Source organism: Melospiza melodia, chromosome W (assembly GCF_035770615.1).
Source record: "Melospiza melodia melodia isolate bMelMel2 chromosome W, bMelMel2.pri, whole genome shotgun sequence".
NCBI classification, from domain to species: Eukaryota; Metazoa; Chordata; class Aves; order Passeriformes; family Passerellidae; genus Melospiza; species Melospiza melodia.
In genome coordinates, this window is record NC_086225.1 from 16,046,409 (window position 1) to 16,190,587 (window position 144,179).

Here is a 144,179-nt window from a genome sequence, read left to right on the forward strand (position 1 = left end):
AAAGGGACCTGGGGGTGCTGGTTGACAGTCGATTGAATATGAGCCAGCAGTGTGCCCAGGTAGCCAAGAGGGCCAATGCCATCCTGGCCAGTATCAGAAATGGAGTGGCCAGCAGGAACAGAGAGGTCATTCTTCCCCTGTACTCGGCACTGGTGAGGCCTCACTTGGAGTATTGCATCCAGTTCTGGGCCCCTCACTTTAGGAGGGACGTCGCGTTACTTGAGCGTGTCCAGAGGAGAGCAACGAAACTAATAAGGGGCTTGGAACACAAGCCATATGAAGAGCGACTGAGGGAGCTGGGGTTGTTCAGCCTGGAGAAAAGGAGACTAAGAGGTGACCTCATCACTCTCTACAACTTCCTGAAGGGTGGCTGTAGTGAGCTGGGGGTCGGCCTCTTTCTCCGGGCGACAACGGATAGAACAAGAGGACACAGTCTCAAGAGTCGTCAAGCTAGATGTAAGTTAGAAGTAAGAAGGAAATACTTCACAGAAAGAGTGGTCAGAAACTGGAATCATTTACCCAGTGAGGTGGTGGAGGCATCATCCCTTGAAGAATTCAAAAAAAGACTGGATGTGGCACTTGCTGCCATGATCTAGTTGAACAGTTAGAACATCGGCTGGACTAGATGATCTTATAGGTCTCTTCCAGTCTTGAAAATTCTGTGATTCTGTGACATCAGCCCCCTCCAGCCTGGCCTGCCCTCACCATTGATGCTGCCTAGAGACTGGAGACTTGCTACCATAGATATTAATGACTGTTTCTTCAGCATTCTGCTGCACCCCCAAGACACTCCATGGTTTGCTTTCTCCGTTCCCACTCTTAACAGAGAGGTCACACTCAAAAGATATCATTGGCTTTTTCTTCCCCAAGGACTAAAGAACAGTCCCACTATATGCCAGTGGTACGTTGCTCACATCCTGTCTCCTGTTCGGAACCTATTTCCAGATGCAATAATCTACCAGTATATGGACGATATCCTGGTTTGTGCATCAGAAAATGTTTACTTAGACAAAGCAGTTAAAAAGACCATTTAAATCATAGAAAAGGCAGGATTCGAGATCTGTGAGGACAAAATGCAGTACACCAACCCATGGACTTATCTTGGATTCCAGATCTGGGAAAGGACCATTGTACCCCAGCAGCTCGCCATCCGAGAAAACCCAAAAACCCTGAGAGACTTACAGAGACTGTGTGGATCCATCAACTGGATATGTCCCCTGCTATGAATTGCAACAGAGGACCTTGCTCCCCTGTTCAACCTTCTCCATGGCAACGAAGACCTAGACTCTCCATGCACTCTCACAACAGAAGCCAGAGGTGCGATCACCAAGGGCCAGGAAGCCTTGTCTTCACGCAAAGCCCATCGCTTCGAGCCCAGCCTGCCTTTCCAGTTCGTCCTCCTGAGAAAAGCACCTCGGTTCTATGGACTTATTTTTTAATGGGACACACAACTTTGTGACCCTTTACTAATACTGGAATGGTTCTTTACAAACAACCAACCTACAAAGACAATTACCACCTTCCAAGAAATCATGGCACATTTAATAAAAAAGGCCAGAACTCATCTCCACTCTCTTGCAGGGTGTGAGTTCACATGCATATACTTGTGTCCTGGTTTAGGGCAAATTTGCGAGAAAACCTCCAAAGGGGGCCCCTCCAAAAAGCAAGCCTACATGGCCCCTCCCCCCAAGCCATTCGGGAAGGATTCCTCAGAGAGAAGTAGAAAGAACCTGTTTATTTAACAGGCAAAACACACTCTAGCACACAAAATGAACAACACCGGATGACAACACTCTTTCACCGCTCTGAAAAAGATGACAAATTCAGAAAGTCTCTCTTGGGGGTGGTCGCTCTGTTATCAGTCCCTCTGGCACTGGGGATAGCTGCTGCAGGCCACAAGGTGTAAATGGTTGGTGTTTCCCAGGTCCCAGTCCGGAGCAGGTGTGAGCGGTTCCATAAAAGGGAAAGGAAAAACAGTGCATGGAAAAATTCGGACTGCTTAGCTAAACTAACTAACGAGCAGAAGCAAAAAGCAAGAGCAAAGCAGGAGCAAAGCAGGAGCAAGAGCAAGAGCAAAGCGAAAAGCAAAGCAAAAGGCAAAAGCAGCACTATGTACTGCCGTGTCTCTGTCTCCTGCCAGCTGTGGGGGAGCAGGCTGAAAACAAAACAAGACATTCACTCTCCAGAGCCAGTCTTGAAGGCACAGAACATAATATCCAGCATAAACAGAACACACGAATGGGGATACAAGCATCATAACGTCGCCCTAGGACAACTTGCCACTGACCTATGGGGACCTGGATCATTTGCTCCAGACCAATGAAAATCTCCACTTTGCCCTAGAGAGCTATGTAGGCCAAATTTCTATTCATATCCCAGAACATAAACTTTTTAATCGTGACGTAACCTTTCATCTGACCCCAAAATTAGTCCAAAGTAAAACACCTCTCAAAGCTCTAACCATTTTTACAGATGGCTCAGGGTCATTCCACAAGTCAGTAATGACATGGAAAGACCCTAAGACCCAAAAATGGGAATCTGACATCCAAATAGTGGAGGGATCTCCACAGATCACAGTTAGCAGCTGTTGGCAGAGCCTTTGTGAAATTCAAAGATGCACCCTTTAATCTAGTCACAGATTCAGCGTATGTTGCAGGTATAGCTATGAGAGCAGAACATGCTCTTCTCAAAGAGGTTTCCAATCCAAAGTTACACCAATTGATTTCTGCATTAACACGCTTACTCTCCCACAGAAATCAACCTTACCACATCATGCATGTGAGGTCACACACTGACCTCCCAGGTATTGTCATAGAAGGGAATGAAAGCAGATGCATTAGCCATGGCAAGAGAAATTGCTAATGTTCCTAACATCTTTGGCCAAGTAAAGTTGTCACACGCATTTTTTCATCAAAATGTGCATGCTCTTACCATAATGTTCAAACTCTCAAAAGATCAAGGAAAAGCTATTGTTGCCACATGCCCAAACTGTCAAAATGACCAGGTACTGTCTATGGGTACGGGAGTCAATCCCCGAGGTCTGAACATCTGCCAGCTGTGGCAGACAGATGTGACCCACTTCACACCTTTTGGAAGGTCAAAATATGTGCACATATTCATCAACACGTTTTCTGGAGCAGTATTTCCATCAGCACATCTAGGAGAAACTACGCAGCACACCATTAAGCATTTCCTCCTTGCCTTTGCTACTCTGGGAGTACCAAAGGAGATCAACACAGATAATGGACCTGCTGACATGGTTTGACAGGAATTCTGGGATGCTGTGGTCACACCACCTATGGGTGCTCAGATTTTAATATTGGCACTCGGTTTGACCACTGGCATTTGGATACATCTCTGAGAACACATAGGGGTTAAAAGCAGAGCTGCTCCCCTGGGAGGTTCTCTTGGGACTTCTGCAGGAAAGAGGTCAGATCTCCTTCCCCCATCCAGCTGCTGCTGCTGGGCGGGGGAGGGGCAGTCATGCGGTAGGCCTGGGCTTCGACAGAGATGGGAGGTGAAGAGGCCCTTGAGGATGGAAGGGTGGAGGAACACCAAGAGGCATCGGACAGTCCCCCCCCAGGAGAGAGAGAGAGAGAGAGAGAGAGAGAGAGAGAGAGACGGTGTCTGAATTTGGTAGCAGCGGGCTGAGAAGGAGAAGGGGGGGGGGGGGGGGTGCGAGGAGAAGGTGCCCAAAGGGCAGCGTGGGAACTCCGGACAGACAGAGACTGAAATTCTTAACCCTTTTCTCACATGACGGAAACCTTACAAATGCTAATCCTCCTGGACCTGAATGAGAAGAGAGATAAGAGATGAGATAAGAGGAAATGGGCCATGAGGGAAGTGGAGAAGACTTTTAGGTGGGAGGAGGTGATGGAGTAGACTTTGGCTCGACTTTTCTTGTATAGCCATGGACGGAACCATTTTTTTTCCCCTGTGACACAAAGACTGCATTTAGGGGGGAGGCAATGGCTCAGAGCCAAGGGAGTGCAGTGATGTCATGTGTAAGAGTGCATGAACAGAGACAACAGGTGAGGAAGGTGGTTGGTGCCCTTGCTCTTCAGTAGAAGAGATCTCTGTTTTTTGAGACCCCTCAGCCCCAGGGGGTAAAATTTGGGGGGCACAGGTGTCCCAAAAGTGAGAGACTGTGCTCTTTGTTGGAACTGGACAAAGCATCGTTCAAAAGGGAACCCTAGAAGCAGGTCTGGTCCATGCGCAGTGGTGAGAGCACCGGGCATGGAAGGAAGATGTCACGATGGCAAAGGATCTCCGGGCGGTGCTATGAGTGACATGGAAACACACGAGGTTTCAACTGTGTTTCCAGGGGAAGCCTATGGTACAAGAAGGACTCCTCTCCTCTTGATGAACTGAAGATTGAGTATTCTAAAGGGTGGTGCTGGAGCGAGAGGTTGTGATTTGGGGGAATGTATTGCATTGGGAAATTTGGTGGGGAGGAGGAGGAGATGTATTTGTGAGCATTTCATTTTCCTTGTGTGTGCTTTTTTTTTCTTTCCCTTGTAGTTTAGTTAATAAATTCTTCTTTATTTCTAAGTGGGAGCCTGCTTTGCTTATTCCTGGTCACATCTCACAACAGAAACCAGGGAGAGGGTATTTTCATGGGGGCACTGGCATTGTGCCAGTGTCAAACCATGACACCTGCCTATACATCTCATGAGTTAAAAGAGTTCTTCAGTGAGTGGGGAATAGAACACAAGAAAGGCATACCTGCAAATCCCACAGGACAATCAATTGTAGAGAGGACACATCAAACCCTCAAAAGAGTCCTCAATCAGCAGCACAGAGAAACAAAAATCATATCTCCAGTGGAAAGACTTTGCAAGGCTCTCTACGTCATCGGCTTCCTGAACTGTACAACATCAGAGCCTGACCCCCCAATACTTTGCCACTTTGAAAATACCACCCAAGCAAAGCTCACTGAGAAACCACCTGTGCTAGTGAAGGACCCAGAAACACATCAAATTTCTGGGCCTTTCCAATTAATTACTTGGGGAAGAGGGTATGCATGTGTTCTACTACCATCTGGTCCAAGATCGTACCCAGGAAAAAACATAAAACCGTACCTAGGCACTGCAAACACCACTCCCACAAACACTGACAAGAATTCCCCTGAGTCAAACACAAGACCTCAAAACCAGACCAGTTCTGCCTGGAGATAAAGACCTCGCCAAATGTCCACATGCAGAAGAAAAGACCGTCCCATCACACGACAGTAGACAAACAGAAAGCTGACCAACATACTGCTGCATCAAGCCATAAGCCAGACATAGTCTGAACACAAAACTGTTCTCTGAATTATATGTTGTTACTCTTTTTTTACCCTAAGAAACCCTGTTATTCCCCTTTCTCAATTCTTACCATAGCTAATAGGAAAAAAAAAAGGGGGGGGGGAGGGGGGGGGAAGGAATGGTGGAAAGAAACAAGGGAGAAAACCCCAACCCTCCCCTCCCACCATAAAGATAACAAATTTTGCTTATGTTCCCTATCAGATGCCCCATCCCTGTCTAAAGATGAAAATTATCTCCATTGGTGCTGTCCTCACTGCTGCCTCGATGCTCCTCACTGTACCGTATGCCTTTGGCTGGATTAGCCGACAGCCTAGCCATAATGTTTGGGTAACCTTAGCAAGAATATTAAAACAGGATAACATGCGCTTGTCCATGGGAAGCGTTGATAACCCACTTTCCACATTGTCGCAGACATTTCTCCACAGAAATCCTTTCTTTTGGATTTCTGCATTTTCGGGAGGCCAGAGGCCCCCGAAGAGAAGGTAAACAATTATTATCAGCTGCTGTGGAATGCAACAGGGACACCTTGATTGGTTCATTTCCTATGTTTATAATTAAGGGCCAATCACCAGTACAAGCTAGGGGACTGAGTCCCTGGACACAGCTTTGTTTGGGATTCTTTTCTATCTATTCTTAGCTTAGCTAGCAGCTCTGCAAACCTCTCTCTATGTTCTATTTAGTATAGTCATAATGTATTATATATCATATCTTAATAAATCAAGCCTTCTGATCAAGATACAAGAGTCACCGTCTCTCTCTCACCAGCAGCGCCCACACAGGTCGCTGTAACATCTGGTGACCCCTCGTGTAAGAGCAAAAATTAATCTGATAAGACCAGAGGAGGAAATTGCTGCACTGGGTAAAATCCTGTATGTGTGGCATTTGATGGTTGCTCTGAAGTGATCAAAAAAGTGGATTCAAGCCAGGAGCTGAAGAACTGAAGATCCTGATATGGACAGAGTTCACAGCCAAGGCTGACCACAACAGAACCACCTTCTTCTGAAAAACCTTCAGGAAACATGGTAGACGAGAGAGCAGCATACCTGCAGAGCTGGCCAGAGCAAGCTGGACTCTTTCAAAAGGTACTGTTCATTTTTCTATCCCTGAGGGTTCAGCCGCAAGAAAATTATGGCTGTTTATATGGGGGAGATTCCCTTTGAAGTACGTGGTTCATTTTACTCCTTCAGAGAAGAAAGTCATGGCCCTCTGGAAATATTGGTGCAGGGAAGACGGTTTCCTTTTGTCAGAACCAGATATCTATGAATTCTTTCAATGGGCAAAGCTTTTTGGGTTCTTTGCTGATGTCTTATATGCTTTAGATGCTTTCGTCTGGGAGTGCATGGACTCGATTATTCAGCGTGTCTACACTGAGGGACGCGTGTTGCCTTCTATCTACCCAGCATTTATAAAGCTTTTCCCAGTCCTGAAACGCAGAGCAGCTTGTTTTCAATGGATCTCTAATTGTTATGGCCAGGCTCCGTTTCCACCGCCTTTGGCAGAAGACCCGGTGGGGGAGGACATTTTTCTTCCCAGCCCCCCCTGCTTCACGGCGCGGGGGGGGCGAAACTTCGCAGGGTGAAGTTTTTTTTACTCTTGCTCCGGAGCATGCTCAGATGGAGTCGTCTCCTTCCCCCCCTTCTCTCTCTCCGGGGGGGATGGGAGTGGCCGCTCAAGCCAGCGCCGGCCTCTCAGACTCCGCCTTCAGACATGGGGGCGGCACCGGTCTCTGAGGCTTCCTCCAAGGCCCTGCCAGAGCCGTCACTCCAGGAGATCCCGCCCGCGGTTTCACCGGCATCCCCGCCCCTGCCAGCGCCTGTGTCGGAGAAGGCGGAAGAGACAACACCTTCGGCGATTGACCTGTTGCTAAGCAACGGCGACGCTCCGCCGCTTCTCCAGGCTCCGCTGATGCCCGTGCCGTGCCCGCCGCCGCTCTCAGAGCCAAGGGACGCAGCAACAGCGTGTTCCCGAGCGTCCCCGCCTGCTCCAGCCGAGACGGTTCCTGTTCAGGATGGGGCTGAAAACGGCGTTGAACCTGCGGGACCCTCGGAGCAGCCCGCGGCTGATCCCACTCTCAGCCCGGATCCCTCCTCAGTTCCGGCTCCCTCCCCGCTGCTTCCACCGGACGTCCCAGCAGTCGCTCCGGCGGGGGGTCTCTCCTTCCGTGGAGCGGGGGCTGCCCGCCAGCTCACTGTTGCGGCAGTCCAGCTGCCTGTTTTTAAGATCAGCATTCTCGGCGATTTGGGGGGTGGTTTTTCGGGGATTGTCCCATGGAGGCCGCCGTCTCTCTTGTGCCCTAGTGGCATGGGGGGGCAGGTGCATCCAGAGAGTTCTGCCTTTGATCCCCAGCCCGGAGGGGATGGGGATGATGCCACGGGGCGGATGAGAGACAAACCCGATGCATTGCCGAGGGAGAGGGCACAGCTGGAGGAGACCATAGCTGGTTTGCTGTGGGGAGCAAACGTCTCCAGACCCCAGATGGGATTGCTGGGGAAGGCTTCTATTTCCCTGCTGCTGGCATGCCTCAGTGGTTTAGGGGAAAGGAAGCGTCTCACTACCCGTGCTGCCATTGTGCTTGCAGCAAGGTTCAGGCCTGCGGGAATGCAGAGCCTTCCTTATGAGTTTGGCCTGGGCCGTTGGGCTCAGGAGGTTCCTGGGCCAGGGCCATCATTTGGCCTCTTGATGATTTTGGGAATTCTGGTTTGTCCTACCGGTCCGGGTCCCCCTGTGTGAGCCAGTTTTGGGGTTCCTGGTCCAGCATGGGCCAGGGCCCCCAGGGCTTTTCCTTCTCTGGCACTGCTCTGCCCCTGGCTGCTGCTCTTTTGTTTTTCGGTTAAAAAAAAAAAAAAAAAAAAAAATTTAAAAATTAAATAAAAAAGATTGAAAATACTGGGCAGCAGCTCTGAAGCGCTGAAGCATTGAAGGGCCAGAAAGGACATTCCAAAATTGTTCAAGTTGTTTCAAATCGTTTCAAATTGTATTAAGACTGTCAATGGTTTTTGATAACTATTGATGGAACTCTTTTACAGAAGTCTGTTTCAGGACCAAAAGGACTCTCAGATATTCCAAGGGAAACAACTTCGGCTCTTGGACTGTTCCTGAAATTCATCTGCATGGACTCAAATTCGCTTTACATTGTATTTTGCATTTTTCTTATATTATAGCATTGTTTTAGTGATTTGTTAGTTATTGTATATTCTATAGGTGAAGAAATTTCCTGTTCATTCCACATCAGCATTTTTCTTTATTTTATACAATTTAGAAAGGTGAGATGTCGCAGACATTTCTCCACAGAAATCCTTTCTTTTGGATTTCTGCATCTTCGGGAGGCCAGAGGCCCCCGAAGAGAAGGTAAACAATTATTATCAGCTGCTGTGGAATGCAACAGGGACACCTTGATTGGTTCATTTCCTATGTTTATAATTAAGGGCCAATCACCAGTACAAGCTAGGGGACTGAGTCCCTGGACACAGCTTTGTTTGGGATTCTTTTCTATCTATTCTTAGCTTAGCTAGCAGCTCTGCAAACCTCTCTCTATGTTCTATTTAGTATAGTCATAATGTATTATATATCATATCTTAATAAATCAAGCCTTCTGATCAAGATACAAGAGTCACCGTCTCTCTCTCACCAGCAGCGCCCACACAGGTCGCTGTAACACCACATGTCTGGTAGGAATTCCCTTTGTAGCAGATGATTGGCCCGTCTATAACTCAGAGCTCCTCCGCACCACAGGTAAGAGACCCAACCTGGTAGATACTTGGGACGAGTGGACAAAAATGTTGCCCAGTGCTCTAGAGGAACCCCAAGAATTGGACCTATTGGGGTCCTCCAAGGCAACATACTGTGTCAAATTTTACTTCAGGCGTCCGAAGAATAATTGGCCAGAAATTGACCAGACAAAAAACACATACCGAAAAGACATATCACCAATTAACAAAGCCTATAACTCTCATGATTGGTGTAATTACACTGCTCGTGTGATCTCTGTGCCCTCTCTCCACCCTAAAGAATTACCCAAGGCAATGTTTCTCATCTGTGGTGACCAAATATGGGCTGGGATCCTCTCATGACTCCAGGGAGGTCTCTGTACCCTTGGAAAACTTTCTATCCTAACCCCAAATATCACCTTGTTACATAATTGGAAAAAAGAAAGCTAATTAAAACACCACAAGAGATCCTACATGGAATTTGGTGAAAATTGTGATCCCAAATTATACGATTGGAACAAACCAAAAAAGATTGCTGTCTCCCTATTCCTACCATGGGGAGCTGCAGCTAAAGTCCTCGGTGAAATAAATCATCTTGGCTGCTGGCTCAGTAAGCAAGCCAATGCTACATCAGCTGCCCTGAGCGATCTTTTAAAGGAAGAAGAAACCACAAGACATGCATCACTTCAAAATCAAGCAGCGATTGACTTCCTGCTGCTTGCCCACAGACACAGCTGCCAAGACTTTGAAGGGATGTGCTACTTCAATCTCTCTTCACGCTTGGAATCCATCCACACAAACATCCAAAAACTGACAGAATGTGTGAAGGACTTAAAAGTAGAAAACAACCCAGTCTGGGTCAATGAACTTTTCAGTCAATGGGGATTAACAGGATGGGTTGCATCTTTGGTTAAGGGAATGTTGTGGATTTTCCTTGTAATTGTCATTGTATTAGCTATGCTCTCACATCTGTTTCATTGTTTTAAAAGAACTATAGGGAGCATCTTTTTTCTAAATACAGAAAGTGGAGTTGTAGCAGGCACAGAACCTGCAATGCCTCCATGGTGTTCTGCAGCCTAAGATAGGAAATGCCTAGTCATGATGATTGGACCTAAGAAGCTCCTCTTCTGCCTTCGGACCCTTGCTTATCTCTCTGTAAGACTATAGGTCACTTTCCCCTCGACCCTTACTATTGGACAATTTCTAAAACTCCGGTACCCTATATAAAGACCTACCTTTGCCCAGTTTGGCAGAAGACGCTGTCTCTGAGAACCTTCACAGAAGACTCCAATAAAGACATCTCTGTGGAACCTCACACAGTTTTCTCCTCTCTTTCCTAGCATCTGCCAAAGGCACTTAGCAAGCTAAAGAGCTGAAATCACAAATGAGCTGATAATCACAAAGAGCTGAACTGCTTGCTAAGACTGCCTGCGGCTCTGGAGCCTGCCTGAGGGGCCCAGACAGGTTGTGCTTAATTGGACTTCTCTGTCTTGGACACTCATGTCAGCCGGGGTCTGGGAGATCCTGAAACGCCAGAGTCGCTTCACTCCCCCTCTCTACCACAGATAGTTGGTGCATAAAGAGATAACCCGGGCTGAAAAGATGAGGAAGGGGTCATCTCTGGCACCGAAAGGGCTCAGGCCTCAGCTAAGAATCAACATCTTTGTCTCAAGAGCAGATGTGGGAAGAGATAATGATATGGGAAGCATGCATGTTTATCAAAAATTCAGAATTTTAGAAGCATATAATATACTTTGATGGGTGGAAGGAAACAAATATATGTAGCTTATTTAGCAAGTTTGCAAAAGTAGAAAAAACAATTTGCAACAACGCATAGGAATGTAACTTGTTAGGTAGAAACAACTTGTAACAGAACACAAGAATATAGTTGCGTGGTAAAGGCTATAAAGATAAGATATATATTGTAAAAACTCAGTAAAGCAAGACTCAAGTATGGTGAAAACCCGATAAAGCAGAACCTTTTGCTTAAAGGAGCCAGCAAAAATCAGGCTCCTGGTTTTGGCCAGGACTAACTGACCTGGGAGTTAGCCAAACCTCCACGGCACTTGCCCAGAGACAAGTAAAGAAGTGAACAACTGAGGAAGATCTCTTACTTCATCAAGAAGACCCCTGCCCATGATCACCAGAAGGCATGACACCACAGAAGACTAATTATAATATGAAGCGCAAGACGGCAGAGAATGGGCGGGGAAAGGGTGGGGAAGGGAGGTGTGGTCTTGGGGGATCAATGTGTATTTAAACCTGAAATCTGTCTTGACCAGGTATGTGTGTATAGTGGGAAATCCCTCATGCATCCCAGCTGGTAATAAAACATATCTGCTTTACAATCTTGATTGTAAAGTCCTAATTCTGCAACTCAATAAAAGAATTATTCTGGACTAAGAGACACTGTTTTACAAACTATAAAAGACACACGAGTTATCACAGAGGCAGAAGCCTTCTACACACACACCCTGAAAGTGTTTGAGACTTCTCCCCAGAGTCTGGATGTAAACCCATGGTTACTTCCCTGGAGACTGAGGGAAAGGATCTCAGTGTGTGCCCCATCAAGAATTGGATGGTAAGATACATGGAATCCTATGTTGTATTGTATCTTCACTAACTGTAACCTTAATAGGTACCTTTAACCTTGCACTGGATATATCTACTAGTATTCTCTCTTTTTGTCCTTATTCCTGTGTACTATTAGTTTGTTTTGAGTCTTATGTCTGTGAGTCTTATGTCTATTAAATAAAAAATTCATTCTATAATAGACTAAATTAGCCATTATTAAAGAACTTGTGAACGAGAGTGGGTTTTGGGGTGGTGGCTGCCTCAATAAAGCTACTGCCTGCTGCCAGAGGCCTGGGCAAAAGTCAGGAAGTTATCAAAACCCCCACATGTATTCATAACACTGACTTGAAATGTCAGTCAGAAGGAGAAATATTCAGAACCTAGCAAGAAAAGTTGGGGTCTTGAATTTAGTTGGTATCCTGAACTGTCTTTTATTTTTAGTGTTACCAGCTAATGCTCCCTCAAAGACATAGTTGAGTGGGTTACTGGCCAGCATGAGGTTTAAAACTTTCCTTTAATTAAGTAAAACTAGTCACCATAGATCAGATCTCAGATGTTCTTTTTCTTTATTTAGATACTGTGACATACCTTGGGGAGTAAATTAGCTTACTTTCATGTGGTTTAGATCCTACTTGAAGGGTTAAAGTACTGACAGCACCAAAAATACTGAAACATGGATGGGCATGGCTGTAATTTACAGGAATATTGTGCTGATTTGGCACAACAAGCTAGACCTAAAACTGCAACCAGTAACATGGTAGCACCATCTCCTTAAGCACTATATTGCTCCTTCTGAGATCTAGCAGGAAGGTTGAAACTAGATGATCTTTAAGGTCCCTTGCAACCCAAACCATTCTATGATGTCTGTAATTGAAAATCTATCCGAACATCCAACAGGTAGTAAAGTTGCCAAGCATGTGGTACTGTACTTCTAAATCTTGTGTTAATGTTGTTCTCAAGGTAACCCAGATCTGTCAAAGAACAGCAGTTGATATTAACAATTTACCACATTTCTCAGAGCTTTAAATAAGCATCACTTCCTAACATCTGTAAGATATTCTTCATCCTACTTTGTACAATCTATGGAACGTAGGGGGAGTAGAAGCAAAGATCCTCAAATAAAATATTAAAATAGAAAATAAACCAGCTATTTAACAAGCTAATAGTGTATCAAGATGCTTCACAGGACATATGTCAAATCAAACAACTTGCCCTAGAATTACCTGTAATCCACATTACATGTTATTTGTTAATCATAAAGACAACAGGTACCTTCTCTTGACTTCTGATTCCTCCTCCTAGGTTTGCTTTCTGTGTGGAGAATTCCCAGCTAACCGGTATACCTCCTGGCAAAGAGCTCTACTTTGTGAAGTGCACAGAGGAATGTCGAAAAAGATAGAGAGAATCAGCCAAGAGAAATCCTGTATGATGTATGTTGCTGTGCTTGGAAGAATGGGCCCTTTTTTTTTTCTCCAGACTCCTGGATGTTGTAGTGTGTTTTGTTAGTTTACTTAATTGCTCCCCCATTTTCTGTATTTGTTCCCCCCATTTTATGTAAATGGTTCTGCCCTCCCCGGTTTTCCCGCCAAAGCCCTGCCTCTCATTTTGTTGCCATAGTTACTCCCGCCATTGTTTCTGTCATTCCCCTATGTTATGTAATTCCTCCTCCCCTTATTCCCATATATGTATCCTGGTTTCTCCTCCCTGGGCCCAATCACCCCCACTCCTCCCTATTTGCCAGAAGCTTCTACTCACTCGGGGTGATGATTGGCTGTGGTCCCGGGGCCCCTCCGTTACTTTGTATCTATTGGTTTTTCCCTAATGTCCGTTATGTTAAGTCCACTCCCTTGCCCTTCCCTATTGGTTTTCTGTAAACTCCTCCCTTGTACACCTACCCCCTTTAAAACCTCACTTCTCCCCCCTCTCTTGGTCACTCCCTGGTTGGTCACTCTCCGGTTGACTTCTTGGGACCTCCAATAAACTCGACTTTACCCCCAGAGAGTGTCCAGCTCCTTTCTACTTGTCTTATCTGCAGCAAGACCCGTCTGCAGCCAGCACAGCCCAAGGCCATTAGACGCCGAGGGGTGCTGGCAGGATTGCAGCTGGGTGTCGGCCTATCCTCAGCTAGCCGGACACTGACCTCAAAGGCCAGAGACAGCTCGCTGCACCTGGAAATTCTTTTTCTTTCAAAAAAGTTAAATTCTAGCTCAAGATTCCCAGCTATTAGTCTTAATTTTCATGTGTGCCATAACTATTGCTAACTAGGTGATATTATCCTGATTTCTGACCTTGGTTTGCTGTCTTATACTTTTACATGCTTACTGACAAATAGGTATAACATGAACCTTGTGCCTAAAGAACCTGTCTGCTTGTTGCTGTGGTAGATGCCAAAATGTGGTGCTACCAATCCCCAAGATCTGTGCAAAAGTGGAGACCTAATTAGAGGCGTCTATTAACTGCCCTGTAAAACAGAGAAAAGCTGGGAGGAATTCAAGGAATTTCTTCAAAGATCATTTCAGCCTGATAGAAGACCTTGAGCTGCCAAAAAAATTCTTGATTAAAGTTTGAACTCAACTGTATGAGCAAGACACAGCTGAAAACTTGCCATGGTGTTACAGTACTGACTCCTACTGCTTCATCTGCAGCCATGCTAATCTCTTCTGGTTCAGCAGAGTGTCAAGTCAGCTGTTGCCAGAGAATCTCAGCCCCGTTTAACCTCAGAGCATGGCTTCCAGTAAGTCTAGTCCCAGCAGTGACTGCTTGATTGTCTCAGACTGCTTCTGGTCATGTTCCGAATGTTCATGTGACTAAATTATAGTCTCCTTTGGATTAAGTCCAACCTTTTGGATTGTCTTAAATTTCAGCTTGTAAACTTAGAGCTTTGTCACTTCTAATCTGAATACAAAGTGCTTGTTAGGGCTAACAAAGCCCTGTGGAAATCATGCTTTGCACAACCCTTCTGGGTGGCAGAGCTCAACTCAGAAATGCAAGCTGGTCCCATTTCAGGTTTGACAAAAACCAGCACACTGTGCTACATACAGTAGCAAATAAATCTGTGAATTAAACCCCTGTGCAAAAACTTGTTGCTTTGACACAAGTCTTGAAACACCAAGTAAACATTCCTGCAAGTACAATAAATGGCTGTATTGATATGCTCTTTGGGAATCCTCATAAAAAAAAATTGCTGGTAGATGTGCCCTTCCTGCTTACTCATGGAGTATAGCTTTTTCACAAGGCAGAGGAGCTGAGCTGAGCTCCAATGCAATAGTTTCTAGGAAATTATCCTTCCTTCAGGAGAGCATGAGCAGTTACTTGCTGTTCAGCTCTCCATTCCTGCCAAGCTACTGGAATATTATACTTCCCTACTTGGAGACTGAGCCTGCAAACATCTGTTTACCCTGAACAGAGTTGAACAGGCAGAGACTAGCACCAAGTCCCATAATTTCTGTTTGCAGCCTACTTGTATACATCTGTTTCAGGCTCTCATTAAATAGGTATTTGGCAAAGTGCTGCTTTGACAGAATAAAATACCAATCTGTACTGTATAAACCTTTTCCTAGTGTCCCAGAGTTTCATAGAAATTCTTTATTACTCCTCTTAACTTCTGCATTTTACTAGACTTTTTTCCTCTCTTCTGATTTGTGGAAAAAAAAAAAACCCTCTACAACCTGTAAAAGTTGTAAAGCTGGTATGATTTATTTCAGTATTTGGACGCATGCTCCCCAAGGACATGTGCACCCCTGAACATTCCCGAGTCTACTTTATCCCCTAACCTGTTGCATATGCATAAAAGCCATGTGCATATGTGTCAAAAATAGGGTAGAAACTGTTGTAAAATAGTTGATAATTGCTAAGCATGTGCTGTTAGTTTGGTTATTATATTGTAAAAGGGGTTAAAAAGGTAGTTATAAGAAATATGGTACTCAACGTACTGTATTACACCTAAGTAAAGTGCATCACCGCCCCAAACAAAATGAACCAGCCTTGACAGAACTGTAATGTGCCAATGAAGTGCCTTAAACCTTCATGCAAATGAAGGATCCAAACAGAAACCAATCCAAAGGAACAAAAAACAGAATAAAAAGGGGGCATCTGACCCAGTGAATCTGTGCCACTCCACCTGGAACAAGGGGGACATTGTTGCTCCAGAAAGAAAGAAAACCCAGTGCCAGCGCTGCAGCATACTTGACGGGAACTCTCCTGCTCGACCCGCAGGTCCCCATGCTTTAGGTCTTACTATAATAAATGCTGAAATCACTTTTAGTACCGGGAGTGGGGTCCTGTTTTTAACAGCTGGGGACTTATCTGGGATACAACCTCGCCCAGCCGAGACTGGATGACAGGATGGCCGCCTGTCTTCCATGGAGGGATCTTGCGTCGGTATCTGGGAAAAAGGCCTGAGGCACAGGTGAGGCACAGGGGAGCTAGACGCCAGCTGGTAAGTATCACCCATCCACGGGCAGGGGGAGGGCCTGAGGGGACAGTGGGGGCGAGTGTGTGAAGAGGGCTTGAGACCGGGCCGGCTTGGAGCCCCGAAATGTGTGGGGACCTCCTAGTACCACAGTTCCGGCTTTCTGCAAGGAGACTGCCTGGGAACGGAGGGAAGCGAAAGAACGAAGACCAAGCAAGGCGTGCCCCCCAACCCTCCTTGTTGCAGCACCCGGGCAGGCCCCGTTAAAGCCTGGCAAGCCATTGTTCCCCGGGTGGGTGGGGGCTGTGGCAAAAAGGTGGTGTAAGTGACCCGCAAAAAAGCCATTGTTCTGTGAGCGGGTGGGGTGCTGTGGCAAAGGTCTGAGTGGCATGCAGACAGCCTCACAGGTGAACTGACACCAGAGGCAACCAGATTCAGGGTCCTTCCCAGAGGCCTGGGGGTACTAAAGCCTGGAAAGGCTGACCCCAAGGTGAGGGGGGCTACAGTATTGTAGGACTTTTTAGCACTGTGGCTGCTAAGGGTAGTTGTCGCAGACATTTTTTCATAGAAATCCTTTCTTTGGGATTTGTTCATCTTCTGGGAAGCTGAGGCCCCAGAAGAAGAATGTAAACAATTGTTATCGGCTGGTGTGGAATGCAACAGGTGCAGCGGTGATTGAGCTTCTGTGAGTGTTTGGATTTGCTGACCGTTCACAGGAGAGTTTGTCCTTGCTTTCTGCTGGACACAGAACTTTGTTATTCATTCTTTCCTATTCTATTCTTAGCTTAGCAAGCCTCTGCAACTTCTCTCTTTATTTCTTTTAGGATAGTAATAATGTATTATGTATCATATATCAATAAATCCAGCCTTCTGATCATGAACCAAGATTCTCGTCCACTTCTCTCACCCTGAAGACCTTATCAGGTCGCTGTAATAGGTAGTCATGTGGCCCATTCCCTCAAGGGTACAAGAGTGGGAAGTCCAGCTCAGCAAGGTGCAGAGGTCCAAGCCCCTGACTCTGAGGCTATCTCTAGGGAAGAGGAATAGCCAAACCTCGAGGGAGTTGGAAGGGGTCAGGGTGGGAGCCTACACGGACCAGTGATTCTCTGGCAACAGGGGTTTGCTTTGTGTAAGTCTTAGAGGTTTGCTAATATTTCCTTCCTCTGTCCAATAAAAGAAAAGGGAATTTTATAGGGGGTACTGAACCTAGTTTAGCAGGGAAACTTAGGGTGTCAGTACTCAAGGGTTCTGGAGTGTCAAAAAAGGTACCTTACATAGTCCCAGTGGGCGAGGCACAAGAGCCAAAAACTTGGCTAAGCAGAAGTCAAGAAGTATGAATGAAAAGGCCTGAGGGTGTGAATAAATGTGTGTGTGAGTGATAGAGTAAGTGTTCCTTAGATAAGAGCGCCAGATAACAGTGCCCAGGAGCACCAAAGTCGATTGTTGCAAGGACACCTGTTGCGTAAACAAAAAGAGATTAGAAGGTCTTCTCTCTCTTAAGTTAAAAAAGAGTAAGACAAAACTTTTAAAATGGCAGTTAAGAGTAAGCAGTTTTATTTACCAGCCCGAAAGCTTATAGTAACTGAAAGTCACCATGGCTCAGAGCCACAGTAGACGAGGAGGGCGACCAAGGAAAAAGAATTAGAATATTCCTCCTGGTAGCCCCCTTGGTGATATACTGGATGACTGGAATAAGTGGGAAAGAACTAAAAAGTAAGATCAAGTGAGGATGATTTCTTATGGTGTGGAACATTGGCCAAAGAGGAAGCTACAACAAAAATCCTTAAAGTGGCCCTGGTACGGAAGTAGAGATAAGTGGTTATGTAATTTATTATACCAGCAAGTGTGCCATCAAGAAAACCCTAATTCAGAAGAAGTAGAGTATATTACTTGCTGCGTCAAATTCTCAGAAAGAGATTCTAAGGTATACAAACTAAAAAAAGATAAAGAGCAGAAATCAGAGGAAAAGGATAAGGAAAACAAGGGAGTTATTCAAAAGAGGTTGGATCCCCTGGACTATGTAGTCCCACCAACTCCTCCTCCAAACTATCAAGCCACCCCTGTGAGAGTCTGTCTGAATTTTCCCTCATCTGCCTCACAATTGTCATTGGGGGCACCACTGAAGAGAAGACCCCCCCTGTCTAGAATCTCTGGCTTTGAAGGAGAAAGTCACACGCCAAAGGCCCTGAAACCTGAAAAGACAGTGTTAAGTTATTGTTTTCACATGTGTGTTTGCTGTATGCTATACTGAGAAGAAGGGGCACTGTGCCCTTTTTATTTCAACAATGGCTTTGGAAGCTGTCTCACCTCTCGGCCTGGCTGGACTTCTGAGTTTTGGGTGGTCTCCCACACAAGACCCTCACCTGCTTTATAACCACCGTGACTGACGGACTGAGATGTAGGAAGTCTCTCCATCAAGGACTGAGACATGAAACTCCCATGTGACAAGGCCCCCTCTCCTCCTTCCAAGGACTGAGACTGAAACCCCTAACCTGGGGGAGGTGTGTGCGGGAGGCAAACTGACCAAAGTGAGATGTTTGCCTGCAGGTGTGACTACTGGTCCAAGAAAACAATGGTTCTTGCCTGCTGCCTAGCTTGGACTCTGTGTACCTGAGACAGAGTAGAGATCCATTCTCAATTAGGTGAAGTGTCTAAGAGAGGTGAATAGTCTGTGAGGCCAAAGCTGAAGGAAAAGTCAGATGCCGGAGACAGCAAGACTACAGAGAAAGAGAAACAGAAATGACCACACGGTCAATTTGCCCCTGACTTAAAAATTCCTTTGATAAAGGAGAACTGGCGATAAATGTCATGCGGAATGAATATGTATGAACCTATTGTGAAACTGTATGCATATGCATTTGGAAGGGGGGATAAAAGGAGACCTGAGATCTTCAGGGGCACGCATGCCTTTTGAGGAGAATTTTCTCCGTATGCGTCCGGCGCCGTAAATAAACATACCGGGCTTTACAACTTTTATAAAGTTGTGAGGTTTCTTCTTTTCTCCTCAAAACATTATGGCGAGCCAGGCAGGAGTTCTCTGTCCCCGCAGGGGCAGGGGGGATAGACGGACCTCCAAGGCGCGCCCTAGGATTTTTTTTTCCTGGTGGGGCTCCGCTCGTCTCGCTTGCCACCTGCGGAGACAGACAACGACCTGCTGGCCTGTGGAGGAAGATACGGTATGTACTGAGGGGCCCCCGGGGGAGGGAAAGGAGAGCAAGGGAGTAAACCACCCAGAGACGTCTGGGTTCAGCTGATGGAGCAGCTGTATTAGAGACGGGGTTCATCGTTCTGATAGAGCGGAACCGCTAGAGGCTCTGGGGTGAGCCGGGTGAACCCGTGTATGTGTGTGTTGGGGGTTCATTGTTCTGATAGAGCAGAACTGCTGAACCCATGTGTGTTTTGTTTGTGTGTGTGTGTGATGTCCGGACACTGTGTTGCTGTATGGTTAATGTGTGTATTGTGTGGTCAGTGCACTGTGTTTGTAATCGTGCAAGTGATAAGTGTATGGTGTATAAAAGAGAGTAAATCTACAGTGCAGGGGTGTCAGTACTACCCGTGTTTGAAGCAGCCGAGTGAGGCCTGAGGCGCCGGCAGCAGCAGGCTGCGGAGTGCCCTGCGGAGAAGCGAGTGGAGGAATGTCAGTGATGGTATTTATCGTGTTTAAATGTAGTGATTTGTGTAGATTTGGTACATTTTAACCGTGAGTATGAGCTCAGAGAGTTCCTTTGCCTTGGATGTTTGGACTTGATCTCTAGACTGTGTGCTGTTATTTTGATTGTGTCCAGGAAAAATTGATGTGAGTAAATGCCGAATTATGGTATGCTTTGTTGTGTTGAGAAAAGTGAGCACTTTGAGAAATATGCCCTTTCCCAGTGATTTTGTGTGGTGATTTTCTTCCACTGCATTGTGGTAATTTGATTCTCAGATTGTATAGTAGTGTTTGTGGAGATTTTAAGATTTTGTTGCAACAAGAGTAGCATTTTACACAGGAGAACTATAGTACGGTGATTTATGTTTAACTACGATAAAGCGAGTTAAAGGAATTCCAAGAATTCTCCCCCTCACAGCAATTCAAGCCTTGGCTCTAGTGAATTTGAGATAAAGGGTGGGGGGGGGAGGGGTGCATGTGTCTGTGTCTGTGGGCATATCAGAGTTTTGGCTGTGACTAGCCCAGCCTTTTTGCAAAGCAGTAAAACAAGTGTAAGTAGACACAGGGCTTAATTAGATTGTGCAAGAAGAGAACTAGAAAAGACTGATATTTTGTAAAACAGATTTTATATAGAAGAGATGAATGAGATGAATTAGTTAATGAGACTTATGAGATTTATGAGACTTCAGCTGGTACTGCAGTAAGTCTGGACTGAAAACAATCTGTAGGGATTTAAAGTTCTCTGTAACAAACAGAATAGCCTGCCTTTGCGGGCAATTCCTCAGAGCCTTTGGTGCATCAAGAGGCTGGCACGCTGCATGAGGTAACAGTGGCTGTCCCTTGGGAACAGGGACAGCTCTGGCTGCCCTGTCTCCCCAGGGAACACGGGAATGACCTGTGGGCAAAAGCTGGATGTGCAGGTATTATTGCAGTGCGGTGTTTGTGAGAAACGCTAGTTCTAATAAGCGTCAGGGCACATGCCCCGAGTGCAAATTAGAGGTTTCTGATCAAGCGGATTCAGAACCTAAGGTCTTAGAGCTTGTGTGTGGGAATCCCATCTGATACCTGTCACCTGGAGCTGTGTGTGTGTAGGAGGAAAACTGAGAAACTACTGTGAAGGTCTATGAAAAGAGGTTTGAGTGGAAGCGAGATAGGGAAGGGAGAAAGAGGTAATGAGAACTGACCAGAGCAAAGAGGTTCCTAAATTAGCCCCTTTTGGGAGGGGCTCACTGGGAGAAGGCTGCCAGTAGGAGCAGCTCAGAAAATAAAAAGATTTATAATACTTCATTGCAGTTAGTACTGTTTTAAAATAGGAAGATAAGTGGGATGGGATTTCTGTATGCTGAAATGTCTTTTTGTTTTAAGAAATCACCCAGAATGGCAAAGAGACTGTGAGATCAGACCACCCTCTGGTCTTGGCCCTTGAAAAGGAAAACAAGGCAAAGAGAAAGCAAATCAAACGTGTTGTTCAGCATACAGCATAAGATAGCAATGTATGAAGTCAAACAAAGATTATCATGCTGAAATGCAAAGCGATTACAGTTGGCAAAATGAGTACATATGATTTGTTAAAGGCCCCTCCCAAGGTAAGGGAGGAAGGATAAAGATGACCTCCCCAACAGGGAAGACTTTTAGTCGACACAAGGGCCATATATACAGTTTTAAATAAAGCTTTAGTACCTGTGGAGAATGTTTATGTTGTAGTGTGGGGAACAACTGAACAACTGGCCAGACTGAGAAGGCATACTTTTGCAAACCTTTAAAGTAACATGGGTACTATGTGTACTTAGAAGCTTTTGTACAATTCGCTCAATTCGCTAAACATTCTCAAATGAGAAAGGTTACTCTGGAGGCAAATGATATAAAGATGTTAGGCTTAACATTAACAGACACTGAAATTAAGAAAGACACTAGTGAGGGGATATTAGAATAAGTAAGTAAGTGTTTTCAAGGGTATGGGCCTCTGCTGTACCAGGGAGAGTGAAAAATGTCCCTCTATGGCAATCAAGCTTAAGGAAAGAACACAACTAGTGAGAACTGAGTAGTACTCTCAAAAGGAAGATAAGGAAGGAATCAGCCCAATAACTGATAGTACTGGATTAAGGGCTGTCAATAAGATAACACAGAATTTATACCCTGTGGTAGCAAATCCATATACTTAACTAACTTGTTTAACACCTGAGCTAACCTGGTTCACTGTTTTGGGCCTAAGAGATGCCTTCTTTTGCCTCCGTATCAACGAAGCCAGCCAGAAAATTTTTGCATTCAAACACAAGCTCACATAGTCCGTGTGCCTGAAGGCTTCAAGATTCCCCACTCCGATTGGAGAACAGCTTGCAAAGACCCAGAGTCCCGGGAAGCTCCACAAGAGGAAAGGAGGCTGTTGCAGTACGCAGAGTCTCAAAGAAAAAGGCACAGGTAGTGAAACAGAAGGTAATCTACCTGGGGTAGACAATCCAGCTGTTGGAAGCAGTTCAGCTTCCTGGAAAAGCATATTAAGGCACACCAGAGAATGAGCTTAAAATTGGAGGAAAGAAATGAGCTGGCGGATGGAGAGGCAAAGAAAGCAGTAAAGGGTGAGGTACAGATTTTCCTCGAAGGTAAGCCATAATACAATAATACTAATCAAAAGAGACGTACAACTGCAAGGGGTGGGCTACCATTGAAAGAGAGCTAGTAATCCCTTCCCATTTTCGTGGTTACTAGTGAAGGAAGGGCACTAGAAAACACACTAGGGCCTAACTACTTAAAAGCCTTTTATAGAGTGTGGCTCCTTTCTCAAAATGACCAAGGCTGCCAGTGATACATAGTGCATTGAAATGAAGTGTTGACTTTGAAGTAGTAATTTCCACAGGCTTTCTAGAACACACATCTGATTGAAAGAATCGTTGTATCATTGTCAGGAATTTATATGCCACTATCACTCAGGTAAGCCGACAATGTGATCCTTGCCTCCAGACTAACCCCAAAATACCCCCCCGGGCCAAAACTCGGTCAGACTGGGAGAGGCCATGGGCCTGTACAGCAGTGGCAAATCAACTTTTCAGAACTCCCAAGGAAAGGGGGGTATCAGTATTTACTGGTATTAATAGATACATTTTCAGGGTGGCTAGAAACATTCCCCACCAGAACTGTCAAAGCTCAAGAGGTGACCAGATTATTTTTACAAGAAATAATACCACGCTTCAGAGTTCCAGCCACAATATCCTCAGATAAAGAATCACATTTCATTTCCAAAATAGTGCAACAGATTAGTAGCCATCTGGAGCAGGGAGTTTGATAGCCTGGGGATGATGTATATGTTAAGTCTCTTACAGAGAAGACTTTGGAACCACAGTGGGAGAGGCCACTGCAAGTACTTCTCACCACCTTCACTGCAATCAAAATCAAGGAGCAGAATGCCTGGATCCATCACTCTCGGGTGAAGAAGGCCCCGAGGCCCCTTCAGGAGTGACACCAGGAGGCAATGAACTGAGACTAAAACTTACTCGGGCAAAATGAGTATATTGCGGTCGGGAGTAGTTCATACTTTAGTTTACATGATTGTTTTGTATGGAATTATAACTGAAGTTTTAGAACTAGAGAGTACCTCTACCCAAAGCAATGCTGAATGGCCTTGGTCCCTGGCATTTAATCAGTATACTGGATCCATGGGAAAACCTTCTGAGATAAAAGATTTAAACATATCTACTGTAGTAATCCACAAGAATCAGGTATGTGAGGAGCAAGGATGGCAGGAACAGGAACTGTGGACACTTCAAGGAATCAGAGGAGAAGAAATCAAGGTAGGGTGCCAGGTCATCAATAGGGTAGCTTATGAGAGACCAGATGTAATTAGTGTCTGAACCTCCCCGGGTGTATATGAACACCAGGAAGTCTGTGATAACCTAATCAGTTTCCTTAGGTCATTTTCCAAGCTGGTTGGCTGAACACCCAGGCAATGGCTGGTAAAGGGTGCTGAACTGCAGGTGGTGAATTAACCCAAGCAAGGAAGGTGATTTTCTTTATTCATAGCTATCCCTTTTCCTACTGAGATTTGGATCAGTGATTGTCCCAGTCTGAGGCAGTTGGATTCTGCTTAAAATAGGTAGAGAGAGACCCCCCCTCAGAGCTCAGCAGCAGGCTGTAGGATTTTGAGCATCACTTTTGTGCTGTTTCAAGTAGCAGAAACCTGATCCCAGTTTCTTCTGAGGCACTGCAATGGATTTAGGCTCTTCTCTCAGATTTCCCCTTCATTATTTACTTGAGGCTTGGACCTGAAATCTTTCTACCCAAATCCCATATGTTCCAGCCAGTTTTATTCTCATCTGTTTGACAAATACTGTTATCTTCTGCCCTGAACACAGTCCACAGCTTGATCTTAGCTAGGGGCAAGGTGGGTGAGGTTTTGTAGACCAGGAGAGACATTCCTGCTTGCCACACATCTGGGAAATCAGGTGCTTTGCAGGGGGAAGGAGAGGTTAGATTCCCTGAGGTCTCTGCATTTCAGAACAAACATCTGCCTCAAGTATGACCTAAACCTCTGTCAGATACGCTTGTGAAGTGTGTCTGAATTTGCAGTGTGAGCCCAGCACATCCCTCTGGCAGGGAGGGATGGTCATGGACAGAAAGCAGTTCCTGTTCCCCATAACAAACATCTAACTGGCATATTAGGGACAAGATTAGGAGTTTTAAATGGAATTGATTCAGAAATACTGGTGAATAAACTGGCCACTGCAGCAGGTAGCCTAACAAAATTGAAGCAGCCTTTATAGTAATCTCTATTGGCATTAGGAACTAGCCAGTGACAGATTTCAAAAGTACTGCCAAAGTAAGGAAGCATGAAAAGGCCGGGGACCAAGACCACAAGTTGATAGTAGAAGCACTTAGTATAGTTCAAGATAATGTGTCTTTAGCTTTCAGTTGTATACAAGCACAGTTATGGATGCAGGCAACAGCAGCTGTGATCATATGGGAAGGGGGTGAAGGTAGTTTTCCAGCTGAAATTCAGAAAATTGTGTGGGATAATGCAATTGATTTTGAAATGAAGTTTCAATCCTGGCGGACTATGGTGAATTTCACCTATGATCCTGTTTCTAATGTGGCCACTGCCTTTGTGCTTACCATACATAATGCCACTGTTTATGTTATCCATCCCATCGTTGCCCTAGGATTAAACCATGAAAAAACAATACTCTATCCTTCAGAACATAGAGTGTGGGCACGAAAGATGAATGAAAAGTGGCAGACAGTAAACTTAGAATCCTGCATTACTAGAGAACAGATGGGACTCATTTGTGAAAGCAATACTATTAATGCTCCGGATGTGTGTTTGGACAGTGAACAGAGTATTTGTCACTTTGAAATTCATCCAGTCACTGACCAGAAAACTGTGCTCATATATACTGGAAAAGGGTGTATATGTCTGAGAGCTGCCTGTGCTCCTGTGCTGCTGTAAAAAATTGATAGCAATGGTATTATTCTGTCTAGTAGAAATCATTCTAATTTCTGTATTTGTAATTTTGTTAAGATTATCGGGTGTGATTTTTCGTACTTGGCCCCAGTGTCATCCCACCAGCTGATTAAAGCTAACTACACTATGTATCACAGACTACCACCTACTCCTATTGGGATGAACCCTACATCAGTAAAACAATTAATTAAGCACCAAAGCCTATTGGAGATCTTAAAGGAAATCCAAGAAAGTAGAAAGAAAACCTTAATTACTGTCCAACATGATACAAAGGAGATAACCAGAGTTCTACAAAGAATAAAACAAAATATGGATCATCACTGGTGGGATGTGATCTTTGGGTGGTCACCAACTGCAAATGGAATCTTTAATAAGTTGTGCCACCCCATTGTAGTTTTACTAATATTAGTTGGGATAAGCTTAGGATTATCTATTATATTGTTAATTTGGGACTGGAGAATACACCAACGAATAGCTGTATTAACCTATTTACCAAACGTACATGGTGGAGCATTACAAGACACTTATTGTCATGAGAGTTTTCATTAAGTAAAAGAATTTACTTATTTCCTAGGAAATGGGGGAATGAGACAGAGTAGAGATCCATTCTGAATTAGGTGAAGTGTCTAAGAGAGGTGAAAAATCTGTGAGGCCAAAGCTGAAGGAAAAGTCAGATGCCGGAGACAGCAAGACGACAGAGAAAGAAAAACATAAATGACCACAAGGTCAATTTGGCTCCGACCTAAGAATTCCTTTGATAAAGGAGAACTGGCGATAAACGTCACGCGGAATGAATATGTATGAACCATTGTGAAACTGTATGCATATGCATTTGGAAGGGGGGATAAAAGGAGACCTGAGATCTTCAGGGGCACGCATGCCTTTTGAGGAGAATTTTCTCCGTATGCGTCCGGCGCCGTAAATAAACATACCGGGCTTTACAACTTTTATAAAGTTGTGAGGTTTCTTCTTTTCTCCGCAAAACATACCCTCTTTTCTATTCTTCCCCCCTGAAGACCTTTGTTTCGGTTGCGAAATTTATTCTCCCTTCCCCCAACAAAAAAAGAGTATAATTGGGGTGCAAATGAACTGTGCTTTTGAGATCTCCCCAGCATAACAGGCGGACCCTCGACTGGACTGGACAAAAGGACTTCGTCTCTACGTTGGTAGCTATATCCCCTCTCTCTCTCTTCTCTCTCTTTCTCGATTTTTTTTCCTCTCCCTTAATCCCTCTATTGCATTTTTGCTGTGGTTATTTCAATAAAATGCATTTGTTTTGATTGTCACTGCAAACCCCCTTGTACCGTGTTGGTTTTTTGCACCCTGAGATCACCCCTACGGACCATCAGGTCATCTGTTCACTAGAACAGATCCTGACAACCCCTCCCACTTAACACCCAGCCTCCTGCTTCTCAAAACCTACCTTTATTCCCTCCAATGATCGCCACCTCTCTTCTATCACCTCAGGGAATCTCCATGTCATTTTTACCCCCTCCAACAACTCCACTCTGTCATATAAATCCACCCCTTGATGCTTTTCCCCCCGCTGCCTCCTATGACCACTAACCTGCAGCATGCTCAACCTCTAAGTCAGAATACAACACCTTTCCCTGAGAAAAAACCTCAGGATATATCCTCCAACCTAACAACTGAACCCTTCCAAAATGATGACAAAGAATTAGAGACCCAGGCAAATGACCTTTCAGATGCTGGCCCTTACTGTAATACCAAATCAAAAAGTGGTATAAAACCCGAGGTAAATCTGGACAGGCTGTTCCCGATGAGGGAAGTGCTACTGTGTGGGGAGGGTAGGAGGAATAGGTTTTGTAAATGCACCCCGGACAGCTTCTGAAGTAAGAACATATAAAAAGGAACTGGTTAGCCTGGTGGAAGACCCAATTGGGACAGCTCAGCAAATAGATTCCTGGGTGTCCTGGTTTGAAAAGGAAGTGAGTTTTCTTGGGATGATGTTGTCAAACCAATAGATGCTCAGATTTGAATATTGGCACTTGGTGGGGCCACTGAGGACATGGATACGCCTCAGAACACAGGGGATTAAAAGCAGAGAACTCCCAGGGGGAAGCTCTCTTGGGTTCCATCCATGAAAGAGGTCAGACCTCCACCAGCTGCGGGCTGGATGGGGGAGGGGAAGCCATGCGGCCGGGTGATGTAGGCCAGGCCTTGCACAGAGAAGGAAGGTGAAGGCCCCTGCAGGAGGGAAGGATGGAGAAGCACTGAGAGGCGTTGGGCAGCCACCCCCCCTCCCCCAGGACAGAGAGAGAGAGCTGGTGCCTGTGCTTCTGCCACCTTGAAATTTGATAGCATGGCCGGCGAGAAGGAGAAGGGGGGGGTGCGGGAGAGATGGTGCCTGGCAGGGCAGCTGTGGGAGTTCTGGACAGACAGAGCCTGAAATTTTTAACCCTTTTCTTGAATGATGGAAACCTTACAAATGCTGATCCTCCTGAAGCTGAATGAGAAGAGAGATAGGGATGAAATAAGAGGAAATGGGCAAGTGTGATGCAAGTTTGTGCAAGTGAAAGATGTCTGAGAGTAGTTGAGAAGAATCTTAGGTGGGAGGAGATGATGGAGTGGCCTTTGGCTGGACTTTTCTTGTATAGCCATGGACAGAACCATTTTTCCTGTGACACAGAGACTGTATTTAGGGGGAGGCAATGGCTTGGAGCCAAGAGAGTGCAGCGATGTTATGTGAAGGAGTGTGTGAACAGAGATGATGGGTGAGGAGGATGGTGGTGCCCTCTGTCTTCAGGGAAGAAGAAGACCTCTGTTCTTGAGACCCCTCTGCCCCAGGGGGTGAATTTGGGGGGGACAGGTGTCCCAAAAGTGAGAGACTCTGCTTTTTCTGGAACTGGGCAAAGCATCCTTAAAAGGGGAACCCTAGAAGCAGCTCTGGTGCATGTGCAGCGGTGAGAGCACTGTACATGGAAGTAAGATGTCATGATGGCAAATGTTCTCCAGGTGGCGTCACATGTGACATGGAAACACAAGAGGTTTCAACTGTGTTTCCAGGGGAAGCCTATGGTACAAGAGGGACTCCTCTCTTCTTGATGAACTGAGAATTGATTATCTAAAGGGTGGTGATGGACTGAGAGTTGATGATCTGAGGGGTGGATGTATTGGAAATTTGGTGGGGGGAGGAGGAATGTTTCGGAAGGTTTTCATTCTGAATTCTGTGTGTGTTTCTTTTTATATATAGATGTAGGTTAATAAAGATTTTCTTCTTTATTTCTAAGTTTGAGCCTGCTTTGCTCTATTCCTGGTCATATCTCACAGCAGGCACCAGGGAGCATATATTTTCATGGGGGCACTGGCATTGCGCCAGCATCAAACTGTGACACTGGGTCCCAATATATATGCCTGGGGTGACCTGTATGCTATTATGAACATCCTCTTCTCCCCAGAGGAGATATGTCTCATAAGGTCAGCAGGGATAAAGATCTGGGAGAAGGAGAATTGCACCAGACCCCTGGGTGAGCAAAAACTCCCTGTAGTGGACCCAAATTGGAATCCCAACCAAGAAGAGGGCTGGAGAAAAATGAAAGACTACAGGACCCTAATTAGGAGGGGCATAAAATAATCTGTACCCAAAAGCAGCAATACTAAATTGGCATTAGATGGGAGTCAAGAAAGGATGAGTCCCCGGGGCATGGCTAATTTGATTAAAACAAAATTTCCAGTTACATTCCAACATTGATCCTGATGGACTAGAGGGCCAAGTACTATTAAAAGTACAGTTTGTTACCAAAGCTTGGCCTGAAATTAGATGGAAATTAGAAAAATTAGAAGACTGGGACGAAAGGGGAATTAGCGAACTGTTAAGGGAAGCTCTGAAAATTTATTTAAGGAGAGATGAGGAGAACAGAACAAAAGTAAAAATTATGGTGGCAGTAGCAAGAGAAAGTGTAGGAATGGGAAGAGGAGAGCCAAAAGGGGGAGCAGAAAATAAAGGAAAGCTGGGTCAATGGAAAAGACCACCATTAGATGATGTGCATTGCTATTACTGTGGCAAAAAAGGGCACGTTAAGCGGTCCTGCAAAAAATTACAAATGGATGAAGCAATTGAGAAAGAACAGGACACCCTGAAGAAGATTCTGAGAGGACATTATGATTAAGGGTGTCAGGGCTCTACGCTCTGGGGAATGAGATCAGAAACCAGATAGAGCCCCTGGTAAACTTAGAAATTGGCCCCCAGAGAGAAGAATATGAGTTTTTAGTGGACACGGGTGCTGATCAATCCTGTGTGACAAAGCTCCCCAGAGGGACTCAGCTAAGCAAAAAGATCTGCCAAGTGTGGAGAGCAAAAGGAGAACTGTTCGGAGACCAGGTTATAGAGACCATAATGATAAAAGGCAATTCAAAGGAATGCAGGGCTGATTTCCTTTATATCCCAAAATTAGGTTGAAGTTATTGGGGCGGTATTACCGCGCCTGAGTGGGTCGCAGCTGGTGAGAGAGAGACGGTGAATCTTGTATCTTGATCAGAAGGCTTGATTTATTAAGATATTATATATAATACATTATGACTATACTAATAGAATATAGAGAGAGGTTTGCAGAGCAGCTAGGCTAGCTAAGAATAGAAAGAAAGAATCTATAACAAAGTTGTGGCCAAGGACTCAGTCCCCTGGCTTGCACTGGTGATTGGCCCTTAATTATAAACATGGGAAATGAGCCAATCAAGGTGTCCCTGTTGCATTCCACAGCAGCTGATAATAATTGTTTACCTTCTCTTCGGAGGCCTCTGGCCTCCCGAAGACGCAGAAATCCGAAAGAAAGGATTTCTGTGGAGAAATGTCTGCGACAGGGGTGGGACTGGCAAGTAAGGATGGGAATTGGAGTAGAGCCAAAGGCAGAGAGGATGGTACCCCAAATAATGCTATTAACTGAACGGGATATGAGAAAAATTACCCAATAATCTGGGTGGAAGGAGGAGGGTGAGGGTTGCTAAATATCCCGCCAATTAAGATAGAAATGCAGCCAGGAATCCCCCCTTTTTGGATAAAACAATATCCCATCTCCCCTGAAGGCCAGAGAGGACTAACACATGTGATACAAGGACTCGTGGAAGAAGGCATACTAGAACCATGCATGTCACCACATAATACACCAATTCTAGCTGTCAAAAAGGCTGACAGAACCTATCAATTGGTGCAGAATTTGAGGGAAATTACCAAACCAACTATTTCCAGATATCCAATAGTGACGTCATGCTGCGATTGCAGGAGGAGTGGCGGAGCCAGTCACCCGCGCACTCCGAACTCCTTTCGCTTTCAGTACGTGGGCGCCAGGGATTGGTTGTGTTCCTTCTCTGCCATGGGCAAGCAGGAATCACGGGTCGGCCATTGGCGCAGATCCAAAACCGCCTGGAGCAGCCGATAAACGTGGACCCTACGTCTAAGGAAGGAGGCGCAGGAAGAACAAATGGCTCTCTGCTTGTTATCTCCGAGTTGCCTTTATTTCTTTCCCGTGCAGCAGCGGTGCCGGGGCGGAGCCGCATGGGATCGGTTATTGTTTCCCACGGCGGGAGCAGCACCGAGGCGAGACAGGTGACGCGATCTCGCAGGAAGCAGCAGAGTCAGCGGTGGCAGTCTTTCTCGTGGGCAGGAGCCGCGCGGGTGACTGCAGCCCGTGGCAGAAGCGGCAGCGCGGGGCAGCAGCTCAGGCGGAGGTGGAACTTTGCCGTGGCCGGAACGACAGCAGATCGGGCGGTGGCGGAGCCTTTCCGTCGCCGGAACAAGACAGCAGTTGCCGCACCGTGCAGGCATTCTTCTCTCTCGCAGCGGAGAGTCGGGTCAGAGCTGCTGCCTTTGGTGCTGCACCGGGGGGATGGGGGGAGGGGGGGGCGCGGGAATGGCGGGACTTGAAGGGGAGAACAGTAGCAAAAAGAGCGGGGAAACCGAGAAAACAGCAGCTTTTATATAGGAGGGGAGTGGGAAACCGAGAGGGGATTGTCTGGCTAGCCAGAACAGCAACTTGGAAACATAACCTGGACACAGACCAATCACAAAAGGGAAAAATCCTGACAGGGAACTCTCCAGACGGAGGGGCAGGATCTTTGGGGAGAGACAGAGAAAAATGTGGAATTATTCTAACTGCCACGGCGAGACATGGAACAAACAACCCCAGACATAGACCAAACATCTTAAAACTTCCACAGGTAGGGAGAGATCTTCAAATCCCCACTGCCACACAATAGTATCAAATCCATATACCCTTCTTAGTCAAATTCCACAAGAGCATGCATGGTTCTCAGTAATAGATTTGAAAGATGCTCTCTGGGCCTCTCTGTTAGAGGTGGGGAGCAGGAATTGGTTGCTTTCGAATGGGAAGACCCAGACTGAAAATGTAAACAGCAACTTAGGTGGACCCACCTCCCACAGGGATTCACAGAGTCCCCTAACGTATTTGGATGAGCCTTAGAGGATCTTATAAAATTCTTTGTACCTGGGGAAGAAATACAAATTTTACAATATGTGGATAACCTACTAACATCAAGCAAAGACCAAGAACAAGACCAACAGGCCAGTATAAGTTTACTAAATTTCCTGGGAGAAAAAGGATTAAAAGTATAAAAGAAAAAACTCCAATTTGTAGAAGAAGAGGTAAAGTACCTGGGGCACCTAATTGGAAAAGGGTACAAAAAGCTCAGTCCTGAAAGAGTTGTGGGGATCCTGTCAATTCCACCACCCTAGATTAAAAGAGATGTAAGAAAGCTATTAGGTCTAATGGGCTATTGTAAATTATGGATTGATCAGTATACTCAAACTGTAAAATTTTTGTATGAAAATTAATAAGCACAGAACCTATAGCCTGGACTCTGAAGGATACTGAACGGTTCCAAGACTTAAAGGCTCGATTGGAGAAAGCCCCAGTTTTGAGTCTGCCTATTTAAGAAAACCATTTGATCTGTTTGTTAATGTTAATGAGGGATAGCATACAGAGTAATAACTCAAGACTGGGGGAAAAGCAGGAAGCGGGTGTCTTATGTGTCAAAATTATTGGATCCAGTTGCAAGAGAGTGGCCAGCCTGTATTCAAGCTGTGGCAGCCACAGCTACCTTACTCTAAAGCTTACATTCAATGGGAGGATTTGAGTACACACACCCCATGATTTGAGGACAGTGTTAAGCCAAAAAGCTCCTCAGCAGCTAACAGACAGCCGAATCCTGAGGTATGAAATAACCCTGATGCATATGGAGAATCTAGAGATTGTCTTCTCAAAACGTTTAAATCCTGCTCAATTCCTAACTGGGGAACTGTTCTAGGGTGATGTTATGATGCTTGTATCCCCAATTGTGTGTCCTGTTTATGCTGGATATTATATTCTGTGCCTTCAAGACTGAGAGAAGGAGGAGAGAAGAAGCATGGAGTTTCGTTATCAGCTGCACTCTCCCCCACAGTCTGCTGGAACACAAAAGTCCACTGTTGTTGTCTGGGCACGGACAGGGCAGAACACTGCACTCCTTTTGCTTTTTAGTTAGTTTAGTGTCACAGACATTTTTTCACAGAAATCCTTTCTTTGGGATTGTCCATCTTCTGGGAAGCTGAGGGCCGCAGAAGAAGAATGTAAACAATTGTTATCAGCTGCTGTGGAATGCAATAGGATGCACCTGTGATTGGTTCATGTTCCATGTGTACAATATTAGAGCCAATCACAGGGCAAGCTCTCTGGAACACAGGGACAGAGAATTCTCTTGTTTTTAGATTCTTTTCTATTCTTAGCTTAGCAAGCCTCTGCAACTTCTCTCTTTATTCTTATTAGTATAGTAATAATGTATTATATAGCATATATCAATAAATTCAGCCTTCTGATCAAGAAACAAGATTCTTGTCCTTCTCTCTCACCCCAGCGACCTCCTCAGGTCGCTGTAATAGTTTAGCTAGCTGAGGCAGTCCGAGCTTTCCCTGGACTGTTTTTCTTTCCCTTTTCTTGGAACCGTTCAAACCTGCTCTAGACCAGAACCAGGGGAAACACCTAGAGCCCGTACTTTGTGGCCTGCCGGGGCCTTCTCGGCAGCCTTTCCCAGCGCCGGAGCGACTGATAACAGAGCAACCACCCGCAGGAGAAACTTTCTGAATTAGTCATCTTTTCAGAGCAGCTAATGAGTTTTGTCATCTGATATTGTTTATTTTGTGTGCTGGGGACTCCTTGGCCTGTTAAATACACAGGTTTTTTCCACTTCTCTATAAGGAAATTTTTCCCGAACCAGGTGGGGGGGGAGGGGACGCGTGGGTTGGCTTTCTGGGGGGGCCCCTTTTGGAGGTTTTCTCCCAAATTCGCCCTAATCAAGGACAGGAACCAATGGAAAAATTAGAGCATAAGAGTATTGTTTTATTCATATTTCTAGAGTCCCATACCTTCTGGGTGGTTTTCTTACAAGCAGCTCTTCACAGCAGTGTTGCTCCTGCTTCTTTGTCAAGACTCCTCCAAGGCTCTCCCTGACCAGCCAACCCACCCCCTTTTATCCCAGTTATCTTCACTAGCCAGAGCTGCCACCCAATTAAGGACATCACAGCTGCAGCCCATTTAGAACAACTAGGATTGGGGCAAGGCTACTTATACAATACATATATTTTAATAGGACTCCTACTATATAGTATAGAGATAATTGAGATACAAACCAAAGTAAGAGAAGACCTAGAAGAAGACCCCTAACAATATGGAAGGATTCTGTATATAGATGGATCCTCTCGAATTGTAATGGGAAAAAGGGCATCAGGATACGCCATTACTGAAGCAGGGGAAACCAAAGAAAAAGGGAAATTATCCTCAAATTGGTCTGCACAAAGTTGCGAGATATATGCCCTAAAGAGAGGTTTAGATTTATTAGTAGACCATATAGGGACAATCTACATGGATTCTCGATACGTCTTTGGGATAGCTCGCACCTTTGGAAAAATCTGGCAAGAGAGGGGATACTTTAACTCAAAGGGGAAAAATCTGGTACACAAAGTCTGGTCGGGGAAGTACTCGAATCCCTCAGAGGACCAAAAGAAATTGCCATAGCCCATATTAAAGGCCACCAAAAATGGGATACTCTGAAATCCAAGGAAACAAATTAGCAGACCTGGTGGCCAAAGATGCAGCCTTAGAAATGGGGGTCCCAGTCATAGTCCTAAGGGTAAAAGAAGACCAGGGAAAAATAAGGGGAGTACCAATTTTCAATGACCAGGAGCTAAAATAAATAGAGAAAATGGGAGAGATAAAAACAGAGGATGGAAAGTGGTGGACCCCAGATGGGCAGCAAATATTCAGTTGAATAATAACCAGGAAAGGGATGGAAGAGATTAACTCACTGGGGAACACAAGGAATATGCAATCATTTCCTGAAATATTACATGGGGATGGGAATATATGAAATAGCCAGATCCATCACAGAAGAATGTTTAACCTGCCAAAAAGTCAACAAAAGGTGATTCAAAAAACCACTCCGGGAGGGAGGAAATTAGCCATAAGACCTTTCCAGAGTATTCAGGTTGATTTTACTGAATTAGCTCCAGCCCAAGCATATAAACACCTATTGGTCATAGTTGACCATGTAACTCACTGGGTTGAAGCATTCCCCACAAGAAGGGAGACAGCCCAAACTGTGACAGAAGTTCTCCTGGAAGAAATCATTCCGATATACGGGCTAGTAAATATTATTGATTCGGACCATGGCCCCCACTTTACATCCAGTGTTCTGCAACAAGTCATCAGGGCCTTGGGAATAAAGTGGGAGTTACACACCCCTTGGCACCCTCAGAGTTCTGGGAGAGTCAAGAGGATGAATCAAACCTTAAAGAATATCTTAACAAAATTGGTCTTAGAAACCTAATGGAATTGGGTCAAATGTTTGCAACTAGCCCTATTACAAATAAGAATGAGACCCAGAACAGATCTAGGGGTCTCTCCTTATGAAATGTTGTTTGGGCTGCCTTTCTTGCTTACCCCATACAGTATTGGGGAACATCTAGAAGGGGGAATGACAGTGCAAAAATATATAGAAACAGTAACAACAACCCTAGAAGAACTAAGGAAAAAGGGCTACCTTCCCCAAACTTCCCCACTGAACTGTAAAATACATGATATTAACCCAGGAGATTGTGTATTGGTTAAATAATGGAAAAACCCTCCACTAACTGCTTGCTTTGAAGGCCCCTTCCAGGTGCTGCTTGCAACAAACACCACAGTAAGAACAAAGGAGCAGGAGTGGGTACATACAAGTCAAGTGAAGGGTCCAATACAACCCCTAGTTGAGGCAAGCAAATGGGCTATAGCCAACAGAAACAATAAAGACTTGAAATTGGTCCTGAGGAAAACACCAAAAGAAGCGCAACCCTGAACACAACCCCCCCACAGGAAGCATCCACATTGTTATCCTTATATCCTTAAAGTTTGTTAATGCTTTTTATAGTTATAGTATAAGTTTAAGTTTTGTTCAGCTAAGAATTGACAATCTAAATGACATCTCAGTTTCCGGTACTGTTCCATAGAACACTCTTCTTCCTACCCTAATTGGGACCAAATTGAAGTAAGGGAGTCGGTACAAAAAGGGTCATGGCAGAATATCTCCAGAAGAAGGGAAAACCAGAGGTGGGAGGCAAGACTGGATGGGGAACTACCTCCTGGAAATGCTCTCAGGGCACTGAGAAAACCCTTGTGGTTTGAGAGGTGAGGAGGCCAGCCTGTACCAGACTCCCACTTGTAGCAATGCTACTACCCATCCACTTCAAAGGAAGTGGAGGAAACACTTGTGAGAAGTGTTACTATCCCTTGTATAGAGGAGATACAGTAAGTGTATTAATCAGAGTACACACAAACATGAGTCCCAAATGTATCAATCACTCCCAGTTAACAACCTGTAAAGAAGATAATAAAATATATTGGCTGGCTAAAAATATTGCAAACCCAAGCCAGAGGATGTCAGAAGAGTGCCCTATGAAAGAAAGATGGGTATGTTTTGAACAAGAAAGTGAAACCAACTTAGAGGATGCATTCAAAGAGAAAGAAGTACACTTAAAAAAAGACAAAGGGATAGAGAGGGACAAATACATGGAAATAATATTTTTATCAATATGGTGGAAAAGATTACAAAAGAATTTAATTTGACTGATTGTTGAATGTGCGAGGGGACACCCTTAAATGAAATTTGGCCATTGGACGGTATCAGTTTAGGTCCCTTAGACATTTTAAAATGGATTACATCAAGAAAAAGCATGGTAGTACCCAAAAGAAGGGAAGGAGAGTGGAAGCTAAAATCAACAAGAATTGGGGAAGAGTGTTTATCAAGGAAAGGGAAAATGTATACTATAGAATCAGGAGAAACACCATGTAAAAGATATCTAGCAGCAAATGACACACACACCAGGTGGATCACAGAAACCTTCCATTCATATTGGTCAAGAGAAAAAACTGAGACTAGATGTGTATACAGTGAGAAAGAAAAAAAACTCGAATGCTTAGGAGATTATAATAACCCATTCTGAGAAATAGAAACCCTATCCAAATATTGGAAACATATAACAAATAGATATTCTAATTTCTGGGAGGCATCTAAAAATATATTTTTGTATCTGTGGTAACACGGCATATGTGAAATTACTGGGAGGGTGGACTTGGAGTTGCACAATTGGAGCAATAAAACCATCTTTTTTTTTACTGCCTAAGAATGTGAAATCAAACTTGGCAGTCCCAGTTTATGATGATCTGGCTAGAAAGAAAAGGAGTTTGATTGGCAGAACCCAAAATTGGAACAATGAAATTTGGACCCCACAAAAGATTATCAATACTTATGAGCTGGCTACCTGGGCCCATGATGGATCCTGGGTCTACTGAACTCCAGTATATATGCTCAATCGAATCATCTGTTTACAAGCAGTACTTGAAATAATGTCAAATCAAACAACTCTGACCATCGATGTCTTAAACCAGCAGAAACAACAAACATGATTAGTAATTTACCAGATCCAATTGTCAGTGGACTATCTCCTTGCAGAGGAAGGAGGGATCTGGAAATCGATGACCATAGTAATGTAATTAAAAACATTACTCAAAATATTAAAAACTAACCTATGTTGGAGCACAAAAATGGACCCCTCTCATGGTTTGATGCTGGTGCAATGGCAGTGACCCAATGAAAATATATGCTCCCTGATGTCTGCTGTGAGATATGACCAGGAATAGAGCAAAGCAATCTCCAACTTAGGAATAAAGAAGAAAAACTTCATTAACCTACAACTATATATAAAAAGAAACACACACAGAACTCAGAATGAAAACCTTCCAAAAACATTCCTCCTCCCCTCACCAAATTTCCAATACATCACAGTAAGACAAAACCTTGTATTCTCAATTCAGTTACCACCCCTCAGATCCCCAACTCAGTCCATCACCACCCTTTAGATAAACAATTCTCAGTTCATCAAGAAGAGAGGAGTCCCTCTTGTACCATAGGCTTCCCCTGGAAACACAGTTGAAACCTCTTGTGTTTCCATGTCACATGCGGCGCCACCTGGAGAACATTTGCCATCGTGACATCTTCCTTCCATGTACAGTGCTCTCACCGCTGCACATGCACCAGAGCTGCTTCTAGGGTTCCCCTTTTAAGGATGCTTTGCCCAGTTCCAGAAAAAGCAGAGTCTCTCACTTTTGGGACACCTGTCCCCCCCAAATTCACCCCCTGGGGCAGAGGGGTCTCAAAAAACAGAGATCTTCTAACTGAAGATGAAGGGCAATAATCACCCCCCTCACCCATCGTCTCTGCTCACGCCACTCCTTCACATAACATTGCTGCACTCTCTTGACTCCAAGCCATTGCCTCCCCCTAAATGCAGTCTCTGTGTCACAGGGAAAATGGTTCTGTCCATGGCTATACAAGAAAAGTCCAGCCAAAGGCCACTCCATCATCTCCTCCCACCTAAGATTCTTCTCAACTACTCTCAGACATCTTTCACTTGCACAAACTTGCATCACACTTGCCCATTTCCTCTTATCTCATCTCTATCTCTCTTCTCATTCAACTTCAAGAGGATCAGCATTTGTAAGGTTTCCATCATGCAAGAAAAGGGTTAAAAATTTCAGGCTCTGCCTGTCCAGAACTCCCACAGCTGCCCTGCCAGGCACCATCTCTCCCGCACCCCCCCCCTTCTCCTTCTCGCCGGCCATGCTATCAAATTTCAAGGTGGCAGAAGCACAGGCACCAGCTCTCTCTCTCTGTCCTGGGGGAGGGGGGGTGGCTGCCCAATGCCTCTCAGTGCTTCTCCATCCTTCCCTCCTGCAGGGGCCTTCACCTTCCTTCTCTGTGCAAGGCCTGGCCTACCTCACCCGGCCACATGGCTTCCCCTCCCCCACCCAGCCCACAGCTGGGCAGGGGAGGTTTGACCTCTCATGGACAGAACTCATAAGAGCTTCCCCCTGGGAGTTTTCTGCTTTTAACCCCCTGTGTTCTCAGAGGCGTATCCACATCATCAGTGGCCACACCAGGTGCCAATATTCAAATCTGAGCATCTATTGGTTTGACCACAGCATCCCAAAACACTCACTTCCTTTTCAAGCCAGGATAACCCCCTTGTTTGGAGACTACAATTGGTGGGACAATTTCTTCACCTGGAATGGTAAATGGTGGAAGAAATTGGTCTTCTTTGTGGTGTGTGCACTGGCAAGTGTAATATTTCTACCATGTGCAATTCCATGTCTTGTCTGGATAGTAACCAGCATTGTCCAAAGCAGCATCATGCTGCAAGGTTATGTAGAAGGGAAAAATGGCAAAAAAGTAATGTTAATAATAGAACAGAGTGAACATAATGCCAAAGATATGCTTGAACAGTACAAGAAACTGAGAAAAGTAGAAGTTGAACTTTAAATGGTTGATGCAGGTTGGAAGCCTGATCAAATAGTTAGAGGGGGGAATTGTCAAAAATAGGTTAGAAACTGCTGTAAAATAGTTGATAATCTTTAAGCATGCACTGTAAAAAAAGTTTGGTTATTATATTGTAAAAGGGGTTAAAAGGGTAGTTATAAGAAATACGGTACACAACATACCGTAATACATCTAAGTAAAGTGCCTCCCCCCCCATGCAGGCAAAATAAGCCCCAGCCTGGACAAAACTGTAATGGGCCAATCAAGCTCCTTAAACCTTCATGCCAATGAAGGATCCCAACAGAAACCAATCCAAAGGAACAAAAAACTATAAAAAGGAGACATCCAACCCAGTGAATCCGTGCTGCTCCATCTGGAACATCAGGAACACTGCTACTCAAGAAAGGAAGAACACCCAGCGCTGACGCTGCAGCATCCTCGAGGGGAACGCTCCTGCTCGACCCGTGGGACCCCTAAGCTTTAGGCCTTATTATACCAAATGCTGAAATCGCTTTAGTACTGGGAGTGTATAACAGTTTCATCCCCATTGCCTCAAACTTTTCTGATAAGAGGAGTTAACAAGCTCTTCTCAAGTCTCCTCCAGTGCTCTGTCTTGTGTCACTGTTATCACTTGGAGAGGTCAGTCCACCAATGACTTTACACTGTTTTCTTAGTTACACAAAAGGCTTTTATCATCTTATGTTTTGCTAAGGTCTGTAGTACAATACATTTATCACACCACTATTTCTATAAGCTATACATAGTTATTGATATAGGGAACTTGATATAGGAAACTAAGCTTATGTGACTATATTTGCTGTGTAATCAAGTGTGATAAGAACATATAATCCTTTGCTATGCAACAACAGGATTTTGCCTATTATTTAAGACTGATAAAGCAGGAACCAGTGCTTTAAAAACCGGTAAAAATTGGATCTTTAGTTTGGACTTCGACCAGAAGTCTTGAAGGATGACCAGACACCAAGAGAGTCTGCACAAGGACCAGGTTCATCCAGAGGACATTGTGAGGATGACTACTTCATCTAGCCACCCCTGTCCAAGACTACCAGAAGATAGTGCTCAAGCGCAGAACAATGAAAGGCTGATTAACGTACGAAGCAAGAGTAGTCATATGTATAGGTGATGTTAAAACTTTTGTAAATATGTATGATCTTAAGTGTAAATAAACAGAGTGTCTGCTCTGTTTGGTGCACATGTTTGTGGTGGAGTGATCTCCCCCGTGCACCCAGCGCTGAATAAACATACCTAAGTCACAAACCCGCTGGTTGTGGAGTCTCTATTCCACATGTCAATATCATTAATTATACAACTATTTCTATAAGCTATACAGTGCATACTTAAACTGATAGATTGTTATATTAACAAGCAGCTAAAAGGAGTTACAAATTGAACCATATCTAAATACTTATGATCACTAACAACATGCAAAAGCTAATACATAAATGCGAAAGCCCATATTATATGGTCATTTTTAGCAATGTGCATGGTGGCTTTCCCCCTTCTTGCAATTTTCTTCCCTTTATTATAGTATATCAGAAAACTCATTTTCCTCTTACTGTCCTTGAAGATCCATTAATAAACACCTTTTCTCCATTTGGCAGGGAGGTCCTGTAAATCTTCCCTATCTCGAGTCTGGAGATCTGTTACCTGGATACAGTTGTGATCCTCCTTTATGGCTCCTTTCTCAGGGCTAGTTAAACAGGAGGCTGGGTTCTCAGTTCTAAGTCTTCTTGTTCCATTTTGCACTGCAACAGCCTATTGCCGGTCATCCACCTAGAACTTGGGGCTGGACTTTAACAATCCTGCCATCAGTTATCATCAAAGCTGTACCTGCACAGCTCTGAGGACAACAGAGCCTCAGTTACCCTTAGAGCAAACAATGGGGTCATCCCCTCTCTACGCAAACATACCAGCATCAGAATTCCCCCCAGCACAGCCCTGTATTCAGAGGACCATGCCGCCCACTACAATTCTTGGTACCTTCAGCACAAGTAGAAATAGCCCATGTATTATCTCTGCTTGGCAAATATTCCCACTATTCCAAGCCGGGGCAGAAAAACAACACTTCCAAAGAGTATTTCCACCAGTCTTTGCAACCAGTCCATATACAATTCCAATTCCTTTTCCAGGCCTGGGAGAGCTAAAGCTGGGGCATTAATCAACCTTTCCCCTGATTTTATCAAGATCTGCTTTCCTACTGGTGTCTATACAACAACATTAGGACTAACCTGGGTTAAAAAGCCATAGAATACAGTTTTTAATCCAGGTCTTGTCATACCCTATTAATCCTAAAAATTGTTACAGCTCCCCTTCAGTCCTGGGGCAACAGCACCTTCAAGACTCCCCAGACCCCCTCTGGACCAACACCCCCCAAGCCTTAAGTCAAAATGTGCCCCAAACATTCAACCCCTCTCTTTGTCAGGAAAATGAATCCACAGACACCAGAGGTTTATGTCAAAAAAGAAGACAGAGGAGTCCTGTTACTTTATTCAAATAAAGGGAGAGGTCATGGGCATTTCCCATGGGGTCTCTCAAATTGTTAGAGGATGCAGCCTCCTTTTTATCCCTAATTTCCCGACTGCATGTCCCTCTCTCTTTTCCCATTGGCTGAGGTACTTGAGAGGTACAAACTTCCCAAAATGCCTAATATCTAAGACCCCCTTCTAATGTATACCCCCCTTTTATCTTTTCCTTGTGCCACTCAGTGGAATTCCTTATGGAATTTATGGTTCTTCCCACTGTTTCTTTCTTCTCTCAGTATCCAGTTTTATTTATCACCAGACCTACAGTTTGTTTGTAAAGACAAGTCACTCTCATTCCATTCATCAATCAGTGGAATCCTTCCCATTGTTTCTTTTATCTCAGTGCTAGTTTTATCTGCCAGCAGACTCACAGTTTGTAAAGACAAGTCTCTCATTCCTTTCATCTTCACCACAGTGCCTTCCTTTCAGACACTCCAAGCTTCCCCTTCAGCCAGAAAACTCAACAATTTCACAGTGGCTCCCCCTACCATCTCCTCACATTCTCTTGATAGGAGCAAGCCTTTCACATACTGCAATAACCTAATTCCTAGGGATGGAGTAAATTAATCTCTTCTCCCTCTTGTTCCCTCTCAAAGGCAAAATACTGTTTACTATGCTCTGTGTTACAGATATGTATTATAATATTGGCTTTTCACAAATATTAAAATGGATGATATATGTATAATGTTAAAGTAACTTTACTATAAAGATATAATTTTTATTTCTGCTATTAACTAAACTTAGACATAGTAGTGAAATAGCTGATATAGTTATGCTTGTGGTAATTGAACTGCCTGCTTGGTTGGGATAACATCCAATGAATGTATGATGAGGACCCCTGCTACCGATATGCTAACTATCAACACCTACCATCGTTAGAAAGTATGGACCAAAGCCCTAAAGTGGAAGCGATTATAAGATTGGGCTAAAACCACAGCCAAGGAGTACGCATGCTCTAAAAAGGTGGATCCAAGGAAGAGCCACGCTAAACAGTTCTTGGAACATGTAAACTGGTTTGGGGAAAAGTTTAAATATGCATATTTTTTTATGAATATACAATAGGCTGATGCAATAGAAATGGTATATAAAGGGTGTTTCCAAAATAACAGGTGTGCTCTTGCTCAAGTAAAGACAATTTATCACAAAAAGCAAGTCATTTTTATACTGTTCTCTATGGTTGACGCCTCAAGCTTATACATGATTGGTTAAATACTTTTTATGCACGCATTTTAATATTTCAGTTAATTTTAGTTAGTCTTTCCTCTTCATGCGTCTCGCTGTGGTTTTCTTGTCTGCCTTTGCATCTTGAACTGTCTGCTTTTGAGCATGTTCTTCTCCTTTCCTGTCCTTCAAGGGCATGATGACCTTACTCAGTTTCTATGAAGGCTGGATTGTGCATATATTGCATATGTCCATTGTCCCGCAAAAAACTCAACACCTGGCCATAAAATCTTTGCTTTATTGTCTTTGTCTGTGACTCCTTGACACCCTTTGCAATTTTGGGAGCATGAGAGAATGAAAGCAGCTGAAGTGAGAGATTGGAATTTGTTTGAGAAAATAGGTCCACCTAAAAGAATGGAGATGGCTGCTGCTGCTGCTTCTGGTGGGCCTGTGACTTTACCTGTTTTCAAAGCTGCTCCTAATTCAGGACAACAAGATAGCCATCAGGTTTTTTCATGGAGGGTTCTACAGGATCTCCAGTCAAAAGTTGATCAGTATGGTGTTAACTCTTCGCAGATGATGCAAGTGATTGGTGTTCTAAATGCTGATGTACTTGCACCTTGTGATATTGTTTACCTTGCTACGATTCTGTTTCAGCCAGTGCAGTATGGTGTGTTTCAGGCTACATGGAAACAAATGGTTGAAAGAGTAGCTTTTGACAATATGCAGTTACCTCAGCACAATCCATGTCATGCTGTGGGAGTTGATGCCTTGCCGGGCAATGGACCGTTCTCTAACTCAGATTTGCAGGCAAGATGGGACCCCCTGGTTCTGGCACAAGCCCAGCAGCTGGGTATGAGTGCCTTACTAAAAACAATGGAAATGGCAGCTCCTAAACCAAAGTATATTACCATCCATCAAGGGGTGAAGGAACCTTTTCTGCAGTTTGTGGAGAGGGTTGCTGCAGCCTTTGAGAAGCAAGTAGAAGATGATAAGTTGAGGCAAATTTTATGCAGACAATTAGAACGGGACAATTGATGATTGAAGGAGTATTATTGATTCTTTACCGGGAGATCCCTTGCTGTCTGATCTTGTAGTTGCTTGCTCAAAGGTCGGTTCAGTTGAGCATAAAATGGCTGCTTTGGCAAAAGTCATGAAGTCTTCACCCAGATGTTCTGCTTGTGAAGAATCAGGGCATGTGAAGACACAATGCCCTCAAACTGCTGGTCAATGTGTACACTCTAAGGTAATTTGGACCAGGAAAGTGCCTTGTTATCATTGTGGTAACTTTGGCCATATTGCTAAATTTTGTAAGTTAAGATCTTTTTCAGGTGGTCGACAAGTGCAGGAAATCTACAAGAAGAACGCAAAGGGGCACATGGAGACACAAATACCCCGACAACAACCACGAGCCCTGCCAGCACTGCAAAGCTCTACATTTGTGACCAATACACAGGGGCCACAAGAGGCTCGGCAGGGATTGATATACCAGTAGCTGACACAGTGACAATTTTGACAAGAGGTACATGTATAAATGCCTCTTGATGCCTATGGTCCTATAGGCCAAGGTTTGAGTGCTTTTCTGATGGGAAGATCTAGTAGCACTACTCACGGTATTAATGTCCATTTAGGTCTTATTGATTCTGACTATGTGGGGCAAATGCAGGCTATGGTGTCTGTTAGTGAACCTCCTGTTGTTATTAAAAAAGGTACTTGTATTTCTCAACTTGTTCCTTTTATGAGTTGTGTTCCAACTGTAGTGGACCGGAGTCGGGACACTGGAGGTTTTGGATCTACAGGACCACCTCAGGTTCTTTGGACGCAAAAGGTGATAGATGAGCATTCGGTAATACAATGTTTGGTCACTGCTAAGGGATGTCACTCAGAAACTATAAAAATATCCAGGTTTACTTGACACAGGAGCAAATGTAACTAGAATTTCACAGTTTGTTTGGCCTCCAACATGGCCCCTCAATCAATCTTTGGAGTTGTTGGGTTAGGTGGGTGAACTGCTGGTGCTTTATCTGCAATCGCAATCACTGTAACACATCCTGAAGGCCAACAAGCTAACATCAGACCTTATGTTACTAATGCTCAACCTAACTTATGGGGATGTGATTGCTTAACCCAATGGGGTGCTAAAATTACCACGGATTTTTAGTGGGGGCCACTGAGGTGCAGGGCCTTAAACGTCCAGTTGTGTCCTTGACATGGCTGACAGGTAAGCCTGTCTGGATTGATCAGTGGCTCCTGCCTACTGAAAAGCTTCTTGCCGTGTGAGACTTAGTGACAGAACAATTACAAGCTGGACATATTGAAAACTCATTTAGCCCATGGAATACACCTGTGTTTGTAATAAAAAAGAAATCAGGTAAATGGAGACTTTTGCATGATTTGCAGCCGATAAATGCTGTGATGGCCACAATGGGTGCTTTACAATCAGGTCTCCCAACACCTACAATGATTCCACAAGGATGGGAAATAATTATCAATAGTTTGAAAGATTGCTTTTTTACAATTCCATTGATCAGGATAAGGAAAAATTTGCCTTTACTCTGCCTTCTTTAAAACAGGAGGAACAGTGCCAAAGATATCAGTGGACCATTTTGCCTCAAGGAATGAGAAATTCTCAGAGAATTTGCCAGTCGTTTGTGGGACAGGCTTTATCTAAGGTCCAAGACCAATTTAGCAATTTTTATTGCTATCATTATATGGATGATATCTTATTGGCATCCAAAAATAAACAACAATTGTTGGCTCTTGAACAATGCACTGTGAAAAATTTAGAAGCCTTTGGTTTGGTTATCACCCTGGAGAAAGTTCAGAGACAGATGCCTTGGAAATATTTGGGGTTGATAATGACGAATACACAAATTGTGGCTCAACCTGTAAAACTGGACATTGAAATTAAAACCACTGCTGATGTACAGAAATTGGTTGGTGCAATAGTTTGGCTTAGGCCATACTTGAGCATAAATAATCCTCAATTGCAACCTTTGACTTACTATCAAGGATTACTTCCTCTACCAATGAGAGACATTTGACCACTGCAGCAAAAAAGGCTGTAGAAGAAGTTGAATTGGCCTTGACATCTAAATTTGCTACCAGGATAGATGTTTCTATTGATATGAAATTATTTATTCTGAGAGATGATGAAATACCATGTGGATTGTTGTGTCACTGGAATGATAAATGGGAACATAAATTGCATATTTTGGAGTGGATATTTCTATCTTTCAGGTCCCGAAAATTAGCTCCATGTCTGTATGAGCTTTTTGCAGACATCATTATCAAAGGTCGCAGACGCGGCCATGAAATCTTAGGCCATGATCCTGTAACTATTGTCATACCGGTACAACAATGGTATTTTGAGTGGTGTTTTCAAAACAATCATGAGCTGCAATCTGCTTCATCTTCCTTTACAGATCAAATAGCATATCATTTACCTTCTCATCCTATTTTGAATTTCACTAAGAGGATTCCCTTTCAGGGGAAACAACTTTGTTCTTCTGTGCCAGTGGAAGGTGCAACAGTTTTTACAGATGGATCAGGAAGAACTGGAAAAGCTGCTGTACCCTGGAAGAAAGATGACCACTGGGAACATGAAGTAATGGTTGAACAAGGGTCTCCTCAGTTATTTGAACTTTGTGCCATACTTTTGGCCTTTACCTTGTTTCCTAGTTCCATAAATATAGTTACTGATTCTGTTTATGTTGCTAATTTAGTGAAACAGATCAAGCTGTGTTGTATAAAGTAAAGGAGAAAGCATTATTTGTTATGTTGTTGAAATTCTGGACTGTTATTCGTAATCTAAAGCATTCTTATTTAATTATGCATATTTGTAGCCATACATCGCTACCTGGATTCTTTGTTGAAGGTAACACCTATGTGGATTCCCTTGTGGCTGCCTCAGCAGTAAAAATGGTGCCTAATGTGTTACAGCAAGCTGTTCTATCTCACCAATTTTTTCATCAGGGTGCTCAGGCACTATGGCAGCAATTTAAATTATCACATAGTGAAGCAAAGTCAATTATTTCTTCTTGCCCTGATTGTCATATGTCTCATGTTTCGCAATATTATGGTACTAATCCTAGAGGCTTACTGCCTTTGCAAGAATGGCAAACAGATGTTACAAAAATGCCTGAATTTTGCTGTCCAAAGTATGTTCATCTTACAATTGACACCTTTTCTCATGCCATGGTTGCCTCAGTGTTGGCAGGTGAGACAGCTCGGGATGTTATTCGTAATTTTTGCCACACCTTTTCCATCTTAGGCGTTCCATCACATGTGAAGACAGATAATGGCCCGGCATATGTTTCAAAGCAATGGCAAGTGTTGTTCATGCCTGGGGTGTTCATCATTCTACTAGTATTCCTCATGCTTCAACAGGCCAAGCAATTATTGAACGTGCTCATGGTGTGTTGAAGCACCAGGTACAAAAACAAAAAGGGGGAATGCAGAGGGAGTCACCTCAAGTGAGATTAGACAAAGCCGTTTATGTGTTAAACTTTCTGTGTCCTCTACCTGACTTATAATTGTCGCCTATATTCTATCATTTTTCATCCTTGAATTCAAAACAGTCAAACTTTAAGAAAGGTATTAAGGTATGGGTAAAAGATTTAATCACGGGAAAGTGGACCGGCCCAGTAGAATCAGTAACATGGGGAAGAGGATATGCATGTGTTTCAACAAAAAATGGCCCTCGTTGGGTCTCGGCCGGTTGTGTTAAACCTTATTTGGAGCACACAGAAAAGGATAGGATGGGTGATTCTACAGCAGAAGCAAAATGAGTAGGTAATTGCATTGGTTATTAGGTGGATGGAAACATGGACCCTCAAGAATGTGTGGTAAAGATGGTAATTCGAGACAGAGTAAAGGGAGTTATAGGCTTACGCTGAAAATCCAAATTTAGGTTAGTGGATGTTACTTTTGCTTCTTTTCCTTGAATTCTCTTATAGAGAGGTTGGTAGTACTGAGAAATGTGTCTTGCACCATTTCCTTTTGTAGGGTCCCAACAGTCCCAAAATAGGGGAACTTGATGTACCTAAGGGAGAAGGGTTGAATTAGTAGCTGAAGTCCACACTTTGAGCAACTAGGTTGGTTGCCCAGTATGATAGCAGCAACCAGTTGTAAAGTTAAGTGCATGCTACTTGGTTCTAAGTGGTGACCAGGCAGATGACTTGGTCTCTGATTCTGTGTTGGAGAAAGTTATTTGATTAGAGGTGAAGGTGTCATTCTGCTACAAATGTGTCATCTGGAAATTGCCAGGTCTATAATGGTATTTGAAAATCTATTTTTTATGTGTCTTGTTTGTATATGAATTTTAAGATTGTGAAGGTGTGTGTTGTGGAGTTAGTAGAAGTTGGTTATCTCTAAGTGGATGAAGAACGGATCCTCTCCCTGCTTGGATTTTGCAAGGCCCCTGCAGAAGTCCTCAGCAGTTGTGTTTGTGGGTCAAATACAAAAAGCGGGAATTGTAGGAAAGACATTTTTGTGCTGTTCTTGTGAGCCAGCGAAGGCTTCCTGAAGATAAGGAAAGCCTTGTATCTCTCTCAAGGAAGGCACCAAGGCTATCACCATGAAAACGTGAAGAAAGAGAGAAAGGTAAAAGATATGGACTTTAGCTGGCTCATAGAGTGGCATGGCTCCTTTTCACCTATTCAAAGTTTTGTTTCTTTTTCATGACCAATGGGCGGTGTATGTGTTTGTTAAGCAAATGTAAATATCCTGTAAAACCATAAAGGCAACATGTTTCTTTAATAAACAGCCTTATACAATCTTCTGATCTGAGTCTTGGTGCTTGTGCCCTGTCATGCTCTATAGCGACAGATAGGCAAATAGACCAAACTTAATCTGCCTGAGAAACTCTTAACCATCATCCATTTTGGGTGTAGTCCCTTGGGGAGGCTTTGTCTGCCCTTAATGTCCCTGAAGGCCCTTCATTAAATATATCCACTTTTATCTTTTTAACTTTGTCTGGCCTCTGTTTCTAGGTAAGCCCGTTCCAGGCATCAGCTCCATATCCAGTTTTCCATATTCCCTTGGGACTGCCCACACCTCTGGGTTCATTCCAGCATTCACAACAGTGTTTGTAGGGGCCTGAGTAAATGTATGTATTGTAAATATATGTATGGCAGTGAAAGATCTTTGTATTGTATTAGTGACCCTGCCCTGATTCTAGTTATTGTAAATGGGCTGCAGCTGTGATGTCCTTGATTGGGCAGCAGCTGTAGCCCATGGAGGTAACTGAGATAAAAGGGGGCGGGGTGGTCAGGGAGAGCCTTGGGGAGGAGCCCTGACTGAGAAGCAACAACACCACTGCTGTGAAGATCTGCAGCCAAACATCGAATGAAGGTATGGAATCCCCCGGACAGCCAAGAGCTGTGGCAGCCGGAGAGCTGGGACAGAAGATAGGACAGCTGAGAGCTGTGGCAGCCTGAGAGCTGGGACTCACCCAGAAGGTATGAGACTCTGGAAATATGATATACAACAATATGAATACAACAAGTGTTAGCCTCCCCATTGTGAGAAACGACCCTCACTTCTAAAATTTTAAAAGGTTTATTAAACCTTGACAAAAATTACAACAAAGGACTGAATAAGGAAAAATTTCAGTGCTGGGAGCCCCCCCCCCCCCAAAATGGCTGCTCCACCTTTTATACTTTTGGTGTTGCATCAGGGAACCCTAGCCCCTCCCACAGTCTGTCAGTTAACTCTTTGTCGCCGTCTATGGGTGGGGACTGCTTTCTTGCAACTTGATTGGAGGTCAGGTGTTGCTAGGCCGTGCCTCTTAGTAACAAGCCTGCCCTCCCCCTAAATGCCCCTACTACCAAGGCTATTACAAGGGGAGGGAAAGCGGACTATGGGGGACATATTACAATAACATCACTATTCATCTTAACATACTCATAATATCTATATGTTAATTGTGAGAATCAACTATTACATTATTCATCTATAACACCAACTCACATTTCCAACTCCAGCCATCAAATCCCCTCCTAGCAAACCACAACCCCAATGTTGGAGAATTTTGCTCAGACATGGCTTGAAGGAAAAAAGGCCATGAACATATACAGCTGGTTAAAAAGTAAAAGGCAGCTGTAAGCAGCAAGTTCTCAGGCTTTTTCCTTAACAACAGTAAACACCACGTCCTTGAGGAAGTGGTGAGAAAGGCTTGGTGGAAAACATGGAGGCCTTGAATGATAAATAACAAGTCAATAACAGGATGAGAAAAACAAGTATTAGTCTCAACAAGAAAACCACAGGTTTCGGCAACAAAGGAGGGGTTGGTGTGTAATCTGTAACCAATGATGAGCTCGGGTTTTGTAATATGTATAAGCTTAATTAACACGACTATAAAAGTGTGTAAGTGGGATCAATAAATCGGAGTTCGATGCTGATCAATAAGGATGTGGTCGACTCCCTTCGCTTCCTCACCCCAACTAGGAATAATCAGAAACTCATGCTTTTCAAACCCATCTCACACATTCAGCAAACTCTCATGGACATCCCCTTATAGACACACACACTGACCAATCATCTTTCCCGCTTAGGAAAAGAACATTTGAACAATTGTTCCCCCTTGCCATAAAGTTCAAATTATGGTAGCAGATCCTGACACTCTAAACAACCCATTTCTAATGTTTCATTCCTTCCCAATCGCTGTCTTGGTGGCCACCCCCTTCCCCTTGGTCCTGGGGCACTTTTTCCTGTCAGGGGTTATAAAACCTGCTGTTATTCTTGCCTGTATCTTTACCATTTGTGAGAAACTATACTCGCTTTTAAAATTTCAAAGGTTTATTAAACCTTAATGTCGCAGACATCCTTTTCTCTAAAAATCCTTTTAAAATTTCAAAGGTTTATTAAACCTTAATGTCGCAGACATCCTTTTCTCTAAAAATCCTTTCTTTAGGATTTTCCCTTCTGGGAAGCTGAGGCCCCAGAAAAAGAATGTAAACAGTGGTTACCTGCTGCTGTGGAATGCAACAGCTGCACCTGTGATTGGACCATGTTGGATGTGTATAATTAATGGCCAATCAAGGACTGAGCTCTCTTGGACAGAGTTGGAGAGAGCTCCTTTGTTATTCATTCTTTTCTATTCTTAGCTTAGCTAGCCTTCTGAGAACTTTTCCTTCTATTTCTTTTAGTATAGTTATAATGTAATATATATATACCATAAAATAATAAATCAAGCCTTCTGATCATGGAATCAACATTCTCATCTCTCTCTCATCCTGAAACCCCTGTGACCACGGTCACACCTTAATGTGAAAAATGCCATTCAATGTTTTTAAAATTTTAGAAGTTTAATAGTAATGAAAATAGTAATAAAAAATAGGACAATAAGAGACAATAAAAAGCAAAGAATTACAGACATCTGGGTGCCTGTCATTCCGCCAAAAGGCACATCTTGCTAACAAAGGATTTCCCCTTAAAAGCAATAGCCTATTGCATATTCATATATATCATACATGATTCAAACATTCCTTTCAAACTAAGGTGTTACTGCTTAATTTTAGCTTCCCCCTATCATCTTGTAAATCAGTCTTCTAGGTCCCTCGAAGTCTGAGCTTTCCCGATAAGGAGGCAATAATTCTTCCCTTGCCATTTTGGTGTCTTGTTGCTGTTATCTCTATCCAGATAGGCTAATTCAAAGAATTTCTGTATTATCTTTTCCATTTCTTGTGCTAGTTACAAAAAATATCTAACATCACATAGTTTCTATTTTAATATGATGTTATAGACTAAAAACTACATTCACCACACTACTTAAAATAAATAAATACAGAACTACTTAAAAGAGATTAATACAGCATAACTTTTCAACCTAACACATATAGTATTCATTTTAATATTTGCAAAGAGCCAATCATATAATACGCATTTTTCACACTTAACAAAAATACAGCAAAGGACCAAATAAGGAAAAATTACAGCACTGGGAGCCTCTGTGACCAGGAGCCACGTGCTCATCTACAAAATGGATGCTCTGCTTTCTAGACTCTTGGCCCCCTCCCAAAGTCTTGTCAGTCAACTCCTTCTCTGGCATCCATTGGTGGAGATCACATCTTTACAACTTGATTGGAGGTCAGGTGTTGCCATGCTGTGCCTTCTAGTAACAAGCTTGCCTTCCCCTAAATGCCCTGACTAGTGACTACAGTATATGGGGGATGGGGGGAAGAGGGCTATGGGGAGAACATACAAAAATACTATACATCTATAAAACTTCTCATAACATACACATATTTATCTTTTAATTGTGAGAGCCAACCATCGCATTACCCATTTATAACACTTTTCTTCCAATCTTCTTTCATATCTGTTATGAACAAAAATTCGGTTAATATTTTTTCTGTGAGAAAAAGTTACCACTACTGCTGGGCTGCTGCCTTTGTTATTGTAATCACAAGTCGTTGTCGTTAATGGCTGTTTTTGTATTAGTAAAAGCCCTGGCTGGGGCGAGTTAATGGCCCTTCTCCTGAGACAGTAACGGGTGGGGACCTTCCCGAACAGTGAGGAGAAGAGACCTGGAGGGGAGGGGTTATGCAAAGTGACTCCAAGGACCAGAATACTTTGTGGGACCCCCAACTCCAAACCCACGGAGACACCCCAAAAACAACGAGCCAAATAAGAGTTGAGAGACTGGAGTGATGTCTGGGTGTGAGGAGCGGAGTGCTGGGCCTGCAAGAGATGCTGGAAACCTTCATCGTTCCTCACCCTGTCTTCGAGATCCCCCGGGCCAGGTCCGGGAGGGGAGCGAGACTCGGTCCGTACTAACAACTGGAAAGGGATCAGCAGGCCCTAAAGGCTCCCACGAGGACTTGATCCCCAGTTCTGCCCCTTGTGGACAAAGCTGTGCATATCCTCGTCCTCTGAGTCGCCTTGGGAGAGACGACGGGAAGCTGCAGACCTGCCGAGCTACCCAATCCTGAGCTGTTCACTTTTATTAAAGGCATTAAAAAGGAGAAGAAGTCTCCTGGCCCTGTTTATTTCAATATCTTTCTAACAAATTCATCTAGGGACTTATTCTGCTTATTCTGCCCTTCCTCTAGCCCCCCTCCCCCCGCCCCCCCCCCCACCTGCCTGTGGATGCTCATTCTCTCACAGCTCAAAATCACTCGTTTCTCCAGTGACCTAAACAAAATCCCTTTGTGTATCAGGCCAGGCTTTGGTGAACACATTGTTTCTTACACCATATACCAAAGCTGGTCTCTGTACCTTACACTGCACTTCAAAGCCTCTCCCCATCCAGTCGCAGTATCCAGACACCCCCCAGCACACCTGTCTGGGTTCCGGGCCGCTCTCCCAGTACCACAATCTCTGAAACGCACCAGGTGTCCGTGCAGCTCAGCAGGCGGGAACAGCTGATGGTGCTACAGGGATGGGCAGGCTGACGGGGGTTCCTGCAATCTCATATCATAGGGCTAGGGAACCACTTCAGCCCCTGACCGCAGGGGTAGCGGCGTTGGGCACCACCTGGCGCCAAGCCCCCAGCTGTCCCACAGTCTCAGCTCGGTCTCGCACCTCCCCCACAGGTCCCCAGCCCGCGCAGTCCTCACAGCCAAAAGCGGCAGGATGGGTAGCCCCCCTACTCCAGCTCCAGCACCCTCGTCAGAGCCTGAGAAATCGCTCACCACAGCTCCCCCAGGGGACAGAGGACATCCTAGCCCTGCGGAGGTGCTCCCCACAGAGAGCGGGCGGACCCTTCCCCGGCCGGCAGCAGTTTGAAACTGCGAAAAGTTCACAAGACACGCAATCTGCACAGCCAGGAACTGCAGATTCATCAGTTTATGTAAACAGAAGAAAATAAGGAAGTGGCACAGCCCGATGCGGATGTGATGGCATCCAGTGCCAGCGGGATGGCCCCAGTGGCTTTGCGGCAATTTTTAAAAGTAGCAAACACGGCTTTGCCATCAGCAAGATTGCAGAGCCCAGCGGGAACGAGCCAGGGGCAGACGGAGGTTGCGGGAGAACAAGGACCCCTCGGAACGAGCGAACGGGAACACGGTTCGGATTCCGGACCGGGGGTTGCAAACACAGACCCAGAAATCACAAACGATGGTTCACTAATGCCCATAGCAGCGGTAGTCTTCCTTCCCTGCCTGCTTTCTCTCAAATGCCAACAGACCACATGGCAACAGCCGCGGTCTTCCCAGGTCCTTGGATGCCCTCAGGCATCTCGGCAGCACCAATGTGTTATAAACAAAAATCTGCCAATTTTTTTTTGTGAGAAAAGGGTACAAAGACTAGTCAGACCAGAGTTGCTGCTGGGGTGCTGCTTGTTTGTTATGATAATTACAAGTCGTTGTCGTTAATAGTTCTCTTTTGTATCAGTAAAGGCCCTGGCTGGGGCTGAGTTAATGGCTCTTCTCCGAGACAGTGAAGGGTGTGGACCTCCCCGGACAGTGAGGAGAAAAGACGAGACATGGGGGGGGACATGCAAAGTAAGTTCGGGACCAGCATGCCATGAGAAGTACTATTCCAAACACACTGAAAAGACACCCAAAACAACGAGCCAGTATAGAGTTGAGAAATTTGAGTGATGTCTAAACGTGACGAACTGAGTGCTGAGCCTGAGGAGATGCTGGAGACCTTCGTGGCCTCTCACCCTGAGCGCGGGAATCGTCCCGAAGCCGGGACCTGGAGGGGGGCGAGGCTGCGGAGTTGAAGACCAGGGGTCCCTCCCAAAAAGGCTTCCACGAGGATTGGACCCCCAGCTCTGCCCCTAGTGGACAAAGCTGCACATATCCTCCTCCTCCTCGTCACCCTGGAAGGGACGACGGAGACTGCAGACCTGTCAAACTGCCCAATCCTGAGCTGATCACTTTTAATAAAGGCATTAAAAGGAGAAAAAGTCTCCTGCCCTGTTTATTTCAGATGGCTTCTCCCTTTGCACAGTCCATCACATACTGTGCCACGGTATGGCGGGAATTCCTGAGAGAACTTTTGGTTTAGCTGAGATTGTGCGCGGGATCTGTCCTTTTCAGAAAATGGCGGAGTCCTCCACCCATCTTCTGTACAACAAAATGGCGCTGCCTTCTACACGTCTTCCATACAGCAAAATGGTGGCATCCTCAGCACTTCCGTAAACAATGCCTACGTATTTCTGCCGATGCCATTTTGAGACCAACAAGACATCCAACCTCCTCCTGCAGCATCACCTCTGGCCGCTTCTTATATTGCACCCTCCAAAACTGATAATATACGACAACGAATGCAAACGCCAAGTCCTTATACAGAGGTAGAAGGACTGAATACAGCCTCAAAGCCTGAAGAAGGAGCATCTTTACAGGATACAAACCTGCAAAATACAAAGAGAGAATTAGTCCCCTTTCCTCACATTCCAGAAACCATCTCAATAACACAAAAGATCCTTCAAGAGACACATCCAATTCTACCAATTGGGCAGAGATTAGAAGAAAAGCACTAAAGGAAGGAGATTTCAACATGGCATCAACAAAATTAATGACCATGCCAATAAAATATATGTGGCAAAATGCAAATCCCAAATGGATACTCTCAGGTTGGCTGTTTGGTCTCTGCTTTGAGATGCGTGGGATGGTTCTGCGGCAGCTTGCACTCAGAAGAATGAGTCTGGACTCTTCACTTTTTGGTCTTCAGGTTCTTTATTATTTCTTATCTATAAAATTTTCTCTCTGCTCAGCTGAGGTCTGCTCAGCAAGGCAGCTACAAGCACTCTCACTGCCCCCGAGGCGGTGTCATCTTTTTATACTACAAACTACGTATATAATATTTACTTTTAATTCTCAACACTTATCACTTATGTTAGACAGTGCATTTCTACTTTAAACCAATCTCTAAGTGCCAACATCACAGCAGAAAATGGAGAACAAGAAGAAGAAAGAAGAAGGACTAGACACGTTTTGATACTTCTATCTTGTCTTTATAACTTTTATAGCAAAAATCTTAAAATTTACATTTTCACTTTGTGAATACTTTATTATTACACTATTCAAACCTGTGTGGCTTTCTCATCCCCATACCAAGCTGGCAATTCGTTGGAAGGATCAAAGTCAAGCTACCAGGTGTTCCGGGCAGCATGCCAGGGTCTCCGAGCCCCCCAACGGGGATCTCGGCAGCTCTGGACATCCAGAGGGATGTGTTGAGTGTTGCCTTCTGGATCAAGGCAGGCGACCTGGTTCTGAGGAACAGCTTGACGGCCCACTCTCCAGGGCCGTTCGGGCCAATGACATATGCAGACACCAATGTGGTGGACGGTCAAAAGGCATTTATTACTTCTTCTCATGGGGTCTTATAGTATTAGGGGTCTCTACGTCAAAAGGGGGTTTGTCCTTCTTATCTATGGTTAGTAGGGAATGGAAAAGTACTGGGTGAAGCCATTTATTATAATGAACAATAGTTTTGGAGAAATAAAAGAATTAAAAGACACTTAAAAGTATATCAAGGGAATCGCAGAAGTTAATAAATAACCTAAAATACACTATTAGGAAGAACTTTGATCAGATATCTAGATACGTTAATAAATAATCTAAAATACACTCACAGAAGAAACTTTGGAATTAGAATATTTGAAGAAACAGAAGTGGAAGCCAATAAGTTAAAGTGACCTGCCAAGCCGTTAGAATCAAGCCAATGAGTTAAAGTGACCTGCCAAGCTGTTAGGATCAAGCCAAGTACAACAGTAACTTCAGCCAAGCCATGGAAAAACATGCCAAAGATAATAGGAAGAAGTCCAAATTAGGAAAAGCTTAAAATTTAACTAAGGAAGACCAAGAATTCCCGGAAGACTCCGCCTGCCTATGAATATGCATGTAATAAATGATGTAATCCTTGTTTAAAATTGTATAAAAACCCGCTTTTGCTGTACATAATTTAGAAATCCATTTTGTGATTTCTCCGACGCGTCGTAATAAAATACCTCCTGCTTATCTGACTTAGACTGAGTCTCTTATGCAGTTATTCTTGCCTTTTGGGGCAAAATTCGGCATCATGGGTAAGGAGTGGAAAGTTGCTGACTTCAGTGGGGCAACATTCCTATTGTTAGTGGGGCCACATTCCTATTTTAGTTTCTTATCTATGAGTAACTGAGGGTCTTATCTACGGGAAACAGAGGGTCCTGGCTTTCCGTGACATCGCGACAATCTTCCGCAGCACCTCTTCCCTAGCTACCACATCTCCCCCCCCCTTTTCCTTTTCACAAATGAATGAGGTAGTCATGTACATAGGTACTGAAATGAGGTATAAGGTTGTAGCTTGACAAGGGAAAGGGGTTTTGGGAAACCTGAGTAAGCTTTTGCCAGACAAGTTTGGAAAATCTTGTGACTGGCAGTGTTCTTTGGTTGAATTCCCTGGTTGAATTCACAGCAACTGTCGTCGCCCTATGAACAGGATGTTGGCCCGTTCCAGGCGGCTCTGAACGAACGAGACCAGCTTGTTCAGCAGGCATGGTCCGAAGGTAACTGTTAGAAACAGCATCGCCAATGGACCTATCAGGGCAGAAATCAGGGTGGTTAGCCAAGGTGATTGATTGAACCAGGACTCGTACCAGCCCTGTTGGGCTTCCCTGTCTTTCTGCCTCTGAGCCAGTCGGTTCCGGAGTTCTGTCATGGAGTGTCTCACGACTCCCGTGTGGTCTGCATAGAAACCCTTTCAAGGCGGCACACAGGCCCCTTTGCTGCATGAACAGGAGGTCCAGGCCTCGCCTGTTCTGCAAGACCACTTCTGAGAGTGAGGAGACCGACTTCTCTAGAAAGGAGATGGATTTCTCGATCCTTTGCAGGTCCTCGTCAATCATTGCCGGCAGCTGTGACAGTCCTTGGTGCTGGGTCGCTAGGGCTGAGACACCCGTGGCCGTTCCGGCTGCTCCCAGGCCGAGCAGCATTGCGATAGTTATACCTGTCATTATTTCTCTTTTGTGGATCCGGCCGGGTCCCTCAAGAAGATGGTACATCTCCTCGTCTGAGTGGTACAAGACCCTAGGAACAATCAGAACTTGGACACAGAAGTCGTTAGAGTCATTGAATTTGGGAAGGAACACACAGGGACTCACTCCGGATCGCTGGCAAATCCACATCTCCGATGTGGATGGGACTGCCCACTTATTGTTTTTCCTGTTAGGCTTGACAATTTTGGTGCAGATGTTGCCTCCCCGCTTAGCTAGGGTTGAATTGCCAAAGCATCTGCCTCGGCCTGTGACTTGACTCAGGGAGATTCCTTTGCGAGGGGTATCAAATCTGCACTGGTGAGGGGCGTCGGCTGAGGAATAACTGAAGGGAGTGTTTAGAGCGACTCCTTCGTAAAAGGGGGGTTTGACGTTGTAACAAAGCCAGCAGGATTCGGTTAGGTTAGGGTTGGATGCATTCAGGGATACAAAGGTAGCTTCTAACATACGAAAGATTGGGTCTGAGTCTGACTCGGTTAAGCAGCTCATCTGAAAGGTTTCCGCTTGACCGGTCGGGACATTGCTGACCCCTGTGGGTAAGGTTTTGGGGTAGGTTATGTTTCTCCCTTTCGGCACGCTTTTAATCGCTTTGTTGGGTCTGACTGCTCGGGGTGCCGACGGTTGGAGCCTGATAATTTGCACGTTCGCCCTCTCTTTTGACCCTTGAAGGACTACTGTCCACGTTTTGCCTGTGGCCCAGCTAGGGTGTTCTGGCTGCAAGACCGTCATGTTGTAATCAGTGCATGCCCGAAATCTAGGGATTTTATGTTGGTTTCGATAGAAGTTTCCGTGAAAGAAGAAGGGTGTTTTGCGGCCGATGGGTGCCCAGGTGAACTGTGAGAATTTGTCTGGCTCTTGTGGATCCCACCCAGGCCCCGACGGTCTGGCATCTGTAACTATGGTTTCGCAGCCCCAGTGCCCACAATGTCCCCACCCTGGGTGATTGCAGTAGCTTTTCCCAGGGTTTGAAGCTGGGCACCAGTAGGACAGGTACGAGTGTGTGACGTGTGGGGAATAGGGGTTTGCCCTTGGCTGTCCTGGAAACTGGTCGGTGATGCGGAGCATGAAGGATGGGGTGTTTGGTGTGGTGATTTCTCTGAGTGCTTTGCCACTACTAAGGTGTCGCATGACCCACCTGAAGGGCTGATGGGGGTAGTGGTCTGGGCTGGCTTGCCCTCTGGCAACAAGCCCCAACAGCAAAATCACACAGAAACACCCTTGGTGCTTGGGTCTCACCCGTGCGGGTCTCTCGGGTACTGCCTGACGGCTTGGTGGTCTGTCACTTTCGTCTGGAACCAGGATGTACGCGTCACGAGGACGTCCCACGAGCAGGTCCTGTAAACAAAGACTCGCAATTCTCGTCAGTCTCATTCTGCTCGCTATGAAGGTCCGGTTTAATCGACTTAAGTGGACACCACCTGATTTTGCCGTCCTTTTTGACAGCTGCGTACCCTCGCCCCGTGAGCATCAGCCTCCAACCCCATTCCCACTCGCCCAGTTCGTTTCTAATTACCACCTGTGGGCCCTCTTCTAGCGTTTGAGTGGCCTAGTGTTTTTGGACGGGACTGTTTCTTTCATCTCCCCTAGGGAATTGATTCAGTGCCAGCAAATCGGTTGCCAGCATACGTGCCTGATCTCCTGGGGGAATGGCATTGGCAAAGCCCTCTGCTTTTGCCAACACTTCTATCTTGGTTTTCAGGGTCTGGTCTGCTCTCTCAACTATGGCCTGCCCAGTACTGTTGTATGGGAGGCCTTGCACTAACGCGATGCCCCATTTCGAGGTGAATTCCTGTACTGGTTTGGAGGTGAAATTGGAGCTGTTGTCAGTTTTGATCTGTTTGGGGATACCAAGCCAAGCCATGGCTGTCAGCCAGTGCTGAATTGTGTTTTTGGAGTTGGTTTTGGGGTGCTGTGTGGCTATGATCGTTCCGCTATAAGTGTCCACTGTCACTGCAAGCCATGCTCGGGGCTTCAGCAGTTGACATAAGGTGAAGTCTGACTGCCAGATTTCTGAGGGCTTGAGACCTCTCGGGTTGACCCCGTAGGTCCAAAGGGGTGACTTCTGGCAATAAGGACAGGTGGCTACCACATGTTTTGCGTCCGCCGTCGAGATTTCGCATCTCTTCGCCAGTGCTTTGACTCCGATGTGGAGCGACTCGTGCAGTTGACGAGCTCTTTGCAAGGTCCAAACGCCTTTTGCTGCGGCGTCCGCTTTGTCGTTGCCGATCTGGAAGTAACCTTTGACTGGGTCATGGCTGTTGATGTGGATGACTGACATGGTGCCCTGTCGCGAGGAGAGTGCTTCTTCCAGCATTAGGGCTGCTGCTGATGTTGACACTCCTGGTCCTGCCATGGCTAGGCAGAGCCTTGCCACGAATATAGAGTCTGTTACGATGTTGAGGTGCTCTTCTTGGAAGAGTCCGCATGCCAAAACCACTGCTGCTGCCTCCAGCTGTTGCACTGACAGTGTGGGGTCACACGCTTTGACGCAGTGCCATTGCTCTCCTGCCTGCCACACTGCTGCTGCGGTTGAAGTCGTGGAGGAAGCGTCTGTGAAGACCGTTGGTCCTGGCTGCGGTCTGTCCTTGACCTTCGGTGGCATGTCCATGTCGACTACGGTCAGCAGCTGAGTCCAGGGTGGCTTGGAGGAGTAGGAGATTTCTCCTCCGAAGCCGGAGAGAGCAAGGGCCAGGTATTCCGATATTGTGGCTGACTCCGAGGTCGGCTGCTTGCGAAACGGAAGGTGGATGCTTGTCGGCTCTGTCCCTAGGTGTTTCAAGGCGAGTCTCCTGCCTTTCATGATGAGGCTGGCGATGCATTCGATTCCTGGGGAAAATGCACGAGCGGGTCTTCTTAGGACCACCCATTGGATCGGTCGGGCCTTTTCAGAAGGTCCTTGAGCCAGTGCTCCCACTCCCCCCTTCGGTGTAAAATGGACGTACAGGTCCAGTGGCATGGCTGGGTTCCACCTGGCAAGCGTGCCAGTGGACATCTGGTTTTCGATGAAGTCGAGGGAGCTCGTTGCCTGCGGCGTCAGCTCCTTGGGATCCCAGGGGTGCTTTCCTTTCAGGAGGTCGTACAGAGGGTCCATGACCTCAGGAGGAATCAGGACGATGTTGCGAAGCCACTGCAGTGATCCCACCAGGCGTTGCACGTCGTGGAGCGTCTCGACGTCTCGGTTGATCTTAGTCTCGGGGGGTGTCACGTAGGAGCTTGTAATTCCTACTCCCAGGAAGGTCACGCAGGGTCCTGTCTTGATTTTTGCGCTCGCGATCTCGAAGCCGTTGGCCTGAAGGGTCTCTGTGATTGTGGTCACCAGGTGATCTACTTGGCTTGCCGAGGGTGCTGCGACCAGGATGTCGTCCATGTACTGGATGATGGTTGCGGTGGGATTGGAGTGTCGGACTGGCATCAGTGCTTTGTCCACGGTGATTTGGCATATGGTCGGGCTGTCGACCAGGCCTTGTGGAAGCACTCTCCATTGGAAGCGAAGGTTAGGCCGCTCGCCGTTCTGAAACGCCAAGGAAAAGGCGAATCGTTCTCTGTCCTCAGGGTGCAGGGGTATTGAAAAGAAGCTGTCCTTGATATCCAGTACTGTGCACGGCTGCCCTTCGGGGATGGCTGAGTTTGCGGGTAGCAGTGTCTGGACTGGACCCAGGGGTCGAACCGTCTTGTTCACCTCTCTCAGGTCGTGGACGAGACGATAGCCTTCTCCGGACCTTTTGGGGATCACGAATACAGGGGTGTTCCATGGGCTGGTGGAGGGTTCTATGTGACCCTTTTGCAATTCGCGGTCGACCAGTTCCTGCAAGGCTGCCATTCGAGGCTGTGTCAGGGGCCACTGATCAACCCATACAGGGTCTGATGATTTCCAAGTCAATTTGATTGGCAGCGGGGGGTGTACGGCAGTGGTCCTCATGATAAATTTGTAATCCGAAATCCGAGCATGGAAAGGACGTCCCGTTTCCCCGGGGCCGGGATGCTTGGAGTGAGGGTGCTGCCAGGGAAAGCTGTGTCGGCTGGGGACAGCTCGCTGAGTTGTTGCCCTTCCTCGGAAGCCTGGACTAACGCGGTCGTCCTGCCATTCCTGCTTAAATACAGTCCGCCCCGCCCCATCAAAAAGCATGCGGCTTATTTGCGTAATATCAAAAGTGAGCAGATCGTTATTGCTAGAAAGGTCGTCCTCAAGAGTGGGTACTACAGCTGAGTTGATCCCTATTTCTGAAATCGCTTCGGCTTCTTTCGGGTTAACTGGGGTATATGCCCTTTGTTGGTTCCCCCGCGCTCCGGCAACCCCCCCGGGAAAGCGTGCACGGAGGCTGCCGGTGCCCGGTCCCCACAGGCTGCTTTTATTTTTCCCCAATCGGTGAGTTTGTGTTGCGATTGTTTCCCGATATTGTTTAAAGCTTTATTCGGTTTCGCTCGAAACCGCATTAATTCTGCTCTCTCGGTTTCCGAGTCCCAGCCGGACTCGGTCGGCTCTCCCGAGCTGTCTGAGCAGCTGTTACTTGACTCTAAGCTGGAAGCTGACTGCCGGTACACTTCCGGCGCTCCGTGCCGTTTTGTGCGGCTTCGACCTCACTCCTCCCTTTGGGGATGGTGTCGCTCCCTCCCCCTGGGGTCCCCCCGTCTCCTGCCGGGGGAGGTCCTTGCCCTATAAGGACCTAATTTGGATAGAGCGCTCTGATTGGTCTTATGCTCCTCCGTGGGGGCCGCCCCGTCTTCCCGCTCGCCCGCGCATGCGTTGTTAAGCAGGCTGACTCCGTTTCCGCCCCCTGCCTCCTCCCTTCCGCCCTCGCCATGTGGTTCGGCGCCATTTTTAAACGCACATGGCGGGGGCGAGTTTTTACCGATCCCGGCGGGGTCCGACAATCCGGCCTCGTTCCGCGCCTCCTCCGCGAGTCCCTGCCAGAAGCATTGCGCGCGCTGCTCTGCTTCTTGCGCCGGACCGGCGACCGGCAGGGAAGAGACGGATAGAAAAACCGCAGCTTTTTCGGACGGTTCCGCGGGGGGGCTAGGACCCAGCGGGCTCCGCGGGAGGGTCAGGGGATCCCCTGGGGGTTCCGGGGGGTCTCCTGGGGGCTCCGGGTGGTCTGGGCTCGGGCTCGGGAAGGGGTGGAACGCGCCTGGCCCCCGCATATTCCCGCCTTCAATCCGATCGCTCTCAGAGGCGGTCTGCGTCGCGGCCCCCACCCCCGGCTTTGGTGTAGCTAATAAACTGATACGCGTGGCTTCCCGCATCTCCGGTTCTTCTAACGTCTTGCGTAGGGCCTCTTCTACTTTCCCCCACGCTTTGAGGTTTTTACCACTGCTGGCGGACTTAGAGTCCTCTGCTGAGGCGGCAGTGCACTTCTCCCGCGCTTCCAAATATATTTACCGGACGTTCGATCATTCCCAGCTCTAGGAGCCTTGCAATAGCAAGATTAGAATTCCTGAGCTCACCTTTAATTCCCCATTGCTCATGAGCCTGACTTACGACCTTTGCTGTGGCTTCCATTGTCCACGCTGGTCCGGGGGGCGTCCCCCCCCGCTGTGGTCAGACCTGCTGCCACAGCCGCCGTCCTCTGTCCAGGAGAATCCCCGTTCCCCAGGCGCAAGCCGCTTTCCCGGGTACCGGCACCAAAATGTTGCCTTCTGGATCAAGGCAGGCGACCTGGTTCTGAGGAACAGCTCGACGGCCCACTCTCCAGGGCCGTTCGGGCCAATGACATATGCAGACACCAATGTGGTGGACGGTCAAAAGGCATTTATTACTTCTTCTCATGGGGTCTTATAGTCTTAGGGGTCTCTACGTCAAAAGGGGATTTGTCCTTCTTATCTATGGTTAGTAGGGAATGGAAAAGTACTGGGTAAGGAGTGGAAAGTTACTGACTTCAGTGGGGCAACATTCCTATTGTTAGTGGGGCCACATTCCTATGTTAGTTTCTTATCTATGAGTAACTGAGGGTCTTATCTACGGGAAACAGAGGGTCCTGGCTTTCCGTGACATCGCGACAATCTTCCGCAGCGCCTCTTCCCTAGCTACCACAGTTGAGTTCCCACAGGATACCACTGACACATGGCATAATTAAAGACTTGAGACAAGCAATAAAGGACAGTGGCTTAAGCTCTCCCTACTTCAAGCAAAAAGGCACCTTTGGTAATTACGATTTGATTCCTTATGACAGCAAATATATTGCAACCACAATTTTAACAGATTCTCAACGCATGCTATGGGAAGTCAAATGGAGAAGAGCTCTCACTGCATTAATAGAGTCTTATGCTGGTGGCCCAAATAGAAACCTCACAATGGCCCAAATGGCAGGAGATGCTCCTGATGATAAACCTGAGGACCAAGCTGCAATTCTGCCTCGAGATGTGATTTCAGATATTAAGGAAGCAGCTTGGAAAGCCATTCTGCAAATACAACCTACGGGGACCCCAGAGGGCATTTATACAGAGGTAAAGCAAGGAGTATCTGAGTCGTTCACTTCTTTTGTAGATTACCTTACTCAAGTAGTGGAAAGGCAATGTAGCGATGAAGTGGCACATCCTCATCTGCTTCGAAGTTTAGCTTTTGCAAATGCCAACAAAGAATGCAAATGCATAGTCAGTTCCTAACCAGGTCCACAGCCAACCTTGTCCCAAATGACAGAAGCCTACAGCAAGGTAGGCACTCCTCAACATGTAGCAGCAATCCAAGCAAACATCTTGTGAGAACAATTTGGGAAACTTCTAGAAGCAGCAAATCAAAGACTCGAAGAAACCCTTGCAGCTCTCCATGTAACTCCTCAACAAGATAATTCCACAGAAATAATAGCAGCAGAACTCACCAAAAGGCCATGTTTCCTCTTGGGGTCTCTAGCTGGTCAGAGTGACCCTGAGAAATGTTAAAAAGTCTCTTTTCCCAGCCTGGCAGTTGAAGAAGGAGTCAGAGCTCTTAATTTCTTGGTCTCAAGGTTGTTTATTGTATCTTATCTATAACATTCTTTCTCCTGTCCTGCCGAGGTCCACTCAGCAAGACAGTCTGAGGCACTCTGCCTGCCCTCGGGTGGTGTTATCTTTTTATACTAAAAACTACGTGTACAATATTTACAATTACTTTCCAATACCTATCATCTATGTTAGACAGTGAGCTTCTACTCTAAACCAATCTACAAGTGTCAACATCACAGCAGAAGATGGAGGCCAAGAAGAAGAAGGAGAAAGGCTGGACACATCCAGATTCCTCCATCTTGCCCCCTGAACCCCCATTCTAAAATTCCCAAAAATCTATTTTTCCACTCTGTGATAAATTCACCGTCCTTCTACTTAAACTTTCATGGCTTGTAATTCTTCATACAGGGTTCTTGGGCTCTGTGCCAAGGTCTCTGAGCCCCCTGGGCAGGGTCTTGAGCCCTCCAGGACAGCCAGAGGAATTTCCTGGGTTCCCACAGTTTCAAGTGTGGAAAATTTGGGCACATAACAAAGTATTGCCCAGAGTCTTCGGGAAATGTGACAGCACCAAATTGTTGCCCAAGGTGCAGAAAAAGGAGACACTATGCAAATCAATGCTATTCCAAATGTGACATAGATGGAAATATTTTACCATGAAAAGTGATTCCCAGCTAGTAAAACCACCGTGTAAAGAAAGAAGTATTAGTAATGATTCAACTATCCAAAATTTCTCTGAAGACAGAACATTTGGGAAACTTCAATCACATCCTATCTGCAGGGTCATCAGCTGATTCCTCAATGATTTGGCGTTTGGGGATTGCTGGTAGTGAACTTGTAATCTCTGGTTTTTGTGTTTTCTATAGGTAATATCGATAAATAGTGACTGCTGATAATACTACATGAATGTTAAAAAAAAGGTTGTCTTAACCCCTTTGAACACTTGCTGCTCATATATTGATTATATGTTAATTCCCTGATTTTTGTGACAAGATTTATTTATAAGGTATTGTTATAGTATTTATAGCCAGCTTTCATGTTTTACAATCTCTGTGTGATCACCCACAAGACACGTCTCTTCAGGATCCTGCTTTTTGTTTTCTAACTACTTATGCGTTTTCTTTATCCAGACTGCTAGTCTCATGGGTTTCTTCAGTTATTGTTACAGAAGTACTCCATCAGAAGGTCCAGCTGTAACATTAACTTCTTTCTTTGGATTTTGTACTAGATAATCAGTCTCTCCTTCAGCTACACTTCCTCCACCTTCACACTCTCAGTGTCCAGATCCAGGCTCATAATCCTGCCTGTGACCACTTCCAGATATTTGAAGAAGGGGTTTGCTGTGTTCAAAGAATATCCTGAAGGAAACTTCGGAGGGATTCAATTACTTGATGGTCTGATTGGTTTTTAACCCTAAGGTTTTTTACTCATAACTGCTCTTTTTAAGAGCCTTGTTTTAAAATGTCTAAAGTGATGTAAGAATTTGTGCCTGGCAGGCTGTTTGCGACCAATCTGGCAAGCTATGGACCTTAGCCCACATGATCTTACATAGGACAAAAGACAAAAGACAAGAAGCACTCTTCTCCATGTGGGGACAAAGTCCTATTTTATTTCCTAGATAGGAGACACCAGATCATCCAGGTGACTCCCCAGGTAGAAAAAGAGGGGGTGTGTCACAGACATCCTTTGTGAAAAATCCTTTCTTTAGGATTTTTCCTTCTGGGAAGCTGAGGTCCCAGAAAAAGAACGTAAACAATGGTTATCTGCTGCTGTGGAATGGAACAGGTGCACCTGTGATTGGCCCATGTGGTATGTTTACAATTAAGGGCCAATCAAAGACCGAGCTCTCTCGGGGACAGAATCAGAGAGAGCTCCTTTGTTTATTCATTCCTTTTCTATTCTTAGCGTAGCAAGCTTCTGAGATCTTTCCTTCTATTCCTTTTAGTATAGTCTTAATGTAATATATATCATAAAATAATAAATCCAGCCTTCTGATCATGGAGTCAAGATTCTTGCCTCTCTCTTCACCCTGAAAGACCCTTGCAAGCCCGGCAACAGGGGTGGCCTTCTCCCAGGGGGATTTTGAGCTGAGGGGAAGGGGGGCGGAAGAAGGGGGCGACAGCCAATGGAATACAAGTGAGGAGGGACAAGGGGAGGGGCAAACCAGGAAGAGACCACCAACACTGACATTTAGGGGGGAAAGGGAAAGACCACGTGATGATAGGTTGCAAATCATGTGAACAGTGCAAATTACCAAACACCCAGTGCAAATAACTAAATAACTATTTAGTGCAATACAACAAGGTGACATCTACAAATTAGAGTCCAGGCTCTGGCCAAGCTCTAGCTCTACTCGGATGTGATGACTGATGATAAACCCAGATGCTTTCTGCATCAAATGTATTCAAGTCGCTTTGGCTTGGCAATTTGACTTTCTATATATGAAAGCTGAACCTACTTTTACTTTTAAAGTGAGCTTGGGGAATCGTTATCTGGACATGATTTTCCAATTCTCTACTGATTTGAGGTTTATCAGCTGCTGCAGACTCTGGGATGACAGTTCAGCATTGTAGTGCTTAGTAATTATATAATTTCACATGTGTTATTGATTGTGTGTATTATCTGATTAATTCCTAATTGCTGTTAGTTTCTTCACTACATGCATTGTTTTGCTCTGATGTTTCCTCATGCTCATAACCAAAGAGTGTTAGTAACAGCAACTTATGTCGTTATCTTACATGTCTCTATAATTTTGCAAAACAGAACTAATCAATATTTTATCTTACATATCAGGACCCATTCTTCACTTCCAGGATTTTGAGAAAATCCTCCAGTCCCTGCGAGGATTTGGGTTTGCTTGTATTTTAACAGGTGCAGAGTCCAGGTGGATTTCAGTGAAGAATGTGAAACTCTATCAAGTGCAAGAAAATGCTGACCACTCCACAAGCAGAGAAGAAGACACAAAGATATGGATTGCACTGAGATTCCAACCTTTGTGTTTTGCCCACAGAAGACTGTGGTCTTTGGGTTTCTTTATGGGTGTGGGAATCAGTGGTGTTGTAGAATTTTTGTTAGATGATAGCTTAAGTGAAATATGGGATTTGGTCAAATGTGTGTCCGACAGGTGGTTGAGAGTTGTCAATACAGTGTTCATGGTTCAAACAAGAAGGGGAGATGTTGGAACCCTGGATGCTGAGAATTTTAAACATTCTGTGCTGAAAGCCACAGACCCACAAGAGAACACTACATTTGACCTGAAGCCATGAAACAGGCTTCCAAAATTGATTGATAGCACTTGGTTTATGGGTGTGTAGTTGGTTAGAAGTGTATAATATCACAGGGTGGAAAACTTAGAGTTTCGGGTTTCAGACTATAGTAATAAATATGAAGTAAGATGGAGGTTTTAGGGTGGAGGCAGGTTGTTCTTCTTTACCTTCTTCTGCACCTTCTTCTTCCTTCTTCATGAGTTTGGGTAGTATTTTGTAATTAGACAGAAAAGTCTGCAGTGCAGACTTCAAAGGATTAGTTATTGGGTTAAAAGTGAAAATAATTTAGGTGTCATTTCTTAATTGGATAGTTTAGTCTTAAAAGACCTTGTAACAAGACATAGTTAGCCATTTTGTGCCTTACTAATGAAAGACTACAGATAATGATGACTACAGAACTCACTGCTGTAAGACTGTAACATTGATAAGAAATAATAAACACCTGAGTCTGAACATGAACTATCATCTCTAGTGCCTTCAATTCCAACCTCAACAGAGGTAGAAACAAGAAGCCAAAAACCAGCAACCATTGCAATACGACACAAAATTATTGTTGTTATCTTATTGTATTTCATATTTCTCGAGTCCCATACTCTTGTTATGATATTCTTAAAGACCATACCTTCATGGCTGGTTTTCTACCATGCTGCTCCTCTCTGCTGTGCTGTTCCTCATGGCTTCACAGGGGCTCCTTCTGGGCTCTCGACCCACCCCCTTTTATCCCAGTGGCCTTCATGAGCTACAGCTGCTACCCAACCAAGGACCCCGCAGCTGTAGCTCATCCAGAGCAACCAGGACCCACCTATCCAATACATAGGACTCTCACTACATTTCCCCCTTTTTCTATTACTAACAGATGTATTCAAATACAATATAGATATTCAAGTACAATATATTCATTTCCTTTACAATACATGTTTTATCCCAAGACTCAAAGACGCCATACACCACACAAGTACAATACACACAATCTTCCATGGCTCAAAGGTCATGTACAACACACACAGCTTCTTGACTCAAGGGCCATAATCCAGCACAGCTCCTTGAGATTCAATAGCTATGTTCTTTCTGCAGTTCTAGGCTGCCTTTTCTTCCACAGCTCTTCAGGCTGCTACAGCTCTCAGGCTGTCCTATTTTCCACAGCTCTTCAGGCTGCTACAGCTCTCAGGCTGTCTTCTCTGTCCCAGCTCCCAGGCTGCCACAGCTCTCAGCTGTCCTATCTTCTATCACAGCTCTTCAGGCTGCGTGTCTCTATCACGTCGGGGTCACCAGATGTTGTAATCTTCACAGCAGTGTTGTTGTCTTCTCAGTCAGGGCTCCTCTCCAGCCCTCCCTGAATGCCTCACCCCCTTTTATCCCAGCTACCTCCATCGGCTACAGCTGCTGCCCAATCAAGCACATCACAGCTGCAGCCCATTTACAATAACTAGAATCAGGGCAGGGTCACTTCTACAATACAGAGATCTTTTACTGCCATACATATATTTACAATACATATATTTACTCAGACCCCTACACATATATTTACTCAGGCCCCTACACAAAATGAATGACACGGACACACTGAGATTTCCAAGGTAAAAAAAGGGCAGTTTATTTCTGAACTCTGATATTTATAGAATTTCAAAAGTGACCATGGATTGGAGGATGAAATTGCCACCTCTCCAACGACACTGGTCAAACCAACAGTCCATTAATTCTCTTCTCCTCCAGAAAGGAATGCAAAACAATGATTATTTACATGAAAAGTGCGTAAGAAACTCCATTTACAAAAATGTAAACATCAGAAGGCTTAGAAGAACTTAGAAGAACAGGGCAACAGGCAACTTTCCTATTTACTTGTTGACATATGACACACCATTCAGTTACCTGCTTAACTACTCCAAAAACTCCTATGCAGCCCTAGTCCCTTAGGAACTGATCACTCAGTGCTTGTGTACCCCAGTGTGTTCTGTTATGCATGCCTTCTAGCATTTTCCTGGCAAGTGGTTCATTTAACAACTGACACCCCTAGTTTTCTGCCTCCACTTTTCACTTGTTCCCATAAACCTTCAGGTCCCTTTCCCTTTGGTGGCAATTTCTCTTGAAATGTCCATTTTTCTTACAATAAAAGCAAATCGGTCTTAGGTTTTCCAATTTCCCTCTTAGGGGTCCTGTCCTAAGGAACCATATTCCACCTGGTGCCCCCCGTTTTCCACCTCTCGTTTCCCGATCAGGGTCCTTCTCCCTTACAGGGGTTGTTCCTTATGTGCTGGTTTCCTTCTCTAATGGCAGTTACCATTACCCTGGCCTTTGCCTTCGCTTTCTCCTCATCTCTCCTGATGTACACCTTCTGTGCCTCTTTTAAGAGATACTCCAATCCCCTTTCTTGTCAACCGTCTAATTTTCTCCATATATCTGGCCACGCATGGATGATGAAATTTATCCTTAGCAAGGTCTGTCCAGCTACTGCATCAGGGTCAATACCTGAATACTGCCTTGTATTTTTCCTCAATGTTTCTAGTCACTCTGTTGGGGTTTCTTCCCTCTTCTGCTGTTCATCAAATGCCTTACAAGCATTCTGGCTTCACTGAGCAGCCTCTTTAATAACCCTGACAATTAATGTTCTGTAATCCTCCATGTTTTGCCTTCCCCCAGGGTCGTTATGGTCCCAATTAGGGTGTACCTGTGAGCATCTTCAGATCCCCAGGAGGTCCTTGCATGTGGTCCCTTTCCCATATCCACATCCCAGATATCCAGATCAACTGTCTTTCCACCGGCATAAATAACATGGTCATTATTGATTGCATTTCTTCCCACATATAAATGCTGGGCCCCAAAAATTGGTCTATCTGTTCTGTTAATCTGATGGTGTCTTCTATTAATCCTTTTAATTCTTTCTTGAACATCCTCACATCAGAGGAATTGAGTGGTACAGTCACAAATCCAATTCCCCCACTGTGGATTCTCTGTTTGTATTTTCTACCTCTGTGGAGGTCAGAATTGAAGGCACTTGAGATGGTATTTCATGTTCGGACTCAGGTGTTTATTATTTCTTATTAGTGAAACAGCCTCATAATCATGAGTTCTGCAGCCTTTCATTAGCAAAGCACAAAATGGCTAACTATGTCTTGTTACAAGGTCTTTTAAGACTAAACTATCCAATTAAGAAATGACACCTAAATCATTTTCACTTTTAACCCAGTAACTGATCCCTCGAAGCCTGCAATGAGGACTTTTCTGTCCAATTACAAAACATCACCCAAACCCAGGAAGAAGGAAGAAGGTAAAGAACAACCTGCCTGCACCCTAAAACTTCCATCTTGCTTCATATTTATTTCTATATTCTAAAACCCCAAACTCTAAATTTTCCACCCTGTGATATTATACACTTCTAACCAACTACACACCCATAATCTCAGTGCTATCAATCAATTTTTTAAGTCTTCTCCAAAGCCTCAGGTCAGATGCAGTGCTCTCTTGTGAGCACAGAAAGTTTAAAATTCTCAGCATCCAGGATTCCAACACCCTATGTGCCCCACCCTCTGGTACTTCCCTCATATGATATAATTCCACTGCTTGGTTCTCATCTCCCAACCTGTTTTCATCTCTCTGTGCGGCTCTGTTTCTAGTATTTTGGCTAGGCCCATCAAAGGACAAAGGAGGCGCGGTCGGTGCCAGTGGAGATGGAGGGGGCAAGTAGTCTAACAGGTCCCATTCTTTAGTTTCTGTTACTTTAAACATGCCCACCCCTGAAGGTGACATCTCCCCTTCCCAAAAGGCAGCGTATTCACTTTCTTCCTGATTGAATGGTTCCTTAGCCTTTACATGGGTGTTTAAAGCCCAACATATCCACCCCTCATCTGACCCATACCTCGGCCAGTATACATGATAGGACCTAATTTCCCCCTTAGTCCATTCTATCATACAATACTGTATTATCTTAACTTCGTCCTTATGTTTGGTTTTGGGGTCATATTTCCACCAGGCTCTCTGGGGGTATATATTTTGATATATTTTCATTTCTTTCTCCACTTGGAAATTCCTTACTTGCTCCTAGTACCATCCTCCCCACCAATCACAGGTCCTTGCAACAAAACCCGTCTTTTTCAAACAGCTAATCACAAGTCCTCACAACAAAATCCCGCCTCCCTCCAAGCAACGAAAAAGAAACCCCATCTTCCTCCAGGCAAGCAAAAGCAAATAAACAGCCGCGGTCTGGCTAGGTCTGGAGAACTAGCAAAAGATTAAGTGACTCACTGTCCTCGCCATAAAGGGGCTGATGAGTGAGGCTGGACGAGCCTCAGCAGAACTATTTCTGCCCTAGTGCTATCACCCACTGCCAGTGACGGCTCCCCCTCTCCTGACCTCCCCACCGGAGCTGCCCCTGCGTGCCAAACGCACCACTAGTGGGTGGGCAGAGGAGGCTGGAATGTGTGTGCAGCAGAAGGGATGGGAGAGACCCGTGCCTTCCCTTGTGCCGGTCAGCGCCGCGGGGGAGCCCCCCAGTCCTTTATGAGTGTGGGCAGCTGCCAAGCGCAGCCCACGGAGACTTGTCCCTGCCTGCTGTCTGTGGCCTGGAGACCTCTTCACAGCTAGGCTGGCCCTGCCGCATGTCACTGCCCCTCATGCTCCCAAGCCGCTCCCAGCTGCCCCGCACAGCCGAGCCAGCACTGCCAGGTGTAACCACGCCTGGCGCTTCTGAGCCGCTGCCTACTGCCCCGCCCCTCTTTCACTTCGCTTATTGCCACTCACAGTCCCCACCTCTCTTTCACTTTGCATCTCGCTGCCAATCTAACACACCCCAAATCTGCCTAACCGTCCAACGTCCTTAAACTCCGACAGACTCAGGTATGGATGCCATGCAGTAGTGACCGGGGCTGAGCTTCCTGCACTGGGATTATGGGCAATCTGGCCAACCCAATTATGAGGATGGTGCCTTTTCAAACCAATTCTCCTAAGTCTCACTCACACACCAACCACACTCCTGGACTTCGTCCCACTCACACCCCAAGCACACTCCCAGACTTCAACTCCCCCACACACAGTACTCACAATCCTCCAGTTTTTTCAGGGGGTGTGCTGGTTTTGCGTTGATTTTTGGTGAGGATGAAAGAAGCCAGCCACGGAAGTGATTTTCTAAGAGACTCTGCTAGGAGTTTCCTCTGTGCTGGGTAAAACCAATCGCTGGCTGATTCTGAGAACTGGCACATTGTTAAACCACTAAGAAAGCTAGATCTGCCTCTGTAAGACTCACATTTTAAAATGAACAAGCCTGGGAAAAGCTCTCTTACTTCCAGCTTTTGAAGAGAGAAGTTCTTCCCCCCTGAAATAAATAGGGCAGGAGATCTTTCTCCTTTTTTAATGCCTTTATTAAAAGTGATCAGCTCAGGTGGGAAGAACTGACAGGTCGCGCTCATGTCACCGCTGCTTCCAGGAGTGGCACAGAGAAGAAGGAAGAGTGCAGCTTTGTCCGCTGGTATGCAGGCAGAGCTGGGGCCTCCATCCTCACAAGAGCATCAGGAGATTCCTGCTCTTTGGGTTTGACATTCGAGGTCCTCTGTCTAGCCGACATCTTTTAAGGTTAGGGTGAGGGGTAAAAAGGGTCTTAGCAGATACTGGATTCTGTTCCTCACGTCTAGACATCACTTCGTACCGTCAATTCCGTGTTGGCTCGTTGTTTTTAGGGGTTTTTGTTAGGTTTGGTGAGGGGCTTCTTCATTTGCATGCCAACTCCAATGTCTCCTCCTCTTCACCATCCGGGTGCCATCCTCCAGGAAGCAGCAGGGTGCCACTCGAAAAAAGGGGGAATTCTTAACCATCAACAACAGGTCGTTAACGAAAACGACAGGTGATTACAACAACAAACAGTTAGAACTCCACCCTGGCAGCAACTAGCCCAACCTGTGAACTCTGCAACTTTTTAAAAAAACGGGCAACTTTTCTACTCATAACAGTCCCCCCTTTTTCTTTGATCGGGCTTAAACTTAAGCTCGCATCAACTTGCAATTTCTGACTCATGAGCATAGAATTTCTTTAGTTTTTTGTATTGATTATAAATTTCTTGACCACTCTGGTAATCATGGTTACCTAACTTTATTACTTTTCCTGGTGTCTTCAAGTTAATTTCTTTAGAGATCTCTAGGTTGGTCAGCACGGCAGATGTTACCAATTTAATTAGGCGGGGAAGTAAGCATGGTAAAAAGAGCAAACCAGCAAGTGTACACACAGTGACAAAAGCTACCTTTTTACACCAATCCCCTTTGAAAGTCCATAGGTTATCTCACCAACTAGAATCAAGTGTAGGAGTCTGTTCTTGGTTACTTTCATATGCTGGTTTTTTTATTTAGTTTGAGATGTTTCTAATGATTGCACTTTTTATCTGTAATACTGCCTGAAGCTTCATGTTTCTGTTTAACATGGATATCGGGGTCCGATAACCCCAGGACCCATGTGGAGCCCAGGTGGCTGGGCCATAAGTCTCGATAATTTTTCTTGGGGTCCGAACCTGGCTCTAACAAATTTGGATTCTTCTAATTTCTACTGCACTTCACCTCCTCCGTTTAGTTTTTCTTAAATCATTGTATATAGGAACTCCTAAACTTCATCCAGATTCTTTGGGTAATAAAAAGAAAGCTGGTTTTATCATTCTAATGGTGCAACTGCCAGACCAGTCTCCTGGCAATTTAGTGTATGCTGTAGTACCACAGATCCAAAACAGGTGTTTAGGGGCCCCCCAAAATGTGTTCTTCGTTTCTGTTGGGCATTCCCAATATTTAGAAATTTCTTTCATTCCCCAAAAGGGGTTTATCCCTTTTTCAGTACACTCATAAATTTCATATGCTTCATGGTGGATGCACTTGTTCCCTTCTTTTGTTTCAACAGACCAAAATTTATTTGGATCTCTTGGGATCCACTGGGTAACAGAGTTCTTTACTGCTAAATACTTTTTACAAACCATTCTTCCTACTGGCGTACTGTACCCCTTCCCTTTTCTTAAAATACCACTTCTCTTATTATTCTTGCTTTCAAAACCCATTGTTCTTTTCCCTTCACCTCTGTAACACTAAATTCTGGGTTATTCTGTATCCAATTTAAGATTTCCAGTAGCCCTAGATTAATCCCTTCCCATGGCCAAATTTCAGTCATCTGGGTACTTCCACAAACCCAACAATTAGTTAGATTCAGTTTGTGGCTGATTTTTTCTACTGAATCTATGAATAGATCCTTACCTTGGGGTATCTCTAAATGGCCTTGTTATTTTATTGCTTTTACTATCTCTTTCTCTTTGACTAAATCTACCAGGCTTGCTTCAGTAGCATCACGTTCAAAGCACAACCAGGCTTCTCCTACAGGGCACTCTCCCAGGAGTCGCTGCCTAAAAGTGGCAGTATTCCAGACCATCCTATACATTTTCTCATCCTCTTGACAAAGGACCAATTGGGAGAGGTTAACACAATTAGGGTTAAAATTGGTGTGGACTCTCCACAAGGAACTTAGTCCTTCCTCCTCATAGAGGGGTTGGTAGCACTCACTGCACGGCTCTCCTGGGCTCCCCAGAGCACCACCAGCAATGAAAGCCATCATTACTACCCTTCCCAAGAGTCCGGTATGGGTCATCTTGCACGACCTGCCCACCCGGCCTTGCCTCTTGGGGGACTTTACTAAGAAGAAGCCTCCAAGCTCTTTAGAGTCCCTTCTATTTGCTTCGCTGATTAAACCTCTCTTGGTCTGTCCTTACAAATTTTGGCTTCTCTTAAGGGAGTGCTCTGTAGAAGATTAACCTGGAGTCCTTGGCACTAAATTGGGGGAACTTAACCAGAATTACTTATTAACAGTCTTTAACTTTTTTACAAACCTCTTTTAAACACAGAACTGTCTTAAAACACTTTAAGATATGGTATGGTTCTGATGCCAAACTCTTTTCTTATTCAGTTCATCAGTCTTTTTGGCTCTTCCTTTTGAGAGTCAACTTTAAGTCTTTCGGTCCTTTTATAATGGCATACTCAGGTGAATTAACTTGTGATGTGGTTGAATCCTGTCCTGAGTTAGGGGGTGAGAGTGGTGTGGAATCTGGTCCAATGCCAGAGGGAGAAACTGATGTTGAATCCTGTCCTGAGTTAGGGGGTGAGAGTGGTGTGGACTCTGGCCCAATGCCAGAGGGAGAAACTGACGCTGAATCCTGTCCAGTGCCCGGGGGTGAGACTGGTCCTTTTCTTCTCGTGATGTGGGTCCAACCCTTTTCTCTAGTCCGCACAGCTGAATTAGCGATGAGGAGTACCTGAAAGGGGCCTTCAAATTTAGGCATTAATGGTCCATTATTCCAGGATTTTATCAAAACCCAACCTCCAGGGTTAATGTTATGTACCTTTGTGTCCAGAGAGGAAGTTTGAGGGAAGTATCCTTTTTTTCTAAGTCCTTCCAGGGTTCTTCCAATGACTTCTAAATATTTTCTGGTAGCTTCTTCTCCTTCCAAATAGTATCTTGTGTGTTGCCTTCTATGCCAAGGCAGGCGACCTGGTTCTGAGGTACAGCTCGACAGCCCTCTCTCTAGGGCCGTTCGGGCCAATGACATACGCAGACACCAATGTGGTGGACGGTCAAAAGGCGTTTATTACTTCTTCTCATGGGGTCTTATAGCCTTAGGGGTCTCTACGTCAAAAAGGGGTTTGTCCTTCTTACCTATGGTTAGTAGGGGATGGAAAAGTACTGGGTAAGGGATGGAAAGTTACTGGCTTCAGTGGGGCAACATTCCTATTGTTAGTGGGACCACATTCCTATGTTAATTTCTGATCTATGAGTACCTGAGGGTCTTATCTATGGGGAACCGAGGGTCCTGGCTTTCCGTGACATCGCAAAGTCTTCCGCAGCGCCTCTTCCCTAGCTACCACATCTCCCCCTCCCTTTTCACAAATGAATGAGGTAGTCGTGTACATAGATACTGAATTGAGGTATAAGGTTGTAACTTGACAAGGGAAAGGGATTTTGGGAAACCTGAGTAAGCTTTTGCCAGACAAGTTTGGAAAATCTTGTGACTGGCAGTGTTCTTTGGTTGAATTCTCTGGTTGAATTCACAGCAGTTGTCGTCGCCCTATGAACAGGATGTTGGTCCGTTCCAGGCGACTCTGAACGAACGAGACCAACTTGTTCAGCAGGCATGGTCCGAAGGTGACTGTTAGAAACAGCATCGCCAATGGACCTATCAGGGCAGAAATCAGAGTGGTTAGCCAAGGTGATTGATTGAACCAGGACTCGTACCAGCTCTGTTGGGCCTCCCTGTCTTTCTGCCTCTGAGTCAGTCTGTTCCGGAGTTCCGTCATGGAGTCTCTCACGACTCCCGTGTGGTCTGCATAGAAACAGCACTCCTCTCTCAAGGCGGCACACAGGCCCCTTTGCTGCATGAACAGGAGGTCCAGGCCTCGCCTGTTCTGCAAGACCACTTCTGAGAGTGAGGAGACCAACTTCTCTAGAAAGGAGATGGATTTCTCGATCCTCTGCAGGTCCTCGTCAATCGTTGCCTGCAGCTGTGACAGTCCTTGATGCTGGGTTGCTAGGGCTGAGACACCCGTTGCCGTTCCTGCTGCTCCCAGGCCGAGCAGCATTGCGATAGTTATACCTGTTATTATTTCTCTTTTGTGGATCCGGCTGGGTCCCTCAAGAAGATGGTACATCTCCTCGTCTGAGTGGTACAAGACCCTAGGAACAATCAGAACTTGGACACAGAAGTCGATAGAGTCATTGAATTTGGGAAGGAACACACAGGGACTCACTCCGGATCGCTGGCAAACCCACATCCCCGATGCGGATGGGACTACCCACTTATTGTTTTTCCTGTTCAGCCTGCCAATTTTGGTGCAGATGTTACCTCCCCGCTTAGCTAGGGTTGAATTGCCAAAGCATCTGCCTCGGCCTGTGACTTGACTCAGGGTGATTCCTTTGCGAGGGGTGTCCCATCTGCACTGGTGAGGGGCGTCGGCTGTGGAATAACTGAAGGGAGTGTCTAAAGCGACTCCTTCGTAAAAGGGGGGTTTGACATCGTAACAAAGCCAGCAGGATTCGGTTAGGTTAGGGTTGGATTCGTTCAGGGATACAAAGGTAGCTTCTAACATACGAAGGATTGGGTCTGAGTCTGACTCGGTTAAGCGGCTCATCTGAAAGGTTTCCGCTTGACCGGTCGGGACATTGCTGACCCCTGTGGGTAAGGTTTTGGGGTAGGTTATGTTTCTCCCTTTCGGCACGCTTTTAATCACTTTGTTGGGTCCGACTGCTCGGGGTGCTGACGGCTGGAGCCTGATAATTTGCACGTTCACCCTCTCTTTTGACCCTTGAAGGACCACTGTCCACGTTCTGCCTGTGGCCCAGCTAGGGTGGTCTGGCTGCAAGACCGTCATGTTGTAATCAGTGCATGCCCGAAAGTTAGAGATTTTAATTTGGTTTCGATGGGGGTTTTCGCGAAAGAAGAAGGGTATTTTGCAGCTGATGGGTGCCCAGGTGAACTTTAAGAATTTGTCTGGCTCTTTTGGATCCCACCCAGGCCCCGACGGTCAGGCATCTGTGACTATGGTTTCGCAGCCCCAGTGCCCACAATATCCCCACCCTGGGTGATTGCAGTAGCTTTTCCCAGGGTTTGAAGCTGGGCACCAGTAGGATAGGTACGAGTGTTTGGCGTGTAGGGAATAGGGGTTTGCCCTTGGCTGTCCTGGAAACAGGTCGGTGATGCGGAGCACGAAGGATGGAGTGTTCGGTGTGGTGATTTCTCTGAGTGCTTTGCCACTACTAAGGTGTCGCATGACCCACCTGAAGGGCTGATGGGGGTAGTGGTCTGGGCTGGCTTGCCCTCTAGCGACAAGCCCCAACAGCAAAATCACACAGAAACACCCTTGGTGCTTGGGTCTCACCCGTGCGGGTCTCTCGGGTGCTGCCTGACGGCTTGGTGGTCTGTCACTTTCGTCTGGAACCGGGATGTATGTGTCATGAGGACGTCCCACGAGCAGGTCCTGTAAACAAAGACTCGCAATTCTCGTCAGTCTCATTCTGCTCGCTATGAAGGTCCGGTTTAATCGACTTAAGTGGACACCACCTGATTTTGCCGTCCTTTTTGACAGCCGCGTACCCTCTCCCCGTGAGCATCAGCCTCCAACCCCGTTCCCACTTGCCTAGCTCGTTTCTGATTACCACCTGTGGGCCCTCTTCTAGTGCTTGAGTGGCCCAGTGTTTTTGGACGGGACTGTTTGTTTCGTCCCCCCTAGGGAATTGATTCAGTGCCAGCAAAGCAGTTGCCAGCATGCGTGCCTGATCTCCTGGGGGAATGGCATTGGCAAAGCCCTCTGCTTTTGCCAATACTTCTATCTTGGTTTTCAGGGTCTGGTTTGCTCTCTCAACTATGGCCTGCCCGGTACTGTTGTGTGGGATGCCTTGCACTAACGCGATGCCCCATTTCGCAGCGAATTCCTGTACTTGTTTAGAGATTAAATTGGAGCCGTTGTCCGTTTTGATCTGCTTGGGGATACCAAGCCAAGCCATGGCTGTCAGCCAGTGCTGAATTGTGTTTTTGGAGTTGGTTTTGGGGTGCTGTGTGGCTATGATCGTTCCGCTATAAGTGTCTACTGTCACTGCAAGCCATGCTCGGGGCTTCATCAGTTCGCACCAGGTGAAGTCCGACTGCCAGATTTCTGAGGGCTTGAGACCTCTCGGGTTGACTCCGTAGGTCCAAAGGGGTGACTTCTGGCAGTAAGGGCAAGTGGCTACCACATGTTTCGCGTCCGCTGTCGGGATTTCGCATCTCTTCGCCAGTGCTTTGGCTCCGATGTGGAGCGACTCGTGTAGTTGACAGGCTCTTTGCAGAGTCCAAACGCCTTTCGCTGCGGCGTCCGCTTTATCGTTGCCGGTCTGGAAGTAGCCTTTGACTGGGTCATGGCTGTTGATGTGGATGACTGACACGGTGCCCTGTCGCGAGGAAAGTGCTTCTTCCAGCATTAGGGCTGCTGCTGATGTCGACACTCCTGGTCCTGCCATGGACAGGCAGAGCCTTGCCACGAATATAGAGTCCGTTACGATGTTGAGGTGTTCGTCTTGGAAGAGTCCGCACGCCAAAACCACTGCTGCTGCCTCCAGCTGTTGCACTGACAGTGTGGGGTCACACGCTTTGACGCAGTGCCATTGCTCTCCTGCCTGCCACACTGCTGCTGCGGTTGAAGTCGTGGAGGAAGCGTCTGTGAAGACCGTTGGTCCCGGCTGCGGTCTGTCCTTGACCTTCGGTGGCATGTCCATGTCGACTACGGTCAGCAGCTGAGTCCAGGGTGGCTTCAAGGAGTAGGAGATTTCTCCTCCGAAGCCGGAGAGAGCAAGGGCCAGGTACTCCGATATTGTGGCTGACTCCGAGGTCGGCTGCTTGCGAAACGGAAGGTGGATGCTTGTCGGCTCTGTCCCTAGGTGTTTCAAGGCGAGTCTCCTGCCTTTCATGATGAGGCTGGCGATGCATTCGATTCCCAGGGAAAATGCACGAGCGAGTCTTCCGAGGACCACCCATTGGATTGGTCGGGCCTTTTCAGAAGGCCCTTGGGCCAGCGCTCCCACTCCCCCCTTCGGTGTAAAGTGGACGTACAAGTCCAGTGGCATGGCTGGGTTCCACCTGGCAAGCGTGCCAGTGGACATCTGGTTTTCGATGAAGTCGAGGGAGCTCGTTGCCTGCGGCGTCAGCTCCTTGGGTTCCCAGGGGTTCTTCCCTTTCAGGAGTTCGTACAGAGGGTCCATGACCTCGGGAGGAATCAGGACGACGTTGCGAAGCCACTGCAGCGATCCCACCAGGCGTTGCACGTCGTGGAGCGTCTCGACTTCTCGGTTGATCTTCATCTCGGGGGGTGTCACGTAGGAGCTTGTGATTCCTACTCCCAGGAAGGTCACGAAGGGTCCTCTCTTGATCTTTGCGCTCGCGATCTCGAAGCCGTTGGCCTGAAGGGTCTCTGTGATTGTGGTCACCAGGTCATCTACTTGGCTTGTTGATGGTGCTGCAACCAGGATGTCGTCCATGTACTGGATGATGGTTGCGGTGGGATTGGAGTGTCTGACTGGCGTCAGTGCTTTGTCCACGGTGATCGGGCATATGGTCGGGCTGTCGACTAGGCCTTGTGGAAGCATTCTCCATTGGAAGCGAAGGTTGGGCCGCTCGCCATTCCGAAACGCCACGGAAAAGGCAAATCGTTCTCTGTCCTCAGGGTGCAGGGGTATTGAAAAGAAACAGTCCTTGATGTCCAGTACTGCGCACGGCTGCCCTTCGGGGATGGCTGAGTTCGCGGGTAGCAGTGTCTGGACTGGACCCAGGGGTCGGCTCGTCTTGTTCACCTCTCTCAGGTCGTGGACGAGACGATAGCCTTGTCCGGACCTCTTGGGGATCACGAATACAGGGGTGTTCCATGGGCTGGTGGAGGGTTCTATGTGACCCTTTTGCAATTCGCGGTCGACCAGTTCCTGCAAGGCTGCCATTCGAGGCTCTGTCAGGGGCCACTGCTCAACCCATACAGGGTCTGATGATTTCCAAGTCAATTTGATCGGCAGCAGGGGGTGCACGGCAGTGGCCTTCATGATAAATTTGTAATCCGAAATCCGAGCATGGAAAGGACGTCCCGTTTCCCCGGGGCCGGGATGCTTGGAGTGAGGGTGCTGCCAGGGAAAGCTGTGTCGGCTGGGGACAGCTCGCTGAGTTGTTGCCCTTCCTCGGAAGCCTGGACTAACGCGGTCGTCCTGCCATTCCTGCTTAAATACAGTCCGCCCCGCCCCATCAAAAAGCATGCGGCTTATTTGCTTAATATCAAAAGTGAGCAGATCGTTATTGCTAGAAAGGTCATCCTCAAGAGTGGGTACTACAGCTGAGTTGATCCCTATTTCTGAAATCGCTTCGGCTTCTTTCGGGTTAACTGGGGTATATGCCCTTTGTTGGTTCCCCCGCGCTCCGGCAACCCCCCCCGGGAAAGCGTACATGGAGGCTGCCGGTGCCCGGTCCCCACAGGCTGCTTTTATTTTTCCCCAATCACTGAGTTTGTGTTGCGATTGTTTCCCGATATTGTTTAAATCTTTATTCGGTTTCGCTCGAAACCGCATTAATTCTGCTCTCTCGGTTTCCGAGACCCAGCCGGACTCGGTCGGCTCTTCCGAGCTGTCTGAGCAGCTGTAACTTGACTCTGAGCCGGAAGCTGACTGCCGGTACACTTCCGGCGCTCCGTGCCGTTTTGTTCGGCTTCGACCTCGCTCCTCCCTTTGGGGGTGGTGCTGCTCCCTCCCCCTGGGGTTCCCCCGCCTCCTGCCGGGGGAGGTCCTTACCCTACAAGGACCTAATTTGAATGGAACGCTCTGATTGGTTTTACGCGCCTCCGCGGGGGCCGCCCCGTCAACCCGCTCGCCGACGCATGCGTTGTTAAGCAGGCTGACTCCGTTTCCACCCCCCGCCTCCTCCCTTCCGCCCTCGCCATGTGGTTCGGCGCCATTTTTAAACGCACATGGCGGGGGCGAGTTTTTACCGATCCCAGCGGGGTCCGACAATCCGGCCTTGTTCCGCGCCTCCTCCGCGAGTCCCTGCCATAAGCATCGCGCGCGCTGCTCTGCTTCTTGCGCCGGACCGACGACCGGCGGGGAAGAGACGGATAGAGAAACCGCGGCTTTTTCGGACGGTTCCGCGGGGGGGCTAGGACCCGACGGGCTCCGCGGGAAGGTCGGGGGGTCCCCTGGGGGTTCCGGGGGGTCTCCTGGGGGCTCTGGGGGGTCTGGGCTCGGGCTCGGGAAGGGGTGGAACGTGCCCGGCCCCCGCATGTTCCCGCCTTCAATCCGATCGCTCTCAGAGGCGGTCTGCGTCGCGGCCCCCACCCCCGGCTTTGGTGTAGCTAATAAACTTATACGCGCGGCTTCCCGCATCTCCGGTTCTTCTAACGTCTTGCGTAGGGCCTCTTCTACTTTCCCCCACGCTTTGAGGTTTTTACCACTGCCTGCGGACTTTGAGTCCTCTGCTGAGGCGGCAGTGCACTTCTCCCGCGCTTCCAAATATAATATATTTACCGGACGTTCGATCGTCCCCAGCTCTAGGAGCCTTGCAATAGCAAGAGTAGAGTTCCTGAGCTCACCTTTAATTCCCCATTGCTCATGAGCCTGACTTACGACCTTCGCTGTGGATTCCATGGTCCAAGCTGGTCCGGGAGGCGTCCCCCCCCGCTGCGGTCAGTCCCGCTGCCGCAGCCACCGTCCTCTTTCCAGGAGTGTTCCTGTTTCCCGGGCGCAAGCCGCTGTCCCGGGTACCGGCACCAAATGTTGCCTTCTATGCCAAGGCAGGCGACCTGGTTCTGAGGTACAGCTCGACAGCCCTCTCTCTAGGGCCGTTCGGGCCAATGACATACGCAGACACCAATGTGGTGGACGGTCAAAAGGCGTTTATTACTTCTTCTCATGGGGTCTTAAAGTCTTAGGGGTCTCTACGTCAAAAAGGGGTTTGTCCTTCTTACCTATGGTTAGTAGGGGATGGAAAAGTACTGGGTAAGGGATGGAAAGTTACTGGCTTCAGTGGGGCAACATTCCTATTGTTAGTGGGACCACATTCCTATGTTAATTTCTGATCTATGAGTACCTGAGGGTCTTATCTATGGGGAACCGAGGGTCCTGGCTTTCCGTGACATCCCGAAGTCTTCCGCAGCGCCTCTTCCCTAGCTACCACACTTGTGCGATAGGGTGTTAACAAGAATGGCAGTCCAAACATAATTTCAATGTGTGAAATCCCTATATCAGACCGGGGTTTTGTTCTGATGTGCAAAAGGGCTAGGGGCAAACTCTTTAGCCAATTAATTTTTGTTTCTTCTATCAATTTAGTCAATACATTTTTGAGAGTTTTATTCATCCGCTCTACACTCCCAGAACTCTGGGGGTGCCATGGAGTATGTAATCTTCATTTCATCCCTAAAGCTTCGATTATATTTTGCAATGTTCGGGCCACAAAATGTGGACCTCGGTCTGAGTCTATGGTGTTCACCATTCCATATCTGGGGATAATGTTCTCTAGGATTACTCTTGCCACGACCCAGGCTGTTTCCCTTTTAGTCGGGAAGGCTTCCACCCAATGGGCGAGATGATCTACTGTGACCAGTAAATATTTGTATCCCTGCACTGGGGGCATCTCAGTGAAATCTATCTGTATGCCCTGGAAAGGACTTAGAGCTAATTCCCTCCCTCCGGGTGCTACCTTTCTCATAAACTTCTGGTTTATTTTTTTGACAAATTAAACACCCTTTTGTAATTGCTTTTGCCAGGCCATATACGCTTAAGCATAGGTTATTTCTTAAGAAATGATCACATAATCCTTGGACTCCCCAGTGGGTCAATTTATGTGGTTCTGTTAGCACTGTCCAAGCAAGTGCTTTGTTTAAAAACACCTCTCCATCTGAGGTTAACCACTCCCCTCGTTGACCTTGGTGTAACTTTAAATCTTTTATAACCTTCAATTCTTTTTCACTAAATATGAGTTCCTCTCTTCTTTCTCCCCCCTCAGGTGTGGTTTCTGCTTTAAAAACTTTCACTGGCTCCCCTGGTTCTAAAGCTGCTTCTTCTGCTATCTGATCAGCCAGTCGGTTTCCTCTAACTTCAAAACTTTGTCCTTTTTGGTGCCCTTTAATATGGACTACTGCTATTTCTGTTGGTTTCTGTAAAGATTCTAATATGGACCTGACCAGGTTCTCATTGGCTAAGCTTTTTCCTTTTGAGCTAGATATCCATGCTCCTCCCATATTTTCCCAAATGTGTGAACTATCCCAAATGCATATTGGGAATCTGCATAAATAGTTCCCCGCTCTCCCTCCAGTAAGTCTAATCCTCTTTTCAGGGCATATATTTCACAACTTTGGGCTGACCAGTTTGGTGGTAGTTTCCCTTTTTCTTTAATTTGTAAAGTTTCTCCATCTATGATGGCATAACCTGAAACTCTTTTTCCATCTACTACCCTTGAATAGCCATCTATGTACAAGATTCTTTCAGTTGCTAGAGGCTGATCTTCTAAATCCTCTCTTACTTTTGTTTGAAGGTTAATCAATTCAAGACAATCATGTTCTAAATTTTCTATAGACTCTCCCATAAGGAATTGTGCTGGATTGAGGGCATTTGATGTGATGAATTCTAAATCATCTGTGTTCATTAGTATTATTTCATATTTTAATATTCTTGCATCAGTTAGCCACTGCTGAGCCCTCAGGTTCAGCACTGTTTTAAGATCATGAGTAGTATGTACTTTAATTTTTCCTTGTAAGGTCAGTTTTTGGATCTCCTCTATCAGGATAGCAGTAGCTGCTACTGCTTGTATACAAACTGGCCAGCCTCTAGCCACTGGATCTAACAATTTGGAGATGTAAGCCATGGGTTTCCTGCAGCCTCCTCACTCTTGAGTTAGTACACCGTAGGTTATACCCCCTTCAGCACTCACAAACAGATCAAACCTCTTGCTGAGGTCTGGTAAGCTTAGGACCAGGGCAGAAGATAACTTGTCTTTTAAGCTCTCCAGTTGTTGATCATCTTCTACTGTCCAAATTATGGGATCTGGAGCTACTAACTTATTGTATAAAAATTTTACACTTTGCATGTATTGATCCAACCATAACTTACAATATCCAAACAGGCCCAAGAGTTTTCTCACATCCCTTTTTGTTTTTGGAGCTGGGAGAGGTAAAATACCTGAAAATCTGTCAGGGCTTAACTTAGTATATCCCTCTCCTATTACGTTCCCAAAGTATGTTACTTCTGATTGTACAAACTGTAGCTTCTCTTGGGAAACCTTTAGTCCTTTCTCCCCCAGAAAATTCAAAAGCTTAATGCTAGTTGTTCTGACCTGATCTTTTCCCTTTCCTGACACTATCAGGTCATCAACATACTGCAGGATCTGTACTTCCTCTTCAGGAACAAACTGTTCTAACAAACCTTCCAGGGCTTGTCCAAAGAGGTTGGGGGACTCAGTGAACCATTGTGGTAATCGGGTCCATCTTAGCTGTTGTCTCCTTTTTGTACTTGGGTCCTCCCATTCAAAGGCAAACCAATCTCTACATTCAGTTGCCAGAGGACATGCCCAGAAAGCGTCCTTCAAATCTATAACAGTGAATGAAGCGTGTTCTCTTGGAATTCGGCTTAGAAGACTACACGGGTTGGGCAAAACTGGATGTCTGGCAATGGTCCTTTTGTTGACCTCCCTCAGATCTTGTACCAGCCTATATTGCCCTTCAGCTTTCTTAACTGCCAGTATAGGGGTATTTTGCGGGTTCCAAAATTCCTTCTTGTAACAGTTGTTCAATAACTATGGCAAGCCCCTTCTTTCCTTCTAGGGAAATCGGATACTGTTTAACCCGTATGGGTGATGTACCATCTTGCATTTTTATTGTTATCGGCGGAATGTCCAATAGGCCCCGCTTTCCCACTTCAGCCCATGCCTTGGGGTTTATCTCTGTGATATCCCCTTGGGATAACTTCATTATTTGTACCACCATCCTCCCTTCCCTTGGGACAATCCCAACCCCCAAATGAACCTGTAGATCTCTTCCTAACAAACTTTTTTCTAGTTTAGGCAGGTAAATAAAATTAGCTTTACTCTGTCATGAGTTTCCGATTATTTTTATATCTTCAATCACTGAGTCTCTAAATGGTTTCCCTTCAGCCCCTAATACCTCACAAAATTTTCTACCAATTACCATACCTTCTGGTACTTTGTTGAGACAGGACTTATCTGCTCCTGTATTAACCAAAAATTCAAAATCTTTATTTAGAGGTCCCACCTCAAAGTTTACCAAGGGCTCCTCTAGATGTTGCATCGCATCTCCTAAAGTGTAAAGTCCTTGACACTCCTAATTGTCACCTCTAAGAACCTTCTCTAAGGCATCTTGTTCCCTGGCTATTGCCTCATCAATACTGAGCTTTATACAAACCCTCCTAACATGACCGATTTCTCCACAATAATAGCAGCGCCTTTCGCTCAAAGGGACTTGAGGTCTCTCCATTCCTCTTGTACCTGATGGTACTGGCCTATCCTTGCCTGCTCCTGGTGGTGGACCCACCCACTCTTTTGTTACCTTGGATCATGGGATAGAGTTGCTTGCCCCCACACTTTCTCTAGCTACAGCAACCATGATCTGTGACCATGGTCACAAGGGTTTGCAGGTGAAGAGAGAGGCGAGAATGTTGATTCCATGATCAGAAGGCTTGATTTATTATTTTATGATATATATACTACATTATAACTATACTAAAAAGAAATAGAAGGAAAGTTCTCAGAAGGCTAGCTAAGAATAGAATAGAATACAAGAATGATAACAAAGATCTGTCTCTCGGCAGAGAGTGAGAGCCACCTCCGCCGTGAGAGGTCAATAAATCCAAACACCCACAGGAGACCAATCATGGATCCACCTGTTGCATTCCACAGCAGCAGATAACCATTGTTTACATTTGTTGCTGAAACTTCTCAGCTTCAGCAGGAAAAAATCCTAAGAAAGGATTTTAATGAAAAGATGTCTGCGACAATGATCCTAGCCTTGGTCTTTGCTCTTTCTTCTTCAATGCTTCTCTAAATAACTTAATAATGTCCTTCTCTTGCCAATCTTCAATCTTTTCCAGTTTTCTCCATATATCAGGCCAAGTTTTGGTAACAAATTGGACCTTTAGTAGCACTTGACCTTCTGGGGTGTCTGGGTCTATTTTAGAGTACAGTTGGAAGTTCCACTTTAGGTGATTAGGCCAAGTAGCAGGAGTTTCATCCTTCTCTTGTGCACCCTCGAATGCTAATTTGGTATTAGTTCCTTTGGGAACTGACTCTTTGATCCGCCGAATTATCAAAGACCTATATTCTATCATGGCCTTCCTCCCTTCCTCCTGATTAGGGTTCCAATTGGAATCTGTTAGTGGCAATTTCTGTTCACCTGACGGCACTTGGGGTCTCGGATGGTTATCTTTTTCCCAAATTCTTATGCCAGCAGCTCTAATCATCTGGACCTCTTCTGGGGAAAATAATATATTTAAAATGGAATTCATCTACCCCCAAGTGTAGATATTTGGACCTAAGAATTGATCCACTTGGTTGGCCATGCCCACTGGGTCCTCAACTAAATTTCCTAACTCTTTCTTGAATCTTCTCACCTCAGAAGCGGTTAGAGGAGCGTTCACAAAGCCAACACCTCCTGCTACTCCTCCCATAGGAACTTCCCTGAGGGGAAAAAGTCTCTCTACCTTGGACGTCCTGGATCGGGTACCGCAGGATGGCCCATCCTCAGACACAAAACTACTCATTTGAGGGGTATCAGCATTACCCTGGACTTTCCGTAGGTCAACAGCTGTATTTGGTGATAAGAGTTTACTAGGTAAGGAGGCATTTTTGTCCCAACTAGGAGGAGGTAAAGGGACAGCAATAGGAGTGGGAGAGGAGCCTGCGTGCATATTAAGTGGAGCTGGAGAAGGGGTGGAGAGTGCAACAGGTGGAGTAGGCACTCGTGGTGGTGCAGAAGCAACTGGAGGAGCTGAAGGGGGTGGTGAGGGAGTGGCCACCAGGGGAGATACCAGGTCTACCATAGAGGAAGCCAAAGAGGTAGAAGAAGGAATTAGAGGAGGCAGTAATGGGATAGCAGCCAGGGTAAAAGCCGGATCTGCCATTTGAGGTGGCCGAGAAGAAGGATGATAAGGTGGAGGGGCATCAGGAGGCAAATAGTCCAGTGGGTCCCACCTTTTACTAATCCCTCTAACTCCAGCATTCCCTCCTTGATTCCCCTCTTTCTTCCTCTGCACTTTACAAATTCGTACACCTTCATCCCCAATAACACTGTTTAGCCAACAAGCCACATATAATAATTGCTCGGGATTGGTATCCTCTTGAGCTGTCAGATAGTGACTCAGTTGTTTATACATCCATTTGTCTTTTGTCCCACACCACGGCCATCCTTCTTGCACATCTAACTCTGGCCAGACTTCTACACAGTAGTGAATCATCTTAACCTTATCTAATCCCTCCGTGGCCTCTATAGAATGCCATCTCTCTAGCAGTTCACCTAAGGGACTATGGGGGAGTGTATTCTTCAGTCTCTCGCCTTTCTTCTTACTATTACATCCTCCCATTTTTTTTGGTCTCAACAGAAAAAAAAATCACAAAGGTGTCTCTACTCGAAAAGAAATGCACCGACAGGTAACTCAAGAAAAATCTTATTTGAGGAGTTCCAGCCTCCTCCACCGAACCTCAGATTTGCCTGACGCGTTCTTCAGGACTTTAAAAGAAAAGAACTGCCTGATTTCTAGTTTATCTAACTTCCCTAATGCAAGGATTTATGTATCAGGACTTAAAAAACTCGAGATCCCGGCTTCCTCTGCCAAGACTCGTGCCTGACTTCCTTTGTCAGGACTTAATTGGCCTGCAGCACTTGTGGGCTTGCCCCAAATCCTTCTTGGGACTTGCAATTTGCCTGACTTTCTCTTGTCAGGACTTTTGGGCTTGCCCCGAATCCTTCTTGGGACTTGCAATCTGCCTGACTTCCTCCTGTCAGGACTTTTGGGGTGCGTGCCACTCACACACTATTTCCTCCACATGCCCTCTCTACCCCTTAGGAGGCCCCTCAACCACCAATCCCACTCACTTCCCCCCATTCCCAGCCGGCCCCTTCGCGGGGGTCCGAAAACACAGTACTAAGGGGTCCCACTTGCTTCAAGGGTCCGAACTGCTGGCCCTCGTCTCACTCACACTCCACTCGCTCACGCCTACTCTCGCCACCAGATACTCTCACCAGTGTGGTGCTCCTCCACCACACTGGTCCCAAGTCTATCTTCTTCAGTCCTGATAGCCAGCTGTCCTGGAGGTCCAGTGTGGGTGGTTGTCCCAGTCCCGGTGTCCTCTTCAGGCGTGGCTATCCTGGACAAGCTCTCAGCTGAAATAAATGGGGCAGGAGATCTTTCTCCTTTTTAATGCCTTTATTAAAAATCAGCTCAGGTGGGAAGAACCGACGGGTCAGGGTCACGCTCATGTCACCGCTGCTTCCAGGAGTGGCACAGAGAAGGAGGAAGAGTGCAGCTTTGTCCGCTGGTATGCAGGCAGAGCTGGGGCCTCCATCCTCACAAGAACATCAGGAGATGCCCGCTTTTTCAGTTTGACATTCGAGGTCCTCTGTCTAGCTGACATCTTTTAAGGTTAGGGTGAGGGGTAAAAAGGGTCTTAGCGGATACTGGATTCTGTTCCTCATGTCTAGACATCACTTCGTACCGTCAATTCCGTGTTGGCTCGTTGTTTTTAGGGGTTTTTGTTAGGTTTGGTGAGGGGCTTCTTCATTTGCATGCCAACTCCAATGTCTCCTCCTCTTCACCATCCGGGTGCCATCCTCCAGGAAGCAGCAGGGTGCCACTCGAAAAAAGGGGGAATTCTTAACCATCAACAACAGGTCGTTAACGAAAACGACAGGTGATTACAACAACAAACAGTTAGAACTCCACCCTGGCAGCAACTAGCCCAACCTGTGAACTCTGCAACTTTTTAAAAAAATGGGCAACTTTTCTACTCATAACACCCCCCTCTCCTGGCCTCGTGGCTGTGTGGGGGAGGGGAGACCCTGGGCTGGGCCCGGCCACGGCTGCTAACATCTTGCTGACACTAAACCCCACCCTGCCTCCAACCCGGGCCAAGTCAGGGTCCGCTGAGCCCCGGGAGCAGCTCTGGGCGGAGCTGCTGAGATTCTGCCTTGCCACTTTCCCTTCCTCCCCCAAGCGTGGCCACTGAAAAATCCTCCTCTGTAAACAGCTCAAGCTGCTGCTCAGCAGATATCATGGGACCAACAGCAAGAATTACATTCCTGATGAAAGGCCCCAGCAAGATTAACTTTTTCGGTGCTGTAAAACTCCCCCAAACATATGAAACTTACAAACATCAATCTTCTCCCAAGTCAGAGGAAAAGGGAGGGTAAAGACCTGTAAAGAAAACTATATGGAGACAGCAAGGTCAGTGAAGAAGGAGTCAATTCCCAGATGGGAGGAGAAGCCTTAGTCTTGGGCTGAAATTCTTTTGTAAGGCTATGATGGTGGATTGTGACACACTAGAATATCTCTGTAATTCATGAAAAAGCATGGGGGGATGAAGTGTTCAGACTGTAGACATGAACCAGGGCATCTATGCTGAAGCAAAGCAGATGTTAAAGTAGCAGTGACCTAAATGAGAAACTTGAACAGAGAGAGATTGAAATGGAGGTTTTGGGGAGTTTTGTTCAAGTTAGCAATATGAATTAAGCATTTAAATTTTAGCTTGTAGAATTATGTGTTGAATTTTGACCCTTCACTTAAGAAACCTCTGCCATGGTACAAAGGCATAGGAAAATGCAAATTTCTGAAGCTTCTTTCGAAAAAGGACAATACCAGGAGAAGACCAAGGAATGCAAGAAACCTAGATGAAGGAGCTCCTCTATCTCCTAGCTGATCAAAACTGACAGACATACTCAGATAAGCACCAAGGGACCACAGCGCACGGCCAAAGAAGAAAAGTTCAAAAGTTCAATCATGAGGAAGACCACAAGCTTCGGCCTCAGAGACCACCAAATACCCCCGTGCGACCACCACAGCAAACAATGCATGCTCAGAAGGGCATAGATCTAATTAACATGCGAGGTGAGGATAGGCGGGGCCAGGTGTTGAATATGCATTAAGAGATTGTGTAATGTAATGCATATGGAACATCTTCATAAATAAAGATCTGGCTCAGACCAAGGCTCAGGGCACTAGCTTTCACGAGAGCTATCTTGCTTGTGCCAGGTGCTGACAATACATACCCACTTCATAACTACATCAGGTTGTGGAGTCTATTTATTCCGCATATTGCTTCAGGATGAGTGATTGTGAAAAATGCCAGTCACTTGTTTTTAAAATTTTAAAAGTTTAATAGTAATTAAATGGTTATAAAAATAGTAATACAATTAGAGTAATAATAATTTGGACAATTTGAATTAGGACAATATGAGACAATAGAGACAAAGAGTTACGGATGTCCGGGTACCTTTTTCTGGGCAGCACAAGCCCGAAAAAGGACACCCGTTAACAAAGGATTAACCCTTTAAAACAATAGCCTGTTGCATATTCATACACCTCACATGATGCATAAATTCCATTCAAACACAGGATTCTGTCTGGTCATCATCAACTTCTTCCTCTGAATCCCATCAGTGCCTTCGAGGCGGGAAGAAGTTTGTTTCTTCTGATAAGAGGGCAATAAATTGTTTTTCTCTGAAAGATTTAGGTGTCCTGTGGCTGCTATCTCGCTGCGAGTCCTTTCTTTTAAAAAAGTATCCTACATAGCATAGTTTATATTTTAACATTTCTTATAACCTAAAACTATATTTAACACAGTACTTAAGAGAATTAATACAGCATTACTTTCTAACACAACACATATAATATTCATTTTAACATTTGCAAAAAGCCAATAATAAAATACACATTTTTCCCAATTATATTAAAGAATACTAAACTATACTAAACTAAAGAATACAGAAAGGATACTTACTGAATGCTAAAAAGCTAATAATGAAAACTCGTGACTCTCTCCAGAGTCCCGACACATTTTGGCACTGATTGGCCAATGAGACAAAACAACTCACACCAGAATCCAATGAAACAATCACCTGTGGGTAAACAATCTCCAAACACATTCCACATGAACAAAACAGAGAAGCAAATGAGATAAGCATTGTTTTCCTTTCCCTCTGAAGCTTCTCAGCTTCCCAGGAGAAAAATCCTGGGTGAAGGGATTTTTCAGACAATGCGAATGCCACATTGTTTAATTTCCAACAGTCCCACCTTTTGCCTAACAGCCTGAATGGTTACATTTTTATGCACATAAATCATACTGAAGGTGCATTTTCAACTACCAGAGGTGTGAAATGTGTTTTCTGTGGACCCCCTATGCAGAGCTGGGAGGTTGCAATGGATAGGAACATGTAGCAGACCAGGAGGCACATCCTGCTCCTCTCCATGCAAGTCCAGAAAGGCCAAAGCTTGGAAATAGGGACAGCGCTGGGTCAGTCATGGACTGCAAAGCAGCTCAGAGCTGCAAATCTCCACCAAACCCCTTGAGTAGGAATTTGTGGGGGAGGGGTGACCTTGCCCGGTTAGGGAGGGGATCTGCCCTCAGGGCTTCAGGGCCACCCCTGGCCACCACCTGCAGGTCTCAGGTGCCTTTCCCAGCACAAGCTTCCTCATGGGTCTCATGGAACTCATCACGGCCCACTCCTGGTCACAGCCCACTCCTGGTCACGGCCCAGGCGTGGCGGGGGGACCAAGTCTGTCCGCCTTCCCCCCCACCACTTGGGGATGTCATTGCTAGGGCAATGCCCTGGGGCAGGCACCACGCACCTCCTGCTTGCCGCTTCTTCACCAAAGTCCCCACTGCCCTCTCCAGGCACGAGGCGGGAGGGCAAAGAGGGAAAAATGGAATCAAGTAAAAGTGAAACAGTTAAAAAAATTAAAATTTAATAAAATTTGCTCTAGATGAGTAATGAAATGGTTTGCTCTCGCAATTAAGGGGTGAACATTATGTGTATGTTAAGAGAAGTTTTGTAGATGTATAATTATGTTACTGTAATATGTCCTCCCCCTTGCATTGTTATCACGGGATGGCCTTGGTAGTTGGGGCATTTGGGGAGGGTTGGCTTGTTACTATGGTAACACCTGACCTCCAACCAAGATATAAGAGTGATCTCCACCACTAGATGGCAAGGAAGGAGTTGACTGACAAGACTTTAGGAGGGGCTAGAGGTATAAAAGGCGGAGCATCCATTTTGTAGACGAGCACATGGTGGTTTAATCCATGTTCCCAGCGCTGTAATTTTTCCTTATCTTGTCCTTTTGTTGTATTTTTGTTAAGGTTTAATAAACCTTTTAAATTTTAAAAGTGAGCAGTTGCTTCCCACAAATTAATACATTTAAATAAATTGCCACCTGTGTGTGCCTGCTCCTTCGTCCCCAGTGTGGTAAATGTGTAGTGAGTCAGGTGCAAGCAAGGGGGCAGGTGAGCCGGTTGCGACAGACAACGCAGTGGCATGGAGCAGTGGGGTCATGGCTCTCCTGCAAGATGAGGATCCTGTCAGCCCGCAGCAGGGCAGGAGGCTCCCTGACACTGTGAGGGGGAAACAAGGCCCTGACTTGTTTCACCGATGTCGTGGAGGGATCGGGGCCCGACCTGGTTCCCTGAGGGTGGGTCGGTCAGGGCCGGGTCTGAGCCTCATTATCAGTGGTGGTGGTGCTGCAGCTGTCCCCGTTGTCCAGCCCAGGCCGGCAGGCAGAGCCGGAGCAGGCCCATGAGTGGCCTTCTTGTAGGGGCTGGTAACCCGGGGGCAGCTCGTGTTGTCCCTCAGGAAATCCAACATGGAACCCCTGAAGCTGTTCCTGTCCCTCTTCGCTGTCCCATCCATGCCATAGCAGCACCCAAGCAGCTGGAAATAAATGTCACTTTTCAAAAAAATGCAGGGCTGTGTGAAGTGTAGAGGAAGGGGTACATGGTGTTGGTCACAAACCTCTGTTTTCATCACTGCTTTACACAACAGGATATACCATGTTTGACTTTCTGCAGTGCTCAAGCCAGTTATGATACAAGCAATCCTATAGCAAATGATGCATATGTATGTCCAATAACTGGCCATTTGGATTGGATATCAGGAGAAATTTCTTCACAGAAAGGGTTGTCAAGAACTGGAACAGGCTGCCCAGGGCAGCAGTGGAATTACCATCCCTGGAGGGATTTAAAAGACGTGTAGATGTGAAACTTGGGATATGGTTTAGTGATGGACTTGGCAGTTCTGGGTTAATGGTTGGACTCAATGATCTTTACGGTGTTTTCCAACCTAAACAGTTCTATGATTCTATGTTTACATGCACTGACTAGAAGTGACGCTTGAAGTGACATTTTCTGTTGTCACATCCAGCCCCTGCCTGTGTTAGCAGGAGTGGTGAAGGATAAACCCCAAGTGCTAACAGTTCATGAAAGTGTGTGTTGTAAAGAAGTATTTTATGTTCTACACGGCTTAAATTTTGTGTCAGTTAAAAATGAAGTAAATATGCCCTTTTATACCCTATTCCTGTTTAAAAACAAAATTGAAATTTACTGATATAGGGCTGTTTTATTTATTTGACAGTGCTTTGCTACTTGACAGACTGTGCCTAAATAATATGTGTAAGTCATGGTTTGAGGTTTCAATACTCAAGTCTGTCTAGTCGGCATTGCAAGCAATTCTGTATTGCTCTGCTGAGCTGGATAATACTGAGAGCAGCTTTGCCCATTCTTATTTGTACTTATATGTTAGTTTTCCGTGCCTGCTCCAGGATCTTCTCTCATCTATTACCACAATATTTTTCATACACTGTTCTTGCTCCTTAACTTTTGGATGTTAGTGATGGTTTTTTGGTTTTTCAAAATAAGATCTGATGAAGAAATATATTCAGACCAGGCCCATTCAAGAAATGTTAGAGGATTAGAGAGTGTTTCAGATCCACATTCAGCAGCAAGTGGTTAACAAAACCAAATTAGAAGTTGTCTTGAATTGAATGTGTGGGAAAGAGATTTCTGTGCTGTTCTGTGGCAGTGAGGGTTTGAAGATATTTGGTCTCTCCCTGCCTATGACAGTGGGGATATGTAGATAATATGTTTAGTCTCTGTCCAAAGTTGTTTACCCCCTGTGTCGCCATGGCAGTTATGATAAATCCAAAATTTTCCCTGTCTATCCTCAAAAATCCTGCCCCTGTAGATTGTCTGCCATGGTTTGTTACACCCCTTTATCCAGAAAATTCTGTCAGTTATGATTTTTCCTTTCTGCCATTGGTATGTGACTTTCCCGCTTCATGTAATGTTTACATTTGTCCCCCCAGACCCCTCCTATCCAGTCATTGATTCGTTAGATGGTCTCCTCCTGGCATTCCACACCGCTTCCATAAAGGCCGCTGTTTTTCTTTTTTTTCGCTCTTTTCCACTGCCACCTCTTCGAGCCGCCGGCCCCCGCGTCCCGGCTGCACTTGCCCGGTGCAGTGCAGTGATTTGCAGCCTCGGTGTGCCCACTGCCACGAGAAAAAATACCCACGCAGCACGGCATCAGCTGCCCCACTCCTCCCGTGGGAAAGTACCGCTGCTGCCCGCACTGCCGCGGCTCCTGCCGTGGGAAAGATCGCCCGCGCGGCCGCTGCTGTCCGCGCCGCCGCAGCCTCCTCTGGCGCTGCCGCTGCCGATTCCACGCAACGCCGCCCCAGCACTGCTCCTGCGCGGGAAAGAAATAAAGCAGGTCGAAGAAGCAAGCAAAGAGTCCTTCCTTTTTCCTTTACCCCGAATCCTTCGGAGTGGGTCCACGTTTATCGGCTGTTCCTGGTGGTCCGGGACCCCAGACTGTGGCCGAACCGTGATCCTGCCTGCCGGCGGCAGAGGTGGAGCGCGGCCATGTCTGGCGGGCATGCCGATCGCCTCTCCCGCGATCGAGATGCAACGTCAGTGATCTTGTGAGCCAGCAAAGGCTTCATGAAGATAAGGAGAGCCTCATATCTCTCTCAAGGAATTTACCAAGGCAATCACCATGAAAACGCAAAGAGAGAAGAAAAAAGTATAAGCAAAAAATCTGGACTTTGGTTGGCTTACAGAGTGGTGTGGCTCCTTTCACCTATTGAAAGTTTTTTTCTTCTTTATGACCAGTGGGCAGTGTATGTGTTTGTTAAGTAAATGTAAACATCTCGTAAAACTATAAAAGCAACATGTTGCTTCAATAAATAAGTCTAAACAGCCTTCTGATTGAGCTCTGGTGCTTTGTGTCATGTGGGTCTCTATAGCAACAGTGTTTGGTAAGGATTCAGTGACCTTTGCTTTCTAGTCCCAAAAATTTCAAGATCTCTATGCATTTGGTAGTAGTCTGCTCTCACTAAACTGGGAGGAAGTGCTGACTCCCTCGAGGGCAGAGAGGCCCTGCAGAGAGACCTCAGAAAATTAGAGGACTGGGCAATCACCAACAATATGAAGTTTAACAAGGGAAAGTGCTGGATTCTGCACCTGGGATGGGGCAAACTTCATTGTGTGTATAGACTAGAGAAGGAGAGGCTGGAGACCAGTGCTGTGGAAAAGGATCTGGGTGTCCTGGTTGATAGCAAGCTGAATATGAGTCAGCAGTGTGCCCTGGCAGCCAGGAGGGCCAACTGTGTCCTGGAGTGCAGCAAGCAGTGTTGCCAGCTGGCTGAGGGAGATCATTGTCCAGCTATGCTCTGCAACGATGTGGCCTCATCGGAGTTCTGTATGCAGGTGAGGGCACCACAATATAAAAAAGACATTAAGCTGTTAAAGAGCATCCAAAGGAGGAGCATGAGAATGGTGAAGGGTCTGAAGGAGAAGCCTTATGAGGAATGGCTGAGATCACTTGGTTTGTCTCGCCTGGAGAAGAGGAGACTGAGGGGAGACCTCATTGTGGTCTTCAACATCCGCACAAAGGGATCTCTTCACTCTCATGACAGTGATGCCAGAATGATTTTTGCTTTTATATTTCCTTCATATATATTCACAGCTCTATTGTTGTATAGTTATATAGTTCCTAGTTAGCTCCAGTACTTTTCCCTACCATCTCCCTACCCTGATAGGCAGAAAAACAAAACACATTTCAGAGACTCCAATCCTCAGGGATCCAAGGCTCCTATCCTATCTTGGCTCTCTGGAAGCCAAGGTTGAAACCAGCTCTTTGAGACACATTTTCATAAACAAAGTTTAGTTCCTATCTAAAGGGAGGATGATTCAGAAAAGGGTTGAAGGGGGGGAGAATTACCTCACCAATTAAGTCTCTAACTGGGGATTTCTGTCAATTATGCTAACTTGCTAAACTTATTAAACTGTAATCACCCCATGCAGGGGTGGACATTTCCCATATCTGTCCCTTGGAGGCCTCCAATAAAGACCAGCCTTGATATTACCTCCCACACTAACAATATTTGAAAGTGTGTTGTTTCATATTTAGGTTCTCTAAGGCATCAACAGGACTCAAGGAAATGGCATGAAGCTGTGTCAGGGGAGGTTTAGGTTGGATATCAGAAAAAGGTTTTTCACCTAGGGGGTGGTTGAGCACTGGAACAGGCTCCCAAGGGAAGTAGTCACAGCACCAAGCCTGACAGATTTCAAGAAGTGTTTGTACAATGCTCTCAGGCACTTGGTGTGATTCTTGGGGCTTTCCTGCTTAGAGCCAGAAGTTGGATTTGATGATCCTGATGGGTCCATTCCAACTCAGCATATTCTATGATTCTACAAGTGAGCAGGAGAGGGACTTTAAACTGAAAGATGGTAGGTTTACATTAGGTGTTAGGAAGAAATTTTTCCCTGTGAAGGTGGTGAGGCACTGGCACAGGTTGCCCAGAGAAGCTGGAAGTGTTCAAGGCCAGGTTGTGTGGGGCCCTGAGCAACTTGGTCTAGTGGATGGTGTTTCTGTCCATTGCAGAGGGATTGAAACTAGATGGTCATGAAGCTCCCTTCCAACCCAAACCATTCTATCATCCATTTCTGGTTGCTGATTTGAGTCCATTTACCTTGTGTTCTCTATAGAATTTTTTCTGAGTGAATATGAATTTACTATGAGCTGGAAGGATACATGATTTGACTGGCAGACACATTTGGACAATTATATCTTTTCCAAATAGCTTGTGATGTAGATGCTATTGTATGCAGGGCACCACCATTGGAGAACTGCAGTTAGTCACAAATCTAGGTGAGGGTCTCTGTTTTACGCAAGACAGCAAAGAACATTTCTAGTTTGGTTTTGTATTCTGACCTCACCATTATTAAGGGTAGGCACTCTTATTTTGCACTGAGTGTTTCAAAGATGCAGAAGAAACAAAATACTGAGAACTCTCATGGAAAATGAAAAGATGAACACTATGTCTTCTTAAGGATTTTCAGCCAAAAGAGTAGCTTTTGATTATTCTGTTTCTTACAGCCACCATCTCAGCTTCTTTTATTCAACTTTTAAGGTTTTGTAAGAACTGGTTTTGGCCTAATAAAAAATAATTGCTGCATCCAAATCTCTTGTAATGTTTTCACATAAAAAAGAGCACTCTCCTAATAAATTGTCTTTTCATGTTGAAATGACATTTCTTTTCCTTTGCATCATGCTTCCCCCTCCCAATAGATTTTCTTTTTTTAGTCCTGGATTTCTTGGTAAATATTATTTGATTTAATTTAAATAACTACGAATGTATTACCTTTTAAAACTCCCCTTCTTCAGCAGAAGTGGCTGGATTAATTTCATTTTTTTCTTAACTTGCACTGGCATGTAGCATTGTGCACAGAACTTTTCCTTTATAATACGGCATGATCTGTAAGAGCATAAATTTTCTCTGTTTGGAAAAGATTAATTACAAGCCTATTGCAGTGCTGTTACAGTTTTTTATTCTGTGTCTGTGCTCATCATCATCTGCTGACTTTGTAGTTGAAATGTAGAAGCCTAATAATTTTTGTTTCATCTCATGTTGGAGACTGGTTTATTAAAGGAGTGGGTTCTGAAGCAAACTGCTCTGTATGTGATACTTTGCTTTTCAAATCGAAATGTGATATACCCATCTTTCAAAAGCTGTGGAAGAATGAAATTTTGTTGTTGACACAGGCCAGTGTCCAATTACAACATCACTTATGACATTTCACAAAGTGGATATGAAACTGCAATATCATCCCTGCATTTTCCACACTGTCTGGTTTGTGGGGGCCTTGCCCTGTTAATCTGAGAAATTTTAATTTACTTTAAAATAATTGCTGCTTGCCAGTCAGGATCTGGTTTTGTGTCAGTCTGGTGTGTGTATGCTGAAAGCAGTTGATCAATAGTGTTATTGATAAGTAATGTAATAGTTGGGTCTCACAATTAAGATATAATTATTACATAGATTTATAATAATGTTATTGTAAGATGTCATTCCATAGTCCTCTTTCCCCTCCCCTTGTAATAGTCTTGGTAGTCGGAGCATTTGGGGGGGGGGGTAGGCTTGTTACTAAGAGGCACGGCATAGCAACACCTGACCTCCAATCAAGTTACAAGAAAGCAGTCCTCACCAATGGACAGCGACAAAGAGTTAACTGACAGACTTTGGGAGGGGCTAGGGTTGCCTGATGCAACACCAAGGGTATAAAAGGTGGAGCAGCCATTTTTATGAATGAGCCATGTGGCTGCAAAGCAAAGCCACAGTAGAGGGCAGGCTCCCAGTGCTGTGATTTTTCCTTATTCAGTCCTCTGTTGTAATTTTTGGTCAAGGTTTAATAAACCTTTTCCTAAAATTTAAGAAGTGAGGGTCATTTCTCACAATAGTTAACTCATGTAAGCATGAGTTAACTGTAGTAAACTGTTTTGCGGAGAAAAGAAGAAACCTCACAACTTCATAAAAGTTGTAAAGTTCGGTATGTTTTCATTATGGCGCGCGCGTTGGACGCATGCAGAGGAAATCCTCCTCAAAAGGCATGCGTACCCCTGGAGACCTCAGGTCTCCTTTTATCCCCCTTCCAAATGCATATGCATACAGTTTCACAATAGGTTCATACATATTCGTTCCGCGTGACATTTATCGCCAGTTCTTCTTTATCAAAGGAATTCCTAGGTCGGGGGCAAATTGACCTTGTGGTCGTTTCTGGTTTTTTTTTCTCTGTCCCCTTGCTGTCTCTGGCATGCAGCTTTTCCTTCAGCTTTGGCCTCACAGACTTTTTACCTCTCCTAGACACTTCACCTAATTCAGAATGGATCTATCTCTACTCTGTCTCATTCCCCCTTTCCTAGGAAATAAGTAAATTCTTTTACTTAATGAGAACCCTCACGACAATAAGTGTCTTTTAATGCTTCACCATGTACGTTTGACAAAGAGGTTAGTGCAGCTATTTGTTGTAGTATTCTCCAGTTCCAAATTGACAATATAATAGATAATCCCAAGCTTATCCCAACTAATATTAGCAAAACTACAATGGGGTGGCACAATTTATTAAAGATTCAATTTGCGGTTGGTGACCACCCAAAGATCACATCCCACCAGTGATGATCCATATTTTGTTTTACTCTTTGTAGGACTCTGGTTATCTCTTTTGTATCATGTTGGACAGTAATTAAGGTTTTCTTTCCACTTTCTTGGATTTCCTTCAAGATTTCCAATAGGTCTTGGTGCTTAATTAATTGTTTCACTAATGTAAGGTTCATCCCAATAGGGGTAGGTGATAGTCTGTGTTACATTATGTAATTGGTTTTAACCAGCTGGTGGGATGTCACTGGTACCGAATACAAAAAATCACACCCCATAATCTTAACAAAATTACAAATACAGAGATTAGAATGGTTTCTACTAGACAGAATAACATCATTGCTATCAATTTGTACAGCAGCACAAGCAGTTCTCAAGCATACACCCTTTCCCAGTATATACGAGCACAGTTTTCTGGTCAGTGACTGGATGAATTTCAAAGTGACAAATACTCTGTTCAGTGTCCACACATCCGGAGCATTAATAGTATTGCTTTCACAAATGAATCCCAGCTGTTCTCTAGTAATGCAGGATTCTAAGTTTACTGTCTGCCACTTTTCATTCATCTTTCGTGCCCACACTCTATGTTCTGAAGGGCAGAGTATTGTTTTTTCATGGTTTAATCCTAGGACAATGATGGGATGGATAACATAAACAGTGGCATTACGTATGGTAAGCACAAAGGCAGTGGCCACATTAGAAACAGGATCATAGGTGAAATTCGCCAAAGTCCACCAGGATTGAAACTTCCTTTCAAAATCAATTGCATTATCCCACACAATTTTCCGAATTTCAGCTGGAAAATTACCTTCACCCCTTTCCTGTATGATCAGAGCTGCTGTTGCCTGCATCCATAACTCTGCTTGTATATAACTGAAAGCTAAAGACACACTATCTTGAACTGTACTAAGTGCTTCTACTATTAACTTGTGGTCTTGGTCCCCGGCCTTTTCATGCTTCCTTACTTTGGTAGTACTTTTGAAATCTGTCACTGGCTAGTTCCTAATGCCAATAGAGATTACTATAAAGGCTGCTTCAATTTTGTTAGGCTACCTGCTGCAGTGGCCAGTTTATTCATCAGTATTTCTGAATGAATTCTATTTAAAACTCCTCATCTTGTCCCTAATATGCCAGTTAGACCCTTTCTTGTTCTGCTCCTGAGATATGCCTGTCTTTGTAACCATGTTGTCCAGCCCTCAAATGATGTTTTTAGGAAGGAGGAGCAGTCTGGTTGGATTTTTGAGATGTTAATTTGCATTATCAACTCCACACATTTGAGAGACCATTCTGGATTGAATAATAGCTGTTGTTCACTCACATTCTTTACTACGTAGAGGGCTATTTCAAACACTTTGGTTCAAGTTTGGGTAGAGTCTGAACTAGTATGGAGTGTATAAGGCCCTGCTGTGGTAGAAAGTGCAGTGTCCACTTTGAATTCAAATGAAAGTCTGATAGCAACTCGAGTTCAAAGGCAGGTCACTTCTACAGGCTGTATCAAGGTGAAATTACACCAACAGTCTGATTCACTTAGGTTATCACAGACTTCCTGGTGTTCATATACACCAGGAGAGGTTACAACACTAATTTCATTTGGTCTCTCATAAGCTGTCCCATTTATCATGCGGCACCCTACCTTGATTTCTTCTCCTCTGATACCTTGAAGTGTCCACAGTTCCTGTTCCTGCCATTCCTGCTCCTCATATACCTGATCCCCGTGAATTACTACAGTGGATAGGTTTAAATCTTTTACCTCAGAAGTTTTTCCCATGGATCCAGTATACTGATTAAACGCCTGGGACCAAGGCCATTCAGCATTGCTTTGGATGGAGGTACTCTCTAGTTCTAAAACTTCAGTTATAATTCCATACAAAACAATCCTGTAAACTAAAGTATGAACTACTCCCGACCGCAATATACTCATTTTGCCCAAGTAAGTTTTAGTCTCAGTTCATTGCCTCCTGGTGTCACTCCTGAAGGGGCCTCGGGGCCTTCTTCACCCGAGAGTGATGGATCCAGGCATTCTGCTCCTTGATTTTGATTGCAGTGAAGGTGGTGAGAAGTACTTGCAGTGGTCTCTCCCACTGTGGTTCTAAAGTCTTCTCTGTAAGAGACTTAACATATACATCATCCCCAGGCTATCAAACTCCCTGCTCCAAGTTCCAGCCACATGTTTCTCAATTTCTCTAAGCTGTTTGCTTAAAGCCACCATGTAGTGGACATTCTGGAAATTCCCTTTGTATTCTATATGGTCTTCTCAAAGGCATTTCAAAAGGATTCAGCATTCCTTTAGCTCAAGGTTTAGTTCGAATTTGCAATAGTGCTGGTGGAAGAGGCTGGGGCTAGGGTAGATTAACTTTTTGCCCCAGTATTAAAATCTGCTGCTTAATCAAATGATTCATTTTCTCTACCTGGCTACTTGATTGGGGCAGTATGGAGTGTGAAGTTCTTAATCTATGCCCAGGTGGCTACTAATCTGTTGCACTGCTTTGGAAATGAAATATGATTCTTAATCTGAGGATACCATGGCTGGAACTCTGAAGCGTGGTATTATTTCTTGTAAAAATAATCTGGTCACCTCTTGAGCTTTGACAGTTCTGGTGGGGAATGCTTCTGGCCACCCTGAAAATGTATCTATTAATACCAGAAAATACTGATACCCCCCTTTCCTTGGGAGTTTGAAAAGTTAATTTGCCACTGCTGTACAGGCCCATGGCCTCTCCCAGTCTGACCGAGTTTTGGCCCGGGGGGGTATTTTGGGGTTAGTCTGGAGGCAAGGATCACATTGTCGGCTTACCTGAGTGATAGTGGCATGTAAATTCCTGACAACGATACAATGATTCTTTCAATCAGATGTGTGTTCTAGAAAGCCTGTGGAAATTACTACTTCAAAGTCAACACTTCATTTCAGTGCACTCTGTATCACTGGCAGCCTTGGTCATTTTGAGAAAGGAGCCACACTCTATAAAAGGCTTTTAAGTAGTTAGGCCCTAGTGTGTTTTCTAGTGGCCTTCCTTCACTAGTAACCACGAAAATGGGAAGGGATTACTAGCTCTCTTTCAATGGTAGCCCACCCCTTGCAGTTGTACGTCTCTTTTGATTAGTATTATTGTATTATGGCTTACCTTCGAGGAAAATCTGTACCTCACCCTTTACTGCTTTCTTTGCCTCTCCATCCGCCAGCTCATTTCTTTCCTCCAATTTTAAGCTCATTCTCTGGTGTGCCTTAATATGCTTTTCCAGGAAGCTGAACTGCTTCCAACAGCTGGATTGTCTACCCCAGGTAATTACCTTCTGTTTCACTACCTGTGCCTTTTTCTTTGAGACTCTGCGTACTGCAACAGCCTCCTTTCCTCTTGTGGAGCTTCCCGGGACTCTGGGTCTTTGCAAGCTGTTCTCCAATTGGAGTGGGGAATCTTGAAGCCTTCAGGCACACGGACTATGTGAGCTTGTGTTTGAATGCAAAAATTTTCTGGCTGGCTTCGTTGATACGGAGGCAAAAGAAGGCATCTCTTAGGCCCAAAACAGTGAACCAGGTTAGCTCAGGTGTTAAACAAGTTAGTTAAGTATATGGATTTGCTACCACAGGGTATAAATTCTGTGTTATCTTATTGACAGCCCTTAATCCAGTACTATCAGTTATTGGGCTGATTCCTTCCTTATCTTCCTTTTGAGGGTACTACTCAGTTCTCACTAGTTGTGTTCTTTCCTTAAGCTTGATTGCCATAGAGGGGCATTTTTCACTCTCCCAGGTACAGCAGAGGCCCATACCCTTGAAAACACTTACTTACTTATTATAATATCTCCTCACTAGTGTCTTTCTTAATTTCAGTGTCTGGTAATGTTAAGCCTAACATCTTTATATCATTTGCCTCCAGAGTAACCTTTCTCATTTGAGAATGTTTAGCGAATTGAGCGAATTGTACAAAAGCTTCTAAGTACACATGGTACCCATGTTACTTTAAAGGTTTGCAAAAGTATGCCTTCTCAGTCTGGCCAGTTGTTCAGTTGTTCCCCACACTACAACATAAACATTCTCCACAGGTACTAAAGCTTTATTTAAAACTGTATATATGGCCCTTGTGTCGACTAAAAGTCTTCCCTGTTGGGGAGGTCATCTTTATCCTTCCTCCCTTACCTTGGGAGGGGCCTTTAACAAATCATATGTACTCATTTTGCCAACTGTAATCGCTTTGCATTTCAGCATGATAATCTTTGTTTGACTTCGTACATTGCTATCTTATGCTGTATGCTGAACAACACGTTTGATTTGCTTTCTCTTTGCCTTGTTTTCCTTTTCAAGGGCCAAGACCAGAGGGCGGTCTGATCTCACAGTCTCTTTGCCATTCTGGGTGATTTCTTAAAACAAAAAGACATTTCAGCATACAGAAATCCCATCCCACTTATCTTCCTATTTTAAAACAGTACTAACTGCAATGAAGTATTATAAATCTTTTTATTTTCTGAGCTGCTCCTACTGGCAGCCTTCTCCCAGTGAGCCCCTCCTAAAAGGGGCTAATTTAGGAACCTCTTTGCTCTGGTCAGTTCTCATTATCTCCTTCTCCTTGCCCTATCTCGCTTCCACCCAAACTTCTCTTTACTAAACTTCAGAGTAGTTTCTCAGTCTTCCTCCTACACACACACAGCTCCAGGTGGCAGGTATCAGATGTGATTTCCACACACGAGCCTTAACATCTTAGGTTCTGAATCAGCTTGATCAGAAACCTTTGATTTACACTCAGAGGCATGTGCCCTGATGCTTATTAGAACAGCAATACCTGCGTTTCTCACAAACACCGCACTGCAATAATACCTGCACATCCAGCTTTTGCCCACAGGTCATTCCCGTGTTCCCTGGGGAGACGGGGCAGCCAGAGCTGTCCCTGTTCCCAGGGGACAGCCACTGTCACCTCACGCAGCATGCCAGCCTCTTGATGCACCAAAGGCTCCCCAAAATTGCCCGCAAAGGCAGGCTATTCCATTTGTTACAGAGAAGTTTGAATCCCTACAGCAGGCTGTTCCCAGTCCAGACTTGCTATGGTAAACTAATTCATCTCTTCTATCTCAACTCTGTTTTACAAAATATCAGTCTTTTCTAGTTCTCTTCTTGCACAATCTAATTAAGCCCTGTGTCTACTTACACTTGTTTTACTGCCTTGCAAAAAGGCTGTGCTTGTAGCAGAAACTCTGATATGCCCACAGACACAGACACACATGCACCCCCTCCCCCTCCTTTTATCTCAAATTCACTAGAGCCAAGGCTTTAATTGCTGTGAGGGGGAGAATTCTTGGAATTCCTTTAACTCGCTTTATTGTAGTTAAGCATAAATCACCATACTATAGTTCTCCTGTGTAAAATGCTACTCTTGTTGCAAACAAAATCTTAAAATCTCCACAAACACTACTATACAATCTGAGAATCAAATTACCACAATGCAGTGGAAGAAAATCACCACACAAAACCACAGGGAATATCCATCAAAGTGCCCACTCTTCTCAACACAACACAGCATACCATAATTCAGCATTTACTCACATCAGTTTTTCCTGGACACAATCAAAATAACAGCACACAGTCTAGAGATCAAGTACAAACATCCAGGGCAAAGGAACTCTCTGAGCTCGTACTCACGGTTAAAATATACCAAATCTACACAAATCACTACATTTAAACACAATAAATACCATCACTGACGTTCCTCCACTCGCTTCTCAGCGGGGCACTTCTCTCCCTGCCCCCACAGCCTGCTGCAGCCAGCAACTCAGGCCTCACTCGGCTGCTTCAAACATGGGTAGTACACACCCCCCCGCACTGTAGGGCACTGTAGATTTACTCTCTTTTATACACCATACACTTAGACACTTGCACGATTAGAAACACAGTGCACTGACCACACAATGCATTAACCATACAGCAACACACTGTCCGGACACCACACACACACACACAAACAAAACACGCACGGGTTCAGCAGTTCTGCTCTATCAGAACAATGAACCCCCAATACACACATACATGGGTTCACCCGACCCACCCCAGGGTCACTAGGGGTCTGCTCTATCAGAACGATGAACCCCGTCTCGAATACAGCTGCTTCATCAGCTGTACCCAGACGTCTCTGAGTGACTTACTCCCTAACTCTCTTTTCCCCCCCAGGGGCCCCTCAGTACATCCCGTATCTTCCTCCGCAGCCAGCAGGTCCTTGTCAGTCCTCGCAGGAGGCAAGTCGAGATGAGCGGAGCCCCACCAGGAAAAAGAATCCTAGGGCGCGCCTTGGAGGTCCATCTATCCCCCCTGCCCCTGTGGAGACAGAGAACTCCTGGCTTGGCTCACCATAATGTTTTGCGGAGAAAAGAAGAAACCTCACAACTTTATAAAAGTTGTAAAGCTTGGTATGTTTATTACGGCTCCGGACGCATGCGGAGGATGCTCTCCTTAAAAGGCATGCGTACCTCTGAGGATATCAGGTCTCGTTTTATCTCCCCTTCCAAATACATATGCATACAGTTTCACAATAGGTTCATACATATTCATTCCGCATGACATTTATCGCCAGTTCCTCTTTATCAAAAGAATTTGTAGGTCAGGGCAGATCGACCTTGTGATGGTTTCTGTTTTTTCTCTCTGTCTCCTCACTATCTCTGCCCTGTAGTTTTTCCCTTCAGCTTTGGCCTCACAGACTTTTCACCTCTCCTAGACATTTTACCTAATTCAAAATGGATTTTTACTCTGTCTCAATAGGACCTTGGGGACTTCACCTCAAATTTAAGGATAGCCAACTGGACAGAAGCCAAAAAGTCCTGCCTAAGCAATTTACTAGAAAAAGAAGAGAACAAAAGGAAATAATTGCTTTTGTCAGGTGTTTTACCAGGAGCAAGAGCCTCTTTCCCTGGCTTGGGTTTTCTCTGTAAAGAGCTTTGTTATTTTGCCTTTTATTAAAACTTTTCTGTTTCCAACACTACCTCAGAAGCCATCCTGCTGATTTTATGCCATCTGAGATAGCTGAGCTATCTCGGGTGTGGTATAGATCTCCAAGAGCTGAAAAGACCTGGTTCAAGGACACCCTTATATCATACCTTCCCCCAGCAAGTGGCATAATCTTTTTCTTCTTGGCTGGCAGCTTTCTTGTCATTTACATAAGTATTTAAAGCTTGGCACATTTCCTTTCAAAAGACCCATGTAGGGGCCAAAATAAATGGTCTGATCTTCTGTCTTCTTTGGTCCACTCAATCATACAATAATGTATCATTTTGATCTTATTTTTATTCTTTGTGTGAGGGTTATGCTCCCATTGTTCCAACTTATACTAAGGGGGCTATGGGGAGGTATATCTATGGATGCTTTCTTTTTGCTTGCTTTGTGTCCCATTCTTATTAGTTTGTCCCAGCACCTCCTGCACCACGCCGGTGGCCTTCATTTTTCTTACCTTCCAAGTGAATCTAAGTATGCACTCTTTATAGGTTTTCTCCCAATTCTCCTCAGATATAGTCTAAACCCTAGGAACTAAATACCGTTTTACACACACTAATTTAACGATCTCTGCCTGTCGCAACTCAGCTTCTGCTTCCCTCCAGGCTTTTCCTATTCTTGGGATACCTACTTGTTCATGTCCTACAGAAATTAAGAAATTTTTTGTCTGAAATTTGATTCCAAATTCTACCCTACAACACTCCCGACACCAGGTACTCCTGTATGAGGTGGTACAGTCCCACCTCTTATGACAGGTTTTACACTCACACAAGACTCAAGGCTCACACCCGGGTCCAGAACTCAAACATAAAATTGCACTCATACACAAACCACAAAAATTTTATTATAAAATACTACAACAAGCACTTCGCTTTTCTCGGGCCAGTCACATGAAACGAGGGACATACACATACACCTCACACACATTTACACAATAATAAGCTACTCTTGTTGTTGAGTTAGGTTCTGATATTCCTTTAAAAATGCTTATTAGTTACACAATGCCCTTCTTCCCAAAAATCATCGTAAACCCCTCTAAGATTCCCCAAACTTAAAATTTTCTCCCACTACTGGCCTACTTATGAAACCCACAATACATACATGAACTTCAAAGGCTCTGCTACAAGGTTCTTAAAAGCTCTGTTGTCAAGCAGACCTAATCAGTTTTTCACATCTCTCAGGCAGTGTTTCTCTACTTAGCAACTAAACACTCCAGATCACCCAAACCAGTCATGCCTCAAGGATATATTGGGGCTTAGGCCCTCATCCTCTTGCCTTTTGCAGGCTCTACATCAACCTTTTAACTATCCTAACCCTCCAATATAACCTAGATTCCTATGGGATATCAGACATGGGTCGACTGCAGTACTACCTTGGAATTTGGATTTCTGCAGTTAAAATTGCAGGCAATCCCTCTCCTCTTCAATCCCTTAATTCCCATTTCAACTGCAAAGTGGCTAAAATTTCCCTTATTCCAGGTTCGCACTCAGCCTCCGACATTTACTGTGTCTCTTTGCCGACCGCCCAAGTCGCGCAAGACCGAAAATTCGGTTTGATCGGGATTCCTCATTTGCTTTGTGGTTAGGGGCTGCCCTGTCCATATCTCAACCACACACACACACATGTGGATTTTCCCCTGACTCTTTTTTTACTGTATACTCACCCGTCTGAGTCTTCGATCACAGATTTAAAACTTGCTGTGGTTTCTTTGGGAGTTTTACCTCCCTTTTCTAACTTTGTGTCTTTTTATCCCACTGACTGAGGGTTAACCCACGGTCCTTTGGGACAGGAGAGCGGTCCACTGGAACTCAGTGGGGTGCCGACCACCCAGGACCCCCTGGAACCTCAGGGACTTGGGATCTTATCTCGGTGGAACCTCCAAAATTTTGAAAAACAGAGTACAAGATAAAGAATTTTTGAAAAGTTTAGTAAGGGATTAAAAAAAGGCAAAAGTCCAGCGCTGGGATGCTCCTGGCGAACAGCCAAAGAACACACCAGTGCATACAGACAGTGTTATCTTTACACAGTTGCATAATCTCTGAGGTACATGCATATTCATGGTTTCATACATTATTCAAACATTCTTTCAAACTTTGTGATGTTTTGAGAACTCCTTTGTTTGGCTTCTTCACACTCCGGCTTATCTGCATGACATCCTGTGTGTCAGGTCATATTTTATTCCTTCTTGTGTCTCCATCCTGCTATTTCACATCCTCTGATAAGGATTTGGTGTGTCTTCCTTAAATTTAATATGGTGTTTTCTAATTGCCCTCTGGTTTGTGTCACGGTTATTTTATCACTTGGACAATTCAGTCAACCGAAAGGGGAATAACATGATCACTTTACACCATTTGTTTGGTTACATAGAGGTATTTTAACACCTAGTGTTCAGCTAAGGCCTATAATATAGTATATTCACCCCACTACTATTTCAGTAAACTATGCAGTACCTACTTAAACTTATAGATTTTGTTATACTGGCAAACAGCTAAATAAAGGAATACATTATATATCTGAATCCTTATTATCAGTGCAAAAAAATAATATATAAAGGCAAAAGCCAATATCATATTGCAGTTCTCTTTTTAACATAATTATATTAATTATAGAATCACAGAATGGTTTGGGTTGTGTAGTGGTTTTGGTTTGTTAATTTCAGATTTCCCGAATTTTGAGATTTCTCAGCCAATGCGCTTATGAGTGTGGTGGGCTTCAGTGCTGGTTAATTACCAAGGCACTCACTTCCTGCTGTGAGATAGGATTAGGAGAAAGGTAAAGCAGGTTCAAAACTTTAAAGGGCTATAAAAAAAAACTTTAGTAAAGGTAACTACAAGAAAAAAAAGTAGTAAGAATCAAAACAAACGCTTCAGAACACTTCTCCTCCCCCTGCCTTTTCTTTCCCACTGACAATGTAAAGAAACAAAACCCAAAATTTCCAGTCAGTTTACCACCTCTAAAATAGTCTTTCTTCAGTTCACTTAGGGAGAGAAGTCTCTCTTGTTAAGGTTATAGAGACTTTTCCACAAGAGGAAAGAAAAGAGTTCTCTCATGGTTCTCAATTTCATCACGAGTAACAACCATTCAGGGAACCCTGCCATGGTGAAGTCCTTCTCATTGCCACAAGCCTTCCCACAGCTTGTCAATGGGCCATGTTGATTTATGGGGTATTGTTTTAAAGATGAGCTGTTTAAATGCAAAAGTTTTTATTATATACCTCTATAAATCATCTTCATCCCTGGGAACAGAGATCTTCTTCTCCTAGGGGCACAGGACTACTCTTCTCTCTTTCTCTGTTCAAACTTCTCATGGGATCACAGCTACTTTAACATAGGCTTATTTTATCATGGAGGCCTTTGCTCAATATTAATTTTAACTTTTCATCTCCCTATAGTTTCATGCGTTATTGGGGAAAAGAGTCTTTTCTCCATAGCTTACAAGAGGATTTCAGCCCTAAGATCAAGGTATCTTCTCTTCCCTCCCATCTGGGACTTAACTTTTTCCTCACTGACCTTGATGTTTTCATGTTGTTTCTTTGCATGCTTGCATCTTGTTCATTTCTTTTACTTGAGGGAGGATTGAAGTATTGAAAGGGTTAACATCCTGCCTGGGGCCTACCTGACCTGCCGGATAACTAGTGGCGAGGAGCTGTGGCTGGGCTGTGTCAGAATCGGCCTCATGGTTGGTCTTTGGTTTTCTCTGTGTTCAATTCCAGTTGCAGGGTCACTCTGCATGGGCTGCAGGCTGCGGGGGTCTCTGGTTTCAGCCATACTGGGGGAAGGGACCTGACGGCAAGATCTTAACAGCCGCGGCCAGCCCTGCTCCAGCCTGGACTCCGCAGCCTTCTCTGTCTTCCTGCCTGGCAGCTGCTGGAGCCTGGCTTGGCCAGAACGGGGCTGATGGGGGGGCCAGTGGGCAGCCCAGGGAGGGGGAAGGGGCCTGGCCTGTGGCCCGGCTTGGCCAAGACAGGGGCCCGGGCCAGGGCCCGCCACCTCCTCACCGACTGGAAAAGAAAGAGAGCTTCCTGGGTTTTTTTTCTTTAACATATGTCTTTCACAGAGACGTGTCCAGCTTCTCAATGCTTCAACAGACTGTCAGTTACACAAAAAGCTTCTGCATCACTTCCCCAAATTTTCCTCCCATTCCAAACCACGACAGTTTGAAAGGGACCTTAAATCTCATCTCATTCCAATCCACCTGCTGTGGGCAGCAACACCTCCCACTAGACCAGGTTGCTCAAAGCCCCATCCAGCCTGGCCTTGAACACTTCCAGGGATGGGGCAGGCACAGCTTGTGTGGGCAACCTGTGCCAGTGCCTCACCACCTGTCACGATCCGTCCTAGTGAATGGATAACGTGGCGGTTCGTAGGAAGTGATCTCAGGGTGCAAAAACCGACACGGTACAAGGGGGTTTGCAGTGATAATCAAAACAAATGTAGTTTTATTGAAATAACCACAGCAAAAATGTGATAGAGGGATTAAGGGAGAGAAAAATATATTGAAAGAGAGAGAAGAGAGAGAGAGGGGGATATAGCTACCAACATAGAGATGAAGTCCTTTGGTCCAGTCCAGTCGAGGATCCGCCTGTTACGTCGGGGAGATCTCAAAATCTCTAGCTAACTCAGAGGTTTTTATTATTGAAAATTGTGAGGGGGGGGAGGGAACAGATACAATAGGGAATAGATGTAACAGGTAGTCTATGTTCTCAGCAGTAAATGAGACCCATTGTTTTCTTGGTCCAGTGGTCACAACCTGCAGGCAACATCTTGCTTTGGTCAGCTTGCCTCCCCCCACACACATTCCCTGGGTTGGGAGTTTCAGTCCCAGTCCTTGGAAGGAGGAGAGGGGCCTTTTCACATAGGAGTTTCATGTCTCAGTCCTTGATGGAGAGGCTTCTTACATCTCAGTCTGTCTGTCACGGTGGTTGCAAACAAGTGAGAGGGGTCTTCTGCAGGGAACCACCCAGAACTCAGGAGAAGTCCAGCCAGATCGAGAGGTGGGACAGCTTCCAAAGCTATTGTTGCACAAAAAGGGCACGGTGCCCCCTTCTTAGTGTACAGCAAACAACACCTGTGAAAACAAATAGCTTAACACTGTGCCTTCAGGTCTCAGGGCCTTTGGCGTGTGACTTTCTCCTTCAGAGCCAGAGATTCTAGACAGGGGGGGTCTTCTCTTCAGTGGTCTCCCAATGACAATCGTGAGGCAGATGAGGGAAAATTCAGACAGACTCTCACACCACCCTCACAGTAAAGAATTTCTTCCTAATATCTAACCTAAATTTCTCATCCTGCAGTTTGAAACCATTCCCCCTTGTCCTCTTACTACAGTTCCTGATGAAGAGACCCTCTCCAGCTTCACTGTAGGCTCCCTTCAGATACCAGAAGGTTGCTATGAGGTCTCTACTCAACCTTCTTTTCTCCACACTGAACAGCCCCAGCTTTCTCAGCCTGTTGTCCTAGAGGAGGTGATCTAGTCCCCTTATCAACTTCGTGGCCCTCCTCTGGACTTTCTCCAACAGTTGCATGTTGTTGTGATGGGCAGAGGTGATAAAGTGCCGTGACCTTCCCAGAGAAGTGTCTTTAAAAAGACGTCCTGGATGCACAGGAGCATCCTCACTCTCACCGAGTGATTTCAGATCTTGGGTGATTTTAGCCATGAGTGACGCAAAAGGAAGGGACAGAGTCTTCGTATGGGGTTCCATGGAGGGTCTTTATTGAGCTCCTACCGCAAAGGAGTCCAGGGATGAAGAAGGCTCTCAGGCAGAGAGAGCAGGGGTTTATATAGGGATAGCGAGGGGTGGGGCAGAATATCAGAATGAATGAGATAAGGGCACAGGGACAGAACAAAGGGGAAGGGCCAATGGCATACATAGTATCAGCATACAGCAACATTGCATTCTGGGGGAAGCTTTTTTCCTCACCATGACCAGGGATATTGTTGCTCAAAGGTTGTCCCTCCAGGAGAGTGTGGTAAGCTTCTCCTCAGCCGGTTTACCAGCCTTCACAACTCCCCCTTCATTATTTATTAAACTGGAGGAGAGGGGGAAGGGATTGGAGCACAGGGGTAAGTAGGGTTTTTTAGGACAATAGGGTTAGAGGCAACTGGGGGGAGTAACTTTTTAAACTGGCTGCAACTCTGTTAGAAAAGTTCCTGGTTAGGAGCTTTGTCTTGTTTGGGATCTGGTGACTGTGCAGGTAAACTTGCGTTGGTCCCGTAGTCGGCACCGCCTTCTTTTCCAGGCTGGTACTATAGTAAATAAAAGACGACCCCAACGTCTGGGAGGAATGATGCATCTGACTCCATTGATATCAGAAGGCTAATTAATTACTTTATTATATGAAATTATTCTATGTTACACTACATCTAAACTGAAACTGCACAAGCACTCAACCAAATCTCATGACTGTCTCCTGACCGACAGAACACAGCTTGCAGAGATTGGTCAAGAAAACAAAACACTCACACCAGAATCCAATTACCAATTCCCTTCAGGTAAAAAATCTTCCACAATGCATTCCACTTGTGCACAAACACAGGCACAGCAATTGAGATAAGAATTGTTTTTTCTTTTTCTGAGGTTCCTTGCTGCTATTCCCAGAAAATATCCTTGGGAAGTTGTGCCTTGCTTTTCTCTGTGAAGAGAAATGCGGCCACGGTCTACCTCTGGCTTTTTTTGCCTGTCTTCTTAGACTCAGAAGCAGTCTTGTTAGTGTCAACATTGGTGGTGTTTGTTGGCCCTAGGTACAGTTTGATGTTTTTTCCTGGGAGACATTTTGGGCCTGATGGTGTAGAAACAGAGTCACAGCCTCTCCCCCATGTCCCAGTCTCCTGCTGGGCAGGATCACCCCCAAGCAGGCAACACGGGCCAGATAGCTCAGTCCTTTATGGGGACAGAGTGTCCAAAACACAAGCAGCTCTCAGCTGCTGGCAACCTTTAGCAAGCATAAGGGATATCAGCTCTTTAGTGATTATCAGCTCTTTTTGTCCAGCTCTTTTGCTTGCTAAGGCACCACTGCAGGCCAACTGAAAGGAAGACGTGAGAGAGGAGAAGGCAGCTGGAGTTCCACAGCGATGGCTTTATTGGGGTCTGTGAATGGTTCCAGTGACGGCTCTTCTAACCAGAATGGGTTAAAATAGCCCAGTATATAGGGTATAGGGGGATCAGAAATTGTCCAGTAGGTTAAGGGAAAGAGAGATAAGCAGGGGTCTGAAAGGTAGAAGACAGGGGCTTCTTGCTATGACTTGGCATTTCCTATCTTTAAGCCTCTGTTCTCCACGGGGCCCTAGCAAGCCCATGGTCTGCTACACCCCCAAGTAATCAATTGGAAAGGACCTGATATCTGTTGGGTTTCAGGATCCTTAATCAGCACTGGAGGCTTCTCACTGAGCTTAGCTCTGGTTGAATTTGAGAAGTGCTGGAGTATGGGGGAGGTTTGACTCTGAGGAAGAACAATTTAGGAAAGTAATAGTGAAAAGAGATTTTCAGAGCCTCTCAATGGGAGCTATAGTCTCTGTTTCTCCCCGCTGCTGATCAAGGATCCGCTTGTGTGGAGCCTTCCCATTCTGAGGAAGCTGTAATCTGATCTTAAGACTCCTCCCATGGGACACCTGATAAAACCCCATGGCCCTGGGTCTGCGTCCTCTCTGCTCTCTGGCTCTCTGGGCTTTGCTCGGGCTCCCAGGCCTCCGCCTCCTGCCCCACACAAGGTGGGGCAGGGGGGAATAAAATGGACTCTCGTGCTAACAACAAAGAGACTTGTCCTGTCTGTTTCCCCTGCCATCGGATTGTGGCCTTCCTGGACACGATCGTCACTGTAGCCACGTGCTGCCACGCACTTGAGGGTGCCACGGGTCCTTTCTACAATTGACTGCCCTGTGGCAGAGTGTGGTATGCCTGCAGGGTGCTTCACTTCCCATTGATTAAAAAATTCTTTAGGTTTGTTGGAAGCTTAAGCAAAGCCATTATCTGTTTTAATGTTTTCAGGGACTCCCAGGGTTGCAAATGCTAGGAGAAAATGCTGGATGGTATGTTTGATATTTTCTCCTGCCTGGGCTGAAGCAAACACTGCACCGGAAAATGTATCAGCAGATACGTGGATGTATTCCAGTCTACCAGAAAGTGGGAAATGGGTGACATCAGTTTGCCAAAGCTGGCAACTGTTGAGGCCCTGGGGGTTGATCCCGGGACTCATGGATGGTATCTGGTATGACTGGCAATTTGGACAGGTTGCTACAACTACTCTGGCTTGCTCTTGAGAAAGTTGGAACATTTTCATCAGAGCAGGAACGTTCTGATGGAAAAATGAGTGTGACAGCTTTGCCTGGGTGAAGATGTTAAGCACTTTGGCAGCTTGGGCAGACATGGCTAGGGCGTTCGCTTTTCTATTTCCTTCTACAATAGCACCTGGAAGGTCAGTGTGTGATCTCACATGCATGATGTGAAAAGGTTGCTTTCTGTGGGAGATAACTTAGAAAGCAAGTGATAGAAATTTGGGTTGGAGACCTCTTTTAATAAAGAACGTTCAGCTCTCATAGCTTCGCCAGCAACATAGGCTGGATTGGTTACTAAATTAATAGGCTCTTGGAACCTCTCGAATGCTCTGATGACAGCTGATAGTTCTGCAGTTTGTGGGGAACCTTCCATGACTTGGACATCAGACTCTCACTTCTGTGTCCTGGGATCCTTCCACATTACTACTGATTTGTGGGAAGATCCTGAGCCATCAGTAAAAATGGTGAAAGCTTTGGGAGGCATTTTACTTAGCATTAATTTTGGAACTAAATGGAAAGCTGAATTAAACAATTTATGACCGGGAAGATGGATAGAAATCTGACCTGTGTAGCTATTGAAAGCAAACTGGAGGCTCTCACTGGTCTGGAGCAAATTCTCCAGATCCCCAGTAGTCAATGGCAGGTAAACACATGTGAAATCATACCCTGCAAGAGTGCAGAGGTGAATCCTAGCCTAATGAGGCCTGCTATCAGCTCTTGGGGCATTGTCATTGTTTTTGTGGGCTGACTGTGGGCAAAGGTCCATTCTATGATTAAAAGAGGGTCTTTTAATTGGGCGTCCCACTGAAAAATCAAGCCATGGAAATGCTGCACTGTTGGAACCCAGGGCACAGGGAATATTTCTCTGCTCTGAGGGGTTCTGATCCCCAGAGAAGCACTGTCTTTGACCTTTTCCCATGGAGAGGGCTTCCAAGACTTCGAGACAGAGTCTACCAGAGTGTGAAATAGATAATAGACAATAGTGTCGTTGGTCACAGGGTGAAAAATTTAGGTTTTGGGATTTTTTAGTATGGAAGTTAATAGGAAACAAGATAAAGGATTTCAGGCATTGTCTCCGGCTTCTTCTTCATCTACTACATTTTCTGCAATGTTGGTGGCACATAATGATTGGGTGAGGAAAGCCGCAGTGCAGAGGTTACATGGACAGACAAGGGATGAGTTATTGGTAGAAAAGTGGAAATAAAGTACATTTTAAGAGTTAATTGGATGAAACAACTTTAAAAGACCTTGAAACTTTACATCTTGTAGCCATTTTGCGGCGCTTTCCTGCACGCTAAGTCTGGTGCAGATGGCATGCCAGAACTTTTGATAAGATAACAATAACAACCTGAAGACTGAAAAAGTCCCATGTCTCTCTATCCTGGCACAGAACTGTTACAGGAGGGTTTCTCCCATCAGGGGAGCCCCCTGTGGGGCCCAACAAGAGGGGCAAAAACCTATACGGTGCCTTACCAAGGATGGTCATGTGGAAGGGCAGGCTAGGTTTGAACCGGTGAGCTCACCATGAGGACAGGGCTTCTTGGACCTTGGAGATGGACTCCCGAGCTTCTGGTGTAAGGGGACATGGAGAATTGAGGTCTTCGCTACCTCATAGGAGATTGAAGAGTGGTGCGAAGTCCTCAGTTGTGATCCCCACCAGTGGACGAACCCAGTTTATACTTCTGCAGAGCTGATGGAGGTCTCTCAGGGTCTTGGGTTCATCTATGATGGAAAGCTGCTGGGGCACAACGGTCCGTTCCCTGATGTGAAGTCCCAGATAGGTCCAAGAGGAGGCGTACTGGATCTTGTCCTCATGGATCTCGAATCCTGCTCCTTTGATACCTCTGATAGTCTCTTTTAAAATCACATTTAGATAAGTCTGTTGTTCTGCAGAAATAAGAATATCATCCATGTAATGCAAAATAATTGACTTGAGGGAACAGCTTCCTCTCAGGGGACAGAATGAGGGCCACATACCATTGGCGAATGGTTGGAGAGTTTTTCATTCCTTGTGGAAGGACAAGTCAATGATATCTTCATGGGGGCTTGTCTGTTAGGGGAGGAAACTGAAAATGCAAATTTGGGGATATGTCAGGGATGAAGAGGAATATTAAAAAACATTCTCTGTTATCTATGATGGCTAGTTTCCAATCCCAGGATAGCATGGATGCTAAGGGCAAACTGGGCTGCAGAGGACCCATATCTTCAATAACCTCGTTTATGCATCTGAGGTCATGGAGGAGCCTCCACCTGTCTTTTCTGGGATTTTTGAGGACAAAGACAGGGGAGTTCCAAGGGTTATTGGTCTCTTTAGTGTGGCCCTTGGTAAGCTGCTCCTCCACGAGGGACTCTAGAGCACACAATTTTTCGGAGGAAAGGGGCCACTGGTCAACCCACACTGGATGTTCTTGTTTCCAGGTGAGGTGGGGGATGGTGGGTTTTGCACACTCTTCAGTGGCCCTGACTAAAAATCCCAACAGCTGATGCGAATGGTGGCCCCCCATTGAGACAGTAGATCTCTGCCCCAGAGTGTAATAGGTGCCCTCACCACAAATGGCCTTGATAGCTGCCATTTTCCCCTCGGGTCCTTTAACTATGATGTTTCTTTTACTCTGCATGGAAACTGCCACACTTCCAATCCCCGAAATCAACCCTGCAACAGGCTGCATTTCCCAATTTGATGGCCATTCAGAGTAGGCAGTGATAGTGCCATCTGCCCCAGTGTCTAACATTCCTAGCTGAGAAATTTTTCACCTTTACCAAACAAGCTACACCTTAAAATTGGTTTGTTGGACCACACAATGTGAATCCACATAACAGTAGAAAGGAGGGGGATCCTCTCTTCTTGGTGGTTTGGGGGTAATATAAACACTTGAGTGAATGGAGTCCATTTAGCGAGGTAAAATGGTGGGTCGTTGCAACAAATGGAGACTAAGATTTCATCTCTGGGACTCTCAGTCTGCACCTCAGGTGTAACATGGATTTTGTCTGGTCCATTTAAAGTGTCACCAATAATTAAAATGTCTCAGGGACCATCAGATGGCTCATACTTTCCTGTGAGGATCCTATAAAAACATTCATCAGTAAAGTCAATTGGCAACGCAGTTGCCAACTGGCGCAAGGTTCCCACCTGTATCTCTCCGTATGCTGAATCTCCTGCATCTGGGGTGGAACACTGTCCTGGTTTAGGGCAAATTTGGTAGAGAATCTCCAAAGGAGGGCCCCTCCAGAAAGCAAACCCACACGGCCCCTCCCCCCAATTGGTTCGGGAAGAATTCCTCAGAGAGAAGTGGAAAGAACCTGTTAATTTAACAGGCACAGCACCCCCCAGCACACAAAATGAATACCGGATGACACCGCTCTGAAAAAGGTGACAAAATCAGAAAGTCTCTTTCGGGGGTGGTTGCTCTGTTAGTCCCTCCGGTGTTGGGGCAGCCGCTGCAGGCCAAACGGTGCAAACCCTCGGTGTTCCCAGGTCCCAGTCCGGAGCAGGTTCGAGATGATCGAAGAAAAAGGAGAGGAGAAACAGTCCAGGAAGGAATTTGGACTGTTTAGCTAGAACTAGCTAATAAGCAGAAACAAAAGCAAACAGAAGCGAGAGCAGAGAGAGAGAGAGAGAGCAAAGCAGAAAGCCAAAAGCAAAAAGCAAAAACAGCCCTATGTACTGCCCCTCTCTGTGTCCCTGATAAGAGAAACCCAAACAAAACTTTCACTCTTCAGAGACAGTCTTAAAGGCACAGAACATATGAATGGGGATACAAGCATCATAACGTCACCCCAGGACAAACACTCAGAGATGGTGCCTGCTTTCCCTGATTTTCGGGAATGGTGGGGAGACCCTACCCCTTGCTTACTGTTGGTAAATCAGTGATGACATTGTGTCATCGGGTGTGAGGACCAGAGATGTTTTGGCTGCTGTGGCAATGCCAAGTAATGCGGCCTCTGGTAAATTTTGGGCTTGATCTGCTGGTTTTTGGAAGTCACCTTCTCCTGCCATTTGTTCAACTGTTAGATTTGGTCTGTTGGCATTGTTGGAAAAAGTATCCGATAGTGTTTTAAGGTGTTTTTTCCACAGCCTTTCCCACAGCACACACTCAGCTAGGGAGAGGAGGCAATTCATGATGTTCTTAATGTCATGTGAGACCAATGTGTGGGCAGAGAAGGTGGCTTTGAGAAGATTTTTGAAAAAGTGTGATCCCCGACCATGCTCCTTGGTTGCCTTACAAAGTTCCTTAAGTTCCTCATAGGGAATAGACTTCCGAGAGTTGCGTGTTGATTGCCTTCTCCCCCCCTTATATACAATTGGAAAAGCTGAGATTTTATTTGATAAATCCCAATCTCCCTCCCAGGTGGCCTTTCGTTGGGTTTTGGCCCAGTGATCCTCAGATCCAAAACCAGAGTCTGAGGAGTCACTGCTCTCATCCTCTGAGGAAGATGGAGGGTGTTGTATTAGAGCACAGGGCTTTTTTGGGTGATCCAGATTTGCCAGATGCTGAGTGGCAGTGGAAGTCAAGATGGCTTCCTTCCAGTCGCTATCATTGTCATTTCCGGTCCCAATGTTATGGGGACCAGAAGGGGGCTGGCCAATGGGGGGAGGGCTAACAACCGAAGAAGAAGATACTGAAGGAGGGGTGGGGTTCGCAATAGGAAGGAATTTTCAGTGGAAGGGGAGGGTCTCGATGCAGTTACACCTATTGACGTGGGTGGAAGGGAGAAGCAGAGTGGGATGGAGGGTGCGGGAAAAGGCAGAGGAGAGGTGGGAAAGTGGCCATTTTGAAACCCAAGGGTGGGAAATCTTGGAAAATAAGAATGGCAAAATGGCAGGGATGGCCACATTGCCAGCGCTGTTTTGTGGGATAATAGCAGCATGGGGAGATGGAGCAGGGTACATGGGCATAGGGAGAAGGTTGAGGGGATGGTCCAAGGTGGCATGGCCAGTGCCATCCTGGTAAGGGGAGAGAGGGGATTGGAAGGCATCAGGGAGATGGTAGCAACCCTGTGCTGAGTAGCAACATCTGCCTGCTGATCGCCCCTCTGGAGGGAAAGAGGGTTTAGGGGCTTGGGGAGAGGATGAAAGGGAAGGGGTTTTGAACTGGGGACTTGAAACTTTTCCCGAATCATTCCCCAAATCATTCCCCATTTTTTCCATTGACTTAACAACAATGTGAAACAAAGGGTAAAACTTCCCAAAATGAATTAGAAAGAACAGAGTTACGGTTAAGGTTACAAATCCCTTAAGATTCCCTTTAGAAAACTTAAATTTCCCTGCTTCAAGGGCACCCACAACTTGGAGATATATGTCCCTTTGAGGAGGGCTAAGTTTAGGACGGCTAAGTTGCTTGCCCATGCTCAGGCTTCTCTCCCACACCCAGCAGTAAAAGGGGAGAAAGAAGTGAAAAAGGTGACCCAATATATATATATGAAACTCACTGTCTTTCTTCGGGTCAAAAAAAACTCACTGGATGGGTGGTTGCTCGTCGACCAGCCTCCGCTTCTTTTTCTGGCTTCTTTGGAGGGTCTCGGTCATCCTTCAGATAACACTCATTGGAACACAAGTGTTCTCAGGGAAGTGGCTCGTGTCCAGCAGCACAGGGCTGGTGGAGATGCTTCTCCAGGGACCTCCTAAACAGAGTTCCTGTTTGGGCACCAGTTGTAGCAGCAGGCAGAGGTGATAAAGTGCCATGACCTTCCCAGAAAAAGACGTCCTGGGTGCACAGGCATGTCTCGCTCTTGCCAAGCAATTTCAGATCTTGGGTGATTTCAGCCATGAGCGATGCAAAAGGAAGGGACGGTGTCGCAGACATCTTTTGTGAAAAATCCTTTCTTTGGGATTTTTCCCCTTTCTGGGAAGCTGTGGCTTCAGCAACAAAGTGTAAACGGTGGTTGTCTGCTGCTGTGGAATGCAACAGGTGCGTCCGTGATTGGTCTTGGGTGAATGTTTGGATTTACTGACCACTCACGGCAGAGCTGTTCTTGCTTTCTGCCTGGACACAGAACTTTGTTATTCTTTCCTTTTCTATTCTTAGCATAGCAAGCTTCTGAGAACTTTCTCTCTATTCCTATTTGTATAGTTATAATGTAATATATATCATAAAATAATAAATCAAGCCTTCTGAACATGAGGTCAACATTCTCGTCTCTCTCTTCACCCTGAAAGACCCTTGCAAGCCCTGTAACAGGACGGAATCTTTGTATGGGGTTCCATGGAGGGTCTTTATTGAGCTCCTACCGCAAAGGAGTCCAGGGATGAAGAACTCTCTCAAGCAGAGAGAGCAGGGGTTTATATAGGGATAGTGAGGGGTGGGGCAGAATATCAGAATGAATGAGGGCACAGGGGGGGAACAAAGGGGAAGGGCCAATGGGATACATAGAATCAACATACATCAACAATGCATTCTGGGGGAAGCTTTTATTCCTAGCCATGACCGGGGATATTGTTGCTCAAGGGTTGTCCCTCCAGGGGAGTGTGGTAAGCTTCTCCTCAGCTGCTTTACCAGCCTCCACAGCATACCCCTACGTTGGGGGCACCAGAACTGTAGGCAGTATTCCAGGTAGATATTGGCTATGAGATAATCACCTGATGTAATCTCCCTGAGAGAACCTTAAACCTTACTTAATATATGTGGTATTCACATGCCCTCTGAACAGAGAGAAGCTATGAGAGAAGCAGAGAAAGAAAAACAATTCTTATCTCTGCTTGCTGCTCCTGTTGATTTGAACATGTGGAATGTGTTGGAAGATTATTTACCTAAAGGGATTGCTTGATTGGATTCTGGTGATGGTGTTTTGATTCATTGACCAATTGGATCCAAGTGTGAGTGTCGGGACTGTCGGCTGACAGTCACGGGTTTTTCAGTAGTTAGTTAGAAGTAAGTATGATATAGTATAGTATAGTATCTGTCTTTAATATAGTTTAATGTAACATAATATAGTATTAATAAAGCAAGTGTTCAGCATTCCAAAGCCATAGAATCAGATGCCAATCATTCCCAGAGTTGAGGTCACCTGATTTTACAATAAATATAAACCAGGTATTTCTTCTTTATCACAGTAAATTTCCAATGCCTTTATTAGTGAACATCTTAATATAATAAAGTCAGCAAGTTTCATGAGGAATTGTTTTACTGATATTACACTACATTGATCTCTAGAGTTTAGGGAAATTGCTTTGTCTTGTGTAATGCCAGTCACTTTGCTTCCTCTCCTGCTTTCAGTTCAGTAAAATAAAAGGTAGCTACTACATTTACTATTTCATTACAGTTCCCTTTGTTTTTTTGATAGATCAGGGTCCTTTTAAAAATTCTGCTTGTGTGCTTTGTGTTTGCAATGTAGGTTTTTCTTTAATTACAGTATTCTTTTTTATTTCCTCTTAGTATGAAGATCAAGATTATGGCACCCTCAGATCTGGAAGACTTTTACTTTCACATCAGCACAAAGATTTTAATTATTAAAAAGACTCTTCAATTAAGAAACATAGGTAAAAGAAATTTAGAGTTGGTTTTGGTTTGCACCTCCTTGCAGAAAATGGGAATGCTCCAATTAGACAAGGAATGTAACATGAAGTGGTAATCAAGGTAAATATAGAGAACAAGAACCAAGCGAGCAAAGATGGTGTCCTCGTTTAGGGCAAATTTGGGAGAAAACCTCCAAAAGGGGGCCTCACCAGAAAGCAAACCCACACAGTCCTTCCCCACAACCAGTTCAGGAAGGATTCTTCAGAGAGAAGTAGAAAGAACCTGTTTATTTAACAGGCAAAACACCCCCCCAGCACACAAAATGAACAATACCGTATGACAACACTCTTTCACCGCTCTGAGAAAGATGACAAATTCAGAAAGTCTTTCCTGGGAGTGGTTGCTCTTTTATCTGTCCCTCCGGCACTGGGAATAGTTGCTGCAGGCCACAAGTTGCAAACTCTTGGTGTTTCCCAGGTCTCAGTCCAGAGCAGGCTCGAGTGGTTCCAAGAAAGGAAAGAAAAACAGTCCAGGGAAAATTTGGACTGCCTAGTTAAACTAACTAACAAGCAGAGGCAAAAGCAGGAGCAAAGCAGGAGCAAGAGCAAAAAGCAAAAGCCACACTATGTACTGCCCCGTCTCTGTGTCCTGCCGACTGTTGGGGAAGTGAGCAAAACAAAACACAGCTTCGCTCTTCAGAACCAGTCTTGAAGGTACGGAACATAATATCCGGCATAAACAGAACAACAACTGGGAGTACAAGCATCATAACATCGCCCTAGGACAGATGGTAAACTGGAAGCATTATAGGGGAACTAAGTGTCAAGCAGAGAACATAGGCTAAGTGGAAGTATCTTCTGAGGGACTTGACTGGTTGTTTATGTATCCTATACTCTATATAGTTGGTGGAGAAAGCTCCAGATAGAAGAAGAAAATAGAACTTGATGAGTATGTTAATCCTAATTACAAAAATTGGCAAAGGCACTGATGGTGGTTTATACAGGTGGTGCATCCTTAAATTTCAGGAGTGCCTGGCTGTGATGTAAATATGCAGTGTTGTTGCGGTGTGATGTCATAGTTTGCCTCAGTTATCCCTGTCCTTCTCCATGTGTGTCAATCACCTCTCCTTTCTCCCACCCAGACCCCTGCTGAGCGCTGTCTGTCATTCCTGGTATTCCAGAAGGGCTCAAGTGATTGGCAGAGTTCAGAAGATGCCTTACACCCCTGGAGGACATTGGGCCATCCAGGTATCCTTTGTCCCCTGAGACTTCCCACCCCCCACCTGGTTGGTGGGATCATTACCCCTTCCCTCCCCCTCTCCCTGGGGTTAAAAGGAACAGCAACCACGCGGTTCAGGAAGTTCTGTTTGAGCTGTTATTGCATTCAGAGGCCTGTGGGCCAGGAATAAAGCTCTGGATCGAAACCCTCCAGCAGAACCCGACTCCTTTTCCTTCATCCTTGCCTTAAAGCTTCTCCACCAGAGGTCAACCTGAGCTCCTGCATGTCTGGAATTGCTTCCATGTGCCCAGCTGCAACATCCAGATAGTCAAAAAGTGTCTCTGAGGTCAAATCACCACAGTTGCCGCCTTTGGTCAAGCAGCAAGGGCCAGACAAGCCCAGGCATGCCCCATCCAGCTATATTGGTAATTATTCCAATACAGTAGGACTCCTGAAGGTGGAAGAAAAATGAGTGCTGATTGCCACCTCCACAATGCACCATCAACAGCACCAAACGAATCAAGATGACTTGATCCCTATAAAATCTGTGCCTGGCAGGCTGTTCGGGTCCAGTCTGGCTAGCTATGGACCCCAGCCCACACAATCTTACATAGGACAAAAGGCAAAAGACGAGAAGTGCTCTTCTCCACATGGGGACAAAACTCCTAAATTTATTTCCTTGATAGGAGACACCAGATCATCCAGGTGACTCACAAGGTGAAGAAAACAAAAGCCATGCCTCATGGCGGGGGACCTTTAAATCTGGGGGAAGAGGGGGCGGAGGAGGAGGACCACAGCCAGCGGGATACAAGTGAGGAAGGGGAGAGGGGAGGAGTAAACCTGGGACAAACCATCACCACTGAGGGTTTTTGGGGGAGGGAAAGACCATGTGATATAAAAGGGGAATCTCATGAGTATACAAACATACTATTCTGTGCAATAATACAGAATCCAGTGTAAAACAACTAAATAACTATTTAGTGCAATACAACAGATCCCCATCCACAAAATGATACGCGAGCTGGAGCCAAGGGATGGTCAGCAAGACTCACTCACCCTTCAACAGCCCCATTTGGCCTGTGCGAAAATCTGAAGGAGAATGGAGATTGACAAGTGACTATCACGCATTGAATGAAGTGACTCCACCCCTGAGTGCTGCTGTGCCGGACATTCTGGAACTCCAGTACGAGCTGGAGTCCAAGGCAGCAAGGTGGTACGCCACTACAGACATTGCCAATGCATTTTTCTCCATTCCTCTAGCAGCAGAATGCAGGCCTCAGTTTGCTTTCACCTGGAGAGGCGTGCAGTACACCTGGAATCGACTACCCCAGGGGTGGAAGCACAGCCCCACCATCTGCCATGGACTGATCCAGAGTGCACTAGAAAAGGGTGAGGCTCCAGAACACCTGCAATATATTGATGACATCATTGTGTGGGGGAAGACAGCAGCAGAGGTTTTCGAGAAAGGGAAGAAAATCATCCAGATTCTCCTAAAAGCTTACTTCGCCATCAAGAAGAGCAAAGTTGAGGGACCTGCTCAAAAGATCCAGTTTCTGGGAGTGAAGTGGCAAGACGGACGGAGTCAGATTCCCACCAATGTCATCAACAAGATCACAGCAATGTCTCCACCATCCAGCAAGAAAGAAACACAAACTTTCCTAGGCGCCATAAGTTTTTGGAGGATGCACATTCCTGAGTACAGCCAGATTGTGAGCCCTCTCTACCTGGTCACCCGCAAGGAGAATACTTTTCAGTGGTGCCCTGAACAGCAACAAGAATTCACCAAGATCAAGCAAGAAATCACCCATGCGGTAGCCCTTGACCCAGTCAGGACAGGACCAGATGTAAAGAACGTGGTCTACTCTGCAGCCGGGAACCATGGCTTGTCCTGGAGCCTTTGGCAGAAGGTCCCTAGGGGGACTCGAGGCCGACCACTAGGATTTTGGATTCGAAGCTACAGAGGGTCTGAATCCAACTATACTCCAACAGAGAAGGAAAATTTAACAGCCTATGAAGGAGTCCTAGCTGTCTCAGGTAATAGGCACTGAAGTACAACTTCTCCTGGCACCCCGACTACCATTACTGGGGTGGATGTTCAAAGCAAAGGTCCTGTCTACCCACCATACCACCTGTGCCCGTATTGGTAAACTGAACCGTCCTGGGATTCTGGAAAAAATTATAAACTGGCCTGAAGGTTAAAAATTTGGTCTTGCTGATGAAGAGGAACAAGAAGTGACATGTGCTGAAGAAGCACCACCATATAACCAACTGCCAGCAGAAGATACACGATATGCTCTTTTTACTGATGGTTCTTTCTGCATAGTGGGAATGAAACGAAAGTGGAAAGCAGCCGTATAGAGCCCCACACAACAGGTTGCAGAAGCTACTGAAGGAGAGGGTGGATCAAGCCAATTTGCTGAACTCAAAGCTGTTCAACTGGCCCTGGACATTGCCAAAAGAGAGAAGTGGCCCAAGCTATACCTTTATACAGATCCGTGGGTGGTAGTCAATGCTCTGTGGGGATGACTGGAGAAGTAGAACAAGGCTAATTGGCACAGTAGAGGAAAAGCAATTTGGGCTGCTGAAGAGGGGAAAGACATTGCTACCAGGGTAGGGAAACTGCCTGTGAAATTCCGCCATGTAGATGCCCACATCCCCAAGATTCAGGCCAATGAGGGGCACTGAAACAACAAGCAGGTGGATCAGGCTACAAAGACAGAAGTGTCAAAGATAGACGTAGATTGGGAACACAAGGGAGAGTTGTTTGTAGCTCAATGGGTCCATGATGCCTCAGGTCATCAGGGTAGAGATGCCACCTATAAGTGGGCACAAGACCGAGGGGTGGATTTATCCATGGACAGTATTTCTCAGGTTATCCATGACTGTGAGACGTGCTGCCATTAAACAGGCCAAGTCAGTGAAGCCCCCTATGGTATGGTAGGCGGTGGTCCAAGTACAAGTATGGGGAGGCCTGGCAGACTGACTACATCACATATTCCCCAGACATGCCAATGCAAGTTCTACATACTGACTATAGTAGAAGCCACCACAGAATGCTTAGAAACCTACCCTGTGCCTCATGCTACTGCCCAGAAGACCATCATGGACCTGGAAAAGCAGGTCCTGTGGAGACATTGTTCCCCTGAGATTATTGAGTCAGACAATAAGATTCATTTCAAGAACAGCCTTATCAACACCTGGGCTAGGGAACATGCCATTGAGTGGGTGTACCATATCCCCTACCATGCACCAGCTGCAGGCAAAGTGGAGAGGTACAATGGACTGTTAAAAACCCAGTTGAAAGCCTTGGGTGGGGGATCTTTCAAAAATTGGGAGCAACATCTGTCAAAAGCCACCTGGTTAGTTACCACTCAAGGCTCTACTAACTGAGTGGGCCCTGCCCAATCTGACCCTTTGCATAGAGTAAATGGAGACAAAGTCCCAGTGGTGCACGTCAAAGGTTTGTTAGGGAAGACAGTGTGGATCAATTCTGCCTTGAGTACAGACAAACCCATTGGTGGGGTTGTTTTTGCTCAGGGACCAGGTTGTACATGGTGGATAATGCAAAAAGATGGAACAACATGATGTGTACCTCAGGGAGATCTGATAGTTGGGTGAGAACTATGTGTAAATATCACTGTTTGCTGAATGTTACTGCCATTGTTTATAGCTGTATATTGTAAGTATAATGTATGTGCTTGTAGAGTTAGAATATATATTAGTTTTAGTAGTAAGCTGACGATATGGGGATAAGGGGTGGAATGTCCTGGGGTGACTTTATGATGCTTATATCCCCAATCATCTTTTTTGTTTATGCTGGATAATAAGCTATTATTACTTGTAGGAAAGACATTTTTGTGCTGTTCTTTTGAGCCAGAGAAGGCTTCCTGAAGATAAAGAAAGCCTCATATCTCTCTCAAGGAAGGTACCAAGGCTATCACCATGACAACATGAAGAAAGAGAGAAAGTCAAAAGATATGGGCTTTGATTGGCTCACAGAGGTCTGTGGCTCCTTTTCACATATTGAGAGTTTTGTTTGTTTTTCATGACCAATGGGCAGTGTATGTGTTGGTTAAGTAAATGTAAATATCCTGTAAAACTATAAAGGCAACATGTTGCTTTAATAAAGGAACCTATACAGCCTTCTGATCTGAGTCTTGGTGCTTGCGCCGTGTCGCACTCTATAGCGACATTACTCATATATTATTCATTATTCGTACATTATTCATTACTCATGTCCGAAAACCGGATATGTATAACTATTACAGCAACCTGATGAGGTCTCAGGGTGAGAGAAGTGGACGAGAATCTTGTTTAATGATCAGAAGGCTGGATTTATTGATATATGATATATAATACATTATAACTATACTAAAAAGAATAAGGAGAGAAGTTGCAGAGACTGCTAACCTAAAAATAGCATAGAAAAGAATGAATAACAAAGTTCTGTGTCCAGCAGAAAGCAAGGACAAACTCTCCTTGTGAGTGGTTAGCAAATCCAAACACTCACAGAAGCCAAATCACCGCTGCACCTGTTGCATTCCACACCAGACGATAACAATTGTTTACATTCTTCTTCTGGGGCCTCAGCTTCCCAGAAGATGAACAAATCCCAAAGAAAGGATTTGTATGAAAAAATGTCTGCGACATATAACTCTGCATTTCTTCTTTCCCCCCTTCGCTCTCGGAACCAGTCTTAAAGGTGCAAAACTTATCTAGCATTAACAGAACATATGAGTGGGGACACAAGCATCATATAGCCAACCCAGGACATGCAAACAAACAACAAAAACTATGGCATTAACAACAAAAAGAACCAGGAACCCAGTAACAGCCTTTCCCCTTTGGTGCAGTTAGGGTCACAGATGGCAGGGATGCTGGCAGGCTCCCGGTGGACAGGGCAGGTGCAGTGATCCCCACGTGGCTTCAGGGGGTGCTCTGGCGCAAGTTGGGGAGCATGTGGCAATAGCGGCTTTTGTCCGAAGATGGGAAGGGGTGGAAGAGAGGCTTTGCTTCACAAATCCCGGGGGCAGCCAATGCCAGTACCTCCAGCAGGACTCTCAGAAAGCAGCAAGCGGAATCAGCAGGATGTCTCGGCAGGGAGGGGGTGAGGGGCTCCCAGCAGGGCAGGGAGAGCTGAGCTCAGGATCCCAGGTGATAGGTCTCTCTTTTAGTGAGGTAATTGTTAATAAGATCCCAGTTCAGTGGTTGTTCTCACAAGCAGAGACTTACCCCATGGCAGAAGAAACAGCTCTGGTCTGGGCTCTGGCAGCAGCAGTGGAAACTCCCTTTCCCCAAGAGCAATGGCTCCGACCGTACAGAGAAGGATAGGACCTGTACCCAGCCCCTTCCCCCAGCCCAAATCTCCTCTCCCCACGGAAAATTTCAAAAAATCCACAAACATCAGAGGTTTATGTCCAAAAAGGAGACAGAGGAGTCCTTTTACTTAATTCTAATAAAGGGAGAGGCCATGGCACATTCCCCTGGGGGTCTCTCATAGTTTTGGAGGACACAGCCTCCTTTTTATCCTAATTTCCCGGCCGCGTTTCCCTTCTCTCTTTCCTCATTGGCTGAGGTACTTGAGAGGTACAGACTTCCCGATACGCCTGATACCAAAGATTTCCCTCTAATGTATAACCCTCCCTTTAAATTTTTAATTCTTTTGGAATGTAGGAGTTTTTCTTCCCCATTGTTTCTTTCATCTTTCAATGTCTAATTTCATTTATCAGCAAACCTAAAGTTTATTTGTAAAAGCAAATATGTTTTTCCATTCATCAATCAGTGAAATTCTTCCCATTGTTTCTTTTATCTCCCAGTGCTAGTTTTATCTACCAGCAGACCCACAGCTTGTTTGTAAAGACAAATCCGCTATTCCTCTCAATCCCTCCTCTTTTATTTTTTCAATAATTTTCTTTACAAAGTTTAGTTATCGTTGAATTAATTTTCTGTTCCTGGATCTTTTTTGGTTTTGCAATTATTTGCAGAGACATCAATTTCTGTCCTTTTGTAGCCATCTCTGGATCAGTAGGCATGGCTACTACCTGCATCCCTTTGATCACATGTTGAAGAAGTTGTACTAAGCAAGAGATCATACATGGTAAAAAGATTAGAGTTGCTACAGCACATATGAGGAAAAAACCCAGTTGTTTAACCCATAGTCCACCAGGTAACCATGAAAGCATGTCCCCTTCCCATTCCCATCCTTTCCATGTTTAGACCGGTACATGAGCTAACTTTCTTATTACTTGTGTTAGTTGTTTCACCCCCTTTCCATTGTAATATATTTGCAAACAGCAGTTTTAGTAATTTAATTTGCCACACACTCCCCCTTCTTCTCCTAATAAATAGTCTAATACCATCTGATGCTGTAATATTGCATTTCTCATCTGAGTAAATTGGTCAAGCGATGCACATGTCTGGTTCATTATTACTTCAAAGACAGATTGTAACTTAATTATTCAATTTAAATTATAAATGGGTTCTCTGGCACCTGATATTAATTCCTTAGGATTCCATGTGGCTGATCCTTAGTGTTGTATAATTTGTTCAGGCAGCCATTCATCTTCACCCCACTTTTGGGTGCTTCCTCTAGCCAGGGATGCATCAATTGACCGCTTTTCTCTAATTAGATCATCATATACCTTGATTCCTAACTCATTTCCCTGAACTTGTGGTAGCAGAACAACAACGGTCTGATATACCCTACATAACATATCCCGGACCACTTTGGGGGTAACCTGTGGTAAGCATATCAGCCACAAGTCAAATAATGCCCTTTTAAAGCCCAGGTCCTGTGGGGAAAGGAACCTTTCCAATTTTCATCATCAATGGGTGGGTCAAAATACAGCTTGATTCCTGGGCCTAGCGGTCCCCTGAAAATGGTTGCCTCACCATCAGAATCACAGTATTTGCATCTCCAAGCTCCCACCTGAGGTTTCCACCTGCAATTAAATCCCAGGCCTGTTTTGTTACATCCGGACCAGAACCTATTAAAAAGGGTTAGAGTTCTGTTCCGGTGTTTCCACTTCCACTGATAGTCACAGACAACAGCTGTTCTACCTGTGGAATTATCTCAAGAGGAGCTTAAAAATAAGGGGTCAAAAATCTTATCCTTCCCCACTGCACTACAGCCTTTAAAATCCTTTTGGAATTATGGAAGAACACCTTACCCAGCTGCCATTAGTAAGCTTAACATGTGTTTGATTCCATCTGCCTTGATATCTGGAACAATCATAAGGACAGCAGTTGGGGGTCCAACAATCTAAACCCAAAGATAAAGTCCAGTCACAAATACTTTTCCCCACACATATGTTTCCTGTTCTATTTAGACAATAAATGCCTCTCTCAGAAGAATGAAGCTGCCATGGACTTCCTTCTTCATCCCAAAATCCTGTTCTATTATGGACCTCACTCAGGGTACTAACCCACCATTTAGGCTTGACTGGGCTGGACCCCCATGGTCAGCTTCCAGATCCCCCTGGCCCTCCACAGACCCAACAATTGCTAAGGTTAAAGGTTTTTGCTGCTTCTTCTCCCAAGGTTAAAAAATTATTTTCCCACTTTTGGCCCCAACCTAACTGAAAATATAAGGGAAAGATTATTAAGAGAAAAATTCTAACGGTGTAATTGAATCTCCTAACCTAATTTTCACTTTTATGTTGTCTTCTGCACCACCTGTGGCAATATAAGGCACAGAAACAGCTTAACATAAAGAAAACAATGACAGCAAGGATTGGTCGCCAATGACTGCATGTGAAAAACACCAATCACTTGTGTAAAAATTTTAGCAGTTTAATAGTAGAAAAATAGTTATAAAAATTAGGACAATTAGAATTTGGCCAATCAAAGTTAGGACAATTAAAGACAATAAAAAGCAAAGTATTACAGAGGTCCGGATGCTCTTGGGCACTGAGCCAGCAAATCATATCCACTAACAAAGGATTAACCCTTAAAATCAATAGCCTGTAGCATATTCATATATCTCATACATGATTCAAAAATTCTTTTAAAACAAAGGGTGTTTTCTAGTTATTGTCAACTTCCCCCCAATCTTGTAAATCAATGTTTTGGCTCCTCAAAGTCTGGTTCTTCCTGATAAGGAAGCAATAATTCTACTCCTGGGATTTTGATGCCTTGTTGCTGTTATCTCTGTGTGAAGAATTTCATTATTATTTTATACATCTCTTGAGCTAGTTAGAAAAAGTATCTTACATCACACATTATTTATTTTAGTATTATGTTATAGCCTAAAACTATATTTACCACACTACTTAAAAATTATTAATACAGTACCACAAATTAATACAGCATAACTTTCCAACATAAAACATATAGTGTTCCTTTTTAATATTTGCAAAGAGCCAATCAAATAATATATATTTTTTACACTGGAGATCCAAGAGGAGACATGTCCAAACAAACTATTTCAGCAGGCAGTCCGTGGGTAGGCACACAGGGCTTCCCCCAATGTCAATGCACTGGATACTGCTCCAGTCCACTCCTGCGGAGTGTCAGTCATGGCTTCCCATCCTTCTCCTCCAGCTGAGATGTCCAAATCTCTGGGGCCCCAGAAACCTTGACCCGAGTGTGATGGGTCCACCCATGTGCAGCTGACTTGATGGCCGTTTCTGTGGTCAGCAACACTTGGAAAGTCCATGCCACTTCACCACCAGGGGGCTTCTTTCCACTCCTTAACTAGAACCCAGACTCCTGGCTGGATGTTGTGAACAGCAAATTCCAAAGTTAGGGTCTGTGTCAGTTCAGTTTCCTGTCAAAGATTTCACAAGCGACAGTATCCTGGCCACATATTGTTTCAAATATGCATCACTTATCTCTGCCCCCCCACTAGGCTGAGAATTACAAGGGTAAGGAATTCCAAACATCAATTCAAAGGGAGATAATGGAATATCTCACCTGGGTCTGGCGCTTATTCTTGCCAAAGCCAGTGGCAAGAGCTGAACCCACAGCATCTTCATTTCTATCACCAGCTTCAGAAGGTGTTTCTTTATTTCTCCATTCATCCTCTCAACCCGGCCCGAACTCTTGGGGTGCCAGGGGGTATGGAAGTCCTCTTACATTCCTGAAGCAGTCATAACCCCCTGAAGATTTTTTCCTGTAAAATGAGTTCCCCTATCTGAATCTACTGCTTCCACAATCCCATATCTTAGAATTATTTGTTCCAAAAGTACTTTAATAACTCATCCTGTAGTTGCTAAAACAGCTGGAAATGCTTCTCCCCCCCCCCTTCCCCCCCCCCTTCCCATTAACTGACATATTATTACCAGAAGATATTTGAATCTTGCCACTCATGGCATTTCAGTAAAATCCACCTGGCATCTCTGGAAGGGACATACAGCCCAAGACCTCCCTCCCCTGGCAAGTTTCTTTGTAACTCTGTTATTGGTTTAAGCACAAATCAAACAACCCTCAATAGTTTGCTTAGCCAGAATATAAAGACCCACAACAGGATACGTTTTGAGGAAGGCTTCTGCCAGTCCTCGGGAGCCCCAATGACTCCTTTCATGAAGTTGTTTTAACAATTGCAAGGCCAGAGCTTTTTGGTATCCACTGCTTATCGTCCCTTGTAAACCAATTATCCCCTCTTTCCTCTGCCCCACTCTTTTTAATTGTCTCAAGTTCTTCTGGTGGAAAAGACAATTTCTCTGGCAGTGGTGGGGTTACTCAGAACAAGGTGAGGATCTTGGAGATTTCTGGACACAATGCAGCTTTCCGAGATTCTTCATCAGCCAGTCGGTTTCCTATTACCTCCTCCGAGCACCCTGCCTGGTGTCCCTTGATGTGTATTGTTGCTAATGTCTTGAGTAATTTCACCACCTCCAATAGGTGAGAGATTAGGCTCTCATGAGCTAATGTCTTTTCCCTGCAGGTTAATAAACCGCTTTCTTCCCATAATTTCCCAAATGCATGTATCACCCCATACGCATACTTAGAATCAGTAAAAACTGATTCTTGTTGTCCTGTATTGTCCCTGTATACTTCACAGGCCCTCACAAGGGCATACAGCTCTGCTGTCTTAGCTGACCAGGTGGGAGGTATCCTCCGCCCTTCCTTTAATTGCTTTCCATTCACGATAGAGTATCCTGTAAATTGTTTCCCTTCTATCACACTGAAAGACCCATCAATAACCACATTTTCTCCCTCAGGCCAGGGAGTATCTCACACATCTTCCCTGGCCCATGTCTGGAGATCAAGCACCTGAATACAGTCATGGGTTTCTTCCTGGACCTTCTCTCCAGGGCAGTTCAAAGCGGAGGTTGGGTGGAACCCTTCCCCACTTTTAAATTCTAAATCCTCCTGTTCCATTAAACAAGATTCATACTGTAATGACTGATTGCTGGTCATCCACTTAGAGGCTCTTTCAGTTAACAAAGCTTTAATATGATGTGAAACTTTAACAATCAGATAACTTCCCCTTGTCAGCTTTCGGACCTCAGCCACTATTACAGCGTCCGGCATGGGGTCGCTGCTGGTGAGAGAGAGACGGTGAATCTTGTTTCTAGATCAGAAGGCTGGATTTATTGATATATGACATATAATGAAATAAACAAAAAGGGCCAGGAGACTTCTCCTGTGTAATGCCTTTATTAAAAGTGATCAGCTCAGGATTGGGCGGCTCGACGGGTCTGCAGCGTCCGTCGTCTCCCTCCCAAGGCGGCTCAGAGGAGGAGGATAAGCACAGCTCTGTCCACCAGGGGCAGAGCTGGGGATCAGATCGTCTCGGGAGCCTTTAGGGTCTCCTGATCCCATTAGATAGTGCCCTTCCCACTCTGTCAGCTTGGTCTCACCGCCGGGGTCGACTCCCGTGGTCAGGGCGAGAGGGTCCGAAGGTGTTCCGCGTCTCTGCAGGCTCAGCACTCGGTTCCTCACGTCCAGACATCACTCCAGTCTCTCAACTCTTAAGTGGCTCGTTGTTTTTGGGGTTTCTCCATGAGTCTGGAGATGGGGGTCCCACAAAGCATTCTGGTCTTGCGAGTCACTTTGCATAACCCCCCCCACCTTCTCAGGTGTCTTCCCTATTCTGAGAAAGGTAAAACTTAGCTTCGGGCAAGGTCCCCACCCAGGAGAAGGGCCATTACCTCGCCCCAGCCAGGGCTTTTACTAATACAAAAACAACCATTAACGACAACGACCCGTGATTACAATAACAAAGGCAGCAGCCCAGCAGTAGTGGTAACTTTTTAAAACAAAAAAAAATATTAACCAAATTTTTGTTCATAACATATAATACATTATAACTATACTAAATAGAATAAGGAGAGAAGTTTGCAGAGAGCTTGCTAGGCTAAGCTAAGGATAGCAAGAAAGAATCTATAACAAAGTTGTGTCCAAGGACTCTGTCCCTAGCTTGCACTTTGTGATTGACCCTTAATTATAAACTTAGGAACATGAGCCAATCAAGATGCCCCTGTTGCATTCCACAGCAGCTGATAATAATTGTTTACCTTCTCTTCTGAGGCCTCTGCCTTTCAGAAGACACAGAAATCTGAAAGAAAGGATTTCTGTGAAAAAATGTCTGCGACAAGCCACCATCAGAGCTGTGGCATCAGTGTTTTACAGACAGTGAGGCCAGCCTCTGGCCACCGGGTCTAACAATTTTGAAAAATAAGCAACAGGTGAAATAGAGATTTTTGGAGTTGTCTTGAGTTAGAAACATGATTTAGGCATTGAAATTTTAGCTTGTAGGTTATATGTTGAAGTTTTACCTTTTACTTAAGCAACTTCTGCCATGGTACAAAGGGCATAGGAAAATGCAAATTTCTGAAACTTCTTGCATAAAGAACAATACTGGGAGAAGACCAAGGGATGCAAGAAACCCAGATAAAGGGGCTCCTGTGTCTACAATTTCATCAAGACCAACAGATGTACTCAGATAAGCACCAAAGGACCAAAAGCGCACGTGCAAAGGAGAAAAGTTCAAAAGTTCAATCACAAGGAAGACCACAATCTTCAGACTCAGAGACCACCAAAGACCTCCATGTGACCACCACAGCAAACAATCGCTCCATTTGACGACTACGAAGGGACAACTCTGCTCACCCGCTGATCCAGTTGGGGGCAGACACCCTCAGGTGCCGCGGGACTCTTCCCCGAGAGGGACTCTGTGCCTCGACTGTACACTGCAGGGAGCAGACCACAACCCATTGTGACTGCGGACGGAAGCGGTATGTATTAATTTCCTTTTTTTTGAGGTTGGCAACTGGTAAGTCACATTGAGACATCTTTGTGCGCAGTTTTGTCCAGGGGCCTTGCAATCAAACCGCCTGCCGTGGGTGAGACCGGGGGCTGGGGATGCCCAGCTAATAGAGCAGCTGGTGAAGTGGAGGGAGAAATCCTGGCTTTGTTTTGTTGTGTTTGATATGTCTGGACGTGCGTGCTTGCGTGTGTGTGTGTGTGTGAGTGATGTTTTGCGGAGATAAACAAAACACCACAACTTTATGAAAGTTTTAAAGCCGGTATGTTTATTACAGCACTGGACACAGGTGGAGATTACTCTCCTTAAAAGACACATGTACTTCTGGGAACTTCAGGTCCTTTTTTATCCCCCTCTCAAATACATATGCGTACAATTTTACAATAGGTTCATACATATTCATTTTTACGAATTTCACGTGACATTTGCTGCTAGTTTTTATCAGAAAGAATTTCTAGGTCAGGTTGACCTGCTCTCACAGCAGTCTCTCTGTCTCTCTCTATCACCCTCTGTCTCCCCCTCCCTTATCTCTGCCTTTCACTGAAGCAGTTTCTCTGAGCATAGGCTTTTTGCAGTCAGGCTAAAGAGCTATGTTTTCAAACTACAGACTTAACTCAAACATGTGCATTTCACCTAAATCAAAATGGATTTCTACTCTGGAGAATTTCTACTCTGTCTAATTTTCTCCCTTTTCTAGAAAATAAGTAAATTCTTTTACCTAATACAAACCCCTATGACAATAAGCGTCTCTTAATGCTTTACCATGTACGTTTGATAAGGAGGTTAACACAGCTACTTGCTGTAGTATTCTCCAATTCCAAATTACCAATATAATGGATAATCCTAAACTTATTCTAGCTAATATTAACAAAACTACAATAGGATGACACAACTTATTAAAGATTCCATTTGCAGTTGGTGACCACCCAAAGATTACATCCCACCAGTGATGATCTGCATTTTGTTTTATGCTTTGCAGAATTCGGGTTATTTCTTTTGTATCATGTTGGACAGTAACTAGGCTTTTCTCTCCTCTTTCTTGGATTTTCTTCAAGATCTCCAGTAGGTCTTGGTGTTTAACTAATTGTTTTACCAATGTGAGGTCCATTCCAATAGGAGTAGGTGATAGTCTGTGATACATTGTGTAATTTGTTTTAATCAAGTGGTGGGATGTCACAGGGGCCAAGCACGAAAACTCACACCCGATAATCTTAACAAAATTACAAAAATTACAATGAGTTCTACTAGACAAAATAAGATCGTTGTTATCAATCTTTACAGCAGCACAAACAGTTCTCAGGCACACACAACCTTTACCAGTATATACAAGCACAGTCTTCTGATCAGTGACTGGATGAATTTCAAAGTGGCAAATACTCTGTTCAGAGTCTAGACACACATCTTGGCATTAATAGTATTGCTTTCACAAATTAATCCCAGCTGTTCTCTAGTAATGCAGGATTCTAAGTTTACTGTTTGCAACTTTTCATTCACCTTTCGTGCCCTCACCATATGTTCTGAAGGGTAGAGCACAGTTTTTTAATGATTTAATCCTAGTGCAATGATGGGGCGGATAACGTAAACAGTGGCATTACGTATGGTAAGCACAAAGGCAGTGGCCACATTAGAAGCAGGATCATAGGTGACATTTACGATAGTTTACCAGGATTGAAACTTCTTTTCAAAATCAATCACATAATCCCAGACAATCTTCCAAATTTCAGCTGGAAAATCACTTTCATCCCCTTCCTGTATGACAAAAGCTGCTGTTGCCTGCATCCATAACTCTGCTTGTATACAACTGAAAGCTTAAGACACATTATCTTGAACTGTACTAAGTGCTTTCACTACTAACTTGTGGTCTTGGTCCTTGGCCTTTTCCCACTTTGGCAGTACTTTTGAAATCTGCCACTGGCTAGTTCCTAATGCCAATAGAAATGACTGTAAAGGCTGTTTCAATTTTGCCAGGCCACCTGCTGTACTGGCCAGATTATTCATCAGTATTTCTGAATTAATTCTATTCAAAACTCCCAATCCTGTCTTTTAAATTCCAGATAGATCTTTACTTATTCTGCTCCTGAGGAATACTTGTCTTTGTAACCACGTTGTCTAGCCTTCAAAGGATGTTTTTAGGAAAGAGGAGCAGGCTGGTTGGAGTTTTGAGATGTTAATTTGCATCATCAACTCCACACTTTGAGAGACCATTCTGGATTGAACGAAAGTGGTTGTTCACCCACATTCCTCACTACGTATGGGCCTATTTCATACACTTCAGGTTGAAGTTTGGGTTGAGTCTGAACTATTTGAGTACTATTGTGGGTTGTACAACGTCCTGCTGTTGTAAAAAGTGCAGTGTCTATTTTAAATTTAAATAAGAGTCCGATAGCATCACGAGCCCAAAGGCAAGTCACTTCTACAGGCTGTATCAAGGTGAAATTACACCAACAGTATGATTCACTTAGGCTATCACAAACTTCCTGGTGCCTGTATATGGGAGAGGTTGAGACAGTAATTGCATCTGGTCTCTCATGAGCCGTCCCATTGACCAGCTGGCACGCTACCTTGATTTCTTCTCCTCTGATCCCTTGATGTGTCCACAGTTCCCATTCCTGCCACTCCTGCTCCTCATATACCTGATCTCCATGAATTACTGCACTGGATAGGTTTAAATCTTTTATCTCATAAGGTTCTCCCATGGATCCAGTATACTGATTAAAAGCCTGGGACCAAGGCCAATCAGCATCGCTTTGGATAGAGATACTCTCTAGTTCTCAGACTTCAGTTATAATTATATCCAAAACAAGTCTGTTAGTGAAAGTATGAACTACCCCCGAGCGCAATATACTCATTTTGCCTGAGTAAGTTTTAATCTCAGTTCATTGTCTCCTGGTGTCACTCTCCAATGGGCTTCTGGGGCCTTCTTCACTCATGAGTGATAGATCCAGGCATTCTGCTCCTTGATCTTGACTGCAGTGAAGGTGGTGAGATGCACCTGGAATGGTGCCTCCCACTGTGGTACCCAAGTCTTCTCTGTAAGAGACTTAACATATACATAATACCCAGGCTGTATGTTATGTACTGGCCCATCTAACTCCCTGCTCCGAGTTTCAGCCACGTGTTTCTCAATTTCTCTGAGCTGTTTGCTTAAAGCCACCATGTAGATGGCCAATGTTACCTCCCCAAAGTGGGTGGACATTCCCTTTTGCATTCCATATGGTCTTCCATAAAGCATTTCAAAAGGGCTCAGCTTTTCTTTAGCCCAAGCTTTAGTTCGAATTCGCAACACTGCCAGTGGAAGAGCTTGGGGCCAGGGTAGATTAACTTCCTGCCCCATTCTTACAATCTGCTGCTTAATCAAATGATTGATTTTCTCCATCTGGCAGCTTGATTGGGGGTGGTATGGAGTGTGAAGTTCCTAATCTATGCCCAGGTGGCTACTAATCTGTTGCACTATTTTGGAAATGAAATGTGATCCTCTGCCTGAGGATATTGTGGCTGGAACTCCGAAGCGTGGTATTATTTCTTGTAATAATACCCTGGTCACCTCTCGAGCCTTGACAGTTCTGGTGGGGAATGCTTCTGGCCACCCTGAAAATGTATCTGTCAATACCAGTAAATACTGATACCCCCCTTTCCTTGGGAGTTCTGAAAAGTCAATTTGCCACTGCTGTCCAGGCCCATGGCCTCTCCCAATATGACCGAGTTTTGGCCTGGGGGTATTTTTGGGTTTAGTCTGCAGGCAAAGATCACACTGTCGGGTCACTTGAGCAATAGTGGCATATAAATTCCTAGCAACGATTCTTTCAATCAAGTAGGTGTATAGGGCATCTATTTCCCAGTGTGTTTTCTGGTGTTCTTCCCTTACTAGTGACCACAATAAATGGGAAGGGATTACCAGCTTCTTTTCAATGGTAGCCCACCCTTCTTGGTTATACGTCCCTCTTTGATCTTCAATTAATTTTCTATCTCTCTTATTATGTTTTGGCTTACCTTCAAAGGAAATTTGTCCATCTGGAATTAGGGCTCCTTCAGTAGTTACCTCACCTTTTGCTGCTTCTTTTGCCTCTCTATCCGCCAGCTCATTATCTTCCACCAGTTCTGAGCTCACTCTCTGGTATCCCTTAATATGCATAGTTGCTACCTTTTCAGGTAGCTGAACTGCTTCCAGCAGCCAGATTATCTCTTGTGCATGTTTGATGTTCTTTCCCCGTGAAGTCAGCAGTCTCCTCTCTTTCCAGATGGCTCCATGTGCATGCATGACTCCGAATGCATACCTCGAGTCTGTGTAGATGTTTATTCTCTTTCTTTTTGCCATTTCCAAGGCCTTCTTTTGGCTGTTGCATCTAGTTGCTTGGAGAAGTAAGCAACTGCCCTCCGATATGGACCCAAGTCCTGAGCCAGTATTCCCAGAACAATTCCCTGTCTTTCATGGGAAAATAGAAAGAATGGTTTGCTTATATCTGAAAGTCTCAAAGCTGGAGCTGACATGAGGGCACTCTTTAGCTGGTGAAAGGCCCGTGTAGCTTCTTTTGTCCCCTGGAGATCTCTGTTTCCATTGGCAATAAGAGCATAGAGGTGTCTGACGAGCAGTCCATAATTATAAACCCACAGCCGGCACCACCCTGCCATGCCTAAGAAGGTTTGGAGTTCCTCTATTGTCTGGGGTTTTGGGATTTGGCATATGGCTTCCTTGTGAGCCTGCCCTAAAGTCCGTTGCCCAGCACTGACCTCGTACCCCAGGTAAATTACTTTCTGTTTCATTACCTGTGCCTTTTTCTTTGATACTCTGTATCCTTGGAGTCCTAGGAAATTCAAAAGGCTTACCGTCCAGGCCACACATGCTTCCCTCGTCCAAGTGGCCACTAGAAGATCATCCACATACTGCAACAGCCTCCCTTCTTCCTGCGGAGCTTCCCAGGACTTCAGATCTTTTGCAAGTTGCTCCCCAAACAGAGTGGGGGAGTTTTTGAAGCCTTGAGGCAACACCGACCATGTGAGCTGGGTTTTACGCCCACTTTTAGGGCTTTCCAATTCAAATGCAAAATTTTTCTGGCTGGCTTCATGGATAGGGAGGCAAAAGAAGGCATCTTTTAGGTCTAAAACAGTAAACCAGATTAGCTCAGGTGTTAGCCAAGTTAATAAAGTATATGAATTGGCTACTACTGGATACAAATCTTCTGTTACTTAATTGACAGCCCTCAAATCCTGTACTATCCGGTATGACCCATCAGATTTCCGAACAGGTAAAATGGGAGTATTGAAATCAGATTGGCATTCTTTCAGTAATCCTAACCGCAGAAAATTTTCAATTATTGGGCTGATTCCTTCCCTGTCTTCTTTCTTTAGGGGGTACTGCTTAATTCTCACTGGCTGTGTCCCTTCTTTGAGCTTAATTACTATTGGGAGAGGCATTTTTCGCCCTCCCTGGTACATCAGAGGCCCATACCCCGGGAAATACTTGACTTCGTATTTCTTCATCAATTTCCTCCTCAATTTAAATAGCTGTTAAGGTTAAACTTAATACCTCTATGTACTTTTGATCATTCACCTCCAGAGTAGCCTCTACATTTTTGAATGCAATGGTTGCTTGTAACTGCTCCAATAAATCTCTCCCTGAAAGTGCCTTTGGTGAATTGGGCATGTACAAAAATTTATGAATACCCCATTGTTTTCCCAATTTATACCTCAAAGGATTTCAAAAATATGCCCTTTCAGACTGGCCAGTTGCACCCTGCACTAGAACATAATCATTTTCCACAGATACTAAAGCTTTATTTAAAAATGAATATGTGGCCCCTGTATTAACCAAGAATTCCACCCTTTTATCTTCTTCCCCCAGCCTCATTGTTATAACCACTGGATCCGCTGGGGCAGAATCCTCCGGTCCTCCTCAGTTGTTTTGTACTTGTGCAGCCACTTGTTGGTCACCTCCTCTCTGTTCTGGGCATTGATCTTTCCAGTGACCAGTTCTTTTGCAGATTGCACACTGGTTTCTGCCCAGCTGAGGTGGTCCTTGTCTGTGTGGTCCCTGGTTGCGTTTTCTTTGCCTTTCTTCCTGTACCACTGCCACCAACTTTTTCATTCCTTGTTTATATCCTTCTTCGCAGTTACTAAATACCCTCCAGGCCTCCTCCAGCAAGACTTCGAGATTTCTCCCTTCTGGTCACTGAATTTTCTGAAGTTTACGTCTAATATCTCCAGCAGACTGCCCCAAAAATGAATTAACTGGCTGATTCATCATTGTCTCAGACCCTGGATCCAATGATGTATGACGACGCGTAGCATCCCTTAAACGCTCTAAAAACTCGGATGGAGTCTCAGAAGGCCCTTGCTTAAGGGAATATAAGACAGACCAATTTATGGTTTTTGGAATAGCTCTTTCCACCCCTGTTCCTATCCAGTCTTGATAATCTGTTAATTTCTTTACCTCTGCTGATATATTAGGATTCCATTCTGGGTCTTGGAGGGGGAAATGTTCCTTTACATCTAGCTGCTTGCTCTTGCAATAATCCTCTGCCAAAGTCCCTGTTGTCTTTAAGATCAACTGTTTTTCCGTTTCAGTGAAAGCCTCCAGTAGTAACTGGATGTCATTGCAATATGGATTTTGTTGCTTGATAACATATCGTAGATGTTTGGCAGCAAGTATCAGATCAACACGATAATTCCTAGCAATCCTTTCCCATGCCTCTAAATCAAGAGTGGTAAATGGAACTTTAATCATTAATCTCCCTCCTTCTGGTCCCACTGCCTCTCGCAGAGGGGCCTGTAACACTGCTTGCCTCTTAGTTCTAGATGCAACTGGACTGTCGGGGGGAGGGTGGGTTCTAGTTCAGGCCTTCCCAGCCTGAGTCCTCCTCCTTTTTGGGGAAGTCCTCTTCTTCCTCATCCTCATCCTCAACCTCCCTCCTCTTAGGAGGAGCTTTCATCCACTCAAATGTATCTTGTTCTTGCTCCTCAGAATGATAAACCTTGTCTGATCTCATACACCATTGTTCTATACTTCATGCTGAACAACAACATTTGATTTGCCCCCTCTTTGCCTTGTTTTCCTTTTCAAGGGCTATGACAAGTGGGTCCGAGGATGGTCTGATCCCACAGTCCCTTTGCCATTCTTGGTGATTTCTTAAAATAAAAAACATATCAGCACACAAAACCTCATCCCATTTACCTTCCCATCTTAAAAACAACATTAACTGCAGTAAGGTATCATAGTCTAAAGTTCCAGTGGGTGGCCACTTCGCTCCATCCTCTAATCTGTATAATGGCCACCAGCAGGTGCAATATTGGATCAGATCTTTTTTATTCTCAGAGCCCA